At 36.9% G+C, this 144,179-nt stretch overlaps 2 protein-coding genes and 1 pseudogene across 2 annotated transcripts; all 3 read right to left on the reverse strand.

Annotated features, from left to right (window-relative positions):
- Nucleotides 1-4,831: 4,831 nt before the first annotated feature.
- Nucleotides 4,832-8,135, reverse strand: LOC111162179 (chromosome unknown C2orf66 homolog). The gene is made up of 3 exons (XM_022526431.1): nt 8,073-8,135; nt 7,242-7,373; nt 4,832-5,011 (listed from the first exon to the last, which is right to left on the reverse strand). The coding sequence occupies exons 1-3, from the start codon at nt 8,133-8,135 to the stop codon at nt 4,832-4,834; spliced, it is 375 nt and encodes a 124-aa protein (XP_022382139.1).
- An 18,424-nt stretch (nt 8,136-26,559) lies between these two features.
- On the reverse strand, nt 26,560-27,046 carry LOC111145304 (annotated as a pseudogene).
- Nucleotides 27,047-36,970: 9,924 nt separating this feature from the next.
- LOC111142035 (post-GPI attachment to proteins 1) lies at nt 36,971-115,583 on the reverse strand. Its single transcript, XM_022494961.1, has 27 exons — nt 115,422-115,583; nt 108,709-108,862; nt 102,772-102,947; nt 93,339-93,510; nt 90,781-90,938; nt 88,083-88,135; nt 87,149-87,215; nt 83,022-83,127; nt 81,713-81,768; nt 80,067-80,150; nt 76,338-76,384; nt 75,682-75,733; nt 71,209-71,286; nt 62,530-62,605; nt 60,123-60,196; nt 59,960-60,011; nt 59,382-59,448; nt 58,836-58,944; nt 56,957-56,995; nt 47,838-47,931; nt 45,946-46,036; nt 44,877-45,074; nt 43,530-43,665; nt 42,045-42,095; nt 41,190-41,377; nt 39,812-39,916; nt 36,971-38,670 (listed from the first exon to the last, which is right to left on the reverse strand). The coding sequence occupies exons 1-27, from the start codon at nt 115,566-115,568 to the stop codon at nt 38,532-38,534; spliced, it is 2,769 nt and encodes a 922-aa protein (XP_022350669.1). The 5' UTR covers nt 115,569-115,583; the 3' UTR covers nt 36,971-38,531.
- Nucleotides 115,584-144,179: the final 28,596 nt, after the last annotated feature.

Genomic DNA, 144,179 nt, shown 5'->3' on the forward strand with positions numbered 1-144,179 from the left:
AATTAAGAGTATACAGGGAGAAGGTGACTCCATCCTTTCTCCTCGTCAAGGGGAGGAAACAGAATGGGGTGTGACCCTTTTGGGGAGACAATTCTTCCATAATTCTCTCACTATTCTGCAAAAGCTTGTGACAACGTTCAATCTGGGCTATATTTTCAAAGATGTCTGTAGAGCAATCAACCTTGAAAGACAGAGAAATTATCTTTCTCTGGGGCAGAGGACAGATTTGTTATGTGACCAGTACCATAAATATAATGTTTCTCTTGGGGCAAAGTTTGGGCATGTTGTGAGTAGCCCCTTGTAAGAGTGGGATTTTCCAAGTTTGGGGTTCCTCAGCTGGGGCACAAGTGCAATATACTTGAACACACCTCTGTGTGGCTCCTGTGATACTTGGGGGATAAGGAGAGCCAATGTGGATGTAAAATCATGCTGTCTGCAGCGCCATGAGTAATAAAGTCTCTTGCCTCAGCCCAAGAGGCTCACATGTCTGACAGCATCTGTGAAACTGTAGAAGGATAGTGTGTGACTTACAAGTAGAGCAGAACTTCACGCCCTAGTTCTTGACTCCCCTAGATCTGGGATAAGGGACAACTGGACATGTCCAGAGAATGGAGTACTCCTCAAAGAGGAACGGAGTCATGGTTGAAAGGCTGTCAGAGACCTATGTAAAGAATTACCATGGGCCCCTTGGGAACCTGGATCACGTGCAAAACATTAATTTTCGTTGGAGGAAACGTGACACTTTTGCTGTTTTCCTAGCAACGGCTCTCAGCCAAGAAGAAAATCACTTACCCAGTGGACATCTAGCAACGGGTGTAGGGAAGTTTGGGTTTTCAGGATAATAGGGCAGGTGTGGGGAAATGACTGATATACAGTGCCTGAGGACCAGGTGTGCTAAACGGTCATACAAGTGGAGACTTGCCCTTTCCCAGCAGCCAACAGTACCACCATCCAGAAACTCTGGTCAGGATGGAGTCAGGCCTTCCATCAACAGCTGCCTTACAACAGCAAGTTTTCCAGCAGAAGACTGTGTGCTCCTGCCCTGAGACTGTGTAGACAGCAGGCAGAGCAGGCAGAGGGAGAAGCCGGCTCCCTGCAGAGCAAGGAGCCCGATGCGAGACTCGATCCCAGGACCCTAGAATCAAGACCTGAGCTGAAGGCAGCCTCTTAACCGATGGAGCCACCCAGGCATCCCTCAAGACATGTTTATTGAACATTTGCTATGTGCACGGCACTGTGCTAGGTCCTAGAGAAATAAAAATGGCTTGGGTATGATCTCTGCTCACAAAGACATCACAACAGTCCAGGGAAAACAGGCACATATACAGCTACTTAAAACAGAACAAATTAGGGGCGCCTGGGTGGCTCAGTCGATTAAGTGTCTGCCTTTACCTCAGGTCATATCCTGGGGTCCTGGGATCATGCCCTGCACTGGACTCTTGCTCAGGGGGAGTTAACTTTTCCCTCTCCTTCTGGTTTGCCCTCCTGCTGGTGTGCACTCTTTCTCTCTCTCTCTTTCTCTCCCTCAGTGAAGAAATAAAATCTTAAAAACAGGACAAATTAAACCAGATGCAGAAATCTATTTTTGCATAAATATTTTATTATTGATATTGAGTATCAATGAGCCACGAAAAAGCTCCAGAAGACTATTGTGGAATATACAGACTAATGTTACTAGGACGCCGATGTTTGCCAGGTAGTACAATGCTCTTTTTGTAGGAATCACAGAGAAAATGATGCAGCTCTCCATAGTCATACAAGAAAAGTAGCTGTCCCAAATGAAAATATGAGAAGCAGAGTGATTCAGCCTGCATTGGTAGGGAGAGAAGATTGGTTGTAAAGGAAGGGAATTCCACCCATTTCTACTCTCCCTTCTTAAGGATGTGTGTGGAGAAAAACTAGAGCTGGAGTGTGGCTAGGATATTCGTGTAGCACAGTGTCCCGCGCTGAATATAGTGGGGGGTGGTATCTCCTGGAGACCCTAGCAACTCCTAGAATCCCAAGTGTTTTTCCTCTCCATTTCCGCTGACCTGTGGATATTTATCACTTCTTCTCCCTTGGTATCAAACTGGGAGGTCTCTCAATAACGTAGGCTGAAAGTGGGGATGCATCTTCTTTTCAGGAAAAAGACAGATTATAAGCCCAAATTTCCATTACATAGAATGAACTATAGTAAAAATGAGCAGAGTCTCTTTCAGATAATTTATTGATAAAAGGTAATTCGCATACATGTCTTAAAGAGAAGCTTAAAAGAAATGTAATTTAGAGGATCCCCATCTCTTCTGCCTGTGGTGTTCTTCTAACTCTTACAAATAAGAGCTCTACGTCGGTGTTTGTGGTTCACAGAACAGAAGAAAAGACTCCAAAAATATGCACATAAATCACATATGTCCCAAAGGTCAATCTATTTATATGTAAATCTGGAAATGTAGAATAAAATCACTATTAATTGACAAATGAGTGGAGGGGGGAAAAGGTTGAGCCATGACCATGATTGAATTTTTCTAAAGAGAAGCTTCATCTGTAGTTTTAAAATTGCCAGACACCTGAAAGACCAAGAAAATGTTATCACGAAATAGAAAGTGAAGATTATGCAAGCAATACAATGACCCTCTTGTTTTTCTTTCTTTTCCTTTTCCTTTCTTTCTTTTTTTTTAAGATTTATTTATTTGAGAGAGAGAGAGAGAGTGCCGTGGGAGGGTCAGAGGGAGACATAAAGAGACTCTTTGCTGAGTGCAGAGCCCAGCCTGGGGCTGGGTCCCACGCCCCTGAGATCTGAGCCAAAACCAAGAGTCGGCTGCTCAACCGACTGAGCCAGCCGGGCGCCCCTGTATTTCTTTTCTAATTGGAGGTGTTAGGACGGGAGCACATGTAATTATGAACTATTCTCCAAATAGAAGCTTAGCTTCTCTTACAAAGTTGAACAATTCCTATTACATTACGATACTACCAACTGGGTGCTTTCTCTGTTTCCTGCCCCTAAACATTACCCCATTCCGTGCTCACATGATGTTATTTATTTGATACTTTCTCTGACACTTTCTGTGAGTTAGAGATCAGTTTCTGCAATTTATAAATGAAGAAACCAAGGCTTCCAACCAACTCGTATGCAATTCTGTCTCATGCTGAAGCAGGCACTGCGGTATTAACAACTGTTCTGTTTTAGTGTCTAATAGCCTAGGGCCTCAGTGGGGATAATAACCAAGGGAACCCTTCATTAACATCCTCCTGTTTATTCTGATTAATTTCTCATTGTGGGAGCTGTCGAGTGCATATGCCACATGGTAAATTGCATTTTCCTGTTAGAATAGCAATCATTATTTTAAAAAGGCATCACATTTAAAAAGGAAATAATAATCAAAACCCTTTCACGTGCACAATAAAGTGCAACATGGTATGCTTCCCCACAATTTCATCTCTATCTTGTGGAAGAATGGGAGTAGATTTTATTTATTTTTTAATTTTTTTAAGATGTATTTATTTATTTATTCGAGAAAGAGAGCAAGAAAGCAACAAGCAGGGGGAGCAGCAGAGGGAGGGGGAGAGAAGTTGAGCAAGGAGCCTGATGCGGGGCTCGAACCCAGGACCCTGGGATCATGACCTGAGCTGAAGGCAGAGGCTTAACTGACTGAGCCACCCAGGCGCCCCTGGGAGTAGATTTTAATTATGATTTAATTCCCTTTTTTATTCAGTCAAATGAAAAGCTAATAGACTCGAATCACAACATATTTACTTGGAATGCACCATACCTGGGTTTTTGTAAATGGTAAATATTTATTTGATAGGAATGCTAAGGTAATATGAACATCAAAACTCAAATCTTAACCATAAATAAATTTCTGGGTTTTTTTTCTATGAGGAAAATGCCATCTTTACTAGTATTTTACTCCCCCCACCCCACCCCGGGTGAGGAAGTACAATTTCAAGTACATGTTTATTACTTTTTTCTAAGAAGAACCATTGTTTTAAACTTTTCTATTAAATCCAACTGCACTGTTTGACATTTTACTTTATATGTGATTTCCCACATAACTTAGCTATATGATCTGGTATGAAAAACGATAGGTAAAAGTGTATAGTATTCCACTGTATTTACAGTGATAATTCAAGGGAAGCCTGTCCGGCTCATTTGGTAGAGCTGGTAACTCTCAACATCAGGGATGTGAGTTCAAGTCCTATGTCGAGCACAGAGATTCCTTTAAAGAAAAAAAAAGTGATAATTCTTTCAATATAGCTCTTCCCAGAAAACTGTGCTTAAAAAATCATAAGCTGTCATTTCTTTCTTTTTTTTTAAATTTTTGTATTTTTTTAACATTTTTTAAAAGATTTTATTTATTTATTTGACAGACAGAGATCACAAGTAGGCAGAGCGGCAGGCAGAGAGAGAGGGGGAAGCAGGCTCCCTGCTGAGCAGAGAGCCCGATACGGGGCTTGATCCCAGGACCCTGGGATCATGACCTGAGTTGAAGGCAGAAGCTCAGCCCACTGAGCCACCCAGGTGCCCCTCTTTTTTTTTTTTTTTTTTAAAGTCCCAACATGAGGCTTGAATTCATGACCCTGAGATGAAGACCTGAGCTGAGATCAAGAGACATCTAACCGAGTCACCCAGGCACCTCAACTATTATTCATTTTTAAAACCAGACCATGAAATACATGAACCAAATCCAAATATTAATAATGATGATTATCATCAGAACTGAGAACATATTCCTTTGAGAAAATAAAAAATCATTTTCTAAATAAATACTTTCAAATCTCTTTTTGACTGAGTTGTATAATTGGACAGATTCTAGGGATAAAGGGATAACTTACCTGTGTTCAGCGGAAACACTCAGCCTTTGACATAATTAGGAAAGGAGTTTTTCTGCTCTTCATAATCTGCAAATGCAGAAGCAAGAAGTTCTGATTGGAAAGAGAGAGGTCTAGGATTCCCATTCATGGAGAAAGTGTTTGGAAACCTCCCAAGATCAAGACCTCTTCCCTTAAAATATGCCTGAAGGGTTCTAAAAAACTGAAGAGAGAAAGAAAGTGTTCAGTGCCATATGTAAATGAAACATCAAAAATACTCAGAGACAGATATTTTTTCCCTCTCTTTTTCCCCTCTGTGAATTGACTTGAGGGCTAATCTAGGATTCAGGAGGTGGAACACCCGGAAATAGAAATACACACTTTGGCTACTTCTCCTCCTTCCCTTCTGATGTGGAAGTCAAAGGCAGAAGAAAAATTATTAAATTTCCTTACTACTTACAGCCCAATGACAAGTCCTTGAAACAGGCAGAGGGACATTCCTCTAGGGAATCAACTGCCTCGATGTTGATATTCTGCTAAGAGCAAAAGGCAATCTTAGCCCAACGCCCATAATTCTGTAAATTACTTTAACATATGAGAATTCCTTTGGAAACTTCCTTTATCTCTACCCCCCAAGATACCTCTTGGCAATCATTCCCCAAGTATATGACCCACCCATACACATCTGAAGGGTCTCATGACTCAGGTTGTATTGGACAGTAATAAATGACCTTTTCCCAATAACAGCTCGCCCTCTCAAGATCCTGGAAACCTCGCTTACAAAGTTTCTTAGAGACTGATGCTGTCCCTAACCCCCTCCCACCTTGAAAGTACATAATGGGCCACTCCTCTTGACCCCGGTGCAGCTCCTTCTGCCCCTGGGTCCTGTCCCTGTGCTTTAATAAAATTACCTTTTTGCACCAAAAACATATCAAGAGGGGCGCCTGGGTGGCTCAGTGGGTTGAGGCCTCTGCCTTCAGCTCAGGTCATGATCTCAGGGTCCTGGGATCAGCCCCGCATCAGGCTCTCTGCTCAGCGGGGAGCCTGCTTCCTCCTCTCTTTCTCTCTCTCTGCCTGCCTCTCTGACTACTTGTAATCTCTACCAAATATATAAACAAAATCTTTAAAAAAAAAAACATATCAAGAATTCTTGGCTGTTGGCTTCAAACTCTGACATTCTTTCCTACATCACCCTCCACTGTCCTTTACCTGCCTTCTTTTTGATATTTCAACGCTAAACAAGATAATTCAACATTCTTGGTAGAGATTGAGAGGAATATCATTTTTTTAACAGCATCATAGATAGAGGGTTTATTGTAAACCACCTCTGAAACACTTAAGTCAGGGATTAAACTGAATTTCACAGTGATCAGAGCTCCATGCCTCCTCTCTGACTGAAGGTGAGATCCCAGGCATTGTTTTCTATGCTAGAACTGTAAGACGTGCATTTTCCAGCTTTCCTTTAGGAAATGGATACATAGAAGGTTGCAAAGGGCTACTTGGTTGTTTTAACCTTATACTGTCATATTTCACATCAGTTTCCTTATGGAAACTGTATTTTGAAATAGGAAAGTTAGCATGTTTATTGCATTTGGCATATTTTTTTAAAGATTTTATTTATTTATTTGACAGAGAGAGAGAGATCACAAGTAGGCAGAGCAGCAGAAAGGAGAGGGGGAAGCAGGCTCCCTGCTGAGCAGAGAGCCTGATAGGGGGCTTGATCCCAGGACTCTGAGATCTTGACCAGAGCCGAAGGCAGAGGCTTTAACCCACTGAGCCATCCAGGTGCCCATATTTGGCATATTTTTAAAAGAGAATTTTTGCTAGTGTTTTGAATTCTTTTTCCTAGATAACTTTTATTGAAAATAATGCGGGGAGGGGGGCTCCTGGCTGGCTCAGTTAGTGGAAAGTGCAACTCTTGGGGTTGTGGGTTCAAGCCCCACATTAGATGTAGAGATTACTTAAAAATAAATCTTCAATAAAAGAAAGAAAATAATGCCTGGTAAATCGATAAGAATGCAGATCAATTTTCAGTTTTTCCAATTGAGCTTTGCATGTATTGGTCATATGAGACTGTTTTATCATCAGTTCAATCTGAACTGTGAAAAAATCAGTTCCCTGCTATGTTCTTGATTTTGTATATCTATGACAAATCCAGGCTATAAGGTCAATGCGTATGTGAGATCATTTACAAATGTAATGTGCTGTATGAGTATAAAATCATCTTTAAATATAAATTTGTTTCTCCTTACAGAAACAGATGTAAATTGGCCAAAGGAACAATAGGGTACCAGCCACTAGGCTAGCAGAGCCCTTGACCAGTCCTGTTAAAGAACCGTCTTGGCACGTGGCAGCCTCCTCTCCACTGCGCTCCAGCAGACTGCAGCACGCATACGTCCAAAGACATGCCAGTTTCACCCTGTAGCCCAGCAGGTCCCAGTGCATGCTCTTACCAGATCTCGGTTTCTGGGGTTGTTGAGTGACTTCCATTTCTCTTTGTTTCTCAACGTGGCTCCATGCACAAGCCCAAGTAGCACCAGGGCAACACACAGCAGCAGGAAGGCTTTGGGCATGATGGAATGCAGCTGAGAAGAAGGAAGGACCAGGGAGAGTCAATGGTTAGAGAGAGAAGACAGAAAGAGAAAGAAACGAAAAAGGAGGAGGAGGGAGAAGAAGAAGGTAAAAGAAGGGAGGGGAGGAGAGAAGGGAGGGCAAAAGTGGAAAAGAGAAAGAGAAAGTATTTTTAAAGAGAGACAAGAAGGAAGAAATGGTATATTTGTTCCCCTGAATTTTGCAGCCCTCTTTTTTTTCTACGTTGATTTGCAGATGAAGAGCCCCCCCAATTCAATTGATTACCTCAAAGGAGTCCATGATGATGAGAATATTATACAGTGATAAGCAAAGCAATTATGATACAACCTAGAAAGTCTGAGTATGCCTTTTCATCTTTGGGAAAAAATGCACTTTTTCATCTCCAGAGAAAGCACAATTCTTAAAAAGCAAAAAGAAAAAACCTTGAATTACTTAAGTGGTAAGACAGCAGTCTTGAAAAATGAAGGAGGAGGAGGAGGAAGAGAAGAAAGAAAAGAAAAATATGAAAAAAAAATGAAGAAGGAGGAGGAAGAAGAGAAGAAAGAAAAGAAAAAATATACCCCAAACTGGGAAAATACTGTACACACAAGTCTGGCACAGACACATAGCACACAGGCATAACCACAGATTTTTTTCCCACCCCAGTGTGTGAAATGGAAATGAAACACACAGGAATGGCTGATGAAACTTACCCGGAGTTGGGTTTTGGCTGGCCCTGGTAGGCTACCCTGTTTACAATCTGCAAAGCAATTCATGGCTACTTATAACCAGTGGACCAGCTGCAAGGGGGAGTCAATGACGTGAGCAGGGGCAATCGAAAAATAATGATTTCATTCTCATGCCTGGCACCAAAGACCCTTGAGATTCACGTCTTCAAGCTTCCTCAGGGTGACAGTGAACTTATATGTCTTATAAATACAGTGGCCACTCCTCTAACCTCTGAACATTTTATGTGGTTTTTTTATGAAACACACAAGGCACTTCTACACAGCAAAGTGGCTTTTTACTTTTTCACTCTTAAGGGAAGGGTATACACAGCAGCTGGCAAATGATGATGATTACCCACCTAATAGAAGGCTCCTTTGGAGATACCAGCTTTTTAAATTAACATCATTTTTGAACAGGAAATTCTATTGCAAGAGATAAAATTGTTCTTTGTGACCTACACCTTATAGTTCTTCTGAGAATCTCAAAAAGCATTACAGGTTTTAAATAGCAGCATGGTTTCTCATAAAAACCCCTTCAAAATAGAGCAAAAAGAGAGCATGTGTTTCTTGGAAAAAAAGAACAGTTGCTATACCCATTCTTGCTGTATAAATGCCATCCTAAGAAAATGGTAGGGTAGAGAAATGGGATTTGAGTTGTGAAGTTGCTTCGGTTGCAATAATTCAGAACAACCCAGGACGAGGTCTTTGTGAGAAGGCTAGTAATCTGGACTAGAAATTAGAATACTCAGCTGTGGTCTGTCTTGCGTATTGACCCTGAGCTAGTCACAATGACCTACAATTGTTCATTCCTTTCTTCATTCATGCAGCAAACTTTTTAAAAAGATTTATTTATTTACTTGAGAGAGAAAGAATGTGAAGTTTGGGTGGGGGGGAGGGGCAGAGGGAGAGGGAGAGGGAATCTCAAGGAGACTCCCCGCTGGGCTGAGCACAGAGCCCGATGTGGGGCTTGATCTCAAGACCCTGAGATCATGCATGACCTGAGCTGAAATCAAGAGTCAAACCTTCATCCAATGAACCACTCAGATTCCCCCGGGGAACAAAATTTTATTGAGTGCCTACTATAGTCCAGGCACTGCTTTGAAGATAAAATGTTAGGAATAATAGGTTCTGCCTTCAATAAATTAATAGATTAGTGGGCAAGACAGAGATAAATCAAATCATTATACAACAAAATGTATAAATACAAATGATGAGAATATCTATGAAGAGAAATTGGGCGCTGTGAGAGGTAGAAGAGGGGGCTTTGATTCCGTCTCAAGAGTCAGGAAAGGCTTCTGTGAAGAAGCGACCTTACATCTGCTAGGTGAGGAGGAGTTACGGAGGCAACCTAGGGAGACAGAGGGCGAGAGTTTCAAACAAGGTGAACAGCTGCGCTAGATTCTGTGGCCGAAAGCAATATGGCACACCAGAGCGACGGAAGATGAATTATTGTGCCGGGAAGAGCGGGAGAGTCTGCTGAGACATGGGGCTGGAGAGGTCGTCAGATTATGATCTGTCTGCTGTGAGCAATGCTGACTGAAGGGTTGTAGTATCCAAGCAGCTTGAACAGACTTGCAGTTTTAAAATACTTTTCTGGTTCCAATAAGGAGGAGAGATTGAGGTAGGAAAGAGGGATGTAGAGGACCAGTTAGATGTCTACTGCAGTGATCCAGGCAGGGAGATGGTAAACGGGATGAGGACGGTAACACAGATGTAAAGACGTGGGAAGACCTGAGAGATATTTAGAAGGTCTGAATGCGACGGACTAAATGCTATGGAAGGCCAAACTGGGCGGAAGAGAATTTCAAGAACAATCCCTGGGTGTTGGGATTATGCCACTGAGTGGACGACAGGGCCATCCTCTGAGATGTCCAACACTGGCGTGGAGGGAAGAAGATCACGAGGTCCACTCTGGACGTGCGTTTGAAGAGCCTTTAAGATCTTCATGAGGTGGAGAGTACCTTGTTGGATACACAGTTCTGGAGCCCAGAGGGGAGATCTGGGGGAAAATGTAAATATGGGAATCGTTAGCATGTAAATGGGTGAGATTACCTCAGCAAAGATTAGAAAATGAGAAGAAAATTCGGCCTAAGACTTGAGTTTTGAGACGTTTTTATTACGTCATCTCTCCTTAAAACTCCCAGAGTTTGAAGTTCAAGTACTTCACGATAGGAAATATGAAACTGTTAATGAGATTACAGCCAAGTCGTTATACTATAAACTCCTTAGACAGTGCTCAACCTTATACTTCCTGTGCCAAGCACACGGAGCCCAACACATAAATGATACATTCTCTAAAATGGGAAAGACGGAGTAAGTAAGGATAGATTTTCACAGCCATTTATCTGTGAATATTTTCTAACTTTATCCCCATGTATATAAAAAACACAGCTCATTTTCTCCCATTTAAGAGCTCCCCATTTATGAAATATTTATAGGCATACCTCAAAGATATTGTGGGTTATGTTCCAGACCTCCCCAATAAAGTGAATACCACAAAAAAGAGAGTCAAACGAATTGTTTGGTTTTCCAGTGCATATAAAAGTTATGGTTGCACTATACTACAGTATAGTAAGTGTGCAAGATCACTGTGTCTAAAAAAAAACAAGGTACATACCGTAATTTAAAAATGCTTTAAAAATGCTTTGTTACTAAAAGAAACAAAAGAAAGCTAACCATCAGTGAGCCAACCTCTTTTTGCCGGTGGAAGGTCTTGCTTTGATGTTGATGGCTGCTGACTGATCAGGGTGGTAGTTGCTGAAGGTTGGGGTGGCTCTGGCAGTTTCTTAAAATAAGATAAGTGAAGTTTATCACATCAATTGACCCTTCCTTTCAGGAACGATTTCTCTGTAGTATGCAATGCCATTTGATAACATTTTACCCACCTCTCAAGTTTTGCCATGAGGTTGCAGCAACTCAATCCCATCTTCAGGCTCCACTTCTAACTCCGGTTCTCATGCTATTTCCACCACATCTGCAGTAATTTCCTCCATTGACATCTTGAACTCCTCAAAGTCATCTGTGAGAGTTGGAATCAACTTCTTCTTCCAAACTCTGTGAATGTTGCCATTTTGACCTCTTCCCATGAATCACAAATATTCTTAATGGGATCTAGAATGGTGAATCCTTTCCAGAAAGTTTTCCATGTATTTTGCCGAGATCCATCAGAGAAATCATAGTCTATGGCAGCTATAGCCTTATGAAATGTCTTTCCTTGACCCGTGGGCTACAGAATGGATGTCATGTTTGTAGGCACGAAAACATTAATCTTATTGTACATCTCTATCAGGGCTCTTGGGAGATCAAGTGCATTGCCAATGAGCAGTAATATTTTCAAAAGAATATTTTTTTCTGAGGAGTGGGTCTCAACAGTGGGCTTAAAGGATTCAGTAAGTCATGTTATAAACAGATGTGCTCCCATCAGGCTTTGTTGTTCCATTTTTGGAGCACAGGCCGAGTAGATTTAGCATAATTTCTAAAGGCTCTGGGATTTCCAGGACGGTCACTGAGCACTGCTTTCATTTACAGTCACCAGCTGTATTAGCTGCTAGCAAGATAGTCAGCCCGTCCTTGCAACTTTGAAAGCAGGCATTGACTTCTAGGATCGAGTTTGAAAGTCCGGATGGCATCTTCTCCCTATGGAAGCCTGTTTTGTCTACATGGAAAATCCGTTGCTTAGTGTGGTCACCTTGATCAGTTATCTTAGCTGGATCTTCTGGACAATCTGCGGTTTCTACATTAACTCTTGCAGCTGTACCTTGCAGTTTGATGTACTAGAGGTGGCTTCTTCCCTAAAACATCACGAAGTCATCTCTGCAAGCTTCGGACTTCTTATTCAGCTCCCTCACCCATCTCAGCCTACATAAAATTGAAGAGAATTAGGGTCCTGCTCTGGATTAGACTTTGGCTTAAGGGCATGTTGTGGCTGGTTTCATCTTCTATCCAGACCACTAAAACTTTCTCCATATCAGTAACAAGGCTATTTTGCTTTCTTATCATTTGTGTGTTCACTGGAGTGATCGTTCTGATTTCCTTTGAGAACTTCTCTTTTGCCTTTACAACTTGGCTAACTGGCACATAGCGTTTGGCCTATCTCAGCTTTCAACATGCCTTCTTCACTAACTTAATCATTTTTTGCTTTTGATTTCTCTTCCTTTCTTCCTTCCCTCTCTCCCTCCCTCCCTTCCCTCTTCCATCCTCCCTTCCTTCCTTCTGGAGAGATAGAGCAAGAGTGAGAGAAAGGGGAGGAGTATAAGGAGAGGGAGAGAGAGACTCTTAGGCAGGCTCCATGCCCAGTGCAGAGCCTGATATGGAGCTGGTTGTGGGGCTTGATCTCACGACCCTGAAATCATGACCTGAGCCAAAAATCAAGAGTCGGTCACTTAACAGACTGGTCACCCAGCCTTTTGATTTAAAGTGAGAAACATGCAACTCTTCCTTTCACTTGAGCACTTAGAAGCCGTTGCAGGTAATTAATTGGCCTAATTTCAATAGAGTGTCTTGTGGAATAGGGAGGCCTGAGGAAAAGGAGAGAGACGGGAGCAGTCAGAGCACACACAACATTTATTGAATTTTCTGTCTTAAATGGCTGTGGTTCATGGTGCCCCAAAACAATTACACGGTAACATCAAAGGTCACTGATCACAGATCACCGTAACAGATATAATAATAATGAAAAAGTTTGAAATGTTGTGAGAATTACCAAAATGTGACTCAAAGACATGAAGTGAACAAATGTGTCAGGAAAATGGTGCCGACAGACTAGCTAGATGCAAGGTTGACGCGCACCTTCGGTTTATAAAAAATGCAGTATCTGTTAATACAGTGGAAGAAAGTTTGCCTGTACAGTTTCTCCACAGAGCCACAGACGAACGGTGACACACACCTTATCTGTTCACTGAGACTGCGGCTCCCCTGACTGTTGAAAGAAACTATATATTTAAATAAAACAAGTGTTCTAAATTCTTCTAATTTTTTATTAATCTTAAATTTCTGTTTTAAAGAGCAGAATGGATTATTGACAAAGCTGATGATGACATTTTCTTCAGAATGTATCAGCACGGCACTAAGTAGATATTTTGCAAGAATTTGGTCAATGAGTTCCATCAGGAGAAAACAAAAAAACCCAAATAGTTTAGATTCCCAAACCATTCATTTCAGGTTTAAATGATCCTGTTGGGGCTCTCCGTTAAGCAGAGCCTTTGTGAAAGTAGTGGTCGGGGTATTCCAGGCAAAAAGGCTCTTCCACATGCAGAGGCATCTGAATGAGGGTCTTTGCTGGCGTTTCTCAATTAGAAATTGAAAAGAAAATAGAGTGCTCGGCTCAAGGCTCCACACATAAAAGAAACCCAATAAACGAGCTGATTGAATTACAAACTTAGACAATAAATTCGATGTGCCGATAAAGGCGAGGAAAGGATGGTAAATGAAGAGGTATTGTGAGAGGCAGAGAGGTTTTCAGACGATCTCTGTCAAACTCTACACCCTTTTCAAGTCCTTCCTGTCTCTATTAGGCAGAAAAAGGCAGAGCTGACGATAGCTATTTAGCTGTATTGTGAACAGGGACAAGAATTTAATTTCTTTTTTCTTTAGCCTGCTCCGAATGAGGGAAAGGGGAAATTACTGTCTATCGACTGCTTCCTCAGCCACGACAAGAACTTCAAAGCCGGTGGGAAGATGGCTCAGACGAGTAGCAGGGCAAGCCAGGCAGCTCTCGGCGCATGGCGACCAGGACTGCTTTCCCTGGCAGCGGGCAGATCGCTGCTTGAAGGTAGAGTAAAGAGAAGAGGGGAGAAGAGGCACATAGGCCTCTTGCCAGACACAGAACAGAAGCCAAGAGCCGTGGCAGTGACCATGATGCATGGGAGGGGAGAGGCTCACCCCTCATGTCCTGGGGCCACAGAACAGTTCCAGACCCTGTGAGACCTTGGGGAGGTGTGGGAGGCCCAGAAACCACTGAAACTGGATTCCTTTCCTCTCCCATTCGGATGGGGGAGATGAAGCCAGTTTTTTTAAAAAAAAATCCGACATTCTCGAACACTTCCGCAATATGGTTAACCCTTTGTCCACTTTGGCAATACTGACACCACGGAAAGTATCTCCAGTTCTGTGGAGTCGGTCCTCAGAATTCTCTAGTCGTTCACCAGGCAGAAATCTCTTGAATTCTTTGCTGGCCTCTGGTTTGTTTAGAATGTCTTTAAAACGTTGAAGGGGTATATTGAAGAAGGAAAAAAGGGACGCCTGGGTGGCTCAGTGGGTTAAGCCGCTGCCTTCGGCTCAGGTCATGATCCTAGCATCCTGGGATCGAGTCCCACATCGGGCTCCTTGCTCAGCAGGGAGCCTGCTTCTCCCTCTGCCTGCCACTCTATCTGCTTGTGCTCACTCTCGCTCTCTCTCTCTCTCTGACAAATAAATAAATAAAATCTTAAAAAAAAAAAAGAAGAAGAAGAAGAAAAAAAGATCTTCCACTTTTTAGAACATTTTACAGCTGTTGATACCTCTTAAGGGCCAGAGTATGAGCCAATTCTAGAAGCCTGAATGTATAAAGGAAGGAGGAAAACGGCCACGTGGACTGACCATCTTTCTCCTTAAGAGCGTTTGCCCTCACTTCCTGGCCTCATCAAGTGTCCCTGGTCACCAGCTGGGGCCTCAGCAGCAGCCTTCCTTTCTCCCAGGGTCCCTCCTCTGGTCACCTTCCGTGCCACCAGCTTTCCTGAGCCACCAATGCTAGTCACACAGGGCCAGGCAGCGTGTACTTTTTAATCCTGCCCTCAGTTCAAGTTTGCTGTCCTACAACTAAGCTGAGCAACACAAGGTAAAAATCATGATAACGATTCTTGATCTGAACCAGCTTGGGGAAACAGCAAGAGAACAGATCTCCCAGTCCACACAGTGTCTGAGATAAAAAAAACCAGACTCTCTCAACCTGGATTTGAGACCCAGGTTCCCAGTTCCCCATCATGCTGGGCCATCCAAAGTCATAATAAAGGAGTAAAGGATGTTTCCTAATAGATGGCTAGCCAAAACAATACCTCAGGGCTTTGCCACAGCTTTCCTGTAGTCAGTCTCCTTTCGTAGTGGACAGTCTGAGGTGGTTGGCAATACCTTTGGCTTTGCAACTGACCCCGGGACAGAGGCAACAGAAAAACAAGGTCACGCTGATGAAGAAAGACTTACAAGATCACATCCGCTTCTACTGGCTTCTTGGTGCCTGTAAGATAAAAGTCTAGGCTCTTGAGCATGACGTAAAGGCTCTCAACAGAACCGGATCCCACCCTTCCCACCCTTTGTCCTCTCCCGCCAACATCACCCACACTTCTACTTAGGTGCCTTCGCATTGGGCTGTTGCTTCTGCCTAGACACCCCTTGCAAGCCCTCAGAGCGTATCCCTGCCCTTCAGGGCTCACCTCAAACGTCACTTCCTCTCAGAAAAGGAAACCATTTAGTCACTTCCACAGCTCTTCGCCTGTCAACTTAAAATGACTCCGCTTGCTTCCGCGTGTTTTATTGTTCCCCAGGTGAGCTTCTCGAAGGAGGCAACACATCCTTTTCATCCCTGCTTCTTCGGGCTTTTTTATCACTGGCACGATGCCTGGTACACAGTAGCAAGCCTACCACAGGTATCTACGGAGTTAATCATTCTTGAGGTAAAAGTTCAGCTTAGATTCTCGTGAGGCTCTTTTGAAATGTGAGCCGTGTTACATATCTATCTTGTTTTGTTAATCTAAAGATTTACAACTGTTGGGGCACCTGGGTGGCTCAGTTGGTTAAGCATCTGCCTTTGGCTCAGGTCATGATCCCGAGGTCCTGGGATCAAGCCCCATATAGGTTTCCCCACTGAGCGGGGAGTCTGCTTCCTCTCCTTCTGTCCCTTTCTGCTCTGCTCTCTCTTTCACTCACTGTCTTTCAAATAAATAAATAGAATCTTAAAAAAAAAAACTTACATCCTATCATATTTTAATAAAAAGAGATAACTGTAGGTGGCCAATAAGGATTTGTTGATTTGACTTGAATATTCAATGGATCAGTAAAGTATAAATTACTATTCACTCTAGCTGTTGCAAAAAAGAAAGAAAGAAAGGAGAAAGGAAGGAAGGAAGGAAAGGAAAGTGAAACGGGCAGAATGTGGCACTGTTATGACCACACACACCGTCCTAGTTAAGTTGTCCTGGAGTTGCGACCACAATCCAAGGAACGTGGGCAGCCCCCAGAAGCTCAAAGGAGAAAGGAACATTTTTCCCTAGAGTCTCCAGAGGAAGCATACTCCCGTCCACACCTTGATTTTGGTTCAGAGATACTGATTAGAGACTTCTTGCCTCCAAACCTGGGAGAGGATAATGTTTGCCGTTTTAAGCTACTGACATCTTGTCAATGTGTTGCAGTAGCTACAGGAAACGAACACAAGAGGTGTTGAGGTGCTGGGCCAGTCATGAGGGAGGAAGCCACAGAACTCCCTGTGCCGAGTTCAGCTTCTACAAGATATAACGGACTACAGTTCAGCTTCTACAAGATATAACGGACTACAGACACACCAAGAAGTGGGCTCTAAATTCTCTGTTCCCTTCTGAGAAAGGTAGAGCTTGTTGTTGTCCAATCCACAAGACAAAATGGATTTAGATTGAAAGGTCTATCATGAACCTGAGGTTTTGTGTGAGTAAAACTAGACTTTAAAATGGTTGTGGTTTTTTTTTTTTAATATAAAAGGGATGAAAAAATTTCCACCTTAGACTATTAAATTAGATAAGACCCTAAGCCATGAGTCACATAATTTTGTAATGGACCACATATTTTAGTCCATTAATAAAATTATGTGAGTATGTGGAAGAAATGCCATTCTTAAAATATTACTCAAATTTCCAGGCATATATTTCATATGATAAAGGGAGTAGATTCAGAGAAGGCAGAAATTGAGAACAATTCAGACGGGCATTTCTTTGGATGTTTTTGGGCATAATGGGCAAATGATTCTCTTTCATGGTGCTATTTATCAATTGTGAGCTCTGACATAGAACTAGTGAGCTTTTATTCCATTTTTTAAAAAGTCAACAAACTGCCCTCCCCTCAAACAAAACCAAAACAGCTCCCCCCACAAAAACAATGCTTAGTTCCCAGTATTTCCGGAGCTCTTGAGTACTCTAGATGCCTAAGATATTATCCAATTATTTTAAACAAAATTGAATAGCAGACCTTTACCTTCTCACTTCAAAAGTGCATTCGGTAAGTCTGGCCCTGGGAAAATCCACAAGAAATCTCCGCAGCAGAATTGATTTCCCAAGTGGCAGTGGGGACATTTGAAGTTTCTGCTAAACATATTACCTGCTGACCTTTAAAAAAATTCCATTTATAAAACTTGGGTTATTGGCACCTGTGTGGCTCAGTGGGTTAAAGCCTCTGCCTTCGGCTCAGGGCTCTCTGCTCAGCGGGAGGCCTGCTTCCTCCTCTCTCTCTGCCTCTCTGCTTACTTGTGATCTCTGTCAAATAAATAAATAAATAAATAAAATCTTTTAAAAAAAAAGTTGGGTTATTGAGGTTCTATGATTGAGTTATAGAAGTATTTTATATATTCTGAAAACAAACCCATTGTTAGAAGTATGTTTCTGACATCATGGTTTGCCTGTATATTTTCTTAATGATGTCTTTTGATGAGCAGAAGTCTTTAATTGTGATGAAGTATAATTTTTTTTAAAGATTTTATTTATTTATTTGACAAAGAGAGACACAGCAAGAGAGGGAACACAAGCAGGTAGAGGCAGAGGGAGAAACAGGCTTCCACCGAGCAGAGAGCCCAGCACAGGGCTTGATCCCAGGACCCCGGGATCATGATCTGAGCCAAAGGCAGATGCTTAATGACTGAGCCACCCAGGGGCGCCTATGATGAAGTATAATTTACCAAACTTTAAATCATGTTGCTTTATTCTTTATTCTGTCAAAGCACCTTTGCTTACCATCATATCACCAAACATTCTCTTATATTTTCTTCTAGAAGCCTTACAGTTTGGTTTTTACATTTAGATTTTATGATTCCCCTCAGATTAGTTTCGTGTTCGATGTGAGGAAGGGTCCAGGTTTATGTTTTTCCCCATGTAACTGTCCATTTATTCCAGCATTACATGTTGAAAAGAATTTTTCCCCCACTGGAATTTTTTGGCACCTTTGTCAAAATCAATTGACAATAAAAATGCTTCTTTTTGGGGCGTCTGGGTGGCTCAGTGGGTTAAGCCTCCGCCTTGGGCTCAGGTTCATGGTCCCAGGGTCCTGGGATGGAGCCCCACATCTGGCTCTCCGCTCAGCGGGGAGCCTGCTGCCACCCCACCCCCGGCCTGCCTCTCTGTCTACTTATGATCTCTGTCAAATAAATAAATAAAATCTTAAAAAAAAAACAACTTTGTATTTTAGTTATTGTGATTATAATTTGCATTTTTCCTATGACTGTGTTGAGCAACTTTTTGTGTGCTTACTTTGTTATCCATTTATTTTCCCTGTGAAGTCTGCTTAAGTATTTTGCTAGGTTTAAATTGGTTTGTTTTCTTATTATTGCATTTTGAGAGTTCTTTATATATTTTGGATACAAGTTCTTTATCAGATATGTGTTTTTATTCCTCACTTGTGAATTGTCTTTTCATTTTCTTAACATGGCATTTTGAAGAACAGACATTAAGGGTCTGTTTCTTGGTTTGCCTCCTCCCTCTCTTTTTTCCGCACTTTGCTCATTTGTTTCTTAAATTCCACATATAAATGAAGTCATATGGTATTTGTCTTTCTCTGACTTATTTCACTTAGAATTATACTTTCTAGGTCCAAATATGTTGTAAATGTCAAGATTTCATTCTTTTTCATGGCTGAGTAATATTCCACTGCATATGCATGTGTGTGTGTATACCTAAATAAACTATTCAGAAATAAATTTAAAAAATAATATCTACAAGTTTTTCTAAATGCATTAATCTACTATGAATATAATATTTGCATAATTGATTTTTCTTCATTAAGTAAAACTCCAACATATACAAAAGTAAAGAGAACAGAATAATGCAATTCCATGTACTTATCACTCAGCTTCAATCCTTATCAACACACAGGCAACTGCAACATAATTGATTTTTATTAAATTAGGCTTTTAAAGTATCTTGGGTCATTGTTACTATCATTCATTCAAAAAATATTTAACAAATTCTACCATGTGAAATATGCATTGCCAAGTGTAGGAACACAAAGCCGTGACCTATGGAAAGAGACACAGTCCCTGGCTGTGAGGAGAAGAAAATCTATTTGGAGAAATAGAATGGTGTGGTGGAAAGGGTTTCAGAACCAAATTTAACCATGTTTAAAACTGAGCTCTGCCATTCCCATGGGCAGTTTTTAATATTTCTGCACCTCAATTTCCTTATCTGTGAAGTAATCTCACTTTGCAGTGTTGTCATAAAAATTAGAAATGGTCCATCTAAAGGACCTAGCACGCACCTGACCCGTAGATTTTAACTAAGTATCACTATTACGAACCACACATGGAAAGCGCACAGACGGAACGTGATGACCCTCTTAGGATATGGAACCAGGACAATAAGAGCCGGAAGCAGAGACAGGTAGATTAGCCCTGCCTGTGGCAGTTGATAATTTTTGTGAAGAAAATTTTGACAACCCGGCTATTGGAAGGAAGTTTTTAAGCGAGGGCAGAAAAGGAGCAACAGGGAGGACAGAATCACAGAAGATTCCGTGTCCCAGCCTACTTGTGTGCAGACTACTTGTGGCTTCCTTCTATCCTTTTTGCTATGGACTGAGTTGTGTTCCCCCAAATTCATATGTTGAAGCCTTAACCCCTAGTTGATTTTGGACTGTCCAGTCTCCATAACTGTGAGAAATAAATTTCTGTTGTTTAAGCCACCCAGTCTGTGGTGTTTGGTTATGGTAGCAGAACAGGTTAATACATTTTTCTTCTTAGATGTTGTTTGGGGAGGCAACATAGCCAGCTTAACACTTGTTTCCATAGCCTCCCTTGTATTTCTTAGCGGCCATGTGAGATCACTCTGGCCAGTGGGCTGCAGACAGAAGTCCCTGAGGTAGGAAAGGGTCAAGAGAGGAAGAGCTCTGCTCTTTCCTCTTCAAATGGAAATATCATGTAGCTACCATTTTGTTAAGAAAGCCACACATTAAGGATGGAGAACTAATGGGCTAGAAGGAATTTTAGTTCTTGATGACCTCAGGGAGACTTATCCTGAATTTTTACTTGAAGAATTGATTGTTTCAGCAACTGTCAGGTTTTTTGTTTCTTGCCAACAAATCCTAACTCAAGTAGTTTGTGTGCGGAGGAGATGGGTGTCTTTGGAAAATAGTAGAAGGACTGGAAATGTTGGTTGGTCAAGCTGTCAAAAGAAGGAGTTTGGGCTGTATCTTATAGAGCATGAAGGAAGACTAGAAGGTTTTGGAAAAGAGAATGATAATATTAATTTGCTTTTAAAAAAGATTAATGGTGCGGATGCCATGGTGTCTCAGTCATTAAATGTCTGCCTTTGGCTCAGGTCATGATCCCAAGGTCCTGGGATCGAGCCCCGCATCAGACTCCCTGCTCAGCAGGAAGCCTGCTTCTCCCTCTCTGACTCCCCCTGCTTGTGTTCCCTCTCTCGCTGTCTCTCTCTGTCAAATAAATAAATAAATAAAATCTTAAAAAAAAAAAAAAGATTAACGGTAAACTCATGTACAGGATAGAAGTAAAGTGGGTGAGGCCAGGGGAGAGATCATTCACGAAGCTGCTGTAAAATGTGGGATGCTACTAATGATGGTCTAAAGTAGGGTGAGGGCCAGAAAGGAGTGTACCAATGTAAGAGTGACCCTAAAGTGCTGGACTGTTTAGGGCTTAGCAACTGATTGCACGTAGTAAGCAAGGGAGAAATTGCTGCATGTGGTAAGAAAGAAAGAAATTGTCTAAGTGGATTTTCAATTTGTGTAATTCGGAAGATTTAATAGAAATTTGGAAACTAAGAAGAATTGTTAATTAGGGAGGGAAAGAAACTGTCAGTTGAAATTCCAACAGTGACTTGAAATTGATGTCTAGTTTAGAGAAAACGAGAGATGGGAGAGCTAAGAAGAAAGCACCTATCATTTCTCAGGCACCTACTAATATGTGCATTTGACCCATTATCCCACTTTGTCCTCATGCCAGGTTTACAAGATAGTATTACTAGCCATAATTTAGGGATGAAGACTTAGTCTCAGGAAGACTAAAAATACTGCCATTGACTCTGAGATACTCAGATACAGAGCCGGGGAGGGAGGGAGGGAGGAATGAGTCTGTCTGACTTGGTGAATCATCCACCAAAAATATAACATTAGAGTCATAGAGTTAGATGAAATCTCTAAGGAAAAGTAGAGAAAGAGTAACAAAGAAGACTGGGGGCAGATCATTGAAAACTTTTTTTTTCAAGGCAAGAGCAATAACTACTATGGTCAGGAAAGATTTTGACAGAGAGTAGGATGTAAACAAATTTAATTATTATTATTATTGGACATCTTCAGTGGAAAGAACTCTATTTCTTAGATAGACAATCTTCTTTGAATTCTACTATGGGCAAATTGTTTAATTTCTCTAATAGTAGGTTCTTTCTTGTAGTGTGGGAACAATAATCTTTCCTCTAAGGGTTTTTAATAGGGAGTGAAATGAGATGCTGAGTGTGAATGTCTGGCATGGATTCTAGTATGATAGGTACTCAATGAATATCTGCTAAAGGGATAAATTGTAGGTGACAAGGCAGTCTGTCTGGAATGTTTCTAGTAAAATAAATTGCTTATTTTCTGTTTTCCTATAATTTTTTTCTTTTCTTTTACAGTTGACTTACACACACACACACACACATGCGCACACATTTTTTAAAGTAGGGTCCATGCCTCGTGTGGAACCCAATGCAGGGTTTGAACTCACAACCCTGAGCTCAAGACCTGAGCTGAGCTCAAGAGTTGGATGCTTAACTGACTGAGCCACCCAGGTACCCCATAGCATATATTTCTGAATACGGATTCCAGTTAGTTGTATTCTGGCTCCTAAAGAACTGGGTGCCTGGGTGTCTCAGTCAGCCAAGCATCTCCCTTCGGCTCCCTGGGATCAGCCCCACATGGGGCTCCCTGCTTTGCAGGGAAGCTGTTTCTCCCTCCTCCTGCTCTTGTGCTCTCACTCACTCTCTCTCCCTCTCAAATAAATAAAATCTCAAAAAAAAAAAAAAAAAACCCCACCAAACTTACTGCATTATAGTCTCATTGTAACACTGGGCTTCTTTTTTTTAAAAGTTAATTTCAAACTGTATGCTATTGCAAAAAGACGAAGAAAGAACAAAATGGAGATTCAAAAACCTACTCTCCGTTCCCTCCCTTGTAGTTATGGTACCTAAAATCTTAGGAATATTGAAAATTAAGATAGGCCACTGGCTGGCAGCATCTTACCTTTTAATTCTTTGAATGATATCTCTGCACATCATGGGAATCAGTAAAATCTAACACAAAAAGAAACTTGCCTACCGCATCTAATTAGTTGCTAAGCCTTAAAAAGTCCATCATTTTAGGGTCGTACTTACATCGGTACCCTCCTTTCCACTCCCACTCTAGTTTAGACCACTATTACTAGCATTCCTTATTTTTAAACTTTTAAAAATATATACATTTTTATTAAGTAATCTCTATACCTGACATGGTGCTTGAATTCACTAACCCGTTATCAAGAGCACATGCTCTACTGACTGAGCCAGCCAGGCACCTCACTAGCATTCCAAATTTTAGAGTGGATTCAAAAATGATCTGCCTTTCCTTGCCTCATCCACTTCCCTTCTATCCTGCACATTTTATTACTATTAATCTTTAAAAAAAAAAAAACAAAGATCACTTTTTAATTATGTTGTGTTAGTCACCATACACTACTTCCAATAGTTTTTGATGGTAGTGTTCCATGATACATTGTTTTCCTGCAACCCCCAGTGCTCCAGGCAGTCCGTGCCATAAACGCCAGTGTTAGAAGAGCTCCCCAATTCTGGCTCTGCCGGTTTCTTTCCTACCTATCCTACAAGCAGAGCACAACCGGGGGATCATATGTCATGACGTTTAAGTTGCCCTACTCAATTCATCTGGTCATTCAGTGTTTCTAAGAGTAATGTCAGGAGTGAGGGAGGCATTATTTCTATACCCCATTAAGACTATTGGCACAACAATGCTTCCTGGGTATTTTCATGTTTCCGCATGACTTCATGCCTTTGTTTCCCAAGTAAGGAAACGAACATGCTATAAAGATAATGCCTCCTTTTCCCAGAAACATCTACTTTTCAGTGCTCTGTTTCCTCCTATTTGCCAGAGTCACACACTTACGTTTTATGGGGAGATAAAACCTGGAGCCATCTGCTTCCATCCCAAAGAATTGTAAAACATTTGGGAGCAAAGGCTTCTCTTCCTCTCCCAGGAAGTGAAGAAGGCAGCATGTAGCCCAGATTCATAATTTCAAGGTTCCTCTCCCATGGTTCAAAACAAAACAAAAAACCTCTTTCGCACAAATAGGGTTAACCTGGCTCTCCTGACATTGCCCTGATGGAGAAAAAATGGGGCAAGGGGAACCAACTGCTTTATGTAATAATAATCTGTTCACGATCCAGAAATCTTATTTTTGCTTTCAGGAGAATATAAATAAATATAGCTATTAAAACTTTTCAAAGACAATGCCAAAGGGTTACAAAATATATTCTAAATGAAGTTTCTCCAAAGGGGGTTGTGTGCTTTCTAAGTGGTGTGCAAGACAACATATTAGGATGTGTGAGGAAAATGTAATTCATTTTCATCTTTTAATCAGATTAATACAGATTAATACATGAACATTTTACACATGGATTGATAACAATGCTCTCATATACTCAGCCTTTATCAGAGCTGATTACACAATGTGTGTGGGATACAATCTGGGAGAATTCTATAGCATGTGGGAAGATGACAGGGCACAGTAACAGTGGTTTCATTTGTTCACTAAGCATTCCGTAACACTGCAGGATACGTGAGCAGTTAAAGGATTCATGGGTCATGTTATCAAATACTTATTATAGAACCTCATTTTAACTATCACAAATGAGGAGTTTAAAAATACTTATAAGAAACTACAACTTAGATCCAGGCACTCATCAAACCTCAGCCGGTCTCTAACTCTTGATCTCTCAGCCACTCTTTCTTCTATGCTAACTTCATTTTCAAACAACCTATTTTCATGTCAGAATCCCTGAAATTCCAGGTCTATATCTACAGTTGTACATTTTAGTCGAGAGTTCTTACTTGTAACTACAGACTCTGACTCTGAGGATTAAACAGAATGGAAGTTTATGAAAGACACTGAGGATTAAACAGAATGAAGTTTCTTATTTGTGGGCTACAGAATTGTTGTAAAGCCTGGAGAACTAGACCCACAGCCAAACTTGCAAAAAGAATGGTATAAAGAGACTCCAACACCAGTTATCCCACCACCACCACCAACACCATCTTCCCTATCCAGGGACCCTCAGAGTGACTGTCCAGGAGTTACTGGCTTAAATATACAGCCAGTTACTATGTGGACCCCAAAGCATAGTTTTCTCCAGGCTGCAGAGTCAGAATTTTGGTCTATGTGAACAAAACAACAAGATAGAAGGATGTCTTCCTTTCCAGGACCCTTCCAGCAGACAAGCTATTTTGTACAACTAACATATTTTAAGCTTTTAGAAAAATGTTCTAAATAAAAGCCATGTGAGAAATGAAGTTAACTTGGCTAATAGTCAAAATATAAATTACAAATGAGCTGATGGCACTTCATAATTTTAAGCTTTGCTTAATTGAAAAATAATTGAGACTTGGCACTATCTCTTACATCAGACTTTAAGAAAAATAATATGAGACAATATCATCCAAATAGTTTTTAGTTGATAATAAAGTTTCTTTTATACTCTTAAAAAAAAAAAGAAGAAACTACAACTTAGAACAAAAAGTTGAAAATAATACTAGTAACGTAAGACAAACCAACAAAAGGAGATATCAGTGCTAATACTTCTACCCTCTTAACAGGCTCATTAGGAATTAAACGCAATAATTTAAAAAGATTTGACAAGAAGTTACTCTTTTCTATGAAAGACACCAACTATTCAAGTCAATCTTGAGAAAGAAGAACAAAGCTGGTATTACCATGCACCTAGATTTCAAACTATACTATAAAGCTATAGTAATCAAAATAATATGGTACCAGCACAAAAACAACACACAGATTCATATAACAGAATAGAGAGCCCAGGAATAAACCTATGCTTATATGGTGAGTTAATCTATGACAAAGGGGGACAAGGATATGCAATGGGGAAAACCAGACATCTACACACAAAAGAATGAAACTGGACCACTTTCTGGCACCAGATACAAAAATAAGCTCAAATGAAGACTTAAGATCTGAAGACCATAAAATTCCTAGAAGAAAACAGAAGTAGTAAGCTCTTTGACATCAGTCTTAAAAATATTTTCTTGGATTTGTCTCCTCAGGCAAGGATCACAAAAGCAAAATAAACAAATGGAACTACATCAAACTGCAAAGATTTTGGACAGTGAAGTAAGCTATCAACAAAACAAAAAGGCAACCTAGTGAATGGGAAGAGATACTCACAGATGATATATTCAATAAGAAGTTCCCTCCCCCTCTATATTCTCCCTGCTTGTGTGTTTTTCTAAAATAAATAAATAAGTCTTTAAAAAAAATCCAACTAAAAAATGGGCAGCAGACTTGAATAGACATCTTTCCAAAGAAGATATACAGATTGCGAACAGGTACATGAGAAGATGGTCAACATCACTAATCATCAGGAAAATGCAAATTCAAACCACAGTGAGATATCACCTCACACCTGTCAGAATGGTTATTATCAAAAAGACAAGAATAACAAGTGTTGGTAAGGATGTGGAGTAAAGGAAACCCTTGTGCACTGTTGGTGGGAATGTAAATTGGTTCAACCACTATGTAAAGACAGTATGAAGGTTCCTAAAAAAAATTAAAATAGAACTACCATATGATCCAGCAATTCCACTTCTAAATATTCAAGGAAAACAAAAACCACAAATTCGAAAAGACATTTGCATCCCTATGTTCATTACAGTTTTACTTACAATAGCCAGGATATGGAAGCAGCCTTTATGTCCACTGACAGATGAATAGATAAAGGAGATGTGATATAAACACAAGCATGGGACATTTTTTGTTCAGCCTGTTAGTATAAACATCCTTACAGAACTATTTGATACTGAAGAATAAGCTGGTTTACATATATGAATATTCAAACGAGCAAACAGCTCTATAAAACCAGATGCAATCATTTAGATAGTATACTATGATTTAAGCACACTTAGAAAATTTATAAAACTTAACTCCTATTCTGAACAGTCAAGAGAAGCAAATCAACTAAAAGTATTTCTTTTTTTTTTTATCATGAAAAAACTGTATTTAGATTTAGCCAGCTGGACTCAGTTTAGATGATCCCAATTTTGTTGGCAACATCCAAAGCATCATAGTCAGGGGCCAGCCGAACGTATGCCTTCTTCTCTCCATCAGGCCTGATTAAGGTGTTGACCTTGGCTACATCAATGTCATAGAGCTTTTTCACAGCCTGTTTGATCTGGTGCTTGTTGGCCTTGACACCCACAATGAACACAAGTGTGTTGTTGTCTTCTATTTTCTTCATGGCTGACTCAGTAGTCAGGGGGAACTTGATGATGGCATAGTGATCAAGCTTGTTTCTCCTGGGGGCGCTCTTTCGAGGGTATTTGGGCTGCCTTCAGAGACGCAGAGTCTTGGGTCTTCGGAACGTAGGTGATGTGCGAATCTTCTTTTTTTGGTGACTGTGGACGCCTTTCAGCACCGCTTTCTTGGCCTTCAAAGCCTTTGCTTTGGCTTCGGCTTTGGGAGGGGCAAGGGCTTCCTTCTTAGCTTTCGGCGCCATCTTCCAACTAAAAGTATTTCTAAAAGCTCAACTTGATTTTATAGAATTTTCCTTGAGTTAGTATCATTACTCTACCCATACCCAATATAAAATTATCTATTAAGTATAGTAAAATGCTCCAATTTATTTGATAACCTATTTTTCCTTTATCTCAGGATCATGAGTTCAAGCCTTACATTGGGTTCCATGCTGGGCATGGATCCTACTATTTAAAAAGGAAATAAAAACAAAAAACAAGAACAAAACCATCTCTAATCAAAATCTCTCTCACGTGTGTGTGTGTGTGTGTGTATGTGTGTATGTGTGTGCATGTGAAGTAATCCAGGGATAAGAAATTGCTCTTGTCTCTTTTAAAATTCAATCAGGGGCACCTGGGTGGCTTAATCAGTTAGCATGGGACTCAGTTTTGCATCAGGCCAGGTCATGATCTCACAGATCCTGAGATAAAGCCCAGTGTTGGGACTCCATGCTCAGCAGGGAGTCTGCTTGAAGGTTCTCTCCCTCTGCCCTTCCCCCATTCACCCTGGGGGTGCGCTCTTTCTTGCAAATATATAAATTAAGAAAAAAATTTCAGTCAGGGCACCCGGCTGGCTCAGTCAGTTAAGCGTCCGACTCGTTGAGTTCAGCTCAGGTCATGATCTCAGGGTTATGAGATCAAGCCCCAAGTTAGGCTCTGTGCTCAACAGGGAGTCAGCTTGAGATTCTCTCTCTCCTTCCATCTAAAATAAATAGTGCAGGCATGCATGCTTTCTCTAAAATAAATCTTTTTTTTTTTAAGATTTTTAATTTATTTGTCAGAGAGAGAGAGCACAAGCAGGGGGAGCAGCAGGGAGAGGCAGAGGGAGAAGCTGGCTCTCCACCGAGCAGAGAGCCCAATGCGGAACTCCATCCCAGGACCCTGGGATCATGACCTGAGCCGAAGGCAGACGCTTAACAGAGTGAGCCACCCAGGCATCCCTCTAAAATAAATCTTAAAAAAAATTAAATCAAAGAATTGAGGGGCTTTTCTTTCATTGAAACATTTTATATTTATCAACTCCTTCAATTAGATCTCCGAAAGAAAATACTACTTAAGTATAGCCATTATGAAAGACTTCAGTTCTGTGATACGCATGCTAGGCAGACTGCTAAAATGACCCCAAGATTCTCACCCACTAGCGCACCCATCTTGTATCATCCATGCCCATTGAGTGTGAATGGAATTTGTGACTATGACTGGAACATGATTATGTTCTCTTATTTGGGAAATGGGACTCTGCAGATGTAATTAAGTTGGGTCTCTAGTTAATCAATAAGGGAGGCAGCTCTTTGTGCCCACGGGTTTTTGTCCCTGTGCATTAATAAAACCACCTTTTTTTTTTTTTTTGCACCAAAACAAAAACAAAACAACCCCCTCCACACAAAAAACAAAAACAAAAGGGAAATTACCTCAGTGGATCTATCACAAAAACTCTCTCTAAATCTGGGTCTAAAAAACAATTAAAAAAAAATTCTAGGTCAGAGAGGAAATTTAAGATTCAAAATGTGAAAATAATTCCATTGATCTTAAAGGAGCAAATTGTCATTTTGTGGAAGGCCACATAACAGGGAGACTGGGAGCTCAGAAAACAGTCCTCTGTCAACAGCTAGCAAAAAAGGAGGAATCTTAGCCCCTAACCTGGATATCGAGGATAGTAGTCCCAGCTGATACCTTGATTTTAGAAATGTGATTCTGAGCCAAAAACCCAGCTGGTCTATGCTCAGATTTCCAACCTACAAAACTGTGAGCAAATAAACAGGTGTTGTTTAGGGATGCCTGGTGGCTCAGTTGGTTAAGTGAGCGCCTTTGGCTCGGGTCATGATCCCAGGGTCCTGCGACTGAGCCCTGCATCGGGCTCCTTGCTCAGGAGAGAGCCTGCTTCTCCCTCTCCCTGCTGTTCTCCCCACTTGTGCGCTCTGCCAAATAAATAAATAAAATGTTTAAAAAAATAAATAGGTGTTGTTTAAACCTGTTAAATTTTTAATTTGCTATACAGCAATTATATGTATAAAATGTAAAGGCAGTGAAGATGAAGTGAGAATTGAAAAAAGCGAGAAAAACTAGTGGGAATGGTCTATGTGGCTTTCATTTTGATAATCCAGTAGTCTCCATATTGGGGCGTTTTCAGGATAATCTTTATGTATCCAAGGAAACTATTAAAAATTCTAGCTGTATATCTCTCATTTTTAAAAATTTACTTCTGGGGGTATGTTCAGTAATAACATGTACAATGTTAATTCATGCAGATGATACATAAATGATATATTTAGAGATACTAGTTAAAATAGTTTAGAAAACACTTCTTATCAGTGTAAGAAGACACCTGTCCCTCAAAAGTTGTCCTGCCCCACTTTATTTTCACCCATTCTTTTATTTTTTAAAATATTTTATTTATTTAATGGAGAGAGAGAGTGAGAGCGTGCACGCACAAGCAGGGAGAACAGCAGGCAGAGCAGGCAGAGGGAGAAGCAGGCTCCCTGCTGAGCAAGAAGCCCAATGCGGACCGGATCCCAGGACCCTAGGATAGTGACCTGAGCTGAAGGCAGCCACTTAACTGACTGAACCACCCAGGTGTCCCTACTTTCACCCATTCTTAATGAATTTTAGGCCTGTACTAAATTCTCAATTAGGCAGTGTCTCTTTTGGCATCATGTAATCCTAAGGAGTCTTTCTGGATGCTTCTAGGAGCTCTAGCAAATTAATTTTATTGACTAACGCAAAGTTTGAGAATTACTATTTGCGGCACTTGTCAAAACAGAATCCCAGGTTTTATTTATTTATTTTTTTAAAGATTTTACTTATTTATTTGACAGAGATCACAAGTAAGCAGAGAGGCAGGCAGAGAGAGTTGGGGGGAGAGGGAAGCAGGCTCCCCGCCCAGCAGAGAGCCCGACTTGGGCCTTGATCCCAGGACCCTGAGATCATGACCTGAGCTGAAGGCAGAGGCTTAACCCACTGAGCCACCCAGGCGCCCCAGAATCCCAGGTTTCTTCCCTACTGATCAAATTTAGTAGTTCTAGGACGACCTAGATATCTGTTTACAAACTGTTTAATCTCAATTTCATGTAGTTTCAGAAAGTGGGCACAAAAGAATATATACCAAGTTAGCATAAGAAAAGTGGAAAGCAAGATCTTTGGGAGAGACCTGTATTTGAAAGAGAGAACTACAATTCCTTAAAAATAGAACTTGAACCATGAGGTGTCCATACAAATGCTATAAAATAACCAAGTTGGGAAATACTAGAATTGATCTTGCTTCCAATATTTACATATGATGTGTCATTTTATTACGGGCCATGCTTATCAGGCATTCAAGTTTCTGAACTCCAGATGGGCTGTAAAGAAATCATTTTGAAGGTTTTTTTCCTGAGATGGTATTGTGAACTGGTAAGCAAGCAACCTCTGCACCACATGCTCTTGTTCACCAAATTTATTGTTGGACATTCAGAACACCAGATTACAACAGATTAAAAAGAAAGCACCAAAAACTGCTACACATTAATACCTGAGCAAGGACTGAAGGCAAATATTCATCTATGAAATCCCACACCATAATGCTGAAACACAGATAAAAACATACACAACACTCTACAGAGTATAATAAATAGCACTTTTGTGAGTTACAACCAGTTAAACGTCATGTTACTTATATAAAAAATACACACAAAATCACACATGTGTATTTCATACACCATATATTATACAAAGTACTGGAAAGATCATGCATATTTAAATGGAAAAATCTGCAAGGTGACATCATTTTTCAGTATACGTTACAGGACAAACTCCTTTGCACTAAGTATTGTTACTCTGCACTACATTTTCTGGATGAGAACAAAAATACCAATTTGCAAATAAAGGATTACTGAGTCTATCTCTGCATAATACATAGTTTGTCCTTTATAAACTTTTAACTGTAATATGAAAATGTATGCAGGTTGACAGCCATGTATTTTATTCCATTTCCTTGCCCTAACTATTTCCATCTCGATTTTGACGTTTTAAGGAAAGACATGTTTTCTTTATACATATTTGTAGAGAAACCTAGATTTTTGTCTTTGGGGGGAATTAGTGGAGGTGAAATAGAAAGAAGAACTATGTTGGGTTTATGGTCAAAACTGAAAAATATACAACACATTCTGAGTACACAGAGATGTGGGCATCTTTTAGCAGAGACCACGATGTCCTATGAATGGAATAATTTGTCTTAATAGAAATTATATTCATTATTTATTTTTAAAATAAGCACAGTAAAAATACAAGTCTTTACATTAAAAAAAGTAACAACTGAAACCAGTTCTTTTATACCTTAAAAATTACTAGGAAGGAAAAAGAGAAAAAGGGGAAAATAATGTTTAAAAATACACTGCATGAATCTGAGTTTAATTACTAAAAAATTATTATTGGGTGAACTAACTCTGATATTCAAATTTGAGTGTCAATAATCTGAGGAAAAATTTAGGGAAGAATTCAGATCTTTTATAGATTATTTATTAAAAAGACAAAAAATGGTATTTGAAGATTTTTCCATGTGTAAATAAGTGTAAAACAGAAGCGCCACCTTTTCCTAAAATAAACTGATTTTCAGAAACTTTAGCTGAACTTACTTTTCTACATCTATGAAGTCAATTTTAACTCAAAATGAGAATTCTGGAAATTAAGGGGATCCTCTGGAGCAGAAAAAAGAAATATTGGTCAACTTTAAAAGTTTTACTTTACCAACTTCAAAGAAAAAAATTGGGGACCAATTTGAGAAGACCACCCATAATAAAATATACAGTTATAAAAATTGCAGGGCATTCCTTCATTTTAAGGCACAGTCTATTTTATCCTAAAAAACTATAAGTTCGAGGTCACAGTGATAATATTTTATGCATTCAATTTTGGTCTGGTTTCTCATGGATATGTTGCTACATTTAGTTAGTCATTAAGTTTAAGAAACCGTAATATAATCACTTTAAAATAATATATTTAAAGTCATTTTTATATTTTTGAAAAGGTAAGTACACAATACAATTTCTTAAATCACATACACTAAAAATTGGGAGATTTTCCCCCCGTAGAGGAGGAAGAGGTTATTTCTACCAACATACAAAGAATACATATTTGATTACGTAGATAGCATGGTTATAAAATAATACAGGTACCGCCTATGTAGGATAAAATTATTTAACACAAAGGAAAAACGCATTCCAAAAAACAATGTTAACTGAATTTTTAGGTCTTGTGCATCATCTTTTTACTAATACCCAGTCACTACCAATTATCTGGATAAACTGTCACTAAATCACAGTCAAACATTTTAATATTTCATTTTTTCTTGCCTCTTTATTTCTAAGACCACTTTTGCAAATTGCATCAACTTTACTGGACAGAGAAACAGTAAGTGACATTAACTGATGGGAAAAACTACATAATCCGAGGGACTGAAATTCCCTTTGAGAATTTCTATAGGGGAGAAATTAAAGAATTTCAATCAGATAAACATATTTGTGAATAGTCTATCATTTTTCTATTTCTACTTTTCTCTCATGAGTATATCACCCTTCAATGTTAATTCAGCATTAACACCATTGATTGTTTATATTTTCTGTTAAAATATGCATTTTAAGATGTTTATTTCATTTAGGATCTAGTTAGATAAATTTAGATAAATCATATTAGGATTTAGATAGATTTTAGATAAATCATGTTAGGATCTAGTAGATAAATTTCCCCATGGAAACATGTGCTTTATAAAGGGACTAAACAGAAATACATAGGAAACAAAAGAAATTCCACAGTAAAATCTGTATTAAATAAATGAGAGACACCTGTACTAAAAAATAATCTGCACAACACAATTCTAAGTTTTACACAACAGCATGAAATCTGTGATGAATGAAAGATTACTTCAACTAACTAACAAAAGATCATTATTGGGTAAATTAACTTTTAAACCCAATAAAATCAAGAACATTATTCCACAATTCAGATAAAATATACTATGGTATATTATATATATTCAAAGAAAATTTTGGGTATGGAATATAAGTTTTGATGATTTACATATTTAATATTAAGTCCCAGATGAAAAATACTGAAAATATTTTTCCTATAATCCCAATATATTAAGAAAAATTCATTGGCACAAATATCTGGAGGTATTTTACAGTTTCACTAGCTTTGGTGGCAGTGTGTTTTGCTAACCATATGAATACAGTTATATTTTTTCAATGCAGAGTTTTATGCTAAAAAAGCCCAAATGTGTTTTTTTCCTGCAAAAGGGATGTAAAAAGTCCAATATGAAACAAAATAAGTGCAACATGAAATATAAAAGATGCCTATAATTTTGGCTTATGAACAGTTAACGGTTCTATGCTTTGTCTATAAATCTTTTACTAGTAACACTACTAGAATACAAATACTAAAAACAAAAATAACATTAAAAATAGTATATGAACTTTACAAAACTGGCTACTTTTTAGCCTTCCTAAATTAAGACTAAAATTCAAATATGCAAATAAGTTTAGACTAACCAAAATACTTTAACAAATACAGTTTTTTACAAGTATTCAAATCTACAATGTACAGAATTGGTACAGAGGAATTTTGACTCATATATATCAAATCCTATACAAAGTCACTGGAAATTGACTGGTTACTTGGCATTTCAAACCATAGGCATTTTTGGCAGCATAACACACCAAACACTATTAGAAAGTCCTGTACTTGATTTAAAATTTTCAACCGTAGACAATATAATCAGGATGTAGCTTAGAGTATCATTTAACTTGTGAAAGACGCATATTATTGATTCAGGTGTACTGTTACATTTACACTATTAATGAAATAAATTAGTCTATTCTCACTATTTCCAAACTTTCTTCTGTTCTTAAAACTGCTAATATACAAAGTCAGTCTTCTATATTCATAATATAATTCAACACAAAAATGTGAATTCTTAAACACTTACAGTACACATATGCAGATCTGGATTACTGACTTGATTTTTCTTTCCTATTATCCTTATTAAAAGTAAAGTACACAAGTAGCCTCACAGACTCCCTATTTCTTCAGGCTATTGAAACTTACTGTGAAAGAATGCGTGTATTATGTATAAATAAAGTTCACTGCAGACTTTGAAATGCTGTCCTTTGTTCAAAAAGAGTGAGATAAAATTTCAGCTCCTAATCATCTATTTCATAAAAGTATCTTCTACATTGCCTTATGTGGCAAGGAAGTTTTCTTTCTTTTTTTTTAAGGGTTTTAAGTAATCTTCACACCCAAAGTGGGGCCTGAATTCACAACTCCCAGATCAAGAGTCACATGCTCCATGGACTGAGCCAGCCAGGTGCCCCACGTAATACAAAAATATGTTTACTACTTCGTGGGAGTGCATCATGCCCTCCAAATTGACTCCCCCCCTGAAAAACCTCACATGGTATCTAGTTTCCTATGATATGTAACACTGAGAAAACAAAAAGTGATGACAAAAAGATAATCAACAGATGCCTAGTCATAGAGAGTCATAACATTAAAAAAAATTTCCCAACTGATTTTAATAATAGGTTACTAAATTTGCAAGTGCAGCACTATAAAGTTTTACACTAAACTTCCTAATAAAGACATTACACTAATTTAGACCTAATGCCTAATATGAAAATACAGGTCAGCTAAACTATCTGAGGAGTCAGGAATCAACAGCCCTAGTTCATTCCATAATCTTTGTGTTTCTCCCATTTCCCCTCCTTTTACTTCCCCTGGCTACTACGTGTAAGAGTTGCTAATGAGCAGTGAAGTAAAATAAATATACTATGCTATGAATGACAAGTCTGAAGCATTAGGAAGAGTGTAGAACTAGATAATGAACAAACCAGATAATCTGCTTCATTTAAGTATGTGTGTATGGTGGAAATGTGTACCATCTGCACGAGTGATAGGATAATCAACAACAAACATTTACTAGGCCTAGTATATTTATTTTTCCTTACTATATAATCATGTAGATACCATAGTGTAGTTCAGTCAAGAAAAGGTATTCCATTGGATACATGTGAATTTATCTGACCAAAATATGAAAAAAAATTAAAGATTATTCAATACATGATTAATATATACTGAAGAAACTCAAAATCAATGTGAACCAGGCATGAATGGCTTTTTGGGAACACTGTTTTAAATATTTTCATTCTAGTGACAACCAAGAAAAGAGTTAGCAGAATCTATTTAATTTCTGGCATGAAAAAGATCCAGAAAAAAGCGGTCAATGTTTGCTACCATATTATCAGTTCCAAATTATACTAGTAACTCCAACTGAGGCTTTAGAAACATTAAAATCACTCAGTATTTTTCCTATTGGATCTAATTATCAGCAATAGGGTACAAGAGTAATTTTTAAAATACAAAACTCACTCAAAACCCAAATTCTAAATAAAAATGTTATAGCACTTGAGCTCAGAAGTTTGTTGAACTCAATAACCTGTAACTGCCAGTAAATAATTTTTAGTAACATTTCTAATAAAGCTGTACTGTTTTGCCAGCTAATAATATAGGTTGCAAGCATGGTAGAAACAATGTATAATTTAAAGACAGAAGGACTATTTTTTTCCCCAAGTGACAGAAACATCAATTTCCCTAACCTTCAGACAGAGCCTACCTTCTCATATCTGGTAGTTATTTGGGCTTCAAGAGCATCAGGACTTGATAAACACCCTGTCAAAATGTGTATGTGTGAGTGTGTGTGTGTGTGTGTGTGTGTGTGTGTGTGTGTGTGTATTTGATGGCTAAAGACCCAACCTACTGTTGTTTATTAAATGTTTAATTTGAATCTTTTTTATAGCCCTAAAATGAAATATTCTGTTGGAACAAATGAGACTTTAGGACTTGATAACTACACTCGTATCAAAATTGTTTAGTGAGAATTAGTGTGCCTAGTCTACTGCTTTAAAAAGCTAATCTCCTACTCACAAATTAGAAATTTAAGCTTGTTACATTTTATTCAAGAGCAGTACTGACTGAACAAGGAGATTTTAAATCATATAAACACAATGACTGTTTTTGCCATGTGTAACGACATGGATGGAACTGGAGGGTATTATGCTAAGAGAAGTCAATCAGAGAAAGACAATTATCATATGATCTCTCTGATATGAGGAATTTGAGAAACAAGACAGGATTATAGGGGAACAGAGGGAAAATGAAACAAGATGAAACCAGAGAGGGAGACAAACCGTAAGAGACTCTTATTAATCTCAGGAAACAAACTGAGGGTTGCTGGAGGGGAGGGGGGATTGGGAGGGATGGGGTGGCTGAGTGATGGGCAGTGGGGAGAGTATGTGCTATGGTGAGCACTGTGAATCACCTAAGAGTGATGAATCACAGACCCGTACCCCTGAAACAAATAATACATTATATGTTAATTAAAAAAAACCAAAATGACTGCGGCTGCCAATAGAAAATAGAAATTAATGAATTTTCTAAAGTTCTTTTTGAATATAAACATAAGTTCAGAAAGAGTTAAACGACACATTTAACCTATAACTTAAAAATATAACGATATCAGTAAAAAAAAACCAAAGATACAATGTATCTAAAACTTAGTTATGAATATATGAATAGGTAAAATTAAGCAGATACGTCATTTAAATACACATGTGGTATGCCATGGGACAAGTGTATAATAAACTCTTTCCTTTCATACACCGAACAAATAAGCATTTTGTATTTTATCCTTGTGCTACCTCACTCAAACAAACAAGAGCCTGAAATATCTGCCCTGTCTACTGTGAGGTTATCACTCCCCTTTAATGATCTCCATAAGTGTAAATATAAATACTGAACAACAGGCATGAGGCTGAGAGAGACAACAATGGAATTAAACTTTAATTAATTTAAGTTTAATTAATTTTAGAAAATTAAATTTTAAAAAATTAAATTAAATTAAACCCTCACAGATAACACGGAGATCCTCTTCAACTCCACAAAAGAGCAAGGGCCTGAGGAGTAACTGAGAAGTAAAGTGAGGTAACCCTCGCCAGGCAGTGAAGTGGGGGTAACCCTCCACAAGCAGTAACAGCTGAGAGGTTGTAATGGAATCCAGATGCAATTGCTGAAAAAACGGATCTGGTACCCTAGGACATTTCTGGGTACTAACAAGGACAAAAGTTCACAAGTATTACTGGGATTTACAGGCTTTACTTAAATGGTTTTGGGTATGTAGAGCATATACATCTAAAGGATAAGCCAAGTATACCTCAGCCTAAGTTTATTCTATCTTAAGGCAGATACCTAGCTCTATTACCTATTCTTCTGTAGCTAAAAGTGAGCTGAAGTTTGAAATGAAATAGAAATATTCCTCTCTTTTCTGTCAAACCAAGCTAATCACCGTGGCAACTTAATATGCCATTGTTAAAACTAGTGGCTAAAACCTCCAATTTATTTAAGTATACTATTTATACTTATGCTATTAATGTGTAACAGTTGGTTATTCCATTAATAGTATAATTTTACATATCAAATGTGGTCCACCACTTGATCATGCTGACTTTTTTTTCCTACAGAAGACAGAAACTGTGCAAACCTAGAGTTTTTTCTGACCACTGGAATTTAGTTATTTTAAAAATACATCATGATCTGAGGCACTTTTGGCAACCATGCGGTCAATGAATTAAATAAAATGGTATATACTGAACAATTGTACTGCTCCAACAACATTAAGTAAATATCTGGGACAATTTTCTTTAAATTTAACAAAAGATTTCTTTAAATCTCCTGATATTCACCCAGAATACAAAATAAGATCTGTGTTTGAAAAGTAGTGAGAAAATTTCAGTAAGTTTTGAGTTTAAATTATGTTCACCAATCTTGCATTAGTTACCAAGAAAACATGTCTCCTTAAAATTAAAAGTTGTATTTCACAGATGTAAGAAAACAAAAGATCTGCCTTGTTCACTGTGGCTGCCAAAAACTGGCCAAAGACTCTCTGAGGTTATTTCATTTTTGAGAAACCAAAGAGTTGTGAATTTCATTGATCTTTTCCTTGTTCATTCATCTTTTAAGACTGGTTTCTCAATATGCATGCTGTACCAAATACAAAGAAACCAACTTTTCAGAAAAAGTTTGATGAAATGAGGAGAACGCTTGAGTTGAGATTACAAGCAATGCTACATTTACTGAGTATTTAGAAGATCCCCACTATGGCCAATCAAGCAGAATAGCTGATATGCAGAAATCCTCAATAAAGTGGCCAAGACCCTTTTTTTCATTTAAAAAAAAAATGACTAGTAGGTGGATGCCATACCACAAAACAAAACCATGCTTCAACTTTTCTCAAGCATTATAAAACTAATTTCCTATTTTCAATATTGTAAAAATAGACTGGTCTTCTCCAAAGGATCTTGCTGTCCGCATTGATGAATCTGTGCATTCCCTCTTCTTACTGACCCTAAATGTATAAATTATTTTTATCATTCCTTAAATTCAGTCTTATATAAAGTTGCATAATGCATGGAGTAAAAGAGGAATGAAAACAAAGCATGGAACCCTGTATAAATGTGCTGACCCAAAAGCAATTATACCAACAGCCAGAGGAAGTGGAAACTGCGAAGTAGTCTTCAACAATTTACTGTAAAGAAACAGAAAAATATACATTATGTAAACTACATTGTAGGCAAAACCAGAATATGTTGATTTTTTTACAGTTTTGAGAAGGTGTTCTAAGTAATGTTAGAATTTTTCATATAATGAATTTAACTGTCCATAATTTTTAAAAAGATCAATACAAGCCACATTTTAGCTAGAGAACAATATTTCTATTAAGTAAATAATCAGCTTTGTTTAGTCTTTTAAATTTTGACAACAGAAAAATGTTAGTTGGACTTTCATTCAGCAATTCTACCACTAAAGATTAATCCTTTTAAAAATAATCAATATTTACTAGGACATAGCTACAGAACTATTTTAACCTTACTTGTAATAGCAAACAAACAAACAAAACAAAACAAAAATCTTAACCAAATAAAAAAGGAACCCTTAATTCCTAACACAAATAATATTAGAACAAGACACTAAATCTTTCTAAAAGAAAAATGCTATCAGAAAAGACTATTACCTTTTTACTCAAAAAATAGAGAAACTGAGGATAAGAGGGGTTAAGAAATCTGTCTAAGGACATAGAGGTATTAAATGGCAGAACCAAGATTCAAAACCCAGGTCTGCTTTATTTTAGAAAATCTGCAAACATCTGCCAAAATCAACTGAAAACAGGTTCCTAGAACAAACAACTAAACCAGTCAATGAAAAGTCAAATATTATAGAGAACTTTAAACATATATGTAAGTGAACTAACAGTATAATGAACTTCATCACCCTACTTCAAAAAGTATCAAGTCATGGCCAATCTTTCTTCATCTATAATCCTATTCACTTCACTCCTGTACTTTCTGGAGACAAATTTTATTAGTCATCATATCTTGTAAGAGCTAAATTAAAAAAAAAGTTATTCTATCCTAACAAGTAAAACCCACAATTAAGAAAACAAATAAAATATGCTTCCATATAAATTATACCTGCACACAAACCATACTTACTATACGATTACAGCTTTAGCTTTAGGAATACATCTCAAAATATTTAGACATAATATTTAGTCAAATATTTGGACACAGTCAAAATATTGAGCTATAAAGAACACATTTCAGATATAAAAGAAGATCTGTTAAGACTAGGAAAAAAATGTGAGAAAAACAAAGATTAAACTATTATACCTGGATCTTATTGAAACAGTGTGAGTATTTCCAAGAACTGCCATAGTTGGAATAAGGATAAATGCCAAAGGTTTACATGGATCAGGATTAAGTTTAAAGTAATACCTATACCAAAGAGAAAAAACCCTCATAAATCAACAAAGCACACCTAATCATTTTAAATACCAGAATCAAATTAATGTAATTTCAAAACATTTCGTAGATAGGAGAGCTCTAAATAGCTCATGAAATCTTTGGCAAATAACTTTGCTACAGATCATCTTTATACCTGAAGTTTTATATGGAGAACTATGTTCAGAAACTACTAAAGGAAATGAAAATATCCAATATGGAAGCACTTCCTTTTAATCACAGGTATATGCCTGAAACCTCATGTAGAAATGTTTTTATTAAAACAAATTATTTAAAATACATTAAGTCTGCTCTAGTAAAAAAACAAAACAAAAAACAATGAAAAACAATGAAGGTTTACATAAAGCAACTGTCCCTAGTTTTAAAAATCCACAAATTCTCATCTCTGGCCTTTATGGACAGTGAGGCATCTATAGCTTTTCAGAATCATAAATTCGTACTCCTCAAGTAATTTCTCCCCAAACTTGTGAACAAAAATCTGATCTTGACTAAAATGAGGGACAAAGGAAGGATATTAACATCTCATAATCTGTTGATCTAATTTATCAAACTTACTTGGCTTTTGAAAAAAATATTTCCAGTATTTAGATAATTTGAAATTTTTATATTATTTCTGAAAACCATATTGAGTAGGGGATCAGTTATTACTTGGATAAGGTAGGCTTTTTTAAAAATACTTACCAATAACTAAATATTCTAGAAATAATCTTAGAGGGCATTTTCACACTCTGATTTAACCTAAAATAATTATCACGTGATAAGGCAAAAATGGTTTTCAGTGGTAAAATAGCTGGTCATTTACTTTAGTTCAATGTTTGATATTCAAATAGAAAACTACACCTTTTTTTTTCATTACTTCTAATCTTTTTAAATGTAAGCATTTTCTTCCTTCCAAATTTAAGAAAACATAAAATTGATCATAAATTGAAAAATACCTAAGCACTAAGCATTATGAGTACTTTAAGTCAACAAAACAAAATGCACATTTTTACATAATATCTAGACTCACAGAAGATTAAAGGTAAAATAATAAAATACAACTTCCCTCTTTTAGTCAGATTTTGAGGAAGTTTATATTCTCACAGTAAGGGAAAAATGTGCATATATTCAAAATAAATTTCAGGAGCTATATATAGCTTCCTATTCTTGAGCAAGTTTTATGGATCATTAGAAATCTGATAAATTTCTACTTACAGATATTTATTGTTTGAAGCATATAAATTACAATTATACAAATAAAACACACCTGAGATTTTTTAACCAATAAATTAAAGATGGCATGCTGAGTAATACAATCCATGTTAATAAGTTAATCACAGTACTGTGCATGCGAAGACTATCTTCGGCATCATTGGCAGATAAACGAAGATGGTATACTGTAGAGTCTTTATGATGATTTGATTTTTTTTCACTTCTTCTAGAGTGTTTGGGATTCTATAAAGCAATATAGTAAAATTACTAAGATATTAAAATTTAGGTTTATTATTTTACTCAATCATACTCAATTATGTAATAGCTAAATAACCACATCTTTCTAACCAAACTGAAATAAAATATTGAAATTACCTTGCTCAATGTAATTTAAAGCAGTTATTCGTTATAAAATTTTCATCCCCTGACTTGCTATTTCCATTGCTGAGACTATATCCTCTAAGTAATTACTTAAAATTTAAGAGATAATTTGTAACAATAAACATGACATAAATACTGATAAAGATCAAATTAAAATTAGACAGGGGCACCTGGGTGGCTCAGCTGGTTAAGCACTGCACTCTTTACTTTGGCTCAGGTCATGATCTTAGTGTTGTGAAATCAAGCCCTGCATTGGGGGAGTTGGGTTCTTGAGGCTTGAGATTCTCTCTCCCTCTCCCTTTGCTCCTCCCTTTTACCACTCCCTGCCCCCCCACCACATGCTTACTCTCTTTAACAACAACAACAACAACAACAAAATTAGACAATCTAAATAGGTTCAATTTTTTTAAAGTTAACTTAAATTCATGACACCTTTTTTATACACCGTAAAATCCTAACTTAAAAAAAACTTTATTTCCCCATGTTCTTTTATATTAAAGTGATGTAGAGTTTTGAAAATAAAACTTACCACAGTCCGGCTATTTTTGTACATTGTTAGGCTGGCTTGCAGATGAACAATCTAGGAAAAAAGAAAAAAACTGTTTAATTTCACTTTTACTTTGAAACAAAAAAACAACCATTTTTATTACAACTGAGAAACACTGTCATCTGAAATGTAAAGAAATCTAATTAAAAATACATTTAAACTTTTACAAATATTCTTTCAGGGTTCCTGGGTAGCTCAGTGGGTTAAAGCCTCTGCCTTCAGCTCAGGTCATGATCCCAGGGTCCTGGGATGGAGCCCCGCATTGGGCTATCTGCTCAGCAGGAAGCCTGCTTCCTCCTCTCTCTCTGCCTGCCTCTCTGCCTGCTTGTGATCTCTGTCAAATAAATAAAACCTTAAAAAACAAGCAAACAAATATTCTTTCAGAAAAGGTAAATAATAACTACACAAACTTGCTATTAAGGATTAAAAAACAAAATAATAAAACTTTCAGAGTGTGATATATTATTATACCTTCTAGATTCTGAGAACCTATGTTTAAATATGCTTTGCTCCAATAACTTAGCGTCCTGTGAGTAAAATATTTGATTATCTTCAGTATAGTATAAAGAATTAAACATGTCTTATCTATTCTCAATTTTTGAAAATCTGAACTCAATTATATATGGTGAAATGCGTACAAGAACCTCAGAAAATCTTTAGGTTTAATTTGTTAGGTTTGCTTATGGCTAAGTATTTAGCCAGTTTAGTATTTAGACAGTTTTGCTCATTGGGTCGATTATTTGAAATTGCCAATTTAAAAAGCTAAAATATCATATTTATAAATCAAAGTAGTAAATAGATTTTTCTGATGGACATAAATTCCATTGGAAAAGAGAATATATAATGTGCATATATTAGTGTTAAAAGCAGATGTAAATAAACCATTGTTTAAAAAAGAAAATGATTATCCATTCTGGTATCAACTGTCTCTACCTAAGTTTAATGTGGAGAGTATGTACTTGTATAACCTAGATTTTCCTGCTATCAGCCTTTTTGGAAGTTTTTCACTTCCTCAGTAAAATTATTAGGCTAATTATTTTTGTCTCCTGATTCTCTAGCAACATCTGTAACATTCTACATTATGTCAGCACAATTGATAGCTTGATCCCAGTGACATAACTTTTTGTCTATTACCCTTGTTCAAAAGAAGGTATAAATAAAAACTGCTCTAGTAAAATGCTTTTTAAAAAGTTGATACTACTTGCAAGAGCAAGAAGCAATGTGAAACAGATTATATATTCTCCCCTTATTTTGTTTTTACTAACTGAACTCAGATTAATAATTTCAGCTCCGCAGTTAACCATATATTTTAAATAACTAAGATGTTTAAAAAAACCTTCTACACTTAAACCTTAAATAACAGGTTACTACAGCTATAGTTAAAATTTTTGTTAACAACACCTACGGGAAATTCTATGTCTGCCTGTCACAAAGCCTAGTTATTCTGACTTCAGTGATGTGACATACCTTAAACACATAATAAAGATAAGTAAGCAGTATGGCAAAAGCTCCACAAGTTGTCCAACCTACTATGATCAAAACAATTGTCAAAAAGGGCAAATCTGCTGATATCATTTTGATATCTTTAGGAAGTTCAGAGGGCCTGGAAAAAAACAAGAATAAAGCTATTAAAAGAATATTAACAGTTGTTTATACAGTCATATTTAGAAAGAAAACAATACAGTACTCTGCCAGGCTCTCCTGCTTATTAATATGCAAGTATCACAAGGTAAGCAGTAAAATATTTCTTCATAAAGGCAAGGGATGACATATATTCGTATATTCTGTAATACATTGTGACAGCTCCTCTTTCATTTAGATACAGTATGGCTGATATTTGTACTAAGTTAGAAAAAATGCTGCTAAAAATAATCATTAATTATAGGCCCTGTGTCAATATATTTTCTATCTTGATAGGAGGAAAAACAGTTTTCTATTTCTTAAAGTCTCGAGATCACTCAGACTTATGATGCTATTAGTGTCAGAAGCACCTCAGAAGGGTGAAGGAAGAAGCATCACACCACAACCCCCTCTATGACAGTAAATCATGTAACATGTCCGGTGAGGAGCAGAGGCAAGAGAAATTAAGGTCAGTGGTTTACCAGAAAAGCCTACCAGTAGCTTCAAACTTTGTCTTTGGATCCAAAATAAAACTCTAGGCAATGTTTTGGAATTTTTTTTGCATTTCATCTAATCTGACCTTAAGTATCTTGACTGGAATTCTCTTGCTCTCAGGTTTGACTGGAAGTCAACATATAAAAGCATTGCCAGAGAAATATTTCTTCCTTCAAAAGATTTACAATCATAAAAATTAAAAATAATTCTGTAATCTATCACTTTTTAAAGTAATGTCTACTCCCCATGCTGGGCTCAAATTCATGACCCTGAGTTCAAAAGTCAGATGGTCTACTGACTGAGCCAGTAAGGCATCCCTCTGTCAAATGTTTTTTTTTGGCATTAACTCAAACAGCATTTAACACGCAATAAATGATTATCTTTTTTTAAATAAAAGTTTTTATTTAATTCAGTAATCTCTATGCCAACGTAGGGCTCAAACTCATGATCCCTAGATCAAGACTTGCACGCTCCTCTGGCTGAGCCAGCCAGGTGCCCCTGAATGATTATCTTCAACAAAGATATAACTTTGAACACTAACCCATGTTTTTCTAGTTTTTCTAGAAGAAGTGAACTTCTTTCCTTTCTAAGGTTTCTTTCCTTAGAAATTAGAGTTTCTAAGCCAACTAATTTTGAGGTTCCCTATCAAAATACATTTTTTCCTTAAGAGCAATAAGAAAGCTTTCAGTCATTCTTTACCTTTTCAAAGCTAGCCACAATGAAGAAAGGAGTCTCACAGATGCAGAAGACAGTAGGCCACCCCAGTAGGCAGTACATGTTCCAAACAGAAAGAGAATCAAGGATACAAGGGGGAAACACATACTCTGACTAGTTAAAATGATGGCATCTAATTGTGGTAACATTAACACATCCCACAACTCCTTAAACCATTTATATCTGTGGATAAAAGAAAACATACAATAAATAAATAAATAATAAAAATCAACAACTGACATTCAAATATTTAATATCTGAGGTATCTGGCCATTCATTAGAGTCCCCTAAGTTTCATGATACTCAATGTGTACTTATACTGAAAAACCAATTTCAATTCCTTGTAGAGAAAAAGTTATTTATCTTCCAAGTAAGTCTACTGATCTTCAAGGATCTGAGCCCTGAGTATCAATGCTGTTCCTTGTAATAAATAAGTTGTCTTTTTTTTTAAGTTAGAATACCAACAGCTAATTGTAATAACTAACAAAAAGAGATCTAATGTATACTGGTTCTAAGCAAAAAACACAAAATAAGAATAAATTAAAAATGGAATGCTAAGTGTGGTAGAGATCCAAAATACACTTTGTATGGGAAGAAAAAGTAATCTGAAGCACTGTTACACAAATATCCTATAATGGTTTGCACTCATGAATTTGAGATACTCAAAAATTATGGACCATATGTATCCCTTTGTAAATTTAAGAAGTTTGGTATTTACAGATTAAGTTTCTATAACTGATATATATATATATGTATATATATATATAAATCTATAATTACTTTTGAAATGGTTATAATATCAAAGTAAATGTTGATATACCTGTTAGGACTCTGCCTAAAAATGCCATTTAATAAAATAAGACAATTGCTGTATTTGTATGAGTATTTATATATCATCATGGGGCATACTATGCCCTTATATATGTATGCCCCTATTATATATATGAAACATGTTTCATATATATAAATAAACATGTTTCATATATATAAATAATTAAACATGTTTCATATATATAAAATAATTAAAATCATTATCACAGATAATAAAACTTACCCCAACAGAAACTTAATCATAATTACAAAAGGATCAACTTTGTATGGCTTGGCTTCTTTATCCAACATGGTAGCATATTCTAAGCAATGACCTGGTGATTAAAAAAAAAATTATGTGTAGTGAAGAATTCACAGTAATTATGAGTCATATTATACACTGACTGCATTGTAAGAGCAACATATTTCATGTCAGAGAAAGCAAGGGTCACAATTATCATAAAGACTCTCTTCACAGATTAGAAATTACTATAACTCAATAGATCATACGTAAGAGTACACAATCACTTCTGAAACAACTTCAGGAAGGCAAAGCTGGGGTTTCACCATTTGCATTTTCACAAAGCTCCAAACATGATTTTTTTAAAAAAACAACTTAACTGAGATGTAATTCTCATACCACACAATTCATTCAAAGTACACACAATTTAGTGGTTTTAAGTATATTCACAGTTATGTCTTCATCACCACAATCAGTCTCAGAACATTTTCATTACTCCCAAAACAAACTTGTTCTCCTTAACTGTCACCTGCAATGTCTCCCTGCTCCCAGGGAACAACTTACTTACTTTCTGTTTCTACAGACAGGCCTATTCTTAACATTTCCTATAAACAAAACCATATAATGTACAGTCCTTTGTGACTGGCTCCTTTTATTTGGCGTGTTTCCAAGATTCATCCATGTGGTAGCAGGTGTCAGCACACTTTAGTTATGTGTTTATCAGCTGATGGATACTTGGGTTGTTTCTGCTTTTTTGGATATGAATAGTGCTTCTGTGAACATGTGTGCACAAGTTTAGTGTGGGTATCTGTTCACATTTTTCTTGGATATATACCTAGGAGTACAGTTCCTGAGTCACAGAGTAACTGCCAACCTACTTTCCAAAGCATCTATACCATTTCACATTCCCAAAAGCAGCATATGAACGTTAAAATGAATACTAAAGGCAGACTTGAAATTGTAAGCCATCGAAAGGAAATCAGTAGCTGCAGAAGGATTTGGCAAGAGGAAATGATAGGAATATTTCTGGACTATTTTTATGTATTTTGATCCACTGTCTTTTCCTATCTCGTCTCCCTTCATTACAACCCAAGCCCAACAATGTGTGAGGGCTCTATAAAGCAGGCTCCTGGGAAACTATTTTCATTGCTATCCTCTAGGAAAGGTTTTGTCCAATGCAGTGTATATTCTAATCTGGACCTCCAGATTCATTCTCCACCCTTACTTTGTTCTGAACTCTGGGAGGCTGACTTAGGTGCAATGAATGATAGGCACTGATAAGAGGAAATAAGGTTCGTATATGTATTTCCCTGTCTTTTCCCCCTGCTGAGCCACAGCTTGACAGTGGCTACAGCTGTAGTAATGCTGCCCTCCACTACAGCCCTCCAGGCTTGCTCACTCCCTTGCCCTGAAAACGAGGAGTTATCAGACAGCTCTACTGCTAACCCGGCACTTAATCATTTCTTGTTGGTTTCTCTTAACCCTACCCATACCTTTGAAATAGTCTCTTCATTAAAATAAACTCTCAGTTATTCCATGCAGGACCTAACTGATGTAGTGGAACAGCCCAAACATTACAATGAATGCCTACTATGTGCTTAACACTACATTAGGTACTAGGGGTGGAATGGGGAACAAGATCCCCGTCAAGGAGACTCTACCTCTTAAGATATCCTCAGAATAAAGGGAAAAAACTTCAGGCACTAAAGTGTAAAATGGAAAAGCTAAGTAAGGAATCTTCTTGGGGATCTCCTAAAACCAGAGGATCTGAAATGCCTGTGAACTGGAGAGATGGGTCATGAATTCAGCCACATGAGGGACAAATAAGTAGTAATGAAGAACTTTGGTGAAAAGGGGTGGAGAGAGATGGAGAGGAGGAATAGAAACATTCTTACCTGTTGAGAAAAGAGAATATAACTGTCCTCCATAAGCAAGAAGGATACTAGATGTAACATAAGCAGGAAGAGCTCCACCGTGAAATCTAACTATCTAGAAAACAGGCAAATCAAAGGGCAACTTCTGAATATTCATGTTAATGAAATTAATGTACTTTCACATGAAATAAAAGTGTCTTTCTTCACTTTATATTTTCCCTGACATGGCCACAGAGGTACCTCCAGTAATGGGTATCAAAACTGTAAGTAAAATAAATATCAAGAATATACAGTATGTTAGAAACATGTAATCAGAATTTTTCATAAAGGTGCAACAAAAAAAATATGCAGTAGAGTAGCATATACTACAGACTTTTTTTAACAAGGTACATTTATTGAGCATTTAATACAGTCCAGGCATGATACTAAACATTTTATATGCATTATCTCATTCTCTCCTCCCAAAATCCTTTGAGGTAATTCTTATCCCTATTTTACAGATGAAGAAATTCAGGCACAGGGAGCCCAAAACTTGCACAATTAAAAACCTAATAGACAAGTAGGGGAACCTGGGTGGCTTAGATGGTTAAGCATCCAACTCTTGATTTTGGCTCAGGTCATAATTTCAGGGTGATGTGATCAAGCCCGGTGTCAGGCTCCACGCTTGGCATGGAGCATGACTGAGATTCTCTCTTCCCCTTTCCCTCTGTCCCTTGCATGCATGCACACTCTTAAAAAAAAAAAAAAAAAGTTAATAGACAAACAAGTTTCTCATTAACTCTTATTGTCCTCATCAATAAAACGGGGACAATATGGTACTTACCTTATAGGTGATTTTAAAGTTTAAGGATGTTCACTTGTGTAAAGCATTTACAGTATTAACTCAAACATGTTCAGCTATCACAAAATATTAGCTGCTATTACAAGCATACCTCATTTTATTGTTTTTGCTTCACTGCACTTTGGAGATAATTGAATTTTTTACAAATTGAACATTTGTGGCAACTGGCATTGAACAAGTCTATTGGTGCCATTTTTCCAATAGCATCTGCTCACTCTGTGTCATACTTTGAGAATCCTTGCAATATTTCAAGTGTTTTCATTATTGTATTTGTTATTATAATCTACAATGACTGATTATGACTCATGGAAAGCTCAAATAATGGTTAGCATTTTTTAGCTATAAAGTTTTAAAAATTAAATGATACTCAATGCCTGCTAATGACCTGGTAGAAAACATATAGCATACTTTAGTTATCAAGAGTACAGAAATAGGGGTGCCTGGGTGGCTCGCTGGTTAAGAATCTGACTGATTTTGACTCAGGTCATGATCTCAAGGGACATGGGGTTGAGCCGAGGTGGAGTCCCTCATTGGGGGGGGGGATCCCCACTTAGCAGGGAGTCTGCTTGAGGTTCTCTCCTGTGTGTGTATGCGTGCGCTGCACACACTTGAGCTCTCAAATAAATCTTAAAAAAGAAAAAAGGAGGGGTGCCTGGGTGGCTCAGTGGGTTAAGCCTCTGCCTTTGGCTCAGGTCATGATCCCAGGATCCTGGGATCAAGTTCTGCATAGGGCTCTCTGCTCAGCAGGGGGCCTGCTTCTCCCCGCTCTCTCTCTGCCTACTTGTGATCTCTGTCTAATAAGTAAATAAAATCTTAAAAAAAAAAAAAAAAAGGAGAGGGGGAGGAGAAATGGTAGAGAAGTAGGAGACTTAAATTTCATCTGGTCCCAGGAATTTAGCTAGATAGTTACCAAACCATTCTGAACTACTACAAACTCAACAGTAGAGTGAAGAAAAGAATAGCAGCAATTCTATGAACAGAAAAGTAGCCACCTTCTAGAAGGTAGGACATGTGGAGAAGTGAATCTGAGGCAATAATTTGGAAGATACACCACAGGGGCAGGGAGCTTCCATCAGCCAGCTACCAGCAAGCGAAAGAGCAGCAGAGCACAAAATCTGAACTTTTAGAAGTCTGCTCCACTGAGGGACGTCGCTCCAGTAGCTAAGCAGGGGGTGGAATCCTCCCTGGGACAGTGTGGTCTCAGGACTCTCAGGGTCACAGAAAGACCGGGTAGAGCTCAGGCGCAGAGGTCCCAAGTATCGGAGCAGAGAAGCTGGCTACAAAGATGGAGCTGAAGAGTGGGGTCTCAGCTCAGGGCTGCCTTAAACCACAATCCATGGCACAGTTGGGCCACTATTCTTCAAGCAGGGACCCAACAAGCAGCAGGTCCAGGGAGACTTCCCTTCCTCCCCAGGAGGAGTGGTGCGGGGGTGCCAGAGACAGAAACGCTCGGTCACAGACCAGGTGAGCATGGAGTGGGGCTGGAAACCAAGGAGACAGGAGTGATTGCTTTTCTCTGAAGACTCCCTGGGGAGGAGGGCCCTGAGTTCTCAGCTCCTCTGAGACCAGAGATTGGGAGGCCGCCACTTTCGTTCTCATCCTCCAAAGCTGTATGGAAAGCTTTCAGGGGACAAAAGGTACAGAGAGCAAACCTGAGCAGATTGCTTAGCCTGGCCCCTGGCAAGGGCAGTGCAATTCCGCATCAGGCAAAGACATGTGAGAATCACTGCAACAGGCCCCTCCTCCAGAAGATCAGCAAGAACATTCAGCCAAGACTAAGTTTACCAATCAATGAGAACTGCAAAACTCCAGTGCTAGAGCAATGTAGCACATAGAATTCATGGCTTTTCCCCCATGATTCTTTGGTCTTTCAAAGTTAGTTTTTTTAATTTTCTTTTTCCTTTTTCTATTTTTTAAAACTTTTCTTCTTTTTTCAAACAACATCTTAATCAATTCCCTTTTTAAAATCCATTTTCATTTTCATTTTTACAGTTATATTCTATCCTTTCATTGTATTTAACCTTATTTTTTGAATTATTTAAGTTTTTCTTTCTTTAAAATTTTGGGATACAGTTTCTTCCAACAGACCAAAATATATCCTAAATCTAGTATATGGCTTTGTCCTAGTCTCCAGCCTGATCACATTCTCTCCTTTTTAATCTTTTTTCTTTTTTCAACCAACTTCTTATCACTTCCTTTTATAAAATCTTTAATTTTCATCTTTATAGTCATATTCCATCCCTTCATCATATTTACCCTTATTTTGGTATATATATAAAATTTTTTTTTTTAAATTTTGGGAGGCAGTTTCTTCTAAAGACCAAAATCTAGTGTGTTGCTCTGTTCTATTCACCAGCCTGATTATATTCTTTTTTTTTTTTTTTTTGCCTTTCTACTCCCACCCCCACCCCCCGCCCTTTCGGGTCTATTCTGATTTGTTTAGTGTATATTTTTCTGGGGGTTGTTTTAGCATTTTGTTCTCTCATTCATCTATTCTTCTCTGGACAAAATGACAAACTGGGAAAACTCACCTCAAAAAAAAGAACAAGAGGCAGTACTAACTGCCAGAAACATAATCAATACGGACATTAGTAAGATGTTGGAACTAGAGTTCAGAATGACGATTATAAAGATACTAGCTGGGCTTGATATAAGCATAGAAGATACCAGAGAATCCCTTTCTGGAGAAATGAAAGAACTAAAATCTAACCAAACTGAAATAAAAAAGGCTATTAATGAGGTATAATAAAAAATGGAGGTTCTAACTGCAAGGATACATGAGGCAGAAGAGAGAATTAGTGATATAGAAGACCAAATGATGAAGAATAAAGAAGCTGAGAAAAAGAGAGATAAACAACTACTAGATCGCGAGGTGAGAATTTGAGAGATAAATGATACCATAAGACAAAACAATATCGGAATAACTGGGATCCCAGAAGAAGAAAGAGAGAGAGGGGCAGAAGATATACTGGAGCAAATTGTTATGGAAAAAGAATTTTCTAATTTGGGGAAGGAAACAGGCATCAAAATCCAGGAAGCACAGAGAATTCCCCATCAAAATCAATAAAAATAGGTCAACACCCTGTCATCTAATAGTAAAACTTACAAGGCTCAGAGACAAAGAGAAACTCCTGAAAGCAGCTCAGGACAGGAGATCTGTAACCTACAACAGTAGAAATATTAGATTGGCAGCAGACCTATCCACAGAGACCTGACAGGCCAGAATGGATTGGCATGATATATTCAAGGCACTAAATGAGAAAAATATGCAGCCAAGAAAACTATATCCAGCTAGGCTGTCACTGAAAATAGAAGGAGAAATTTAAAAAAAACTTCCAAGACAAACAAAAACTGAAAGAATTTGAAAGAACACAAAACCAGCCCTACAGACAATATTGAAAGGGGTCCTCTGAGCAAAGAAAGAGCCTAAAAGTAACACAGACCAGAAAGGAACAGAGACAATATACAGTAACAGTCAGCTTACAAACAATACAATGGCCCTAATTTCTTATCTTTCAAGAATTACCCTGAATGTAAATGGCTAAATGCCCCAATCAAAAGACACAGGTATCAGATTCAATAAAAAAGCAAGACCCACCAACAGGCTGTCTGCAAGAGACCCATTTTAGACCCAAAGGCACCTCCAGACTTAAAGTGAGGGGGTGGAAAAACATTTACCATTCTAATGGACATCAGAAGAAAGCTGGGTGGCAATCCTTATATCAGACAAATTAGATTTTAAACCAAAGACTATAATAAGAGATGAGGAAGGACACTATATCATACATAATTAAAGGTTCTGTCCAACAAGAAGATCTAACAATTTTAAACATCTGTTTTTAAATATCTATGCCCCTAACATGGGAGCAGCCAATTACATAAATGAATTAATAACAAAATCAAAGAAACACATCAACAGCTATACAGTAATAGTAGGGGACTTTAACACCCCCCTCACTGAAATGGACAGATCATCTAAGCAAAAGATCAACAAGGAAATAAAGGCTTTAAATGACACACTGGACCAGATGGACATCACAGATATATTCAGAACATACCATCCCAAAGCAACAGAGTACACATTCTTCTCCAGTGCACTTGGAACATTCTCCAGAACAGATCACATCCTGGGTCACAAATCAGGTCTCAAATGGTACCAAAAGACTGGGATCATTCTCTGCATAATTTCAGACCACAATGCTTTGAAAAGGTACAGAGTACAAAGGTACTCAATCACAAGAGGAAAGTTGGAAAGAACTCAAATTCATGGAGGCTAAAGAGTATCCTATTAAAGAATGAATGGGTCAACCACGAAATTAAAGAAGAATTTAAAAAATTCATGGAAACAAATGAAAATGAAAACACAACTGTTCAAAATCTTTGGGATGCAGCTAAGGTGGTCCAAGCCTTTCTCAAGAAACAGGAAAGGTCTCAAGTCTACAACCTGACCCTACCTACACCTAAAGGAGCTGGAGAAAGAACAGCAAAAAAAAAAGCCTAAACCCAGCAGGAGAAGAGAAATTAAATAAAGAGCAACAGAAATCAATGAAATAGAAACCAAAAGAACAGTAGAACAGATCAACAAAACTAGGAGCTGGTTCTCTGAAAGAATTTAAGATTGAACGCCTAGCCAGACCTATCAAAAAGAGAAAGAACCCAAATTAATAAAATCATGAATAAAAGAGGAAAGATCACAATCAACACCAAAGAAAATATACAATCATAAGACCATATTATGAGCAACTATATGCCAATGGTCCTGGGAGGCAGGAAAAGAGAGGAAGAAGAGTCAGATTCACAGTGATTTGATATAAGAAAGGCCCTACTTGCCATTGCTGGGTTTGAAGAGGAAGGAAGGGACCACAAGTCAAGAAGTGCAGGCAGCCTATAGAAGCTGGAAATGGCAAACAAACGTGATTTCCCAGAGTGTCCAGAAGAAACACAACCCTGGGCACCTGGGTGGTTCAGTCATTAACCATCTGCCTTTGCCTCAGGTCATGATCCCAGGGTCCTGGGACTGAGCCACGCATCAGGCTTCCTGCTCGGCAGGATGCCTGCTTCTCCCTCTCTCACTTCCCCTACTTGCATGCCCTCTCTGTCTCTCTGTCGAATAAATAATAAAATCTAAAAAAAAAAAAAAAAGAAGAAGAAGAAAGAAAAAAGAAACACAACCCTGCTAAACTAACACCTTTACTGGAAACCCATTTTCAACCTCTGATCTCCAGAACTATAGGATAATGAATTTGTGTAAAAACACTAAGTTTGTGGCAATTTCTTATAGCGGCAATATCAAATTAGTATAATAATAAAGCCATAAATAGTTTCATCATCATCATTTTTAAATGTGTAACATAGATTTCTCAATGTATAATTTAAATTTTTAAGCCTAGAATCTAAAGTGGGGTTTTCCCCCACAACAATTGTGTTTCTGAATTTTGATGTGACTATTTTCTTACAGCAAAACTGAATTTAAAAATATTACATTTAAAAATATATCGAATACTATCTAGATATGACATTGTCTAAATAGTTTTATTATATAAGGAAATGTTATCAGAAGCATTACAATTTCTAAATAATTAAAAAAAAAGAAAAGAAAAGAAAACCGTACAGAAGTTAAGCAGCATAGCAGGCTTAGAGTCAGCCTTCTGGATTTAGATTACAGCTCTGCCTCTCCCTAGCTCTGTGTCCTTGGACATGTTACTTTACCCCCCCTTCTCCCTGTGCCTTTATTTACAAAATGGAGATAAATAACACTTATCTCACAGGGAGTTTGAGGCTTAAATGTGTTCAGTTGTATAAAGCATTTGGCACAGTAACTGGCACAGGTAGGTGATCAGAAAATAGCTGTTATTATTAACCTTTAATACTCTTCACTGTCTTTGGAAATCTTCTAGGAGTTTCTATATAGTATTCTGAAGATGGCAGTTCCTTGTAATGACTATCACTGTTATGAGTATTAACTATTCTACTGGGCTACAGTCACAGCTCGTATAATATATGACAAAATCCACAATCATAAACAGGCTACTATGCAACATATTCAAATTGTAGACACTTGATTTGGTTTAGTATTTGGCACAGTATTTCTTTACATTTCAAATTAGATGCCAACATTAAAAAATTTAAAAAGTTTTATCTAAGACTCTAGATTTCCAGTTTCTCTTAAAATCTAAAGATTTAGCAATATTAGTCTTCATTCCTATATAGAAATGACTTACTAGTTTTTATAATTCTCTTGAGAAAGTAATTTCAGCTTTATTCTTTGCCCTCTTTCATTAGAGTAGACTAAAGAACATGTAAATATTTTTCTTTCCTTTTTCTGGAAAAAAAAAAAAAAGGAAAGAAAGAAAAACTAATTTGATGGAAAATTAACTAAGCAAAGGCTAAAGATTCTCCCAAGTTGTTTCTCTTTATTCCTATTCTCAGTCTTCTTTGACTGAATCAGCAACATTGAAAATATGTATTATTTTTAAGAGACGAATAATATATACTACATCAATTCATTCTCCCATTCTCAAGCTAAATTTTTAAATAAACATGAAGGAAGAGCATCATATCTTTCAGTAATTTGGGAAAGACTTAATTACCACAAATTCTTTGGCATTTAAAAAAGTACCCACCTTTGATCCCATAATACCTATATATCTTTGTTTTTTAGATAAATTTCCATGCCTTAACAAGAATATTAGTATGTCCTTATTTGATGGACATATAATTATGCTTGGCTATCAAGTATCAAGCTAACTTGACTTTTCCTGTCACTACTCTGAATTATGAGCCCTAGGGATGATATGGAAAAGACAGTATGTTATATTTTCAGCCTGTACCACTGTATACAGTAACAAGCCTTTTGTACATACTAAAAATACAATAGCATCAATTCTTCCTCTGTATGCCAAGACAAAATTTTTCTTTTTTTTCCCACCCATCCCCTGTAATTTTTCTTAAAAAAGTTCCCTTAACAAGCTAGAGAATTTATTGTAACTATCCATGGTGCTACTCTTCCAATTTATACCGTTTAATCTTCTCTTTCTAATGTAGCACATTTTACATATGAACTTAGAATTTTCTAATGTTCACAGATTTAATAATAATCACAATCTAGTTCTCACCAGATTGTTATGAGAATCAAATGAGATAATGAATATTAAAAATTTCTGGGTTAGGGGCACCTGAGTGGCTCAGTGGGTTAAAGCCTCTGCCTTCAGCTCAGGTCATGATCTCAAGGTCCTGGGATTGAGCCCCACATCGGGTTCTCTGCTCAGCAGGGAGCCTGCTTCCCGCTCTCTTTCTCTGCCTGCCTCTCTGCCTACTTGTGATCTCTGTCAAATAAATAAATAAAATCTTTTAAAAAAAAGTATTAAAAGAATTTCTGGGTTAATTTTGATTTGTGAGTTTTATAATTACAGTTAAAGGACTTAAATTTTTAAAATTCTGCTATGCTATGCCACAACAAAAAAATAAAAAATAATAGAAGGCACAATAAAACTTTTGTGAATTTTAAAATGAGTATATAATTTTTGACTAATTAATATTATTATTTATGCCAGGTTATACAATTCCGCAAATTATAATGATGTTGAGTAACAGAGAGAGAGAGCACAAGCAGAGGGAATTGGCAGGCAGAGGGAGTAGGAGAATCAGGTTCCCTGCAGAGCAAGGGAAGCCCCATATGGGACTTGGTCCTAGGACTCTGGGATCATGACTTGAGCCAAAGGCAGTGGCTTAACCCACTGAGTCACCCAGGCACCCTCAATAAATTATTTTTATAACACTATTTGCTTATGAACTACAGTAACAGTAAATTTAAAGTATTTCAACATGTTTATTTTTAATAAAATTTACTTTTTATTTTTACAGATTAAGCACATACAACATAAAAAGTTATTTGAAAATGTTTGTTTGTATGACAGAGCCTACAAATTTTACTGGACTATGAATTATAGCATAGTATGTGCAACATGAAATCTTAATATGACATTCAATTAGCCAAAAACACTAATTTGAGAATCAGGAATCAGCTCTCATCTCTAGGAATGAAAGCATCACCTTAAAGCCAGGCATGGCCAACTAAGATTTATCTGCCAAGAATTAGTGTTGGATTTTATTGAAGTGGGAAAAAGAAGGAAAAGGAGAAAAGTGAAAAAGAAAGAAGCAGCTGCAACAGTTCCAGCAGCAAGAGACCATATTTAGTTTGTTAAAATATTTTATTATCTGGACCTTCCCAGAAAAAAGTCTGCAACCCTTGCCTTATAGTATAATTAAGGCAATCTATAATCAAATAGGAATCACTTACCTGTCCAAGTATTTGTGAAAAGGAAGTCTTAACTGTCACCTAGTTTAAAAATAATCATTAAAAAAAAAAAAAAGGTTATTTCTCCTAAAGCCTTCTAGCTCACATTTTATTAAACTAAGCACTTCTGCACAACTCTACACATAATCATTAATTTTTTTAATAATGAATGATCTAAATTCATTTATGGTATTATAAGAATCCTCTGAACCACAAATTTTAATTTGTATTAAGTGTAGTTTTATTGTTCAGCATATTTTCCTGGATTCTAATTCTCTGACAACTGGATGAATGCTATGGTAGTAACCCTTTAACTAACTAGGATATTTGATTAACCAGAATATCTTAGTACCACATGATTCAAGCTAAAGGACTTGACTGAACGACTGAATTCAGAAGCTATACATATGTTTGCTGAACAATTAAACACAAATTAACCTATTACATAACCAGTATTTTAAGTCTCAAACCTACAACTGTATAGCACTAAGTACAGTTAAGCTAAGGCAATTCTGAGTAAATTTCACAAAAACAAGTTTTATAGGAAACAAGACCAGAAACAGAGCATATTTGATAAAATTTAAGCCAAAATAATATTTTAAAAAGAAATTAATCAATTATTATCTCTATTATAAATACACTTTTTTGATATTAAGAAGTCTGGAAAAAGGAAATACGTATTTCACACAGAAATTATAAAATGACTTCAAAATACTTACTTTTTAAAAACAAAGTACTTATAAAAACATGGACATTTTTGAGTGTGCAGTATTTGTAGCCAAATTATTAATGGAATTTTTGCTATCACTATTAGAAATATGAAGGCACACGTTAACAACCATTATAGCCCTACAAAATCCTTCAGTGTTAAAAACAGAAAGATATTAAAGCATTAATAAATACTATGAAATCCAAAATAAGTCGTAATTGAGGTCCAATGAAACTTGTTGCCAACGTACAGTCTGACCTACCAATTCTAGTCCACCCCAAGTTAATTCTAATGAAGAACCCAAATATTTAAGGTTGTTTAAAGGAACTGAATAGAATGAAGATATTTCACATAAACCAGAAATCACCATTAAAATGTATAGTCTCTTAAATCTGGAATCCTTAGAACCTGGGATGTTCTGATACAGAGAGACTCTTGTAGTTCATGAATCCATAAAAGTTGTGTTAATCAAGTTTATCTCCCTTCTCTTGGAGCAGAGACGTACTGTAGTAGTAAAACAAACACAGCAGGCATACTACACTGCACATATAAATGACAAACAGAGATTTAAAAAGCTAGTGAAAAGGAAAGAAGAGTCTTACGCTTATCCAGTAGAGGTGGAAACCAACATATATCGTATTAATTACTGCAGTAAAGCCATGTCAGCTGATTTCATGATGTTCTTCAATTTATAGAGAATTTTGAACTTTGGGCCTCCAAACTTAGAAGGTTAATCTATAGTCTCAATTTTATTTTCTATTACTTATTAAGACATATACATTCAGTGGTCCAGCTGAGGAAATACTGAGGTGGTGTTGACAGGCAAAATGGAGAATATTTAAAGCATCATAAAAGTCCATTTCATGTATTTACTGGCTTCTACATTGCCATATATCTATGGTTAATATAAAAATGTATTTCCTGGTGCCTGGGTGGCTCAGTGGGTTAAAGCCTCTGCCTTCGGCTCAGGTCATGATTCCAGGATCCTGGGATCGAGCCCCATATAGGGCTTTCTGCTCAGCAGGGAGCCTGTTTCCCCCCGGTCTCTCTGTCTCTGCCTGCCTCTCTGCCTACTTCTGATCTGTCAAATAAATAAATAAAATCTTTAAAAAAAATGTATTTCCTGTGTATTCTATAACTAAATCTTAAAAGTTAAGCAAACATGCAACTTACTTCGTACTGACAGTCTGAAGATGTATACATTTTTAATAATGCTACATGGCTGTCATTTTCTGGTTGAGCAATGTGGAGTTTCAGAGAAATTTCTGTGGAAGATGGTACCCTGAAAAGATAACTTAAATATTAATTCTCAAATACAAAATGCTGTTAAATATCCATTGCTAAGTCAATCCTCGGACAGCACAATGAAATAATGGAGAGGAAGACAAATGTCAGAGACATTATTATAGATGGACATTTTTTCGATTGTATCACAGTTGTTTGAATGCTCCATCATCTAGAACAGGCACTGGAGGACAGTCTAGGAAGGGGTCAATGCTCCAAGCAAGTAAAGTTTAAGTTATATATCATTTAGATAAGAATACTACATTGTCTTATAATATTATCTTATGAACACAATGCTACCTAAAGGAGAGGTACATTTTATTAAGAGGCACTTAAATAGTTTCATTAAAATTTCACTATGATTTAAATAAACTAAGAAGAATATGTACTATTCAAAATGGCCAAAGTTTAAGATAAATTCTTTCATATACTCACTGAGCAATAGTAAGTGAATCTTCGTAAGACCAAGGAATATGAAGTTTATAGATACTAGTTATTTCTTCTGTGGAAACATAAAGGAAATATGTGTTATAAACCTATACAATACCTAACTACCAGTTCCCCATTCATAAAAAATAACCAGTAAGACTTAGATGATATAAAGAATTACCAAGAATTATTGAATAATGTTTAATTAGACTTACAAAAGATATTAGAGTATATGGAAACTGGTAAACTAGAAAACTAGAGCAGAGTAGGTAAAAAAAAAAACCTAGGTAAACTAGGAAACTAGAGCAAACTAAGAAACTGGTAAAATAGCTAAACTGAATTACTATTAATAATGAGATAGAAAAATATATATAGCATTTTAAAAATGTAGGTATTTAAACTGATACAGTTGAAGATACTTAGTATTAAGAAAGGGTCTACATTAAATTTCTTGGAAATATAGCTTTTCTACTATCATAATCTAATCTTAATTCACATAAATAAATAAATATTATATAAAATTCAAGTGAAGATCTATTGATTCTTCAAATGACCAATACTATTCTTCTCAGAAATACACTTACCTTTGACTCCTGAGCACTTGCTTACTACGTTGATTTTAAAAGCCTGGTATATCTAATAAGAGTTTGGCCATGAAAACAAAAACAAGAAAAACAAAAGTTTATTTTGTTTGCTTAACTAAACAGTGAAGTAAAATCAAATCCTTGTTATAATCAGGATAATTACCTGTCCAAAGTTTAGAAGTTCTATATTATAAAACAGGCCACTTGTATTTAAAATCACTTTCCTTGAAGACAGTCCTGTTGAATTGAAAGTACTGTATTACTTAGAATACCAAACGGTTTTTAAAAGAGTACTGATTGCTTAACAGTGTTTAACTAATGCTAATACATTTTTAATATTAAAAAATAATTTATAGGTTTTCATTTCTGTTTATGGAGGGGTGAACTCCTAAAAATCCTACCCTCTTTCAATACACTCCAGACAACATTTATAATATATGTATTTTAAAAAATCAACTACATATTTTCAATTTCAAACAGGTATGCTTTCTTGGTAGATCTTTCATTTTATAAGTCTTTAATCTCATCTTTTTTTTTCTAAAGATTTTATTTATTCATTTGACAGAGAGAGAGTGAGATCACTAGCAGGCAGAAGGCAGTCAGAGAGAAGAGGGAAGCAGGCTTCCCACCAAGCAGAGAGCCCAACGGGACTCGATCCCAGGACCCCGAAACCATGACCTGAGCCAAAGGCAGAGGCTCAACCCACTGAGTCACCCAGTCGCCCCTTTAATCTCATTTTTAATGAGATAAGTGATTCAGACTTGTCATTTCTGTATTGTTCGGAGTATCTTTCTTACCCCCCACCAAAAGGTGGGTGAGGGATAAAAATCTAAAACAGTTTCTGCTCTGAAGTAACAGATTTTTTTCATAAATGGAATACTAAAAAATATATATTTTAAGGATAGGCCATGTCAAAAGAGCAAGGAGCCAACCTAAAATGAGCTCCCAATATCCAAAGCTGGAACAACTTAAGCAAAAAAATGAGATGATAATATTAAATTATAATCCAATGAAAAAATATCCATGAGTCATACAGACATAAATAAAATTTGACTAAGTAAATAAATGGAGAAGGGACAACTTTCCTTTCATAAGAATTCCAACAAATACAGAATACCAGTAATAACTGCCTCAGACTAGAGGAACCAATGGATGCTAAAATTAGTGGGTTATTTTGAAGATAAAAGGGTACTGAAACATTCTCAAAGTAGCTCCCCCAAGACATTTATTCAATACAAACAGGAAACAAATAAATTTACAGGGGAGAAACCTGGAAGACACTACCTTAACCAAGTAATCAAGGTTAACATTATTAGTAATTAGACATAGTGATATCATATGTCCATCCATAGGATACAATGAGAAGTATACATAGCTCTGGTGATATGCTTGCTAAAAATGCACAACCTTAATCTAATCATAAGAAAGCATTAGACAAATCCAAGTATCTGATATTTTACAAAATAGCTTACAAGTACTTTTCAAAATATGTCGAAATTATAAAAGACAAGGAAAAACTGAGGAACTCTCAAAGATTAGAGGAGATGAACAGGACATGACAACTGAATGCAATGTGGGAATGTGGAGAACACTGGTGGAAAAACTGATGAAAACCAAACAAAGCCTGTAATTTAGTTAACAATGTTGTATGAATAATAATTTCTTAGTTTTGACAACTGCATTTTTTACATTAAGGTAAATGAAGGATATAGGACCCCGTGCTCATTCTGTAACTGTTCTGAGTGCTCAAAATTATTTCAAAATAAAATTTAAAGGCATATTTAGTTAGATGTATTTTACCACAATTAAAAAAAAAATGGGGGGGGGCGCTCAGTGAGTTACGCCTCTACCTTCAGCTCAGGTCATGATCTCAGGGTCCTGGGATCGAGCCCCGCATCTGGCTCTGGTCAGCATGGAGCCTACTTCTCCCCTCTCCTCTCTGCCTGCCTCTCTGCTTACTTGTGATCTCTGTCTGTCAAATAAATAAATAAAATCTTAAAAAAAAAAAAGTGGGAAAAATATTTGGAGAAATCTTGAAACTTCCATAGGGCAGACAGCAATTTATACCTTATAATAAACGTTTTATTAAAAGGGCCAACATGCAGTAAATTCATGGAAGACCACCACCACACACACACACACACACACACACACACACAGACACACATGATTACTTGCAAATGTATATGACCAGGGAGAAAGTTAAATTTCACTTCTCAGAAGATGACCTCTAGCCCGCTATTAAAATAACAATCAAACCACTGGAACACATGATATGGTTATTCTAAGAACTATACTTGAAATACACAATATATAAAGTTACAGGCTCTTCATTATTGCAACTGACTGGCAAAATAAATAAGAACTCTGTTAAAAATAAAATTAAATCTTGGGATGCCTGGGTGGCTCAGTCGGTTGACCGTTCAACTGTTACCTCAGCTCAGGTCTTGATTTTGGGGTCCTGAGTTCAAGCCCTGTTCTGGGCTCCATGCTGGGTGTGGAGCCTACTTTAAAAAAAAAAAAAAAGAAAAAAAAGAAATTCTTAAGGCTTCTAAAATCAAAGTACTTACCAAAGGAAAAAAGATGAGTTACAGGAAGCTGAATGGATCGTGTCTCTTTTTTAAAGAATTCACAATCTACAACAAACTAAAATATAAAACATTGTTTTTTTAGAAAAAAATAGAATTACATGTATAGTAAAATACCTTCACTTGATGTTTGAGTGGAAAATAAAAGTCTATAAATACACCAGCTTTGGAGAAGTTATTACCTATTACATTCTCACTCTAGCTATACTTAGATGGCAATAATTACTCAAGGAGAGATATTAAGCTAAGAAAATTTGATGAACAAGCTTAACTTAATAAATTATTAGAGGATTATTTGTACAACAGCTGATGTACAGTCCAGTTTCCTTCCAGTTAATTTCAGGTGGTTATAGAAGAAGGACTTTAAAGGATGGGTCAAAGCATTAAGAATCAAGGTTAACTCAAGATTAATTAGAGATTTAGATAAAAATCAATATTTTCATAGTAAAAAAGAAATATGAATTTGAATTTTAATTTTTAAAAATCCCATATTAATTATGTATCTCCAACACTCTAATTAGACTACAAAAGACTTGGAGATGGACATACTGCCATTTATCTACAGATGGCTAAAGTTATTTGTATAAGATTATTTCAAGCTAAACAGTGATTAGAATAAATGGAAAAAAGGTTTACTATGTACAAAGCACGAAAAAAATGCTATCTTAAAAAAAGTAAAAACTAAAATGTGACATGTGCATTATGACAATGTTTAGTAATGACATTTCTTATGTAATAACATTTCTACAATGGCATAAGGAACTTTGCCCTAAGCAGACTGCAGTAAGAATGGTTTCATCAGAATCATCTCCATAAGGAAACCAAATTGCTTTGACCTATAGGAGCTGAAGAACCAATTAATGTGTTGCCAAACTGCAGCTGGCAGGTACACTGCTGTCTAGAGGAAGCAGAAAGCCGATGAGGTTTATCCTAGGTTTTTCCAGTAAGTATACCTTGGATTGTGCTTGAAGCAATTGTTATTGTGTTTGCCTCTTGGTGGATTTTTTGTTTCTGAAAGTCAAAAAAAGATGTGGGAAAATGCTATCTGACTACAGTACGCATATTAGGAATAAAAGGAAAAACTTGTTAAGGGGATTTGCTTTTATCCCCCCTTCTATACTTAAAAGGCCAACAATATCATCAGACATTTTCCTTATAGAAAACAGCTGTTACAAAGTTAGAACAATCATCTACTGAACAAGACTATTCATTATATTTTTACAAAGCACTTTTGGGTAAGACATTGCCTGAGACAGAGAATCAATTTTATATCACTTTGTATAGGTATTTAAAATAATACAATTTTTATTATTGCTTCAAAAATTTGGCTATTCCCTTTATGGAATAAACCCATACCCAAGAAAAAAATTCGAGGATCTGTCTCCTTCTAATGGAATTATTTTGTTTTCTGTCATCAAAAAATGCAAGTAATTTCGTATTTGCATTTTGAAAACTATATTATGAGTTGACTGCAAAAAATCTTCAAGCTATCTATTTAAATATATGTATCCTGAGAAACCATTCTACATATCTTATAACAGATATGTAGAAATTATAAAAGGCCTAAATTAACATCCTTGTGAGACTGGGTATGCAACAGTAGAGTCAGCAAGTATTACTTTCCAAAGAACATTAAGACATATTAAATATTCATTCGGCTGCTAAGGCTGGCTATTTGTGAAAGGCTCTTTAGTTTCTTGGAATAACGAGACAGGGCCTTTCCAGGTTTGGGAAAGATGTTTAAATTCATTGAAAACCAACTTACCTGACAGAAAAACCCCTAAAGAGAGCTTTTAGAATTGAAGATGCTCAATTACCTTTCACTTGAGCTAAGCAAAACAAAACAATGTATTCATTATAAGGTACTTGTGAGATTCAGTCTTTGCGTTAACTCCCAACTACATCCCCTTTTTCCTATGTCTTTAAAATTTTCCTAATGATTTTGCCCTCAAATCTCGACACTTTTCTCATTAAAGAACTATTTTTTTGAGCACTTATATGGTAGTGAGTTGCTAAAGGATGAGGATGCACAGTAGAATAAAATCTATCTGGTCTTAATCCCAAAGAATTCACAATATGGTTATGGTAATAGAGAGATAAACAAATAAATTATAATTCAGCATAATTCCTCCAAGAAGTTATAAACAAACTGTCATGGAAGTAAGAAGTTATCTGGTTGAGTCATGAAAAGGAGAACAGGAACACTTAGGATAGATACTGAAAGATAAGTTGGTTACGTAAAATGTGGAAAGGGAAGTAGAAGGTTTTTACTTCTGTCTTATTGCTTCCCTCTCCCACAACTTCTCTCAAAAATCACCAACCTTTTATTTCTACTCCCACTTCCCTACTTCAAGCCCTCATAACCCCTTATTCAGCAGCTCGTCTGTTTCTAATCAATCCATGCACACCATAAACAGATTCATCTTCCACAATGGCTCTGATCCCACTTCTACTATAGTGAAAATCTTACAGCTGCCTACTAACTCCTGAATTCTATGATGTCCTATATCTTCTAATCGAGGTCCTTGAGGGTATGGCCATGAACTACTTTCCCAGACTTTTCTTCCACTATTATCCTTCCCATGGTGGCCATCTTTTCAAAATTTCTATTTACTTATTTACTTATTCACTGTTTCCATATATATCTCACACTTTCACACTTCCATGCTTAGATCTCATGGTGTCTTTGTCCCAGCAGTGCTGGACATTGTAACTTCCTGTAGTGTTCTTACTAATGACCACCTGGAATGTAGCTAATATAACTAAGGAGCTGAATTTTATTAGTTTTAATTGCTTTTCATTTAAATAGCCACATGTGCCAGTAGCTCCCATACTGGATAGCACAGGTATACAATGTTTATGCCATGCATAAAACTTTAACTATCCTTTAAGGAAATTTAAAATATCACCTCATAACAAAGCCTTTCCTCATACCACCATTCAGAGATCTCTTCCCTTCTTTTTTTTTTTTTTAATTTTTTATAAATCTATAATATATTTTTATGCCCAGGGGTACAGTCTGTGAATCACCAGGTTTACACACTTCACAGCACTCACCATAGCACATACCCTCCCAATGTCCATAACCCCACCCCCCTCTCTCAACACCCCCCCCAGCAACCCTCAGTTTGTTTTGTGAGATTAAGAGTCACTTATGGTTTGTCTCCCTCCCAATCCCATCTTGTTTCATTTACTCTTCTCCTACCCCCTTAACCCCCCATGTTGCATCTCCTCTCCCTCATATCAGGGAGATCATACGATAGTTGTCTTTCTCTGATTGACTTATTTCACTAAGCATGATACCCTCTAGTTCCATCCACATTGTCGCAAATGGCAAGATTTCATTTCTTTTGATGGCTGCATAGTATTCCATTGTGTATATATACCACCTCTTCTTTATCCATTCATCTGTGGATGGACATCCAGGTTCTTTCCATAGTTTGGCTATTGTAGACATTGCTGCTATAAACATTCGGGTGCACGTGACCCTTTGGATCACTACATTTGTATCTTTTGGGTAAATACCCAGCAGTGCAATTGCTGTGTCATAGGGTAGTTTGATTTTCAACATTTTGAGGAACCTCCATTATGTTTTCCAGAGTGGTTGCACCAGCTTGCATTCCCACCAACAGTGTAGGAGGGCTCCCCTTTCTCCACATCCTCGCCAGCATCTGTCATTTCCTGACTTATTAATTTTAGCCATTCTGACTGGTGTGAGGTGGTATCTCATTGTGGTTTTGATTTGTATTTCCCTGATGCCGAGTGATATGGGAGCACTTTTTCATGTGTCTGTTGGCCATCTGGATGTCTTCTTTGCAGAATTGTCTGTTCATGTCTTCTGCCCATTTCTTGATTGGATTATTTGTTCTTTGGGTGTTGAGTTTGCTAAATCCTTTATAGATTTTGGACACTAGCCCTTTATCTGATATGTCGTTTGCAAATACCTTCTCCCATTCTGTCAGTTGTCTTTTGGTTTTGTTAACTGTTTCCTTTGCTGTGCAACAGCTTTTGATCTTGATAAAATCCCAATAGTTCATTTTTGCCCTTGCTTCCCTTCCCTTTGGAGATGTTCCTAGGAAGATGTTGCTGCGGCTGAGGTCAAAGAGGTTGCTGCCTGTGTTCTCCTCGAGGATTTTGATGGATTCCTTTCTCACATTGAGGTCCTTCATCCATTTTGAGTCCATTTTTGTGTGTGGTGTAAGGAAATGATCCAATTTCATGTTTCTGCATGTGGCTGTCCAATTTTCCCAACACCATTTATTGAAGAGGCTGTCTTTTTTCCATTGGACATTCTTTCCTGCTTTGTCGAAGGTTAGTTGACCACAGAGTTGAGGGTCTATTTCTGGGCTCTCTATTCTGTTCCATTGATCTAGGTGTCTGTTTTTGTGCCAGTACCATGCTGTCTTGATGATGACAGCTTTGTAATAGAGCTTGAAGTCCGGAATTGTGATGCCACCAACTTTGGCTTTCTTTTTCAATATTCCTTTGGTTATTCGAGGTCTTTTCTGGTTCCATATAAATTTTAGGATTATTTGTTCCATTTCTTAGAAAAAAATGGATGGTATTTTGATAGGAATTGCATTAAATGTGTAGATTGCTTTAGGTAGCATAGACATTTTCACAATATTTGTTCTTCCAATCCAGGAGCATGGAACATTTTTCCATTTCTTTGTGTCGTCCTCAATTTCTTTCATGAGTACTTTATAGTTTTCTGGGTATAGATTCTTAGCCTCTTTGGTTAGGTTTATTCCTAGGTATCTTATGGTTTTGCGTGCAATTGTAAATGGGATTGACTCCTTAATTTCTCTTTCTTCTGTCTTGTTGTTGGTGTAGAGAAATGCAACTGATTTCTGTGCATTGATTTTATAACCTGACACTTTACTGAATTTCTGTACAAGTTCTAGCAGTTTTGGAGTGGAGTCTTTTGGGTTTTCCACATATAGTATCATATCATCTGCGAAGAGTGATAGTTTGACTTCTTCTTGGCCGATTTGGATGCCTTTAATTTCCTTTTGTTGTCTGATTGCTGAGGCTAGGACTTCTAGTACTATGTTGAATAGCAGTGGTGATAATGGACATCCCTGCCGTGTTCCTGACCTTAGCGGAAAAGCTTTCAGTTTTCCTCCATTGAGAATGATATTTGCGGTGGGTTTTTCATAGATGGCTTTGATAATATTGAGGTATGTGCCCTCTATCCCTACACTTTGAAGAGTTTTGATCAGGAAGGGATGCTGTACTTTGTCAAATGCTTTTTCAGCATCTATGGAGAGTATCATATGGTTCTTGTTCTTTCTTTTATTAATGTGTTGTATCACATTGATTGATTTGCGAATGTTGAACCAAACTTGCAGCCCTGGAATAAATCCCACTTGGTCGTGGTGAATAATCCTTTTAATGTACTGTTGAATCCTATTGGCTAGTATTTTGGTGAGAATTTTTGCATCTGTGTTCATCAAGGATATTGGTCTGTAGTTCTCTTTTTTGATGGGATCCTTGTCTGGTTTTGGGATCAAGGTGATGCTGGCCTCATAAAATGAGTTTGGAAGTTTTCCTTCCATTTCTATTTTTTGGAACAGTTTCAGCAGAATAGGAATTAGTTCTTCTTTAAATGTTTGGTAGAATTACCCTGGGAAGCCGTCTGGCCCTGGGCTTTTGTTTGTTTGGAGATTTTTGATGACTGTTTCAATCTCCTTACTGGTTATGGGTCTGTTCAGGTTTTCTGTTTCTTCCTGCTTCAGTTGTGGTAGTTTATATGTCTCTAGAAATGCATCCATTTCTTCCAGATTGTCAAATTTGTTGGCGTAGAGTTGCTCATAGTATGTTCTTTTAATTGTCTGTATTTCTTTGGAGTTTGTTGTGATCTCTCCTCTTTCATTCATGATTTTATTTATTTGGGTCCTTTCTCTTTTCTTTTTGATAAGTCTGGCGAAGGGTTTATCAATCTTATTAATTCTTTCAAAGAACCAGCTCCAGCTCCTAGTTTCGTTGATTTGTTCTATTGTTTTTTTGGTTTCTATTTCATTGATTTCTGCTCTGATCTTTATGATTTCTCTTCTCCTGCTGGGTTTAGGGTTTCTTTCTTGTTCTTTCTCCAGCTCCTTTAGGTGTAGGGTTAGGTTGTGTACCTGAGACCTTTCTTGTTTCTTGAGAAAGGCTTGTACGGCTATATATTTTCCTCTCAGGACTGCCTTTGTTGTGTCCCACAGATTCTGAACCGTTGTGTTTTCATTATCATTTGTTTCCATGAATTTTTTCAACTCTTCTTTAATTTCCTGGTTGACCCATTCATTCTTTAGAAGGATGCTGTTTAGTCTCCATGTATTTGGGTTCTTTCCAAATTTCCTCTTGTGATTGAGTTCTAGCTTCAGAGCATTGTGGTCTGAAAACATGCAGGGAATGATCCCAATCTTTTGATACCAGTTGAGACCTGATTTAGGACCCAGGATGTGATCTATTCTGGAGAATGTTCCATGTGCACTAGAGAAGAATGTGTATTCTGTTGCTTTGGGATAGAATATTCTGAATATATCTGTGATATCCATCTGGTCCAGTGTGTCATTTAAGGCCTTTATTTCCTTGTTGATCTTTTGCTTGGATGATCTGTCCATTTCAGTGAGGGGAGTGTTAAAGTCCCCTACTATTATTGTATTATTGTTGATGTGTTTCTTTGATTTTGTTATTAATTGGTTTATATATTTGGCTGCTCCCACATTAGGGGCATAGATATTTAAAATTGTTAGATCTTCTCGTTGGACAGATCCTTTGAGTATGATATAGTGTCCTTTCTCATCTCTTATTATAGTCTTTGGCTTAAAATCTAATTGATCTGATATTAGGATTGCCACCCTTGCTTTCTTCTGATGTCCATTAGCATGGTAAATGGTTTTCCACCGTCTCACTTTAAATCTGGAGGTGTCTTCGGGTTTAAAATGAGTTTCTTGTAGGCAACATATAGATGGGTTTTGTTTTTTTATCCATTCTGATACCCTGTGTCTTTTGATTGGGGCATTTAGCCCATTAACATTCAGGGTAACTATTGAGAGATATGAATTTAGTGCCATTGTATTGCCTGTAAGGTGACTGTTACTGTATATTGTCTCTGTTCCTTTCTGATCTACTACTTTTAGGCTCTGTCTTTGCTTAGATGACCCCTTTCAATATTTCCTGTAGAGCTGGTTTGGTGTTTGCAAATTCTTTCAGTTTTTGTTTGTCCTGGAAGCTTTTTATCTCTCCTTCTATTTTCAATGATAGCCTAGCTGGATATAGTATTCTTGGCTGCATGTTTTTCTCGTTTAGTGCTCCGAATATATCATGCCAGCTTTTCTGGCCTGCCAGGTCTCTGTGGATAAGTCTGCTACTAATCTAATATTTTTACCATTGTATGTGTCAGACTTCTTTTCCCAGGCTGCTTTCAGGATTTTCTCTTTGTCACTAAGACTTGTAAATTTTACTATTATGTGACGGGGTGTGGACCTATTCTTGCTGATTTTGAGGGGGGTTCTCTGAACCTCCTGGATTTTGATGCTTGTTCCCTTTGCCATATTAGGGAGAATTCTCTCCAATAATTCTCTCCAATATACCTTCTGCTCCCCTCTCTCTTTCTTCTTCTTCTGGAATCCCAATTATTCTAATGTTGTTTCGTCTTATGGTATCACTTATCTCTCGAATTCTGCCCTCATGGTCCAGTAGCTGTTTGTCCCTCTTTTGCTCAGCTTCTTTTTTCTCTGTCATTTGGTCTTCTACATCGCTAATTCTTTCTTCTGCCTCATTTATCCTAGCAGTGAGAGCCTCCATTTTTTATTGCACCTCATTAATAGCTTTTTAAATTTCAACTTGGTTAGATTTTAGTTCTTTTATTTCTCCAGAAAGGGCTTTTATATCTCCCGAGAGGGTTTCTCTAATATCTTCCATGCCTTTTTCAAGCCCAGCTAGAACCTTGAGAATCGTCATTCTGAATTCTAGATCTGACATATTACCAATGTCTGTATTGATTAGGTCCCTAGCCTTCGGTACTGCCTCTTGTTCTTTTTTTTGTGGTGAATTTTTCCGCCTTGTCATTTTGTCCAGATAAGAGTATATGAAGGAGCAACTAAAATACTAAAAGGGTGGCAAAGACCCCAGGAAAATACGCTTTAACCAAATCAGAAGAGATCCCAAATCATGGGGGGGGGGGATAAAAAGAGGTTCAGAAAAAAAAAAGAAACAATTAAGAAGATATCTTCCCTTCTTAAACCTTTCATTTATTTGCTATATTCTGATTTGTAGTATATTTTGGGCTACCTTTTTTATTCTCACTCTTCCCTCTGCTTCCAAATGCTTCTCTCCCCCTACCCAACAGTATGTAGTTTTTTGAGAATAGGATTCATGTCTTCCTCATTTGTTTGCCTCCTATAATTCCTGGCACACAGTCTTGCACATAAAAGGGTACTCAATAATTTTGTAAGATTAATACATAAAGTATGTTCCCACTTTGAACACAGAGGCTTGGGTTTATTCTGCTTAGTTCAAGTTAGAGTAGATGATCTTAATGATTTAACAGTCTTCACCAAACTGGTCACTGTTTTAGATAAGCATTATGTCAAAGAATTCATCAAAAAATAACAAAAATTTAGCATGAGTATCCACTAAACATTCTGATAACAACCTTAATCCATTTGTTACCTTACTTCCATGAATAGATGGTACATAAACAACAAGATGAGACAAAGATGGATAATCTTGAAGTCTTAACATCACAGACTAAAAAAAAAAAAGAAAAAAAAGGACATAAAAAGCTGATTTTATTTCTAACGGTATACAGAACTTAAAACATGTTCAAAGAAATTATACTTATTTCTTAATTAATTGGTTATAAAAAAACTGATTTCACACTTTATATTCAGTACCTCATAAAAATACCCATGTTTACATTTTCAGATCAATAATCCTAAACTCAAATTCCTAACATTTTGTAAATATGGACTGCCAAAAATATTCGTTGAACTGACCCCTTCATGTAAAACAAATGACATTTAATACTACATATAATTATTTTACATAATTATTTCCAGATTTGATATCTTTTATAATTTGTCCATTTGCTTTTTATAACATTACAATAGATTTCTACATTTATTTTGGTAGCTAGCATACAACAAAGAGCATTCAATAGATGATGAATGAATGAATGCTAAAAATAATGGAGAGTTACAACTTAATCTCAAATGATTCTGATGTAGCTGAAGCAGTAAAGAGTTGCTGTCTAATGATATATATGATTATCATCCCATGGAATCACTCAGTAAATGACATGAAGACACAATAAAACTAGTAATGCACCTTATCAAATAAAAATCTATCTTTGGGGCGCCTGGGTGGTTCAGTGGGTTAAAGCCTCTGCCTTCAGCTCAGGTCATGATCCCAGGGTCCTGGGATCAAGCCCCGCATCAGGCTCCTTGGGAGCCTGCCTCTCTGCCTACTTGCGATCTCTGTCAAATAAATAAATAAAATCTTAAAAAAAAATAAAATAAAAAATAAAAAATAGGGGCACCTGGGTGGCTCAGTGGATTAAGCCTCTGCCTTCAGCTCAGGTCATGATCTCAGGATCCTGGGATCGAGCCCCACATCGGGCTCTCTGCTCAGTGGGGAGCCTGCATCCCTCCCTCTCTCTGCCTGCCTCTCTGCCTACTTGTGATCTCTCTGTGTCAAATGAATAAATAAAATCTTTAAAAAAAATAAATAAAAAATAAAAAATAAAAATCTATCTTTAAAATTAAAACCAGATCCCATAGTCTGTATTTTGAGGAATAAGTAAAGAGACTGGTCTATTTAATGAAATGGTACAGCACCAAATACATTTTTTAAATCCAGGGTTTTGTTTTTTTTTTTTCTGGAAGTAGACATGGGGGTGGCAGCAGTTGTATGTGGTAACAATTTGTATGTATTAAGAAATTTATGCAGCGCTTCTGGGTGGCTCAGTCGTTAAGTGTCTGCCTTCAGCTCAGGTCATGATCCCAGGGTCCTGGGATCGAGCCCCACGCTGGTCTCCCTGATTCACCGGGAGTCTGCTTCTCCCTCTCCCATTCCCTCTGCTTGTGTTCCCTCTCTCCCTGTGTCTCTCTCTCTGTCAAATAAATAAATAAAAATCTTTAAAAAAAAAAAAAGAAATTTCTGCAGACAGTTAACTTTCTCCAGTGTTCTTCAGGAACACCTGTGTGGGCAAGGTGAACAGAGGTGCTGAAGCTGAAGAAACACGAGCCAGTGGCTGACAACCTGACCAGATCCACCGGGAGTGTTTTCTAACCTAGGAGGCTTCACCTCAACTTACTTGCCAAAGCCTCAGCAACAGACTTAATCCCTTCTAATGTAAATTAAAAGGCCTTAAAAGGCCCTCACAAATGACACTGACAGGCAACTGAGACCAACGAACAGCCGGTAGACACTATGAAAGATAACTAGAAAGAACCTTGGTTACTCTGTGTGGCTATCCGCTCTACTAGCCTTTGTTATTTATTCTCAAAAATACTTTTTTTTCCTCATGAATTTTGTTAGGATCAGAATACTTTAAAAAGGTTAACAGTGTCAAAAAAATTTCCTTATAAAGTTCCTATAAAGTTATAATGTCAGTAGGAACTTGACAATATAATCATATTCATGAACTTGTTAGATTGACAGGTAAGATTAATATGAAGTTTGGAAATTTTTCAGTGTTTTAAGGGTAAAATGCCCTTAATGATGAAACAATACACACAGGAAATCAAACACCAGGTTTTGATGCAAAGAGCAAAACTATGGTACTAAAATGATTAAGACAAAATGGCAACAAGGTAGTTTTCTCATATCAGTTATTTTTTTTTTTCAGTTAGTTATCTTTATAAATTTTTGTTTTCAACAATAAATCCATTTTGGCTTACCAAATTCCTGGCTTGTTGTGCTTTTTGTTTTCATAAACTTCTTCACAGTACCCATGACAGAAAAATTCCGTATGACTGGTATTTAAAAACTGAATTTACAGGTGCTTTGCTGGAGTCTTCTACTTACTAACAGTTCAGTCAACAACAATGCTAAGAGTGATCTGAGTGTCACCTGACACTACTTTTGTTGCAATGTTATGAATATGAATAAAATTCATAAAATCTTCTTACTTTAATCTTTTCTTTCTCTCCAACTTGATTTCAAAATAACTTTGTGTCCTTTTTAGAAGTGGCTAACACATATAATTTTGATTTTCATTAAAATGGAGAAATTTATTTATGTTTATTAATTATGATCCTCTTCCGCTATGAATACCTAAGATTGCAGAATATTGTAATCCTTATTTTCTAAACCTCTTTCTCCCATCTTCCCCCCTCTAAATTTCAGTAGGCTTTTAATGCTATCTGGCAACCTCTTTCAGCATTCACTATAAAAAGCAAGCAGCAGGGCTCCTGGGTGGCTCAATGTGTTAAAGCCTCTGCCTTTGGCTTGGGTCAGGATTCCAGGGTCCTGGGATTGCTCTCTGCTCAGCAGGGAGCCTGCTTCCCTTCCTCTCTCTCTCTCTGCCTCTCTGCCTACTTGTGATCTCTGTCAAATAAATAAGTAAAATCTTAAAAAAAAAAAAAAGAAAAAAAAAAAAACAAGCAGCAGCTGGGTGCCAGGGTGGCTCAGTCAGTTCAGTGTCCAACTTTTGATTTTGGCTCAGGTCATGATCTGCACATCAGACTCTTGGTTTTGACTAGGTCATAATCGCAGGGTCATGAGATCGAGACCTGTTATCAGGCACCCCACTTAGCGGGGAACCTGCTTAAGACTCTGTCTGAAATAAATAAAATCTTGGAAAAACAAAAAGTATAAGCAGCTGGAACAGCTTGTTCTGCTGTTCTGACAGCTGTTTCTTACATCTAGAACAAATAACACAGGGTCTAGAACTAGATTAATACACTGCTGAATCTTTGAGATTAAAAATATACATAAGGATTTTATTATTTAAGAGGTAACTTTTTAAAAATAGGAGCAAAGTAGCATTCTATCGGGATTTTAATCATTTATTTCTTCCTAACTCTTATAGATTAGATAGGATATACTATCGAAATTGGAAATTTAAGGAAAGATTTATGAATGATTATCATTAAGTATATCGTACTACTTTTGTTTGTTTTGCTCCTGCCTAAAAGGCTAGGATAGAATCAGTGACAGACATTAAAAATGCTCATATGAACCTAATCACTTTCCCACAATGTTTATCTCTTGAATACAAAAGTTATATGAATGAATATACACAAAATAAGGACGACTGAGGTGACAGAAAATATAACTGCAACCACTCCAGAATCTAGTGTGAAGTAACTTGCAATTATTCATTATAACATCATTCCTCTCTGTGAGTATAGTACAGAGTTGACTATACAGATAAATAACAAATAACTGAACTGGACTGGAAGATGACTGAGACCAACCAGACTGGCTTCACTTTCAAGTTTATGAGACCAGTATTCATCATGAAAAAATATTTGAAGACTGAAAATTATCACTCCTGGTATAAGATTATGAGTTATAATAAACACAACTTAGAAATCAGAACATGTATTTTCCTCAAATTTAAGAACTGATTTATTTTCTCAATGATATTAATGTTTTATAAAAAGACTTACTGACCTATCAGAGTTACTTAAGGAAATCACGAACAATTATTAAATAAATCCCATGGAGTACAAGATAAAGTGGAGTTATCCAAGTATCTGACCACAAAGTGATGTTGAAATAGATCCAGAAAATTACTTTGCATCTCTCTGAGAGGCTCGCTTTCCTACTGTAGGTCCTCTCCCCCAAACTCAAACTACTACCCTTCTATTTTAAGACAGATCATTCCAAACATACCCTCAAAATAAATTTTAAAAAACTTATCTAGCTCTTGGTATGATGTTATAATATACAGATTAAATTTTATTTAGAGGACTGTTAACTTAGTTATCTTTGCACGTTAAAGAAAAACACTGCATGTTATTCTCCATTAAAATGTATTTCCAGAGAAAATATTTTTAAACTTTATGTTAGCAAATCTCAAGTTCATTTAATAGATAAATGAATTAACAAAAGACCATATTCTAAAATACTTATAGACAAGAATTTCTTATTATTTTTTCCCCTGAATATTAGAATTCTAAAGCCACAATTTACCTTGATTGTTGGCAGCAGTTCAGCTTTCCATGATAAATCAATCCCATGCTGGCTTCAAAGTGAATATGAAATTTAATTAAAGGACAAATGTATTAAAACATTATAAATTATAAATAAGCTTCAGAGGAAAAAGTAACCACCTACAGACCTATCAGAGAAAGTTCTAATGACAAAGTCCAGTAAGTTTAATCCAATATGCTCTTATCCATACAGTCCTTTTGGATACAAAAAAAAATTGTTTTTCCTAGAAACCATTTCAATGTTTGCAAATAACTACTGATATGTTAATTTCCTTTATTTTTCATTCAAAAAAATCAATGCTATTATAATGTAATGTAGCAGCAAAATGAACTTAAGAATGTATGAAGCTTTCTAAAAAGTGTGATTTAGGAGTGCCTGAGTGGCTCAGGCTCTTGATTTTGGTTCAGGTCATGATCTCAGAGTCATTGGGATTGAGCCCCATATCAGGCCCTGCGCACAGCAAGGAGTCTGCTTAAGATTCTCTCCCTCTCCTTCTCCCTTTGCCCCTCCCCATTACCCCTGCTTCCCTCTTTCTCTCTCTCTCTCTAAAATAAATAAATCTTTAATAAGTATGATTTGTATTATTCATATTGAGAAAAATGAACAATTGAGGCCCTTAGGTTCAAAAGACTTACCACATAGAAGTGCTGTTTATGCAGCCAAAAATCCAACTATTTGTATCCTGTTGATTAATAATACAAAGCACACTAAATATTATAGAAAATAATTACGTAAAATAGGCAGCTTAACATTTTACTGTTATATGATAGGGTTAGTAGGCATGATGGAAACATAAAATAGCATTATTTAGAAACATTTGCAAGCTGTTCTCAAAAGTCATATAGGTAAAAGGCAGGTAAAGAAGTCTAATGTCAGCATAGATAGGTAAAGCAAGTAACGTAGAGCAGCAGTAAGAGAAAGAGTGACCTCTCCATAGCATACTGGGTAAGGTATTTTAATTTCTGAACCAACGCCTACAGAGTTCAGCAATGTCCATGCTTTAATTAGGTAGTTACATAGTAAGGTAACTAAATTTTAAGTAAATATAGAAGATGAACACCTAGTAGTCAACTTTTATACAAACAGAAAAAAAAATCCAGAGTCAATTAAAAATAGCAATTTATCTAAGTATATCTTAACGTTTATAATTTGAGTTCTCATTTGATTATCAGGCAAAACTTCTACGTAACTGAGAATGTGTTTGGATTGGAGCACAACTGCAAGGGCTCAAGACAAAAGCTAGTTATTACTTTATCAGGGTACCACGGGAATGCCGCAGAGATGGTAGTGGTATTTTAACAATATTACGTATCTATATTCAGTCATTTAAGAGCAGTATGACCAAAGACCTTCACTGCAACTTTTAAGGAAGAAGTAAGAGTGATATTCCAAGATCTGAAGATCCAACTACTAAAACCTTATACCAAGATATAAGAAGGTAAGAAATACTGCTCATATTAGCTACATAAAACTTTCCTTATTAAACAGAGAAGATAATGAAAAAGAAATCAATCCTTTTATCCAACTAATATTTATAAAGTCTATTCTAGAGCCATGTAATTATGCCAAGCCTTTAAGGAAAAAAATGATGAATGAGGCAGACATGGTCTCTGCCCTCATGAAGGTTAAATACAACTTGAAGACATTTTCCAAGAATACAGAAAAGGAAGCTGAAAGGAAATAAATGAAAAATAATGTGGAATTTGTCTGCTCTTTATTGCTGGCAAAATACTTGTATGACTTCTATATCAGTTAACTGTATTTCCCAGAATAATGTGACATTATAAAGCAAGGCAAAAGAAAAGATCTGCATAGCTTAGACAAGGAAAATCTAGTGAGCTCTCAAGTTCCACCCCACTTTTGTAATGGGTTTTGCAGCTACTAAGGGAGGCTGTCTTCAAGGACAGCCCTTAATATGAAAGGTGTCAATATTTTATACTATTTATACTTCCATGTATAGGGAATTCTGACTTATTCATCAAAAAAATTGAAAAAATATTATTCAAGCCCACCCTAAAACACCATGTTGATATAATCTGTAAGGTGTCAAAAGAACAATTTCAGGTCATCTAGCAAGCATCTCTAACTAATTATAAAAATAGTACTGAAGGGGCACCTGGGTGGCTCAGTGGGTTAAGCCTCTGCCTTTGGCTCAGGTCATGGTCTCAGGGTCCTGGGATTGAGCCACGCATCAGGCTCTCTGCTCAGCAGGGAGCCTGCTTCCCCTCTCTCTCTGCCTGCTGCTCTGCCTACTTGTGATCGCTCTCTCTGTCAAATAAATAAATAAAATCTTTAAAAAAAAAAGTACTGAAAATCTTAGAAAAAGTCACTCAAGAATTGCCAACTGATTCTTAAAGTATACAGAAAAGAAAATGCTACTTGGTCATAAAAATTTATATAATAGATCTAAAGAGAAATCTATCTACAGTAAAAAATGATGTCCTCAATAGGTGAAAATCTGATAGGAACTTTATATAGGATAGATCATGCTACCACCACCTGAGTTTACTGCTAAGTCTTTAGGTCTCTAAAGTGGAACAACCAGATACTGTGTATCTCTGGTTAAGTACATAGTTCTACTTATAAAACATTCTTGTGTCAAAAAAATTAGTGGCGATTAATTTAGTTAAAAAAATTAATCAAGATTCTAAATCTAACAACCAGTTTATAGAAAACATAAGGGATAGAAATACATGTTAAAAGATACCACAAGAGGGGCATCTGGTGGCTCAGTAGGTTAAGTGTCTGCCTATGGCTCAGGTCATGAACCTGGGGTCCTGGGATCGAGCCCTATTAGGCTCCCTGCCTACTGGAGAGTCTGCTTCTCCCTCTCCCTCTGCCCCTCACCCCTATGCTCTCTCTCTCCCCCTCTTGCATGCATTCTAATACATAAATTTTTTTTTAAAAAGATACCATGAGAATAGTCACCTAAACCCAAAATGTGGGAAATTCTGTAGAGCATATAACCCACTTGCTTGAACAAATAAATGGCATGGAGGAAAAGAGAGGGGGCTGTTATAAAAGAAACTTGGGATCCATGAATCAAATATAACGTGTATACTTTCTGGATTCTGATTCACATAAACTAACTCAGAGAATTTAACTGAACAGAGGGCAACTGAACATGGACTGGATATCACATGATATTAAGGAATTAATAATTAATTTTGTTGGGTGAAATAATGATATTACAGTTAACATGCACAATCCTTATCTGCTAGAAAGCATACTTAAGTATTTAAGGATGAAATGATAAAATGCCTAGAATTTGCTTTAAAAATCCTTCAGTCAAAAAAAAGTGAAAAAGGGATAAATAAAAATGGCAGTGTTGATAACTGTTAAAGCTATGTGATAGTTATGTGAGCTTTTATTATTATATTCTATTTTTATATGATTGAAAACTTCTGTAATACAAATTGAAAAGATTTTTAAAACTCACCACATAACTTTCTGCTAATTAATACCTATGGACCTTAATTACAGAAAAGGGATCCCCCAATAAGCCAAATGGAGAATCTGAACTTTGGCAAGGATTTCTCACTGTAATACTGACATTCTGATTTGGAATTTAGTATTAAGTGAGTTTGGATATTTTAAGCCACCAGTCTAAGGGCCAGATTCTCTTGAGATAAACTGCCCATCCAGATTTTAGGCAGAGAGATGCTAGTCTCTGTGAGAGATGCAAAACTTCGGTCATCCTACTAAAATTAGTATTCATTAGCACCTAGCCCACAATGCCTGTCTAGCATTTCTAAAGACTTTACTATATATCAAATGGCAGATATCTACCAACTAAGTGACAGGTTCTAGTTCTAAAGAATACAAATAACCCAACAAAAGGGAGAAGAAGAAAGAAATTATGAAAAACACAAATACAAAGTGAAGAAACAGGAAAAAAAAAATCCAGGAAGAGGGAAAAGAACCTAAATGGAGAAACAAGTTCCTGAGAATAAGAAATGCTGACAAATAATTAAATTATTAAAAAATAAAAGTAAAAAAAAAATTCCAAATATAACAAAGGCATGTTATAGCATGTGACACATTTTTTTGGACAATACCTGATAGTAGGTATTCATTAAAAAGAAATAAGGGTATTTGAACTGAATTCCTTCATCCTAAAGATTGTAAGTAAGGTAGAAAAACAGGGTGAAAGACCTGAACTAGAGCCAAAAGTATAATTTAGAAGTAAATTATCAGTTATAGAAATATTTTGATTAATACTTTTCAATCAAAACTGTTTTAGACAAATATTTTTCAACTTATTAGATTTAATAATAGTTCATAGCTAAAGAAAAGATCTTAGATATTAGTTGAATCTTAAAAATAGACTTTTAGATTTACATAAAATGTACCAATTATCTTACCAGCATGGTGCTCTGACAATAGACATGAGTGTAGATTTTTCTATGATTTGCAAGAGGAAATGTAAAATATATCTTATCAGATTCCTAAAAAAAAAAAAGAGGGAAAACATAATAAAACCATTAAGAGTAGATAATTTCATCATTTAAATATACAGATAAAGCAAAAATTATTCTAATGTTATCATTCTTGGTGTTGTTGAGGTATTCTCCAATATTCTAGGAGTGGGAAGAAGATACAGATCTAAGTCAGGGATATCAGGGACCCTGTGGTCCTGAGTATGTCTTAGAAATAGCAGTATAAAGGCATGTTTTTGTTTAGGTTTGAGTTTTGGCCTAATGATCAACATAAAATACATTTCTTAGCTCTGTCCACCGAAAAGGCCTAGAAATGCTAACCCACTAGTCATAAACATCTCTAGTGTCCAAATTATGGTTTTTAGACACCATTTCCCAAATAACAGAAAGAGCTCCTTAGAGAAAAAGCTGATTCAAGGTCTGGGGCAGGAAATGTACAAAATGAGCTTAAACATCTTCTCATATTAGGTAGTGAAGAAACTATCAAAGAAAGACAACTAAAGAGTAGCTTTACCAAAAGGATTCAGGAGCCTAACTTGAAATGACTTCCACTGGTCAAAGACAGAAGAATTTTAATATTTTAGATAGAAACATGTTTAACAGATGAGTTCATAATAATACTAGGAAAAAAAAAAAACCCCAAACTGTTTATGATCACCAGTAGAGGAGGTTTGTGAGCCAACTCGCTATTACTGAAAACCAGTAAATACAAGATCCAAAGACCCAAGCAATTTTAATTTTCTCCTTTCCTGCTATGTTCCACTTTTGATAAATTTGGTAGATACGAAATTTCCCAATAATGTTTCAGTTAATAAAAAAAAAATAACTGAATTAGAGCACCAATATTTTTGCATCCCCTAAATGAATTAATGACTCTAGGCAGACTTCATCAACAGCTGTTAACATCACAAAAAAAGAGACAGTCTAGCCAGAACAAAAACGGAATCTGATCAAGCAAATGAATCTGATCCAAGGACTAAGTTACAGGAAAAGAGCAGACAAAGGAATATACTAAATGGTACTGAAGGAATGCAATCAGCAAAGTCAAGACTGTATGCGACTCTATAGGACAAATGACTTGTTTTTTCAACAAATAAGCTTCAAGGAAAGAAAAGGGGTAGAGGAAATATGAGAGATTAAAAGAGCAATAAGAGACATATTAACAAATGACAGTATGTGGATATTATGTGTATTCTCATTTAAAAGTGAGAAAGAAAAAATTTAACAGTTATGATAAAACTGGAAAACTGAACATTAACTAGATATTAAGGAATTATCATTGTTTTAATATGGAAAAATATATGTAAATATCTTTTTAAAAGAGTCTTTAACTTTTACTTATATATTTTTTATCATTATTATTATTTTTTAAGTAGGCTCCATGCCCAGCGAGGAGCCCAATGCAGGGCTTGAACTCACGACCCTGAGATCAAGACCTGAGTTGAGATCAAAAGTCAGATGTTCAACCAGCTGAGCCACCCAGGTTCCCCAAAAGTCTTTAATTTTTTAAAGATAAATACCAAAATGTTTTTGAAAAAAAATTTTTTTTAATCTATTCATGGTATACTTACATTATAAGCCACATAGGTCCATTTGGATACTTTCACTGGAACCCACATAGATGTCCCTAAGGTAAAGGAAATGAATTTGGCTTGCTTTTTAAATATTAAACTATTCCTTTTATTGAATGCTCATGAAATACTTCTCAATTACAAAAGGATTTGAAAAAGACATGATTTCCTGAACAATGGCTATTTTAAAATAAGAGCCTGGTAGTGGGTATCACAAAGGGCACATATTACATGGAACACTGGGTGTGTTGCATAAACAATGAATCTTGGAACACTGAAAAAATAAAATTAAATTTAAAAAAAAGAAAAAATAAGAAACCTACTAAGATGTTGTCTGTGCTTATCACTGCTAGCATTCACATCAAGTAAAGCTTTTTTTTTTAAGATTTTATTTATTTGACAGATAGAAACACAACAAGAGAGGGAACACAAGCAGAAAGAATGGGAGAAGGAGAAGCAAGCTTCCCACCAAGCAGGGAGCCCGATGTCGGGCTCAAACCCAGGACCCTGGGATGGTGACCTGCGCTGAAGGCACACGTTTAACGACTGAGCCACCCAGGCACTCCCCAAGTAAAGAATTTTAAATTTATTTGGTGCCTTTCCTCAAAGGAAGTATCAATAAAAAAGAAATTATTTTCCGAAGTGAATATAACAGCTATTATATTAACAGCGAATGATATGCTATTAAACCAAAAGAAGACTAAAAAATGACTGATACTGAAAACTTTAGTCAAAAATAATTATAGTATTTTATGTGACTGTCAGGAAATAGCAACAATTAACTCTAACTTTAAAACTTTGTACTTGTCAGGTTATTTTCAGAACAAAATTTTTATCACCAACATCTTATAAAACTGTTTCTTACCTTTTTCTCTTCCTTAATCAAGAACCTAAGAAACCACCACAGAAGCATAAGAAGTAACACGGAGGACACGGGGAGACGGAGAGAAGGGAGTTGGGGGAAATTGGAGGGGGAGACAAACCATGTGAGAGTGTGGACTCTGAAAAACAATCTGAAGGTTTTGGAGGGGAGAGGGGTGGGTGGTTGGGTGAGCCTGGTGGTGGGTATTATGGAGGGCACGTATTGCATGGAGCACTGGGTGTGGTGCATAAACAATGAATTCTGGAACACTGAAAAGAAGTTAAAAAAATAAATAAAAATTAAAAAAAAAAAAGAAACCACCACAGAGAAATTAATAAAACATAATAAAATTATAGTAGCTAAGTACCACAGTTGCAAAGACTTTGCTAATAAATTTACCTAAAAATAAAACTCGATTTAAAATAAAAACATGTTATTACCACCAACCTGTTAGGTCAGAAATTATTGCTGGATTTTCCTCAAAGTGTTTTGATGGGTGTCTTATAAAGTGGTGATTCAAGACTGACAATTTCTTCTTGGGATTTTGAGTTATCTAGAAAGAATGATACATTTTTGTATCTTTTAGTATCCATTATGATAGTTCAATGAAACTTTGCATCAAGTAATAACATAGTAAGAGACAACAGTTACTTACTCTGGGCCAGGCAATCTTCTAAGTACTGAATATGTTATTAACTCATTTAACCATCACAAGAGCTCTAAGAGATAATAACCCTTTTATTTGTATTTTTGCCAAGAAACTAAAGCACAGAGAAATTAAGGAACTTGCCCAAGGTCATACTCCTACTAACAATCTGGGCCAGGACTCAGGCAGTCTGGCTCCAGAGCCCAGACTAGTACCTCTTAAGTAACAGTTAAGAATAAAACATACAAAGGTGTATAGAGTCAGATGAGAACTTACGAGGTCCTCCAGTCTAGCAACTCCAACACACTACTTTCCAAACTCAGACCCGTGCCAATCCCACAGCAAAGAATTAACTGATCATTAGAGAAAATATGAATTGCCAATTGCACTTCCTTGGAAACCACTTTGCTTTACCCTGTCTTACTTACTCTCATTGTGTCTAAATATCCTTTCTTTCATGAAATGAAAATGAGAGCAGACAATAGGATTTTTTGTTGTCTGTTTTAAAATATCCTAACACAATAAATGTCTGCAACTTTATACCAGTTCCTCCCTTAAAGAAATAAAAAAAAAGTCCTCGGGTCTAAAACCCATTCAGAATCTACCACTATTCAACTCTCTAGTTTAAGCACTGAGGAGGCCCTGCAGGTAAGTGATTTTCTCAACAACATAATGAGAGAATGACAAAGAAATGACAGTGAGGACCCAGGTCTAGTAAATCTTTTTAATTCTTTAGGAAGTCACCCAGCATTTGCTTGAACATTTATTTCTAACTTGCTACTGTGAAAGCTAATACATTCCAATTTTAACAACTCCTTTGAGGAGAAAGCTCTGCCATATTTAGGGCAAGTATCTGACTCACTGTTACTTTGATATATTAAGTTAGGGGGCAGCCCTTCAAGAAATTGAAGACTGTTACAACCCCCATCCAATAAAACATTTCTTTACAGATTAAACTTCAAACATATCAACTGTTGTTCACAGAACTGTTTCAAACTCTTCATCACCCTGACTGCCTTCCCTGGATAAACTCAAGTTTGTTAACATCCTCCTTATAATACAACATACAAAACAGAATATAGTTCCTTAGATACCATGTAACTATAGTAGAAGGCAATAGAAATTTTATCTTCATTGATACCAACACAATATTTCAATCATCTCAATCTAATACAAAACTAGTTCTTTTTTTTAAAGTAGCCACATCTGTTCACAATCAATTAAAAGTAAAAGGTCTTTTTTTGCCAAAATTTAGTTAACTCGGGACTCTTCCATCCTTACTCACTCTCTAGGAAATCCATCCACTCATAAGTTTTTCAGCTAAGTCTTTTATGCTGATAACCATCAGAAATTATTCTCTAATTCTGATTCCTTTGTACCACACGTTTGGGACTAATTACGTGGAGTTACAATTTCCCTGTATATATGTTTGCTTCTCTTCCTAATATCTTCTTGAGGGATAGCAATCATAGACTAACTTTTTATTGTTTAATATTTAGTCTAGTTGATTATACATAGTGAGTTTGTGAAACAGAACTCAGTTTTGTATTTTGATTCCTAACAATATTGGTTACCAAAAATTTCTCAGTTGTCCCTTAAAATGTGTCAGTAAATTACTTATCTATCCAGAATTATATTTTATTACACACTAGTATTAATAATTTTCTCATCACAGGTTTTAATGGAAAACAAGATTTATTAAAATTAGTTTTATGTAATGTGTCAATTACACCTTAATACAAAAAATTGGCTTTCTGCACAATTTTTAAAGACTATACCTGTCTGTGAAACTACTGTTTGTTTGTTTTTTTAAGATTTTATTTATTTATTTGTCAGAGAGAGAGAGAGAGAGTGTGCACAAGTAGGCAGAGAGGCAGGCAGAGGTGGAGAGAGAAGCAGGCTCCCCGCCAAGCAAGGAGCCCGATGTTGGACTCGATCCTAGGACTCTGGGATCATGACCCGAGCCGAAGGCAGTGGCTTAACCCACTGAGCCACCCGGGTATCCCGATACTACTGTTTCTCATGGGCTGAAATGGGTTTTTTCCCTAAGCCTACCAAATGTCATTCCAAACACAAATCTTACAATTTTAATTGATTCTGTTATGTCTAGCTGCACTCTCTCAAACTGAGTAAAAGAACATTTGCCATAGTGAAGACTCATAACTAAAACAAAGTTGAAAAACTAAAAAATGTTTGCATTCCATGACCACTTCATAGTGTTAACTCTATAAAGCTGATTTACTTTAATAAATATACTAACCTAAATATGGCATCTTGTGGCTTAAAATGTGGCAAAACACAATAGTTTGGGTCTCTCTCTTTTTGGCGTGGGGGGGGGGGGGTCTCTCTTTTATTGTATTCTTCAGGAGAGAGGAAAGTATCTATGATTCTAACAGTAGTTCCGCAGCTTTCTGAAGGGTTAAGGAAAAAAACAAAAGCACTATCCCACTTCCAAGAGTGAAAAGCCTTATAAAAGGCTTTTCTAAGCTCTAAGACACAATAAGGAAAGCAATACCTAGAGATCTAATGAGAAAGAGGTCACACATACTAATCTCCCCAAAAATTGGAGTCTTCATGGGGAAGAATCCAAAAAAATCTGAGCTAAATACTTTGCCATAGTGAAGAAAATTACCTAATACACAAGGAATCTTTCTCCAAAAGGATAAGCCATAGCCACAGTTCTCAAAACGTGTTCTACGAAACAGTGAAGAACTACAAGGTGACCTGAGTTTAAAAAAAAAAAGGCTGCCTAACATGAAAAATAGCAATCTGTTCCCAAATCACAGAAAAAAATTTAAGTTCATGGATAAAATTCCCTGAATTTTGCTGATTACTAAATATCTGCTGGCAGACATGCAAGAGTAATACGATGTTTATTAATGGCGCTAGGATTTCCAGGTGTCCTATTAATTGAATTTGGAAAATCACTGGTTTATAAAGTTTATAAGTGAAATCTCATTACAAAAAACATTTAACTACTGAAAATACATAATTTAAGTTCTGGAGAGCTTGGGTTAGTTAATTAATGAAGACATTTTGGTCCTACCAGGAAGATAAAGATGCTTTTCTTAAAAAAATTTATTTTTAATTTTAAAATTAAAAAAAATTTTTTAAATTAAAAATTTTTTTTTTAATTTTAAGCAAAAATGTATATTATGATACATCATGAAGTTTACAACATATTAAAAAAAAGGATAAAACAGCTTGTAGTAAATATCTTCCTTAAGTTAAAAAGATATATAGCAAATTTTAAACAACTAAAGGGGAAGAATTGGGGGAAGATTTAAAGCATCTTTTTACTTTCTCATTTTCATTGCATTCTATTATTATTTTTTTTTATAATTTTTTTTAAGATTTTATTTATTTGACAGACAGAGATCACAAGTAGGCAGAGAGGCAGGCAGAGAGAGAGAGGAAGGGAAGCAGGCACCCTGCTGAGCAGAGAGCCCGATGCGGGGCTCGATCCCAGGACCCTGGGATCATGACCTGAGCCGAAGGCAGCGGCTTTAACCCACTGAGCCACCCAGGCGCCCCAACATTCTATTAATTATTAATAGTGATCAAAGTATTATCAGATAAAAATATATTTCTATTTTGAAACTAATTACAGTTGATATAACATATTAAGGCTTCTACTTTTGTGGAAGTTAAAAAAAATTAAATCCATTCCTACTGTAACAAAAGCTTTTACTTTACTGAAGTAATTTTTTTTTTAAGATTTTATTTATTTATTTCACAGAGAGAGAGAGAGATCACAAGTAGGCAGGCACAGAGGGGGAGGGAAGCAGGCTCCCTGCTGAGCAGAGAGCCTGATGCCTGGCTTGATCCCAGGACTCTGAGATCATGACCTGAGCCGAAGGCAGAGACTTAACCCACTGAGTCACCCAGGCACCCCTACTGAAGTTATTTTTAACTTAAAAATACATACTTGTTTAGTATCAGCATCAATAAGATCAAAGAATGCTCGAATTGTAGTCAACTGCAATTGTTTACACCTAAAGAATAAAATGTTATAATGTTATAATGAAACTTTATTCAAAAATATACTTTTGATACAAACATGCACAATTCTATTACTTAATGGAATATCTGAGTCTGCTGCTCTAAACTCTAGAAGTATTTAGGGAATCATTATAATTAAGCATATATCTTAAAGTTGAACCATATAAAAAATAAAGCCATTAAATCTTCCGCTTGACAACATCTGACAATGAACTATCATGGTCCTTCCGTTCTCCGTAAGTCTTTGCCCACCCCGGTCACAGACAACCGCCCGCCCCTTCTCTCTATGCCTAAACTTGCACTTCTTGCAGACACTGACTGCACAGCCAGAGGAAAGTGAAAAAAAGAATTTTTTTTTTAAAAGAATTTTTTTAAAGCCAAAACATATAGTGATAAGATACTAGGGTCTATGTATTTCTTAACCCTTATTTAATCTATTTATATTAAGGGTAAATCTAACTATCTAACTCCTACTTGGTTTTTCATGTTCTAGAATAGTAAATGCCATATTACTCAAGTCCCTGAGTTTGGTGACTGGTCAAGAGCTCTGAAGATCCTATCACAAGTATCTTTGATTCTGCCCAACTATGACAAACTCTAAAATTTTGGTATTTGACTAGCTGTATCTGCGATTCGTGCTAGTAGTTCTTCAAGAGATGATTTTATAAGTCATCAAGGGAACGTTGGTCAAATTGAGACAAAAACCAAAGTTAAAGTTCTAAGCCTTTAAGTCAATCTTTCTTCCAAATCTTTGTTACTTAAGGATAAAGTGCTAACAAAGCTAACAAACCAATCAATGCACTGATAGGAAAAAAGGACACCATAAACCACCAAAATAACCCTATTACATATTAACTTACCATACAATGGAAAGGTGGTCTGTTGAAACCCAGGTCTTAGGCACTGCTGAGCTCTAAAAGGACAAGAAAAGAAAATCCAACTTAAGAAAACTCCATTTTTTATTCTCCCAGAGGTTTAAAATTCTCATAAGCTAATATTTAGAAACATGTAATATTAGTTTCACTATATTATGATGCATATTTAAATGATGCATTCTTAGAAAGGTGATCCAAAAATATTAAGGCAGCTCCTATATAAAATCAGTATCATTACTGCTTAGTTAAGCTTAAATTACCCCTTAAAAATTATCAAAGCATCTACAGATTCCTTACTAGACTTTAATATCTAACTCTTTATTAATCTATTAAGAGGCTGAGTTTGTCACAATTATTTTAGTAATTTTAGTTTTGACTAGACTACCCTTTGATAAATTCCAAGATGTTACTTCTTAATCAGGTGTGCCTGAGAAATACCCAGCCCCAGGGAGCTTTTTTAAAATAAATATGCCTGATCACAATTCCAAAGCTATCAAATCAGACTTTTTTTTTTTTTTTTAAGAGAGGGAGAGAGAGAATCTTAAGCAGGCCCCAACCTCAAACCAGAACCTAACACAGGGCGGGATCTCACAACCCTGAGATCATGACCTGAACCAAAATCAAAAGTCAGATGCTTAAAAGACTGAGCCACCCAGGTGCCCCCAAATCAGACACCACAAGTATGGTGTAGGGTTACTTATTCTGAAAAAAACCCTAGATTAGGATATATAGTACTAGACACCAAAAGGCTCAAAAAATATATCTGAAGAAGGCTTCCTAACAATGGCACAACCCCCTTCAAGAACTAGAGACTTCTTTTCATACTAGCTAATGAATTTCCTGGGAATAGTATCTTACATACAACAGGAAACATTAAGTAAATCTGATATTATTTTCAACAGAGTCTCTCTCTCTGCATTCAAGAAAGGGTTGCTAGAGCCTAAGTCCCTTAAAGGGACTCCTTCAAAAACCATCCACTAACTTAAATACATACCTAGGGCAGGTACAGGAGCAAACAAAATGTTTAAGTGCCATTATCTGTATGAATGTATATGACAGCAGTTCAGCCTACCCTACTAATACTAATATGACCTAGGTCTCTAACTTAATTTTTCTAGTCCTGGTGGCTATAAATGTCAATTAATTATTCTTGAGATAATCACCAAAAAATTGTTACTTCTTAATAATTACTTTTCTAAAGTAAACATATATGCAGATATATGAAATGTTATAAAATATTTGAGGGTTAAAATACTAAATAAAACTGAGATAATAACCAGCTTTCAGGAAATTACATTAAGAGGTAAAATATTTTCATCAGAGATACAGAAATATAAGCTGCCTTGAAAGCAACAAATCATCAAATGGATTAGAAAAGAGGGACACACCAGGTGCATGAGCGCGCGCGCGTGCGCGCACACACACACACACACACACACACACACACACACACACAATTAAAGAAACCAAAGTTCTTTAAAAGATAAGCTGCAGAAGGAGCATCAATAAAGCAACATGCTCCAGGTCAAGTCTAGAAATAATTACAATCCAATTTTATATGACTAACATCTATGTTTACTAAAGAATTGGTACTTAGTGTTTTGAGGATTTCCAGCAATATTTGCCCCAAATATTCAAAATCAAATAGAACAATACATACCAATAATGAGGTTTGAGAGATTCACCAATTTAGTTTCAAAGCTATTATGGTTATATCACAGCTCCTTCAGTAACACGAAATGGTAGGTTAATACCATTAGCCGTGGTTTAAGCTATGGTTAACCATTAACCATGGCTTAATAATTTTTGTCCTAGTCCTATGTGTGGCAACCATTCAATAATACTTGTTTAATAAATGAACAGTAACGTATAAGTGGGGCAATAAGTGAACTAAGCAAGGGCATATTCATGAAGAGAACAACCACAAAACAAAGGACTAGCTCCTAAAAAGCAAAAGAAATACTGGATTTCTTTTTAGAAATTAGGTTATATTTGGAGATGATGTGCAGTATACACATCTATATATACTACATACAATATCTGCATACTGTGTAGAGTTAAAAAGTTCAGATCTTAACTGAAGACTTCAAGGCTGAAAATATAAGAAATAATTTAAGTCCTAAAAGGAAACTTGAACTCACTTTACAGAGGCTATGTATCCCTGTTAAAGACCAAATACTTGATGTCCTAACAGGGAAGAATAATTAGCAAATTAATCAATCAGGGTTCTGTTATACTAGCAAAGCTAATTTTTAAATTTTAAAATTGGTAAACCTTTATTCAAGTTTAGCACTCAAGAGTCTGATATTCCATTTCTACCGTAAATAGCACTCAGATATAACCAGGGGCCCCTGGACTTCAGTCCATACTTTCTTACAATTAAAACTTTCATCAATGGGTAGGTACTTATTTTAAACAAGGAACAACTATTTATTAAGAGTCACTTTCATAAATAAATCATTTTCACAAACTCTCTAAGATCTTTTCCACTTTCTGTGCACCCATGCCTCTGCCTTCCCAACATAATCATATTCATTTTTCATATTCTCTCACACGCGTGCACATACACACATAGCGACACTACACCAACTAAGCAGTCATTTTCAAACAACTACATATTTCTCTTTTCATATCCCACTGTATCCATTCTGTTTCTATTTCAGTAGAATCTTAAAAAGATTACCACAACGGATAAGGCACTGGTATGATGGCTTAATTTTGGTAGAAAAGTCAGTCCTGAACGAACTTGGTAATCCCGGAATCCTCCAGCTACAGAAAGTGTGGTTAAATTTATGTGTCTAGCATTTAGAATCCAATAGTTGTTTACAGTCATATAAAAATCTGGTAGGAAATAAAGACACATATTAAAAGTTAGTCACTCCCTGCAACAATAAGGTATCTATGATACTAATATTAAATTGAATTTCTATTGAGCCATACTGAATTGTTTATAAACAATGTTATTCACATTTCCCTATCCTGAGTAAAATCAGTATCTTTATAGAGTCTGTTTTCCCCTTAAGTAAGACTACGAATACTAAGAGTTACTGAAGTTATCAATAAAGAAAAAAGATACCCAAACTTTTTTAGTTTTAACAACTCCATATAAAAACAGGTCTCTACATGCCACAAGAATGCTGCTAGATCATGAGCTACACAGCATAGCAAGTAGAAACCCCTAAAATTCTTCCAAAGATACAAGTTCACTATGTTAAAGAATTATAGATCTTCCTAATCACGGCAGTGTGAGAGCTTAGCAGCTCTCTACTGTGGGCAGCCACCACCACACAAAGTACTATGTAAGTTCTTAAAATACAATGAAGACAACAACAATCACTTTAGTCTTGGGACTTAATGCTACTGTGGAAAATCTAGGGGTTAAGAAGGTTCCACCCATTTAGAGTAAGTAACAGGTAGTTCAATAGGAAGAATATGCAATTTTTCCACTTTATCTATGGAAGATGAGAAAAATACAGCATCAAAGATTTGAGGCAAGGGCAGAGGAATTCTCATTTCCTTTTCTGATTATCAAAACTTAATATACTTTCATCCTGGCATTTGATCCCATTGAGGGCTTCAACATTTTGGAACAGCAACTCCGCCCACTGAAGATCTCAGCAGTATTCACTTAGAATGTGATTAAGGATTCCCAATTCCTAACATGCCTAACATCTGCAGGTCGTGGGACAAGAATACCAATGGGGTACACATGGCCTTATGTCTAAATACTTAAAATTAAAATTTTAAATTAAATTTAAATTTAAATTAAAGTAAAAATTCCAGCTAACACACTGTTAAATCAAATATATTTTCTCTGCCTACATTGACAAATATATCATTGAAATAATCTGGAAGGCCAAGTTCAAATTTCAAATTCCAGGACACCTCACAGATGAATACTAGATTATGGCAGCACAGGAAGGGCAGATCTCTGACACATCACTGAACTATCATCTCTTCTTTCCCATTCTGCATTATAAGGATGCAGGATGTCCAAGCTCTATCTGTATCTCATGCAGAGCCATTCCTTAGCCACAATTCAAGCTTACTTATATCCCTGCCCTCAGGTAAGATTCAGGTAGGAAGCCCACACAGGCCATGGAAGACGTCTGAAGGCCTGGTTACCTAGATCATCTTCCAGAAGTAAAGGCACAACCTGCAGGTGGGGAGGCTGCCTGGCCTATATAATCCTCACCTCGTGGAGAATGGCAATGCCCGAGCAGAGCCCTCTAAAGTGTGGAGCCCAGTGCACAGCTTCCTTCCCCCTATTTAAGGACAGTATTTCTATCAAGTATAAACAGGGAATGTACTTCAGAAGGTCATACAAGTCTCTTAAAAACGTAGGATCTGCCACCCCTTGAACTTTTGTTTTTTCATTCTGATTCTGGCTTAATGAAAAATGAAATAAATACAGAATAAATAAGAAAGAGGCTTACTGATTACTAGAAAGGTAATCTGACCCTAAGAATTACTTTCAGCCTGAACATTTTAGAGGCAGACCATCGCAACCCTTCAAAAACAATAAAATCAGACCCTCTTGAAGCTCTTTCCTCAAGATAATGCAAATTTTGATAGGGTAAGAAGTGGCGTAAATTTACTGATCAGGAAAAAATTCTTTGTTTTCAAGGACTTTATTCTATCGTACCACATATCAATAAACAGTGAAGATAATACTTGACTTTCTTTAAACATGCAAATAATGGTACCTACCTCAAAGGACTACTCTAAGCATCAAGTGAAATAATAATACATCATGTAAAGTCCTTAATACAACATCCAAATTACAGTAATAAATATTAGCAATTCTAGCACACCATATAAAGCATTAGTAGATCTATTTATTTAAAAAGAAGCCATTTCTACTGTTTCACTTACATATAAGCTTATTTTGAATAGAGTACTCGAAGAGTTAACAAAACACAGGAATTTTAAACATACTTTAAGTGACAGAGAGTCATCCCCAAGAGTAATTAAACTGATTCCCAAATGTCTAGGGATTATAAGACACAGCTCTACATGGTGGGACACTATGGACAAAGAAAACTAACAACAGTCTCAATTATTAGCCTCAGTTGAAAGTCACAAAGAAAGATGCTAAGAAATGGAGGTGTTAATTTGAAACTGAGTTGCTTCACACATGGATAAATCTGCAGCACACTTTTAGAGGAGGTAGATGTAAGGATCTGTTTAATCTTAAACAACAATGGAGAGGTCGTTTAGTGCTTATGTAATAGTACTTACCTGTTATGAAACGATCTAATGGCATCACAGGAGCAACATGAGGGGTGGCTTGTGTGATAAGAAGATTTATCAGATCTTGTTTAAAATTTTTCAGAGTAAGCAATGCTCTTGCAACAAGGCCACCCATAGAATGACCAATTATTGCCACACTCTTTGGAGCAAATTCTTGACCCTATTAAAAAAAAAAAAAATCACCAAGGCATAGTGAAGTCTTAGTATCATAACAAAAATATTAAACATTTCCCTCTACATATGAGCAATTTTATAGGAAAAAGAAAATTATACTATTTATATAACTTTGCCTAAGATACAGAAATACATTTTCATTTACTTGTAATTAGTATGTACACACTATTTTGTATTCTGCCAAATATTTTTAATAGCTATGCTTTGGTTTTCTGATCCCAAATCAGAACACCTGGCCTAGTATATCATGTCTTACAATTTGCTATATTGGATACAAGAGTTGTAATTATATTTGGTGTATACCAGAATATTAGATTTTATAGGATATAAGAAGTAATATCATTTATTTAAAATTGAAATCACCACAAAAATTCAGAATTATGGTTACCATGGCAATATAGTATCTAATCATATTGATATATCTTACCAAGTTACTTCTCTATGGTGCACTTGGGTTTAAAAAGAGACCAGCATTCCATAACATTTATTCACCGACAATCACCTATTTTTAAAATAAGCACTGCTTTTTAAAAGTCTTTTGTCTCTATACAGTATCCTCAGTTTCACTACCAAACTTTTGCTTATTGCCCTCCACACTGATCCTTCATCTATGACTTCTCTCCTATCACTATGAATAAATTGGACCTTATGCAGAATAGCATAGTAAGCCTGACACTGCTATCCTTATAATGGACTGAATATAAGTTGGCTCTGGGCTGTAGTCTGGGACCTTAGATTCTGGGATATTCCCATCATTTCCCAAATAGTAAAATTAAAGTTCACTATGTTAAATCTGTTTTTGCAAAAAATATGGTTTATGCTGAATACCTACTGTCCTTCTGGTTGGGTTTTTGGTACATGTTAGGCACAGGGTATCTATGTGGCCAGGCCCCAGTGAAAAATTAGGGGCACTGAATTTCTCATGAGCATCTCTCACAGACAACATTTCACCCATTACAACTCATTGCTATCCAAATTAAATGCATCGGGTGTGACTCCCCTGCAAGAATGTTTAGAAGCTTACAACTGGTTTCCTCTGGATTTCACCCATCTACCTTTTCTTTTCCTCTTTTTTTTAAAAAAAGATTTTATTTTTGAGTAATCTCTATACCCAATATGGGGCTCGAACTCACAACCTGAGGTCAAGAGTCACATCCTCTACCAACTGAGTTGGCTGGGCACCCCACCCCAAGCACCTTTTCTTCACTGATGTTGCTGTATATCCTTTCACTGTAATAAATCATAACCATGAGTACAACTATATGCTGAGTCCTATGAGTCTTTCCGGACAATCATCTGGAAATAGTCTTGGTGATCCCCAACACAGACCTGATCTTAGAAAAAGCCAAACTCTCCATATGTGCTCTGAAACCCTCCCCCTTGGCCTTCTTAAGTACATTACTCCAGCAATTCTTCTCATTTTTTTCTTTCATTGTTATTTCTCCCTCACTATCAAATCATTCTTGCCAGTACGTAAATACAATACTATTTTCCCTTAAAAAAGAAACTACTCCCATTTTGCCCTTAGTGACCACATCTTTCTCTACATATCTATAGCATAACTCATCAGAAAAGCTGCCTATATTACTTGCTGTCCCCAGCTTCTCAACCTCCATACTTTTAAACTCATTCCAATCAGGCTTTCACCTCAACAACACTCCTCCAAAAGAGTTATCAAGTCACCAAGGAATCTAACTGTCAATTCTCAATCCTCATTTTATTTGAACTATCAGCAGGATTTGACATAGATTACTTCTTCTTTAAAAGTATTTATTTTGTTTCCCTGACAATATGATTCTCCTGGTTCTCCTTTTACCTCACTGGCTGCTCCTTTTTAGTTTCCTGCTGTTTCCTTCTCATCTCTCCTCATCTCTTGATATGAGAGTGACTTGGGCCTCAGTCTTTCGGTCTCTTCTTCCACATTTTGACTCCATTATGATCAAATCCAATCTCATGGCTTTAAATATATCCATATCCTGTCAACCCTCAAATTATCATCTCCAGACTGGACCTCTTCTCTTAAGCTCTTACCTTAAACTCCAACTGCATACCAACTATGCAAACCTGTCTAAAACAAAACCTTTTTTTTTTTTTAAGTAGGCTCCACACCCAAAGTGGGGCTTGAATTCATAACCCTGAGATCAAGAATGGCATGCTTTACCTACTGAGCCAGCCAGGCACCCCTAAAACAAAACTCTTAATCTCCTACAAACCTGTTCCTCTTATATTCTCCCCCAACTGAGTTAAAGGCATTTCAATCCTTCTAGTTGTTCACCCAAAAATTCTGGGTCACCCTCAACTTTTTGTTTCACATTATCCCTCCACATCTGATCTGCCAGCAAATCTTGTTGCCTTTAAGATTTATACTAATCTTAGGGGCACCTGGGTGGCTCAGTGGGTTGGGCCTCTGCCTTTGGCTCAGGTCATGATCTCAGGGTCCTGGGATCGAGCCCAGCATTGGGCTCTCTGCTCAATGGGGAGCCTGCTTCCCTCCCCCCTCTGCCTGCCTCTCTGCCTACTTGTGATCTCTCTCTCTGTCAAATAAATAAATAAAATCTTAAAAACAAAACAAAACAAAATAACTTGTAATGGCCTTTGTAAGATTTATACCAATCTTACCATTTCTTAATACCTCCAATGCTACCAACTTGATCTAAACCATTATCTCTTGCCTGAATTACTGCAATAGCTTAACTGGTCTCTTTAATTCCACTTTCATGTCCCTTCAGTTTACTCTGGAAACCACCCAAAGAATAATATCTTTAAGACCTAAATCAGAACATGTCACTTATTTGCTCAAAAATCTCAGCAGTGGCTTTCCATATCATTTCAACTAAAAGAAAAAATTTTTAGACTTGCCTACAAGACTCTATAATTTGCCCTCCCCACCAACTTTTCCTTTACTAACTTATTGTATCTGCTTCAGCCATATTAGTCTCCTTGGTTTTTTTTCCAGTATAGCACACGTGTGCTTGCTTCATATTTTTGTTTCCTCTTTTCGGAGTACTCTTTTCCTAGATACTTTCAGGTCCTTTAATTTATATTAAATTGTCTCCTTCTCAACAGTCTTTGCTGGGCATCCTTATTTATAATTGCAGTCCTCTATCCTTTGCTCCTTATGCCCCTTTCCTGTTTTATTTTTTTTCCTACTATTTATCAATATATAAGATATATATTATCTTATATTAGATAAGATAGTATATATTTTAGATATTAGATAAGATATAAGATAAGATAGTATATATTTTTTTATTTATGCTGTTCACTCTTTGCCTCTCCCCACTAGAACATGAGGTCCATGAGGGCTTGGATTTCTGTTTTATTCATTGCTATAGCTGCATGCAGATTCATGTGATGAATAAATGAGGTTTTCTCCATCTATGTCCTCTCACTTTCCCACACTCAAATCCTGTCCATTCAACAAAATTCAGTTGTCTTGAACTCCTATCGTACCTGGTTGTGATTGTAAAGGAACCTTACTTTCTAAAAGCCTCAATTTAAAATAAAATTTAGTTTTATTATAAATTGAATATGCAGTCACTAGGGAAAACAAAAAATACGGAAGGGAATGACATTTATGGAGATATATCTCACTTTGTAATGACATCATATTTATCTTATCTAATAAATATCAGATACATAAAAGGTGCTGTACCTAATTGGGCTTGTCTCCTCCTACAGTATTTAGTACAGACTTAAGCTCAAAAATTACTTGCTATTGAAGTAACTTTTAAATTCTGGCTAATGCAAAGAATCATGCCTAAAGTTTGTTTTCAAGATGCATGGGAATATCACACTGCCTGGATTACTATAGCTACACAGTTACGCTCTCTGCTCAGCAGGGAGCCTGCTTCCCGTGCTCTCTCTCTCTCTCTCTGCCTGCCTCTCTGCCTACTTGTGATTTCTGTCTGTCAAATAAATAAATAAAATCTTAAAAAAAAAAAACTCACTTTCCATTTGTTCACTGGTTTTTGAATACTGACCATTTTCCCTGTGATCTGGCTAAATTCAGTCATGAATTCTAATAGTTTTCTGTAAATTCCTTTAAATATTTCTGTATATTTATGTCATTTGTTAATATAGACAACTTTCAATCCTTTTTTATCTTTATTAATTTTATTTCTTTTCCTGCCCTTACTGTACCAACTAGGACCCTCTGTCCTAAGGGATGATAGAAATAGAAAGAAGCTGAAAAATGAAGAAAAAAAAAACTACCTGGTATGAAGCATTAAAGGTATTTATTGTGAATAACATGGAAATTTCACTTTGTGATCACATCTTATTTATCCTATTCAGTAAGTATGTTATCTGATACAGAAACAATTCTTAACCTTTGTATCTATTCCTAATGAGCTGAGTTTTTGCTGTTTTTATCTTAAATCATGAATGGATGCTGCATGTAGCTGAATGAGCTTCCTTCATCTATTGAGACAATCCTATGATGAATTACAATGATTGATATTTGAATATTGAACCAACTTTCCATTCCTGGGATAAATCCTATCAAGTCATATTATACTTTAAAATATTACTGGATATTGGGGCACCTGGGTGGCTCAGTTGGTTAAGCGGCTGCCTTTGGCTCAGGTATTCCATGATCCTGGGATCAAGCCCCACATCGGGCTCCCTGCTTGACAGAGAGCCTGCTGCTCTGCATACTTGTGCTTTTTCTCTCTCTCTCTGTCAAAGAAATAAAATCTTTTTAAAAATTAAATAAATAAAATACTACTGGATTTATAGCCTAATTTTTTGTGGAGGATCTTACATCTATGTTCATGAGGAATACTAGGTCTATTTTCTTTTTAAACAATGTCAATGTCTGACTTTGATAATCTGGGTTTGCAGATTTCTTAAAATGAACTTACACATATTGTCTTTTCTTCTATTTTCTGAGTTTGTATAAGATGGGTATTATTTCTTCCTTAAATGTGTCACAGAATTCACCACTGAAGTCATTTAGCTCTAGAGTTTTCTTGGCAGTAAGATTTTTAGTTACAAACTCAAAAAATTTTGAACAGATACAGGCTAGACAGAAATTCTATTTCTTCTTGTGCCTGTTTTATAATTTATGTTTCAAGGGATTTGAGAATACCATTTGAGTTGTCAAATATATTGGCATAATGTTCACAATAATCCTTTAATAGCTTCTTAGTATCTGTAGGCTCTGTAAATTTGTATTTCCCCCTTTTTTCTTAATCAACCTAGATATGGGTTTACCAATTTTTAGATCTCTTAGAGAAATCAGCCATTGGTATCACTTTTTTCCCCTCTACTTTTCTGTTTCCTTGATTTCTATTCTCATGTTTTTTCCTTACATCTACTCTGAGTTTATTTTGTTCTCCTTTCTCTAAGATTCTTATTTTCAAAGATTGGATTAGGGGCATTTAGGTGGCTCAGTCGGTTAAGCATCTGCCTTTGGCTCAGGTCATGATCCCAGAGTCCTGGGATCAAGCCCAGCTTCAGGCTCCCTGATCAGTGGGGGGCCTCTCCCTCTTCCTCTGCCCCTCCCCTTGCTTGTGCTCTCTCTCAAATCTTAAATTAAAAAAGAAAAAAAAGAGGAGCGCCTGGGTGGGTCACTAGGTTAAGTGTCTGTGCCTTTGGCTCAGGTCATTATCCTAGGGTACTGGGATAGAGTCCCATGTCGGGCTCTCTGCTCAGCGGGGAGCCTGCTTCTCCCTATCCCTCTGCCTGCTTCTCCCCCTGCTTGTGCTTTCTGTCAAATAAATAAATAAAATCTTAAAAATAATAATAATAATTTTAAAAAGGAAAGGTTGGATCATTGTTTTTAAACCTTGTTCTTCTCTAAGGTAAGCATTTTGGACTACAGTATTTCTTCTAACCACTACTTTTATTTTACAAATTCTGATGATGTGTTTTTATTTTCATTTTATTTTTGTTTGAAGTTTTTATTTAAATTCTAGTTAACATATAGAATGATTTTGATTTTAGGAGTAGAAACTAGTGATTCATCACTTAAATATCACACCTAGTGCTCTTTTATTTCCTTCTACCTATTAATGACAAGAATGAACTACTGAGACATCATCAAGATAAAAAGTTTCTGCACAGCAAAGGAAGCAACAAAACAAAAAGCCAATCTATGGAATGGGAGAAGATATTTGCAAATGACATGTCTAATAAAGCGTTAGGATCCAAAATCTATAAAGAACTCACTAAACTCAATATCCAAAAAAATAAACAGTTAAGAATGAATGTTAAGAAGACATGAACAGACATTTTTCCAAAGAAGACATACAGATGGCCGACAGACACATAAAAAGATGCTCTACATCACTTATCATCAGGGAAATACAAATCAAAACCATGATGAGCTACCCCCTCACACCTGTGCGAATGGCTAAAATTAACAACAAAGGAAACAACGAATGTTGGCAAGGATACAGAGAAAGGGGAAACCTCTTACACTATTGGTAGGAATGGAAACTGGTGCAGCAACTCTGGAAAACAGTATGGAAGTTCCTGAAAAAGTTTAAAATAGAACTACCCTACAACCCAGCAATTGCACTATTAGGTATTTACCCAAAGGATACAAAAACTTGATCTGAAGGGGCACACATACCCCAATGTTTACAGCAGCACTATCAACAATAGCCAAACTATGAAAAGAGCCCAAATGTCCATCGAATGAATAAATGGATAAAGAAGATGTGGTGTGTGTGTGTATGTGTGTGTGTAGTGCCACAATAATGCCACAGAAATTATGCTGCACCTTCTCAATGCATCATGTCAAGGAGGTTAATGTCAATATGTCTTATAACTGGTGATGTTAATCTTCTTTAAGATGATGTCTGCCAGGGGCGCCTGGGTGGCTCAGTGGGTTAAAGCCTCTGCCTTCGGCTCAGGTCATGATCCCGGTTTCGTGGGATTGAGTCCTGCATCGGGCTCTCTGCTCGTTGGAGAGCCTGTTTCCTCCTCTCTCTCTCTGCCTGCCTCTCTGCCTACTTGTGATCTCTGTCAAATAAATAAATAAATAAAATCTTTAAAAAAAAAAAAAAGAATCATATCTGCCAAGTTTCTCCACCATAAAGTTATTCTTTCCCTTTGTAGTTAATTAGTTCAGAAAAGATACTTTGAGACCATGTGAATATCTTTGTCCTCCTCAAACTTTCACCCGCAGATCAATCTTGCCTACAGCAACTACTACTGTGTTCACCTGACGGTATTCTTTTATTTCCTTCTGTCTGCTAATGACAAACTGCCGGTTTTTCTAACTCTACAGCATCTTTACTTGCCCGCACTTTGGAAGGATATTTTTGCTGGTATGCAATTTTACGTTGAGAGTACCCCTCCTAACCCCATCCCCAAGACCTTTCAGATGTTCTCCTGTTGTTTTTGGCTTTCACTATTTCTGATGTAAAAGCCGTGGTATTTTTTTATTGTTTACCCTGTTATGTAGGTAAAGGATCTTTTTCCTTTGGGTGCTTTTAAGATTTTTCTCTTTACTTTACTTTTCAACAACTTGACTATGATACACATAAGTGTGATTTTGTGTTTATCCTGCTTGACATTCACTGGGCTTCTTGGAACTGTGGGTTGAAAATTTTGAATCAAAATTGGAAAATTGGAGGCCATTAGTTCTTTAAATATTCTTTTCTCTACAAGTTCTTTCTCTTCTCGTAGAGTTACAATTACATAAATGTTAGACTGCTTGGTTACTGAGGCTCTATCCTTTTCATTCCTTTGTCCTATGTTTTATATCAGATAGTTTCTATTGTCCGATCTTCAAACTCACTGATCTCTTGTTCTGTCGTATTCAATCTGCTTGAAGCCTACCTACTGAATTCTTCATTTTTGAGGGAGAGAGGCAGTGAGAGAATCTTAAGCAGGCTCTATGCCCAGCACTGATCCCGACATGGGGCTCAATCTCACAACCCTGAGATCATGACCTTAGCAGAAATTAAGTCGGATGCTTAACTGAGCTACCCAGGCAACTTCTGAATCTTTCATCTCTGATATATATTGTTTCAGTTCTAGATTTTTCTTTTTGCTCTTTTACAGTTCCTATGTCTCTGCTGTGATTCTCCTCTACCTGTTCTCTTGTTAAGCATATCGTAAACATAACTTATGTTCAGTTATGTTCAGATAAATCCATAACTTCAGTATTTTTGAGGCTTATGGTTAAGCATTAGGTGGATCCCAGAAGAGTTCCTGAGAGCTAAAGCAGTCTTATATCTAAATTGCATCCTTTCTGGGATCTCAAATGATGTCCTATGTGTTCTGATAAATCTTTCTGTTCTAGCTGATCAGAACTGCTGTTTCCCAGCACATGTGACTTCTGGAATCTCAATTCAGGTCGTAATAACCCAGTAGCTTTCTTCTGCCAGGAGTTTCACTGCAGCATATCATGGGAGGCAGTGGCTCACCTCAGTAGGTAGTATAGTAGTGTTTTATCCCTGATACTGTTTCAAATGGTTGGCATAGAATGATTTTTGGACTGTTACGCCACTCTTTTTTAAAATTCTCTAAAGATATTGCCCTTTATTCCTTGCACCTGAGGTAGACACACCTCCATCACCTCTTCCCTGCTACTATTGCCTTATAGTTTCTTACCCTGTGTATATGCAGCACTTCATTCAAAGCTGAAAGATGCATATTTCTAGAGCTTCTATCTTGGCCTAGTTCTCCTTTTTCTCATATCCTGCCCACAAATCTAACCACTCCAGTAGCCCCAAATGCTGATCTCTGCATTCTTCAGTTCAGTTACATCAATGTACTCTGCCTGACCTCCACCTACTTATCCCATGGTCTGGGAAATGCTTTCAGGCAGAAAATCACAACAAGCACGAAGCTCATCTCACATGTTTTCCTTCTTTCAGGGATCATGGTCCTTTACTACTTGGTTGTCCAATACCTGAAAACATGTGCTTCAGATATTTTGATTAGTTTTATAATTGCTTACATATGGACGCGGTCTACCCTAATACAAGTTATTCATAACTAGAGACAGAAACCCACACTAATAGTTTTTAGGAAATTCAATGCGCTTCTAATTTATAAGTTAAAAAAAAATTCTTCCCCTAAATTCACAAGAGGTTTCTTTTAAATTCAATTTAAACTTCAAGAACCACGGAGTTCAAAACAACAGCCTCACACACACAAACAATTAAAAAACTCTGTTTTATCTGCACTTCAACTTCCATATAAACAAATAAATGATTTAAAATATGGTGAATCCCTTAAAAATGCTAATAGGTGATCACTATTGATTTGCATGTCTATCTCTTACCTTATAGAGTTTGAGAATTGTTTTAATGCATTCATGTACAAACTTGGTCTGTCTCTGAAGACTTCCACCATACAGTGCCACCAGTTCTTCATTGAAATTCACACTAAAGAAGTCAAAGTGGTACTTGAAGTCAATATCTTCTGCTTTTCTAAGTGCAATAGAACCAACAGAACGAACTGCAGAGGAAAAGTGCAAAGGGTACATTAAGCAAAATTTTTAAAAGTTGCAACCATTCTTGCTTCAAAGTCTCTTAACGAATAACTTTACCCCACACTCTGAATATAAACAACCTACCTCAGGGTGACATCCTTCAATATCAATTTAGAAGAACAAACCGTTGTTTGTATTGTGTGTCTGGTGCCCTAAATGTTTTTTAAATTTTAATTAAATAAAAAGTAAACAGGTCTTTCATTCTTTACCCACTTCCACTTGATTACGGAAAATAACTAAGGGGAGGAGAATACTTTGAAGAATAAGAAATGTTAGCCATCTGTATGAATAAGTCACACTTGAGGATTTTAAGAATGAGAAAATTCCTACAAGAAATGTATGCTTGGGGGCACCTGGGTGGTTCAGTGGGTTAAAGCCTCTGCCTTCGGCTCAGGTCATGATCTCAGGGTCCTGGGAATGAGCCCCACATTGGGGAGCCTGCTTCCCCCCTCTCTCTCTGCCTGCTTCTCTGCCTGCTTGTGATCTCTCTCTGTCAAATAAATAAGTAAAATCTTAAAAAAATAAGTAAATAAAAATTAAAAAAAAATGTATGCTCATCACTTGGTTAAGATATTTATGCTTGATCTTTTTTTTTTACACATGACCTCCAATCCATCAGTAAATCTTATCATCCTCCACTTTCTAAATATACCCCCAATCAACATTTCTCACTACTTCCACCATCTTCTTAATCTAAGCACCATCATCTCTTGCCTTAACTACCCTAATAGTTTCTTCACTGGTCTACCTGCTTCCAGTCTTAGGTTTTGCTCTATAAACCCTTCCACAAAATTTGTAAATTGACTGCATTAATTGGTATTAAAAGTTGCAGTGTATGGTTTAGCAAGCAAAATACCTTTTTGCCATTCCATTTTTTTAACATATACAATTCACATTCTATACAACTTATGTAAAAAGTACAATTCAATGATTTTTAGTATATTCACAAAATTCTACTAATCTAACTTTATTTTTTAATTTCCCCAAAAAGAAAACCCCATACTCATTAGCAGTCATTTCTCATTCCTCTTTTCCCCCCAATCCTGGAAAATACTAATTTACTTTCTGTTCCTATGGATTTGCCTATTCTAGACATTTTTTTTTCTTTTTCTTTTAAGATTTTATTTATTTATTTGACAGAGAGACACAGCGAGAGAGGGAACAGAAGCAGGGGGAGTGGGAGAAGTAGGCTTCCTGATAAGCAGGGAGCCAGATGTGGGGCTTGAGTCCAGGACCCTGGGATCATTACCTGAGCCAAAGACAGATGCTTAACGACTGAGCCACCCAGGCGCCCCTATTCTGGACATTTCTATAAATGGGATCATATATATCCCATTTTTTTGGTTTTTTTTGGTTTTTTGTTTTTTATAGATTTTTATTTATTTATTTGACAGACAGATCACAAGTAGGCAGAGACGCAGGCAGAGAGAGAGAAGAGGAAGCAGGCTCCCCACTAAGCAGAGAGCCCGATGTGGCGCTCGATCCCAGGACCCTGGGATCATGACCTGAGCCGAAGGCAGAGGCTTTAACCCACAGAGCCACCCAGGTGCCCCCATATATATGGGTTTTTAAGACCAGCTTCTTTCACTTATGTTTTCAAGGTTTATCCACATTGTACCAGGTAACTCATGTCATCAGTTAATTAATTCCTTTTTTTATTATATAAGCTTCAGGTGTGCCATTTTATTTTTTTTTTTAAGATTTTATTTATTTATTTGACAGAGAGAGATCACAAGTAGACGGAGAGTCAGGCAAAGAGAGAGAGAGAGAAAGAGAGGGAAGCAGGCTCCCTGCTGAGCAGAGAGCCCGATGCGGGACTCGATCCCCGGACCCTGAGATCATGACCTGAGCCGAAGGCAGCGGCTTAACCCACTGAGCCACCCAGGCGCCCCAGGTGTGCCGTTTTATAATTCAGCACCTGTATACACTACAAAGTCATCATCACCACAAATCTATTTACCATCCATCACATACAACTAGTTCCCTTCACTCATTTTGTTCACTCCCAACCCCCTTACCCTTTGGTAACCAGCAGTTTGTTCTCTTTATCTCTGAGTTTATTTTTTATTTACTTTTTTAAAATTCCAAATTTCAGTGAAATCATATGGTACTCGTCTTTTTTGGTCTGATTCATTTCACTTAGCATAATACCCTCAAGGTCCATCCATGTTATTGCAAATGGCAAGATTTCATTCCTGTTATTTGCCTGAGAGTACTAGATCCTTGTTGATAGTAGTCTAACAAGTATAAGATGATATGTAGTTTTGATTTGCATTTCCCTGTTAGTGATATTATCTTTTTCTGTGCCTGTTAGTGACCTGTATGTCTTCTTTAGAACAATGTCTATTTATTTTTCAATCGGGCTGTTTTTTGTTGAGTTATGTAAGTTCTTAATATATTTTGGATATTAACCCCCTATTGTATATATAGTTTATGAATATCTTATCCCATTAAGTAACCTGCCTTTTCATTTTAATGGTTTCCTTTGCTGTACGGAAGCTTTTTAGTTTGGTGTAGTACCATTTATTTTTATGTTTGTTTCCTGTGCTTCGGAGTGAGATCCACGAAGATGTTGCTAAGACCCATGTCAAGGAGCTTACTACATATATATATATACATACATACACACACATATATATATATTTTTTAAGATTTTTATTTATTTGACAGAGAGACAGCAAGAGAGGGAACACAACACAAGCAGGGGAAGTGGGAGAGGGAGACGCAGGCTTTCCTCTGAGCAGGGAGCCCAATGTAGGGCTCAATCCCAGGACCCTGGGATCACTACCTGAGCCGAAGGCAGACGCTTAACGACTAAGCCACCCAAGCACCCCACTGTCTATATTTTCTTCTAGCAGTTATAAGGACTCAGGTCTTATACACAAGCCTTTAATCCACTTTGTGTTAATTTTTGTGTATAGTGGAAGATAGTGGCCTAGTTTCATTCTTTTGCTTATGGCTATCCAGTTTTCCGAAAACTATTTATAGAAGAGACTGTCCTTTCTCCATTGTATGTTCTTCACTTTTTTATCAGAGATAAATTGACCATATATATTCTGGGCTCTCAATTCTCTTCCACTGATTTGTGTATGGTTTGTTGTTGTTGTTGTTGTTGTTATCAATACTGCACTGTTTTGATTACTACAGCTCTGTAGTACAGTTTGAAATCAGGAAGTGAGATACTTCTAGCTTTGTTCTTTCTCAAGACTGCTCTGGCTATTTGGGATCTTCTGTGGCTCCATACAAATTTTAGAATTATTTGTTCTACTTCTATGAAGTACACCATCAGAATTTTGATAGGTGTTACACAGAATCTGTAGATTGCTTTGGGCAGTATGGACATTTTAACAGAATTAATGTTTCCAACCCATAAGCACAGAATAGTTTTCCATTTATTTTTCTTTTCTTTCATTGGTGTCTTAAAGTTTTCAGTGTAGAGATCTTTCACGTCCTTTGTTAAATTTATTCCTAGGTATTTACTCTTTTCAATGCAATTGTAAATGAGATTGTTTTCTTAATTTCTCATTATTTATTAGAAACACCATAGATTTCTGTATATTGATTTTGTATCCTACATAAATAACTCATTTATTAATTCTAACAGCTTTTTTTTGAGTCTTGAGGATTTTCTATATAAGTCATCTGCAAATAGTGACTATTTTACTTCTTCCTTTCCAATTTGGATGGCTTTTTAAAATTTTTCTTGCCTTACTGCTGTGGCCTGGACTTCCAATACTATGTTGAATAAAAGTGGTGAGAGTGGGCATCCTTGTCTTGTTCCTAGAATTAGAGGAAAAGCTTTCAGCTTCTCACCATTGAGCATAACATTAGCTGTAGGACTGTCATATATGGCCTTTATTATGTTGAGGTACAGTCCCTCTATACCCACTATTTTGAATTTTTATCATAAATGAATACTGAATGTTGTCAAAGGCTTTTGTTACATCTATTAAGATGATCATATGATTTTCATCTTTCATTGTATTAATGTAATTGTACCATATTGATTGATTTGTGGATAGTGAACCTTCTTCCATCTCTGGAATAAATCCCACTTGATTATGTATGGTTGGATTTGGTTTGCTAATACTTTGCTAAGGATTTCTGCATCTAGGCTCATCCAGGATATTGGCCTGTAATTTTCTTCTTTCATCATTCATTCCTTTTTACTGCTGAATAATATTCCACTATATGTATGTATTTTATTCTTTAGTTGATGTTGGGTTGTTTTTCCATTTTAGTTATTTTGAATAGTATTGCTGTGAACATTTGTAAACAAGTTTTCGTGTGAAAGTACATTTTCATTTTTCTTGGGTAGATACCTATAGCGGAATTGCTAAGCATAAAACTCTATGTTTAACATTCTGAATAACTGCCAAACTGTTTTTCCAAAGTGGCTCTGACATTTTATATTCCCACCAACAATGGATAAGGGTTTTAATTTCTTCACATCCTCAATGACCCTTGATATTATCTTTTAGATTATAGCTACCCTGGTGGGTATGAAATCACATCTATCCTTATGGTTTTGATTTGCATTTCCCTGATGATTAATGATGTTATCTTTCCTTCTTTCACTCTTGCCCCTTTACAGCATATTCTCTACACAGCAAAGCCAGAGTAATAATTTTTTAAAAATAAATCACACGTACTATACTGTATAGAATTTAAAAATCTGACAATTCTAATGCTGTCAAGGATGTGAAGCAAAGGGAAGTATAATGTAGTATTTCTGGGAGTATAAATTAGCACAGCCAGTAAAAATAGAAGGATACATATAACCTGTGACATGAGTTACATTATAGCATACATCTTACAGAAACATGTGCTTATGTGATCCAAAGTAAGAAAAATGTTCTTTACTTGTAATTACCAATAAATATAAATAACATTAGTATCCAAAGACAGAATATTTAAACTATGGTATAGCCATATAATGGGAGAACATAGAGTGAAAAAAATAAATGAATCACAGCTCATACAACAACTTGGATGAATTTTTTTTTTTGTTAAATATTTTATTTATTAGAGAGTGAGAGAGAGAGAGAGAAAGAACAAGCAGGGGGAGAAGCGGACTCACTGCTGAGTAAGGAGCTGTATATGGGACTTGATCCCAGGACCCTGGAATAATGATGAGCTTAACCAACTGAGCCACCCAGACATCCCCGAAAGAATTCTTATTATATAAAAGAATATGCCAGTTAATAACCAAAAAGTATATTTGAAATGAAATTACTTCCAGATTACTTGATTGTTATGCCAGAAATAACTGCTATTATCTCCAGGCCAACATTCAATTTGGAATCTATACATAAAGCTTCCCTATCTTCACCTTTCTGTGTTCCCATCAGTATTTCTAGATCTGATTTAAATAGCTCCAAAAGAAAGAAACCAACCTTTTCTCTTGTTCAGCAAAACATAAACCAATTTACTTCTCTAATCAGTATTCTAGGTTATGTTTTCTATACCTTCCATTTTCAACATAACCTTTCTTCTGCTAATTCCCGGATCCCTGTGTCACTTATCCTACCTACTCCATCATGTTCTTTTTCTCTGTCTTACGTTGTCTAAGTGGTCTTCAACTATTCTTTGTACTCATATTTTTTTCCTGGAGACAATACGTCAAATATCTGTGTCTCCCATATGCCTAGCATAGTACATAGAATATGTATCTGGTAAATTCTTCGATTGAATTTTATAGCTTTCAAAATTACTTCCAAGACTTACCTTGCTTATAACTTCCAGCATTACCAGGAAGAAAGAGAACTGGAATACCAGTCAAAGGGAGAATTTTGTGTTCTTCAGCATAGGATCCTTCTCCATAAAGATATAATTCATATGCAGGATAGCGTTTTGCCAGTTTCTTTGGAAGTTCTATTTTCTGCAGGGGGGAGAAAAAGGCAATTCCACTTTAATCAGTTGTATTAATACAATTCAGTCTACTGTGCCCAATTCTGAATTAAACACATTTGAAACAGTGTAAAAATATTACTGATAATAAAACTGCACTTTTACTTTTATTCATATGTAGAACACATCTTGAATTACGTGAGTTTTGAACCATGCAGTCTTCAGGAATACATAAAATGGAACTACCTAGGGGCGCCTAGGTGGCTCAACTGGTTAAGCCGCTGCCTTCGGCTCAAGTCATGATTCCAGAATCCCGGCATCGAGTCCTGCATCAGGCTCCCAGTTCCGCAGGGAGTCTGCTTCTCCCTCTCACCTCCCCCCTCATGCTCTCTCTATGTCTCTCTCTCTCTCTCTCAAATAAATAATTTTTTTTTTTAAATTGAACTACTTGAAACTCTAATTAATATAAATTACTCAAAATAGTCATTGACAAAAGAAAAACACTGGGGTATGTCAGCAAATTATTTGTTAGTATAATTGGAAATGTACTTAATATAGTATCAGCATCAATTATCCTTAGAAATGATGAAGGCTTTCCATTATCAAATCAATTCTTTTTTGCTATTTTAAACTGTTTCATAATGCCTCTCCTTTTACGTAGGCTCAACTGCATCGTCCAGTTGTTACATCACTCAAAGGAAAGTAAGCTTGTTTTACAATGCCGCTTTCTGACCTCTCAACTTAATATGCTTTGACCTGCAATGTGCTTTACAAATTAATATGAACCTTACAGCCATGCCTTGGGTCAAGACATGCACACTCTCCTCACCGTAAACATTCCAATGAGTTAGCATCTGTTTTGGTTTTCGTGGACCAGGTGTATGGTTTGTCAGCAAGCCTTAGACTACTCTGCAATTTATATTATTTTATAACATTTATTTATATTATTTTATAACAAAAAAGCCAGTAATTCATGTAACATCATCCCCAAAAGGTAGGAATCTATAAAAGTGGTGGTAAAGTACACTCCCTTCTTCTGCTCCTTTTTAAACTATAGAAACCATTAAAAATGAAGCCAGTTACATTGAGCAGTAGATTTTATTTAAGCAGACATCAATAGATTTAATGATCTAACAGTGCTGTACATGTGCTTGATAAAAATTTTAAGTACTGAATTTTAAATTTTAAAGCCTGTAAATAGTAGTAACACTGAAAAACCTCACTGTTCTAAAAAGCAGAATTCTGATCATTCATGCACATTCCTGAATATTCCTTTAAAAAAATCAACATAAACAATGTGTTAATAACAACGGAAAATATCTTTAGAAATTGTGAGCTTACTGTTTAAGATATTAGCAATTTTACCCCTCCAAATATATATATATATATATATATATATATATATATATCTCACATATATAGACTTCAATTCAAAGTTGTCCCAATACTGACTATGCACAATATATAATCAAAATGAAAATGGTGCAATATTTTAAGCACACATTAAGCAAAAAGAAAACATGTGAGAATAAGTAAACCATTACTCTCCAACTCCTCCCAATTTACTACACCTTTGGATATGACAGTAAGTGAGTATCAGATCATTCTTTTTAGTACATTAGCTAAACAAAGTTTTGAACTAGTTGAAAATTAACATAGAAAAAATAGGCAACTATTAGCAAATAGCAAAATTGCATTCCAGAGTACAAGTTGGGAGTAGCAGGAAGAAACAAGAAGGGCTGTGACCAGATTGAAGACAGAAAAAGTACAGGCATATGGAAAGGATGCTGATGAAGAAAAAAGAGGGTCAAGGGATTCAAAAAGAAAACTTTTATAGCAAAAGATCCCATATATTTTAAATTATTTTATATAGATTACTTTAAAAGAGAACCCCTCCCCAAAACAGACCTTTAATCAAAATCAAATTACCTTTATACTTAACTATCTCCACAATCCTGCCTCTGCTGTTCATCCTCTCTTGACTCTGCCTTAGTACAGTTCCTTTTAATTTTTAACCCAGAGCCCTTTCAAAAGACAAAAATTCTAACGAGTTCCCAAGTACTAGAAAAATACTGATTCAAGAAACTATTGTCTTTATGATATATATTTTACTAGTAAATTAAAACTGGAAAATTAAAATTTGAGCCCCATAATTAATAAAAAAGAAAAAAAGATTTTGATTAAAATGAATATAGTTTTAAAGATCTTACAAAGAACTCTTCTCAGCCCTTTCCCCATTCCACCCCTAAGGACTCCAGCTTAATAAAAAGACCTAGGGAGAGGTGAATCTTTCAGAATGGTCATAACCTCCCTACTCCAATCCGTAGTCCATACTGCTGTCAAGAAAAACCTTGTGGGGCACCTGCGTGGCTCAGTTAATTAAGCATCCGCTCTGGTCAGGATCTCAAAGTCCTGAGAGAGAGCCCTGAGTTGGCCTTCAGGCTGAGTATAAAGCCTACTTAAGCTTTTCTCTCTTTCCCCTTCCCTCTCGCCCTTCCATCCCACTCCACCCCTCAAATAACATAAAATATAATTAGAAATATCGTGTTAATTGGGCGCCTGGGTGGCTCAGTTGGTTGAGCAACTGCCTTCGGCTCAGGTCATGATCCTGGAGTTCCGGGATCAAGTCCCGCATCGGGCTCCCAGCTCCATGGGGAGTCTGCTTCTCCCTCTGACCTTCTCCTCGCTCATGCTCTCTCTCACTGTCTCTCTCTCTCTCTCAAATAAATAATTAAAAAAAAAAAAAAATATTTTAAAAAAAAAAAAAAAAAAAAAAGAAATATCGTGTTAAAACATACACCTCCTATGCTTCCTGATTATATTAATAGATGATAAAGGCCTGAGAGACCCTCTAAAATCTGTCTTCAATTATTCTTACCATTCTTTTAACTTATACATGCTAAGTTTTAAAAATTTTAATATGCTTCAAAATTCAAGACTCAAAGGATGTATAATGAAAAGGCTTTCTCCTACCCCTAGTCCTTTAGCCATCTAATTCCCTAACCAGAAGGCAACCAATGTTAGCAGTTTATATACTATCCATACCGCTTATACAATGTGTCCTGGTGCCTTCCTACCTTCACAAATGCTATTCTTTATTCCTGTAGTTTTCTTGTTTCTGTGCTTCATGAACTATGTGTGTGTATATGTGTGTATGTGTGTGTGTGTGTGTGTGTGTGTGTGTGTGTATATATCCTCTAATTAACCACATCTTCTCTACAACCTTTGACTACCAAAGATGAACTTGGATGCTTTCTTCTGTGAAGACCCTCATATGCACTTACAGAGAAATTATCATTTAGCACATTATATTTTAACTATCCATTACATCCTGTCTCCCCCACTGTATTATAAAGCCATAAAAATTATAAAGACATAAAGGCACAAGGTCTGATTCATCTCTAATTCCCTCACCCATATCCAGTATCTAGAGTTATTCAATAAGCTATTTGCTAAGTAAACATCACACTTAATAACAAAAGCCTGATTCGTGTTTTCCAATATCAACATTTTCTTTCAGACAAGAACAATTAGATCACATATCTGAGGACAGCCAAATAGATTGCTGTATAGGAGAAAACAACACAGATGTTTCTTCTCCAATTCTACAATTTGCCTAAGACTGTCTGCTACCAAATAAAAGCTTTGCCCTGCATCATAATAAAGCAAGAAGCTTTAAAGGATAATGTATATTTTGCCTGGTAGGTTTGTGAGATGTTCAGTTAACTCTGAACAAGCAAATTTTGGAAATCCAAAGGTAGAAAATACTCAAATACTCAAAACAACTTTTTTGTTTTTTTAAGATTTTATTTATTTAATTTTTTGAGAGAGAGAGAGAGAGAGAACAAGCAGTGGGGAGGGGCAGAGGGGGAGAGAGAGAGAGAGAATCAATCAGACTTTGCTGAGCAGGAAGTCCAATGCTGGGGCTCTGATCCCAGGAGCGCCCCCATCACCACCTGAGGCAAAAGCAGACATTTAACAGACTGAACCTCCCAGGCAACCCTAGTCAAACAACTTTAAAATCAACACTTCATTTTTACAAATAAGCTCAAATTTCTGCCTCACCTTTAATTTTTAAAATGGGGAATAAAGTAGAGTGTTTCAACTACCTTTCATTTCCTCTAACATTCGGCTAAAGAATATGTAAATAAGCAGTAAAAAAAGAAAAAGGCATCAAGGAGAAAACCCAACAACTATGTCATCTCAAATGCTGGAGTCACTCTGTAAACAATTAGAAAGCTTACTATAAAACGTAACTAAAAATAATACATATAAAATATATTTAGAATATATATTCATTAAAAAACACTGGTTCTTAATAGAATTACCTCAGTTTTCCAGAAATCTCACTACATTTCAAAGTGACTCATTTCTATAGACAGGTTTTAACTGTATTTCTAAAATAACATGACCTGGGGGCACCTGGGTGGCTCAGTGGGTTAAGCCTCTGCCTTCGGCTCAGGTCATGATCGAGCCCCACATCGGGCTCTCTGCTCAGCAGGGAGCCTGCTTCCTTTCCCCTCTCTCTGCCTGCCTCTCTGCCTGCTTGTGATCTCTCTCTGTCAAATAAATAAATAAAAATCTTTAAAAAATAAATAAATAAATAAATAAAATAACATGACCTGGTCTGCACAATAAAAGGTCTAAGAATCAAGTATAAATACTGTAATTAATTAACAGAGCTTTTTACATCATAAAAATAAAAATCTACTGAAAAATGCGTATCAGAAACTCCAGCCGCTGTAATTATTACTGTACTGACAAATTATTAACAGTAACCTCAAAAAGGGAATCTAAGTCAAAATAACTAAATACAGACTACTCAACAACTAAAAAAAAAAAGCCAAATAGCTCTTTTGCACTAGCTAATTTTCTGTCTTTCCAGTTAACTTTAAGGCAAGAAATGGATCTATGAGTCCATGTGCTTTGTTCTCAAAACACTAAGCGATTTCTACTACCGCAGATATTAAAATAGCTTCAATAATTGTAGACAATCTCAAAATAAATGGGCATTAGTTCTGTATTGTTCCAGATAATTTTGTTTTAATCAAACTCTTCAACACAATTCAAAACTAAAGTGACCTACTTCAACCTGTTGAGAGTTTCCCAATTATTAAACCACAGAAAAATTAATACAAGGGCTCTATTTTCAGTTAAAAAAAAAAAAAACAAAACACTAAACTAAAAGCCCACGTACTTAACTCTGCATAGCCTCTGAGAAACATAAACCAGCATATGTGCTTAGAAACCGAGACAACAGTAACACGTTAAAATCTCCTGCAATAGCATCTGATAGCAAGTTCTTCCATTCCCTTATAAGCATTGATGCAAAACCGCGATAAAGAGCTCGAAACAGATGAAATCTAAACTAGAATTTTGCCCACGGGGAAAAGACGTTCTTCAGCAATCTAAATCTTAGGTAGTTTTAGGATCTAAATAATAGCATTAATCAAGTAATCTGCTCCTCCATAATGACCTTTACACCGAGAAAATCACGATCTGCATTCTTCACCTTAAAAAATATTATTTTTAAAGTATATTTAAAATTAGTTTTATCAGTAACATATTCCAGTACATGTACTTTTTATGGTAGGGAGTTACCATGTGACACGTATTCAGTAACTGGGGGATGCGTTTACAAGTAGGAGAATCATTCAGGAGAAATTTCTTTGGACACTCGTGTAACTTATCACTACAGGGGATCATGAATGAAATTCTAGACTCCACTGTGCTGACCTGACGAAGCAACTGGGATTGAAAATAGTCAAAACAGAAAAGAAGAAGTGGGGGGCGGCGCGCAAGTGCGCGCTCCGGGAAGGCCGGGTCTCTCCTAAATTGCAAACACGGTGAGAAAACAAGAACACTCCGAAACGGATTCTGGATGAACTGCTCAGAGACGACGTGCAGAAACACGGGCATGTACGCACACGCACGGACCCACAACCTACCGAACCGGAGGCTCCGCGAACTTTACGGGAGGGAGACTCAGTAGTTCTCCACTTTACTTATCAGGTGAGCCTCTCCCACAGGAGTAAAACCCCGGAGTCGCAAAGGCAGTCTTGGGATCCGGCCACTGCACACTCTGCAGCAGCTCAGCCCCTTTCCAGAAAGGCGAAAGCTGACGTGCAAATCACGGCGCGGGATGGTGAGAATTTAGGCGCGTGGAAAGCAGAGGAGGGTCTGGGGCACCTGTTAAGGCAGGAACGCAGGGAAAATGGGGTCTGGGTTTAGGGAAAGGGGCTGAGGTTGCGTGTCTAGGAATGGGGGGTGGGGTGGGCCCGGGCAGTCGGAAGAATCTGTACCTGGGGTTTGGGACGGGGAACGGAGCGGAGGGACAGGGGAGAACTACGAGGGGGGCCGGGAGGATGCTTCAGGGAACCATCTACCTGACACCCCACTGTTGAGAGGACACAAAGGGTAGGTGAGGGTAGCGGGTGGGGTGGGGGGGTCTGCAGAGTCTTCAGGAGCGAAAGAAAACCGGAGACGAGGTTGGCATAAGGGAGCCGGAGAGGCGCGGGAGCCCAAGTGGGGAGAAACCCGCAGGAGGGGCCCGAGTCTCAGAGCGCCCAGGTGAGACAGCCGAACCTCACCTGATACTCCGGGTACTCAAACATATAGCTCATACTGCACTTGTTCTCCTCGAAGCCGAAGAAGACGTCCCACAGCCCCAGGGTTGCCATGAAAACCATAAGGGCATAAAACGCCAGATTCCAGAAACTGACTGACTGAAGAAACATGGTGCCGCCGCCGGCGCGCGGCCCCAAGCCCGACTGAAGCAGCGGAAGAACGCCTAGCGGCCGGCGCGGGAGCGAAGCCGGAGCAGCGCGCGCCTGCGCAGACGCCCCGCCTGCCCAGGCGCCCGCCGCGCAGTGCGCGTGCGCGCAGTCGGCCTGCTGCGCTTCCCGTCTGGCATCTGGTTGAGAGAAGAGGTGGCGCTTGCGGCGGGAGCGCGAGTCTGGCGGGGGGGGGGGGGAAGGGGGGGGGGCAGGGGCCGGGGGAGAGGGAAGGGCGGGGGGGAGGGAGGGGGGGGGGGGGGGGGGTTAACCTGGAGAGGGGGAGGCGGTTCCCGGTGCGGAGCCGACCCGGCGCTGGCGGGAGGCTATTAGGGCCGGGAGCCATCGGCTGTCGCGTCGGAAACCTCTCTCCCTGCGCAGTTTAAAAACCCTTCCCGCTCAGTTCTGAAACGCCTCAGACCTCTGCCATTTCGGTTCTCCCAACGGTCACCGAGCGCACCCACAGCCCCTTGGACCAGTTAGCGTGAGGAGGGACAAGTGTGTTTTCCTCCTCTTGGACCGCAGACGTTACCCCGTAGGCGACCGCGATTCAGAGCCGCGGCACCTAAAAAATCACCAGCAGGTCGACAACGTTCGGTTCTCGGTGTAAGATGAAAGCCTGAGTCACAGAAAGCCTCGCTGGTCTTGAAAATGCTACATCAAAGTTTCCGTGACCCCTGACGCTTCCAGCAGATGTCCTGGGGACCGGTTCGGCGCTGTCCTGTCTTGCTCCCAGGAACCCCTCTTCGGAAACCGGTTCCACGTCAGTGCGAGGAGGCGGTGTCGCTCGAGCTTCCACTCGGACTCTCAAGTGACTTAATTCGTTTAGAAGAATTAAGTTTGGTTTTGCACAAAGAAGAGGAGAAAAATCAGTTCAAAAACCATAATCACGAATAGCGACTTTAAAACACTCAAATGTTATGAGAAGAAAGACGGTGGGTCATTCTTTAAATCTGACCCAAGAGCAGATGGGTGTGTGTGTGTGTAGCTAATTGCAAAATTTTCCTTAGAATTACTTCTCGCACTGACTAGATTTCATTTCAGTTCGGTTTTACTGATTTTCATGTATTTTTTTCTATGTGGAGGAGGTTTAGCTGATAAAATCAAAGAATTTTAAAACTGAAAGGAAGCTTATGGTTTCTTCTGCAATCCGGTAACATTCAGATATAAGAGCACCTGGGGTGTGGGGGGAATTAGGGAGGATTTAGTGTACAAGATGAGAAATCATTTGGAAAAGGATTGAAGTTATGCATAAAAAAGGTAATAAATTCATCGAGTCTGGGAGCTCAGAATGCCTCTTGCTTCCAGCATATCACAACCAGCACACATAAACCAAGGGTGAATCTACACTCTTTTATCCCAGTCCTTCTTAAATTTAATGTGACAAGAATCACTTGGAGATTTTTTTTTTAACTTAACATATAATGTATTATTTGTTTCAGGGATACAGGTCTGCGATTCATCAGTCGTACACAATTCAGAGCACTCACCATAGCCACATACCCTCTCCAATGTCCATCACCCAGCCACCCCATCCCTCAGACCCTCCTCCCCTTCAGCAACCCTCAGTTTGTTTCCTGAGATTGAGTCTCTTATGGTTTGTCTCCCTCTCTGGTTTCCTCTTGTTTCAGTTTTCCCTCTCTTCCCCTATGATCCTGTCTTGTTTCTCAAATTCCTCATATCAGAGAGATCATATGGTAATTCTTTCTCTGATTGACTTATTTCTCTTAGCATAGTACCCTCTAGTTCCATCCATGTCTTGCAAATGGCAAGATTTCATTTTTGATGGCTACATAGTATATATATATCACATCTTCTTCATCCTTTCATCTATGGATAGACATCTAGGCTCTTTCCATAGTTTGGCTATCATGGACATTGCTGCTATAAACATTAGGGTGCACCTGCCCCTTTGAATCACTATATTTGTATCTTTGGGGTAAATATCCAGGAGTGCTATTGCTGAGTCCTAGGGTAGCTCTTCTCAACCTTTTGAGGAACCTGTACTGTTTTCCAGAGTGGCTGTACCAGCTTGCATTCCCACCAACAGTGTAGGAGGGTTCCCCTTTCTCTGCATCTTCACCAACATCTATTATTTCCTGACTTGTTAATTTTACACTTTCTGACTGGTGTGGTGTGAGGTGGTATCTCACTGAGGTTTTGATTTGTAATTCCCAGATGCCCAGTGATGTTGAGCACTTTTTCACCTATGTCCGTTGGCCATTTGGATGTCTTCTTTGCAGAAATGTCTATTCATGTCTTCTGCCCCCCCCCTTTTTTTTGACAGATCACAAGTAGGCAGAGAGGCAGGCCGAGAGAGAAAAGGGGAAGCAGGCTCCCTGCTGAGCAGACAGCCCGATATGGGGCTCGATCCCAGGAGCCTGAGATCATGACCTGAGCTGAAGGCAGAGGCTTATCCCACTGAGCCACCCAGGCACCCCATCTTCTGCCCATTTCTTAATTGGATTATTTGTTCTTTGGATGTTAAGTTTGATAAGTTCTTTATAGATTTTAGATACCAGCCCTTTATCTGATAAGTCATTTATAAATATCTTCTCCCATTCTGTCTGTTGCCCCTTGGTTTTGTTGACTGTTTCCTTTGCTGTGCAAAAGCTTTTTATCTCAAAGTCCCAATAGTTCATTTTTGCCCTTGCTTTTCTTGCCTTTGATGATGTCTCTAGGAAGAGGTTGCTGTGGTTGAGGTCAAAGAGGTCGCTGCCTGTGTTCTCCCCAAGAATTTTAATGGATTCCTGTCTCATATTTAGATCTTTCATCCATTTTGAGTCTATTTTTGTGTGTGATGTAAGGAAATGGTCCAGTTTCATTCTTCTGCATGTGGCTGTCCAATTTTCCCAACAACATCTGTTAAAGGGACTCTTTTTTCCACTGGACATTCTTTCTTGCTTTGTCAAAGATTAGTTGACCACAGAGTTGAGGCTCCATTTCTGGGCTCTCTGTTCTGTTCGATTGATCTGTGTGTCTGTGTTTGTGACAGTATCATACTGTCTTGGTAATTACAGCTTTGTAATAGAGCTTGAAGTCCAGAATTGTGATGCTACCGATTTGCTTTTCTTTTTCAACATTCTGCTGGCTATTTGGGATCTTTTTTGGTTCCGTACAAGTTTTAGGAAAGATCCTATCAAAAAGAATTACAGACCAATATCCCTGATGAACACAGACGCAAAAATTCTCACCAAAATACAAGCTGGCGTGATCCAACAGTACATTAAAAGGATTATTCACCACCATCAAGTGGGATTTGTTCCTAGGCTGCAAGGTTGGTTCAACATCTGCAAATCAATCAATGTGATACAATACATTAATAAAAGAAAGGAGCAGAATCATATGATATTCTCAAAAGATGCAGAAAAAGCAGTCGACAAAGTACAGCATCCTTTCTTGATCAAAACTCTTCACAGTGTAGGGATAGAGAATATTTACCTCAATATCATCAAAGCCATCTATGAAAAACCCACAGCAAATATCATTCTCAATGGGGAAAAACTGAGAGCTTTTCCTCTAAGATCAGGAACATGGCAGGGATGTCCACTGTCACCACTGCTATTCAACATGGTACTGGAACTTTTTCACCTGTGTGAAAAAGCCTCAGCTTCTCCTAGCCTCAGCAATCAGACAACAAAAAGAAATTAAAGGCATCTGAATCGGCAAAGAAGTCAAACTCTCACTCTTTGCAGATGATATGATATTTTATGTGGAAAAATCAAAAGACGCCACTCCAAAACAGAACTCATATAGGAATTCAGTAAAGTGTCAGGATATAAAATCAATGCACAGAAATCAGTTGCATTTCTATACACCAACAGTAAGACAGAAGAAAGAGAAATTAAGGAGTCAATCCCATTTACAATTGTACCCCAAACCATAAGATACCTAGGAATAAACCTAACTAAAGAGGCAAAGAATCTGTATTCAGAAGACTGTAGAATACTCATGAGAAAAATTGAGGAAGACACAAAGAGATGGAAAAACATCCCATGCTCATGGATTGGAAGAAAAAATGTTGTGAAAAATATTGTGGAAAAATATTGTGAAAAAATATTGTGAAAATGTTCTACTTAGAGCAATCTACACATTTAATGCAGTCCCTATCAAAATACCAACTCTTTTCACAGAAATGGAACAAGCATCTTCATTCTAAAGACCATTTATGTATTACATAGAATTCCTCATTATATATATATACATATGTATATATATATATATTATGTATTATATGTATATATTATATGTATATATATTATACATATGTATAATATATATACATATAATATATATATATATATATATTCCTCATTCCATATATAATATATGCTGTCTCTCATGATGTCATATTTCTTCAACTACTTTGTAATTTTGGTTTGTAAACTCATTCTTACCCTGCATCATATACTTCAGCATCCTGTGCCTCTCCTAGATTGTAGAGACATTTCTATGGATTAATTTCTTGGCTTCCTGCCCCACCCCCGCCAGTTTCTGCATAATGAAAATGGTATGAATCATTAGAATCACCCCCAGAAATTTTGTCTGGGATGCTGTATTTTTATTATTATCATTTTTAATCCTGTTCAGTGATCACTATGAGCTATAGAGTTTCCATACTCTTATGGATTTCTCTCTATAGAATTTAAAGACTTTCATTTCTTTCTATAGCACTCAATTGTGTAGTAAAATATCGAGAATTTCTTTATGTTTAGAATGAGGGCAGGTAAAGGGTGTAGGTGACAAGTTTCTTTGAATTAGTTTTTTTGGGTAATATTACCTAGCACTCCTTGTACAAAAAAATTTTTTAAAGTTTTTATTTATTTGACAGTAGGCAAATTTATTTATTTGACAAGTAGGCAGAGAGGCAGGCAGAGAGAGAGGGAAGCAGTCTTAACCCACTGAGTCACCCAGGTGCCCCTCCTTGTACAAATTTTAAATCAAAAGGAAAAGCCACTTCAAGAATGTTATTTCACTTGAGTAGTGAGGAGAAAAGGTAGATTAAATTATTTTAAGAAAAAATTAGTGGAAGAAAACAGTCTGTAAATACAGGTAATTCTTTCTGCCTTTTCATATATATATGAAAGTAGTTTAAATAGTATGTTCACTAAAATTTTTTTAGACTAGAAAGACACCAAAATACATTTTAAAATGGATAAATGAGAGCTAGTAAATAATGATCTTAGGAGTCTCTGGGTGCTCATCCAACTCTTGATTTTAGCTCAAATCATGATCTCACAGATGTGAGATCAAGCCACACACTGGACTCCACAATGGGTGTGGAGTTTGTTTAATAATCTCTCCCTCTCCCTCTGCCCTTTCCCTGCCTCCAAAAAAGAGAATGATCTTAAATGAAGAGGAGAAGGGAAATCTACCTTGAGAAGAAGAAAATATGAAGAAACATGAGGAAAGAAAATACTGAGATGGAGAGGATTAAGACAAGGAAACTCCCATTGGATGATCTTAATCTTTATATAGAAACAAAACCCATTGGGTAGAAATAAGGGATTGGAGCAAGGTGATGCTTACAGAGAGTGGAAATACTTGGGAATTACTGTTTTAAGAAATGAATTTGGCAGGGGGGCCTGGGTAGCTCAGTCAGTTCTTGGTTTCAGCACGGGACATTGTCTTCGGGTCATTGGACCACGATCTGTGTGGCATCTGTTTGTCGCCGTCCTTCTGCTCCTCCCCCTCCTCTCTCTCTCTCTCAAATAAATAAATTTTAAAAGTCTTAAAAAAGAAAGAAAGAAAGAACTGAACTTGGCAGTTAGCAAGAGGTGACCGATAGTGAGGACCTAGTCAACAATGTTTTACACCCTTGCTCTCCAATTTTCCTGGTCTTCTCAGATATAGATCTCTTGCTTTCCTGTATCTCTCTCATCAAGGGGAAAAAAAAATAGTAATTATCTAGTGGTGAGACATTTAATTGACTATTATGTGCCAAGCTCCACAACAGAGATTAGAAAAAAGAGTTAAATGAGACCACCAATTCTGATTTGTAAGAGATAAATGAGTTACTGATATCAAGGAGTCTAAAAGTTAAGTACCTAATATAATTGTACTCTAGTATGGTAAGTATTACAGGGATAAGAACATGGAGTATTGGAGGGCAAAAGAGGAGTATTTAATTGATTAGTGGGAAAGGGATCCAAGACAAAAATGATTTATATACATAATAGGGACTCAAAGAGTGCTCATTGAATTACTGAGTAATTGAGTTAATAGATGGCTAGATGCCATGATTAGAAGAATTAAGAAGGTGGGCTTCCCACAATTCAAAGTAAGAAGGGGCTTTTTGATCATTCTGATAAAGTCTACTTCTGACACTTTCTGAAAAGCATATAGCTTCATAGTTCACTCAGAACTTAAATGTGGCTGTTAAGTTCACATTTATTGATTCTTTCATTTGAATATAGATGTTTATATAGTACTTTTATTTCTTTTTTTTTTTGTTTTTAATTTATTTATTTATTTGACTCACAGAGATCACAAGTAGGCAGAGAGGCAGGCAGAGAGAGGAGGAAGCAGGCAACCTGCTGAGCAGAGAGCCCGATGCGGGGGCTCCATCCCAGGACCCTGAGATCATGACCTGAGCCAAAGGCAGAGGCTTAACCCACTGAGCCACCCAGGCGCCCCAGTACTTTTATTTCTTATAGTGCATATGTTGTGTTTAACAATAGATGAGTTGCTAAAAATTGTGTAAAATTAAACATTTGCAAAATGAAACCTCAAAGAGCTTTATTATTAATAGAGCACTATAAAGAACACTGGTAATCAGGATATCTGAGTTCTAGAACTTCCAGTTCTGCCACCCAGGTATGATTTAGGGCAAGTGTCTTCCATCTCCTTAGACCTCTCTCTTTTCTTATGTAAAATGAAGGTATTTGACAAATGATCTCTGAAAGCTTATGATATTTTAATTGAGTTAAGGCTTTTAAAACTTAAATTAATGCAAATAGGAAAAGACCATATTATAATAATTTGGCAGTCACCCCTCAACTGAATATTTAGTAAATTCATAAATATATCAGTTTCTCAGAAAACATTTTAGATTTAAGTTCCCCTTAGTTTTTGTTTATTTCCTGGAAGCAAAAACTGTTTTCTCAAGACAGTAACCACCCTCATGTTACCCAGCTATATTGTACACAGGAAGATAGAATCATGCTGTCTGGTATGGGAATCTAGTTGTCTTCTAAAATTAATTTCACTAACTAGTCATAGTGTATTACTCTCATACTATAGGGTTTTTTTTTTTTTTTTTTAAATAATGTCTATTTCCTCCCTCTTTTTCTTAAGACAAAACCAAAACCCAAATATATAATAGACTGGCTCTTAGAACCTAAAATTTATTCCACTCAATTGGTTTAAAGCTCTTTCTCATACTCGTTAGTTTTACCTCTTTTACATTATATGTAGTAGGCATTCAATATATATTTATTTTTAATTTATTTGAAATTAAGTCAGAGTCTACAGATTATAGCCATAAAACCTCACCTTCCCTTGGATGTTTCAAAGCCTGAAAAGAAAAGAAAACATAATGCCGGCAATTCTGTGGCTCCCAGCTCTGTTTCCAAGGAAACAGAGAGTAGATCACCAGAAACAAAATAAGGATTTTCAACCTGATTACCCTTTTCTCACCAGTTCAGTCTCCATCACTGCAAAATGAAAGGGAACATAACCTTGGCCTTGCAATCCAGATTTTCCATCCTGTTTGTGCTCTCACTATTAAAACCAGGCAAAATCTTTTGGGTTATGTTGGTTTTCTTATAGAGAGAATTAAACTCATCCACAAGGGTAAAGAATACCTTTTGAATATAAAGCACTATGTACATTTGCTGAATAACCTGGTATGTTTTAACCTTAGAACTCTCAAGTGTTTAAATTATTGAATCTCAGATTTAACATTTCTTGGGAATAATAGAAGGAAGTATTGGGAATTTATAAGAAAAGGATAAAGACATCTAGAATGAAATGTTTTATTTAAAGAAATAAGGAGAGAGGGGACAGGATGAAAAAACAGTAGGAGTCAAGGGGAAAATCATTGGATTCCCATTCAAAAGAGCAAAATCACCATTGTAACATTGTTGGTTTGTTCCACAGATTTGTATCTACCATGAATAAAATCATTATCCTGATTAAAAAAAAAAAAAAACTATAGGCAACAAAAGCTTGCTTTAGCAGTATGATATTACCTAGTGAGGCTACGTGTTTTATAAAAGCAGTATTCCTCTCAAACCAACACACTGTACACCTTAAACTTACAAAATGTTATGTGTCAATTATATTTCAATAAAGCCGGGAAAAAAATCCAGTATTCCTGTATTTTAAAAATTGTAGTTAAAGCCAGAGGGTTCTCTCCAGGGTGAAGGGAACAATAGAAATTTGCTTTAATGGATGTATAGTTGAAGATTTAGATGGCATATTAATATGTTCAGATAATGAATACTGAAATTCAAGTAACTTTAATGGGAAGGAATGAATATTGGGGCTTCCTTGTAACCATTTTCTGCATGTATGCCTATTTTTCCCCAAAGGATTCTAGCTTTTCAAAGGCACAAGCTGTAAGAGGCCTTGGTCATTTTTAATATGTAGGCCCAGTATAGGACCTTGCATTGGAGGCATTCAATCATTTTTCTTGAATAAATGTTTTTTATTTCTTCAGCACAGGCATACCGTTTTTATGGGCCACCCAGGCGCACCCACGCATCATTCATTTTAAATCACAAGCCAGAAATGATTAAGCTTAGGGAGGAGGGCATGTTCAAAGTTGAGATAGGCCAAAAGCCAAGCCTCATGTGCTGGCTAGCCAAACTGTAAACCCAACGGAAAAAGTGAACACATGAATGATAAGAAACAAAATAGCCTTGTTATTGATATGGAGAAAGTTTTAGTGGTCTGGATAGAAGATCAAACCAGCCACAACATTCCCTTAAACCAAAGCCTAATCTAGAGTAAGACACTAATTCTCTTTAATTTTATGTAAGCTGAGAAAGGTGAGAGAGATGAATAAGAAATTTGAAGCTAAGGGCACCTGCGTGGGTCCTGGGATTGAGCCCCATATCATGCTCTCTGCTCAGCGGGGAGCCTGCTTCCTCTTCTCTCTCTGCCTGCCTCTCTGCCTACTTGTGCTCTCTGTCTGTCAAATAAATAAATAAATAAAATCTTAAAAAAAAAAAAAAGAAAGAAATTTGAAGCTAGTAGAGATTACTTCTGGAGGTTTTAGGGAAGAAACCATCTCTAGTACTTAAAAGGGCAAAATGAAGCAGCAAGGGCTGATGTAGAAACTACACAAATTGTCCAGAAGATCCAGCTAAGATAATTGATCAAGGTGACCACACTAAACAATAGATTTTCAATGTAGACAAAACAGCCTTCCATAGGAAGATCATCTGGGACTTTCATAGCTAGATACTAGTTTCAAAGTTTCAAGAGACAGGCTGACTCTCCTATTAGGGTTTAATGCAGCCGGTGATTTTAAGTTGAAGCCAGTGCTCATTGGTCATTTTAAAAATCTGAGGGTCTTGGGGCGCCTGGGTGGCTCAGTGGGTTAAAGCTTCTGCCTTCGGCTCGGGTTATGGTCTCAAGGTCCTGGGATCGAGCCCCGCATCAGGCTCTCTGCTCGGCAGGGAGCCTGCTTCCTCCTCTGTCTGCCCTCCTCTCTGCCTACTTGTGATCTCTCTCTCTCTCTCTCTCTCTCTGTCAGATAAATAAATAGATGTCTTTAAAAAGAAAAATCTGAGGGTCTTTAAGATTTACACAAAATCTCCTCTGCCTGTGCTGTATAAATGGAACAACAAATTTGATGACAGCACATCGGTTTACAACATGGCTTCCTGAATATTTTAAGCCCATTGTTGAGACCTACTTCTCAGAAAAAAAGATTCCTTTCAAAACATTTCTGCTCATCAGCAATGTACTTGGTCTCCCAAGAGCTCTGATAGAGATGTACAATAAGATTAATGTTCTCATGCCTATAAACACAACATCCATTCTGCAGCCCATGGGTCAAGGAAATACATTTCATAAGGTTATAGCTGCCATAGACAGTGATTTCTCTGATGGATCTGGGCAAAATAAATGGAAAATCTTTTGGAAAGGATTCACCATTCTAGATGCCATTAAGAACATTCTGATTCATGGCAAGAGGTCACAATGTCACCATTCACAGAGTTTGGAAGAAGAAGTTGATTCCAACTCTCATAGATGATGTTGAGGGGTTCAAGACTTCAGTGGAGGAAATTACTGCAAATGTGGTAGAAATAGCAAGAGAATTAGAATTAGAAGTGGAGCTTGAAGATAGGACTGATTTGCAATCTCATGATAAAACTTGAGAAGTGAGTAAAATGCTATCAAATGGCATTGCATATTACAGAGAAATCATTCATGAAAGGAAGAGTGAATTGATGTGATAAACTCCATTTTTGTCTTATTTTAAGAAACTGCCACTGCCACCCAAACCTTCAGCAACCACCACCCTGATCAGTGAGCAGCCATCAACATCAAGGCAAGGCCTTCCACCAGCAAAAGAATGATGACTTGCAGAAAGCTCAGATAATGCTCAGCATTTTACAGAATATTTTAAAATTAAGATATATGCACATTTTTAGATATAATGCTATTATACACTTAATATGCTACAGTATGTTATAAACACAACTTTTTATATATACTGGGAAGCCAAAAAATTCATTTGACTTGCTTAATTGCAATAGTTGCTTTACTGTGGTGGTTTGGAACTGAACCCTCAATATGTCTCTGAGATATGCCTGTAATATTCTATATTTTAATTAAAGGTTTTTGTTAGCTTTGGGCCTTTTACTATGAAATGCTAAACTTGTGACATTTGAACATATTTCCATTGTAAAGACTAATGGCCAAGATAGATTATTTATTGTAAAATAACTTTTAATATTTGAAAAAGGTTTTGAAAAAGAGGTGAGAATAAAATATTCAGAAAATTAGCTAACACAAAACACTTTCTGTTAAAAGAGAATATGAATAATATGTGTGACAAATATGTACCTGTCTTTAAGGCATATAGGAAAATATGGTGAGTTTTGGCTAAAGAACACATTTATATATTTAAAAAAGCATAACACTTATTAAGACTTATGAAAGTATTATCAAAGGATCTGGAAATAAGTCCTCATTGGGACACCTGGGTGGCTCAGTCGATGAGTGTCTGACTCTTGATTTCAGCTTAGGTCATGGTCTCAGAGTCCTGGAATCAAGCCCTGTTTCAAGGAGTGTTCTCAAAGATTCTCTCCTTCTGCCCCTCCCTGCACTCACTGTCTCTGTCTCTCTCTCTACCAAATATATAAATCCTAAAAAAGAAAAAAGAAAAAAAAGAAAAGGTACTTATCTACATATTGAGAAGATTGAACTAAACGAGGAATTAGCAAACTTTTTGTAAAGGACCAGGTAATTAGTATTTCAGCCTTGTGAGCCATAAGGTCTCTGTTACAACTACTCAACTCTGCTGTTGTAATATGAAAGGCACTATAGACAATAGGTAAATAAGTGCGGTGGTATTCCAATAAAGCATTATTTATGAGAATAGACAGCAGGCCAGATTTGACCTGTCACCCATAGTCTGCTTACCCCTATACTAGGAGATCCCTTATTTAATATTCCAGCCTCAAAAGTCTGTATCTGTGAGTATTAACATTAGCCAACATGGATTTTCTGATTTTTCAAACTCAGATACTGGCCAAGAAACTTAGGCTTTTAGTGTAATTCAAACTTTTTCTATTTAGTAACACTGTACATAAATAAGATATAGTGTGACATTATCTCAGGTAGTATTATGACTAGTTTTATTAGTAGATCCATTTTAAATAACTAATATATTTTATTAAGGATATTCAAACATATACGGGCAAAGGAAATATCTCTAAGAACTTTTAGGCAAAATAAATTTTGTTAATTTTTGTTTATTTGTTTGTTTTGGGGAATTTTGTTAATTTATGAGAATCTTCAGTTTTCTCTTAAAGGGCTAGGGGCCAAAGTAATAGTTACTCATATGTTAGGATACTTATGAAGCGGTACCAGAAAGCCAAGCGTGCACAATGTTCTATAGTCGCCTTTATTATCACAAGTGTCTCACTTAGAAAATTATTAATGTGTGTCATCCCTAATCCTGGTGCTAGGCTAGGCTAGAAAAAAACAAATTAGGTTTAAACTTTTATTATGCTAAAAACAGGGTTAGCAGAGGGTTTCTATTGTGTTTGAGGAACAAATGCCTGTTTAAGGCACAGTCTCAGTAAAAGTGGGATGATGGTAGAAGCAAACTGACATTTCTAGAAAGAATTATTATGGGCATCTTGTTTTCACTGATTAATTAGCTTTTTAAGGTCGAATTACCTATGACTTGGTAAAAAGCAGAGTGAGTTTCCAAGGAGTTCCAACTCCAAAATGAACTTTTCTCAACAAATAGCATAATATAAGAAGACCTGTTTCATTTTTTAACCTCTAAATCACTACTTTTATGACTTGGGAAATTATTTAATGTCTTTGAGTCTCGGTTTCCTCTTCAAAATAGGAAGAATAATTCTACACTGGGGATCGCTGGGGAGATGATCGGTAACCTGTGTAAAATGCCTGACATGTAATAGGCACTTTAAAAAAGTAGCTGGGGCACCTGGGTGGCTCAGTGGGGAACCTCTGCCTTTGGCTCAGGTCATGGTCTCAGGGTCCTGGGATCAAGCCCCGAATCGGGCTATCTTCTCAGCAGGGAGCCTGCTTCCTGCTCTCTCTCTCTCTCTCTCTGCCTACTTGTGATCTCTGTCTGTCCAATAAATAAATAAAACCTTTAAAAAATAATTTAAAAAATTTAAAATTTAAAAAAAAGTAGCTATTAGGGGCACCTGGGTGGCTCAGTGGGTTGGAGCCTCTGCCTTCAGCTCAGGTCATGATCCCAAGGTCCTGGGATCAAGCCCCGCATCGGGTTCTCTGCTCAGCAGGTAGCCTGCTTCCCGCTCACTCTCTCTCTCTCTCTCTCTCTCTCTCTCTGCCTGCCTCTCTGCCTACTTGTGATCTCTGTCTGTCAAATAAATTAAAAAATCTTAAAAAAAAATAAAAAGTAGCTATTATTACCAAGAGCTTCATAGCACTTGGCTATTTAGAAAAACTAGCCCTTGCCCCCAGTAGAGTTAAAGAGCCTGTCCTGGTACCAGCAGGGAAAGAAAAAGGAAAGATGAAAGTTTATTGAACACAAGGAGCATCATCTTTCTATCTGTCAAAGAGGCTAACATGATTTATTGCCCAAAACTGACATTCAGAAATACTGACTTAAAAAACGAAGGTGGGAAGTTCTTGAGAGGGGAGATTAGTAAACTTAGAGCCAGCACAAAGATGGCAGAAATTTTTTTTGCTTGTTTTCGTTTTTAAGGACTAAGGAATCCCTCCAAGGGAAGCCCATTTCAGTGAAGACAAAGCTTCTGTGGACAGTTGGTTTTGAATCCCCATCACACCTATGGTCTGACGCAGCTGTTCAGCATGTTTCTGTTAACTGTGGCTCTTCCTAGAGCTGTGCGACACGTCCCCCTGCTACCACAAGGCCTACTGCAAACCTCCAGCTGCTGTTACTTTCCCAGGCCTCTCTCCCAGGCAGTTGCATGCTGCAAAAGCACCGCCTCAAAGCCCCCAAGAAATGAAACAGATGGGAAGATTTCAGGGTCACATTGCATACGCCAGTGCCAAGATGGGGACACAGGAAGATCCCTGGCTCTGTCTCAAAACCCTCCATCTAATGAGTCCCATTATAAAGGCTCTAGGAACTCCCTCTCCTCTGAGAGTTCTGCATGACAACACTCATTTGGTTCTTTGAGAGAGGCAGAGCAGACAGAATCTATCTGAGTCAGCCTGATTTTCAACCTATTATTTCTTTTCCTGTGTCTTGTGTGTTTGTGTGTGTGTGGGGGGGTCACATGCCATGGGTATGTGCTGGTGCCCATGTCTGTTCAGTCTAACACAATAGCTCCTACCCCAGTAATCCTGACTTACTCTGATGCCTGGCGGGAGGGAGGATGATGGATCCTCCTTCTTCCTCATAACTGGTGAGCAGTCCCTGAAAAGAATCTGAAACATAGTGACTAGATTGAGGTCGGAAACTGAGGAGGTGACAAGTTGCCAGAGTTCAGTCAATGAAAACAGAGTGAGGAGCAGAATAAAATCAGGAGCTAGGACAACAACAAGAGATTCTGAGTCTTGAACAAAAGAAAAAGCGAGAGTAAAAGTCTAAGTAACAAAACAAAGGTGATTGCTAGGGGGTGCTGGCAGAGAGATAAGATCAAGGAAACTGAAAATATACTTGTAGTTAGATTGGTTATAGAACATTCCACTTATTAGTGTTGAATATTATTCAGCCTGAAAAAGGAAGGAGATTTTGACACATGCTACAGCATAGATGAACATTGAGGACATTAAGTGAAATAACCTAGTCACAAAAAGATAAATACTACATGAATCCATTTACATGAGATGCCTAGAGTAGTCAAATTCATAGAGACAGAAAATAGAATGGTGGTTGCCGGAGCACCTGGGTGGCTCAGTGGGTTGAGCCTCTGCCTTTGGCTGGGGTCATGATCTCAGGGTCCTGGAATCGAGCCCTGTGTCCAGCTCTTTGCTTGGCGGGAAGCCTGCTTCCCCCTCTCTCTCTGCCTGCCCCCCTGCCTACTTGTGATCTCTCTCTCTGTCAAATAAATAAATAAATCTTAAAAAAAAAAAAAAAGAATGGTGGTTGCCAGGCACCAAAGGAAAGTGTAGGAAATTATTTTTTAACGAGTACTACATTTCTGTTTCAGCAGGAGAAAGAATTCTGAAGACGAATGGTGGTGATGGTTAGGCCACAATATCAATGTACTTAGTGTCACTGAACTGTACACTTAAAAAATGGTTAAAATGGTAAATTTTATGTTCTATGTATTTTGCCACAATTTTTAAAAAAGGGGGTGTTTGCCTTGGGGACTGTCACTCTTCATAGCACAAGTACTATCCTCAAAACATTTTAGTTTCATGATAAATCCAATGGTTCTTCTCAGGAAAAAGAAAGTATATAAAAGTATTTTTAGGAATTACTTACAAGTAGAAGTGTCTTCCTTTTGGCACCATCAAGAAACAAGAACTCTTGTGCCAAAATTATAGTTTCCTGAAGAGTAATTAATAGTCCATCCTATGAGAGGAAAAGGTTGTAGGTTAGGACAGTGTGTCATGCAGAGCAGTGTGCTGAGGAAAAATCTGGAAAGAAAAATAGACAAAAGGGGGAAATGGAGTTAACAGAAGTGAAAAGTAGAAAGCAACGTAAAATTGGAGAAAAAGAACAAAATGTAGCAGTAGCTCTCTGCTAAATTCTGTGAACCCCCAGCAGTTAAGTATTAGCCATGAGGACTACGAAACTTTAAGACACAATAATCTGTCTGCTGAAATGCTCAGTGGAGAAGGCACTGTGGAACAAAACAGGACTAGAGAGAAAAACTGAGCCTGCATCTCAGCCACCCCTGAAGTCTGAGTTTATGTAATCCTCTGGAGGAGAAAGGAAGTCTAACCAACGTATAGGTACTCTCTCTAGGATAGTGCTTCTTCCACTTTTGTGTGCATCACAATGTTCTGCGGGCCATTTGTGTGTGTGTGTGTGTGTGTGTGTGTGTGTGTGTGTGTATGCAGCAATTTTAAAACAATCTGTAATTTTTAATGGAAACAACTTGACTTAAAATCTTTCCCAGAATTTTGAGACCCATTAAAATAAAGTTTAAAAAGAAAAAAATTCTGTTATCCAGCCTGATCTATTAGAAGCCTGATCAAAGAACAAAGGAACATCAGGAATCTTCTGAGTGATGGATAACTTAATTCTCTTGATCGTGGTCATGGTGTCATGGGCACTTATATATACTACAACTTGTCAAATTATGTACTTTAAATATGTACAGTTTATTATCTATCAACTATATCTCAAAGATAATTTTTTCTGGCTACAATGCAATTAAGTTAGAAATTAATAATAAAAAGAAAGGAAAATCCATTAAAATATTTCTAAAAATTCATGAGTGAAAGAAAAATATTATGATAAAAATTTTAAATTCTTTAGAATTAAACAGTGAAAACACTATAGAGAAAACTTTATGAGATGCAGCTAAAGTGTTACTGATTATTGTCTTAAATGCTTACAAAAGAAAATGAAGACTTGATATTATAATCTAAGTTGAAAAAACAAATTAATGAAATGGAAAATATACACATAAGAGGAAAGATCAGGAAGCAAGAGTTGTTTCCTTAAGATGACTAATTAGACAAACCTCTGACAAGTTTAATCAAGGGGAGAGAAGAGGAAAAATAAAAAAATGAAAAAGGAAACAAGATGCTGCAGATATTAAAAATATAAAAGGATATTATGATCCACTCTGGCCAAGATGAAGTATCAGGGACGAGATTTATCATCCTTCCTAAAACAAGCAAAAAACAAAAACAAAAGCAAAAACCACACAGACAAATCATATAAAAGAAAGTTTACAAGACACTGGACATCAAAAAAAAAAGAGCAATGGTTCCTAAAAGACAGAAAACAGTAGACAGAACAGAGATGACAGATGACAGAAATGAGAAAAGCCCTGTGATAGCCCCAATTTACTATCTTGAGAGTTTCCAGGCCATGAGGGGGGGGGGGGGTGGGGTCAAGATGGAGCCCAGCAGATTCCCTGAGTTGCTGAGTTGATTCTTCAAGAATACAGAGCTGAGAGTCCTGGGAGACCACAGAAGCTAGAGTTTACAGGACAGAGTGTCTGGCTCAAGAGAGCTTCACAGAGAGAGAACCTAGAATGTCTGGACATGCATGTGAGGAAACCACCTGAGGCCAGAGAAAGGGACATCTGGAGGCATTTAAGGAAAAAGCCCCTGGAGCTCACAAAGGCATAGTGCCTGTGGCCACTAGACGGTTTAGAAAAAAAATCTCATAATTCACAGGCACTGGGTGGAGTACTCTGAAAGGATTATAAAAGAACATGTAAAAACTTCTGGGGGTAATGGATAGTGTTCACTATCTTGATTGTGGTGGTGGTCTCAGGGATGTTTGCAAATATAAAACTTATCAAACAGAAAAAAAAATTTATACTTTTATATGTGCACTTTGTTAATTATTGTAAGATGAACTCACAATGAAACACCATTGAACATCTACCCTACTGATAAACATGTGGCTTATATCTGTGAGCAATATTGAACTCCAGAATTAGACTGACCCACTCAGGCATGGACCATCACTGGTGGCCTACAGGTAACACTGTGGCTTGGAGATAGGAGTGCTTCCTGTGGCCAGCTGGCCCCAGAGAGGAACAAAGGAAGAAGGTTGGGGTTCTGATTGTCCGGTTTCTGCTCCTAAATTCATGATCAGGTAGGTCACGTCTCCGTCCTAGGATACAGTATGGGGATAGAGAAGAGTCAGAAAGATTATGTTAACTGACCCCCCTTCAACTAGAAGAAAACTCCAGGAGAGGGAATAAATGTTCCTTCTAGAGATAGCCATGCTATAGTTAAGGCAAAACAAGTCATCCTCAGGGCGCCTGGGTGGTTCAGTCAGTTAAGTGGCTGCCTTTGGCTCAGGTCTTGATCCCAGGGTCCTGGGATCAAGTCCTGCAGTTTTATTTTCCCTCTCCTTCAACTCTCAGCTCTACCTATTTGTGCTCTCTCTTCTCTGTGTCAAATAAATAAATAAAACCTTTAAAAAACAAAAACAAAACGTTATCCCACAATGGTATAGTTATTTTTACAGGGATGGTAGCCACCATGTAGAGTAATTTTACAGCAACATAGACTACTTGAGGTTTATCAGCACCATAACCAAGTACCATCAAGTTCAACAGAATACAGACAGACACCACAATTTAAAGAAACAATATATATTCACTTGCACTTTAGAGAAATGTTCTAAATATATAATTTGTCCGTTACTTTTAATAATTTTTAAATGAAGAACTCTTACTATCGGAATAATGATCACCACACACGTGGTACAAAATTCAAAGGGTATAAAGTGTGTAGAGTGAAGTCTTTTTCCTGCCCCGGCAATTATTCCTAAGAGTTGTTTTTTCTAAATATATGTCATCAGAGATGTGTTTTATTTCATTTGCTCTTTCCTCTTGATTTGATGAACACAGAGTCCTCAATTTACAAATGAACTTTTGGAGCATAATTTGTTTTTAAGGCTTTTGGAATTTAGACTACATAGTAAATTTCTGTTTCTAGTTCCTTTAAGGAGGCTCACTAGCATTTAGTTACACCTCAAATGTAGAATATGAAATACTCTAACACCTAAAGCATTTAATCCCATGGTTTCTATATGAAATTGTGTTCCAATAGCATTGTGGGCACAGGAGACACAACACTCATCAGTCCCACAAGCTGTAATTTGGTTCTGGAGTATAAGGTCAGAAGTAGCAATGGCTGTCGTGCATATAAGAATCTTTAACTTACAGACAATGGAAAACATTGACGATCCGTTAATCACATACAAATGGTTCCTTTCATACCTCTTAATTTTAATGGACATAACTTGAAATGGAAGTATTTTTCATAGTCTTTTTTTTTTAACTTTTCTTCAAAGTATGAACATTTCTTTTATAGGGGCGCCTGGGTGGCTCAGTTATTAAGCTTCTGCCTTTGGCTCAGGTTTTGATCCCAGCATCCCGGGATCGAGCCCCACTTCGGGCTCTCTGCTCAGCGGGAAGCCTGCTTCTCCTTCTCTCTCTGCCTACTTCTCTGCCTACTTGTGATCTCTCTGTCAGATAAATAAATGAAATCTTAAAAAAAAAAAAAAGAAAGAAAATTTCTTTTATAGTTTTTTTCAAACCCAACTCACCATCGTGATGTAAGACAACTGTTTTGGCTAGGAAATCCAGAGTAGACATATTTACAGTCTCTTACTCCAGAAATTGAGATAGAACTGTCAAGTAACTAAGTCAAACATTTTCTTTTCTCACTCAAATGTGTTGACCAGATACATGAGGCCAGGGAATATGCTTAGAGAGCAGTCCAATAGTCTGGTGGAATGAAGCAGACATGGAAATGAGCAAGGTTCGCAGAGTGATACAAAGAAGGAAGCAGCAAATTCTATCTGAGCTGGGAGTGGAGGTTGGAAAGAGGAAGGCACTCAAGAGACTTTAGTGAGTGCGACACTTGAAACAAACTTCTATCTCCTGCAAAGAGCAGGTCATGCACAGAGCAAAGGGACAGGGCTTTGCCAGGAAACTACATTTAGGTTGGGCTTCCCTGGTATAAGGGATGTATGATGGAATGTGGCATGAGGTGAGTCAGGAGGCTCCAGACCACCCAGATATATGTGCTAATGCCTTGATATTATCTTGTCCATCACACTCCTCTGGAAATCTTTTTTTTTTTTTTTTTAAGATTTTATGTATTCATTTGACAGAGATCACAGTAGGCAGAGAGGCAGGCAGAGAGAGAGGGGGAAGCAGACTCCCCGAGGAGCAGAGAGCCCGATGTGGGGCTTGATCCCAGGACCCTGAGACCATGACCCGAGCTTAAGGCAGAGGCTTAACCCACTGAGCCACCCAGGTGCCCCTGGAAATCTTTTAAAACACACACACACATTGTTAGTTATTGTTACTCCTCTTACTAACACATTTTTAAAAAGCTTTATAAACATTGTTAGTAAATCAAACAGAAGGTTGTAAGATACAAAGTCAAAAGTTGCTCTCTCCTCCTTCATACGTAAACTGAGTCCTGCTCGCTCGTGAAATATTTTTTCATTGGTAGAATATATTATAAGATCTTAGCAACACCAAGATATATAGATATCAACTACTTCTTTAGAATTGACTTGAGATTTGGAAAATCAGAAACAGATCTGTCTTATAGCTTCAATAATCTGGTAATTTTTTCCTTTATACATATAATACATATAAGTAATTTATCAATTATCGAAGGTGGTGTTTTTAAAAATCTCGTTTTATGGAATTTTTCAAACCCGCACAAAAGTAGAGATAATAATATAGTGAACTTCTAAATTCTTTTTTTTTTTTTAAACATCTTTAAAAAGATTTTATTTATTTGAGAGAGAGAGAGCAAGAGAGAGAGCATGAGCAGAGCGGGGAGGATAGAGGGAGCCTGCTCAGCAAGGAGCCTGATTCAGAACTTGATCTCAGGACTCTGGGATCAGACCTGAGCCAAAGGCAGACGCTTAACCAACTGAGCCACCCAGGCGCCCTAAACTACTAAAGTCTAATCATCCAGCTACAATGAAGAGTAATATTTTCCTTTCTTAATTCTACACTTTATACCTCCCATTTTTTCATAGAGTTTTAAACACTGATTTCAATTTATATCTTTAATTTACATCTTTCAAAAATAAATGATAAGTACTAATAAGTACTTCAACTTCTATCTTTCACAGATAAATATTTTAAATACATTTACAATACCACTGTCATACACAGCAAAATTAACATTTATTATCATATAATATTTATTCTGTGTGCATTATTCTTACCATTAACTCAAAAATGTCTTTTACCTTGATTTGTTTGGATTAGGATCCAAATAAAATCTACACATTGCATTGATTTGAGATACAACTTGCATCACTTATTAATTTTCTATCTTCACTTACATCTTTTTCTGGATTAGTTTCTCATTTACATGGTCTTTCTATCTAATCATGTACCAATGTAACACTGTTTTGATTATGCAGATTTATAATATGTTTGCATACTTAGTAGTACTTTTCCACCCTCAATTCTTTTCTTGGGGCTTTTCTGACTATTCTTTTTACTTGAAATTTCAGATAAATTTTGTAATCAACTCATCTAGATTCAGAAAAAATCTGATGGTAATTTTATTAAATTTATAAATTAACTTAGGGAAAATATACATCTTTATGATATAAGGCTTCCTGTCCATGAATATAATATTTCTTTTTACTTTTTCAAATCTATTTTTGTGTCATCAGGAGTATTTCATCATTTTTCTTATATAGATTTGATCTATTTCTTATTAAATTTATGCCCCAGTATTATATATTTGCTCTTTGAAATAGGGTTACTCTTCCATTATTTCTTCTATCTGCTTGTCCTTTGTTTATAAGAAGCTACTGACTTATTTATGTTAATTTTATATGCTACTTCTTTATTAAATTCTCATAATTTCTATTAATTTTTCTATTTATTTTTTGTTTTCCAGGCATATAATCAAGTTACCTGCAAAAAGAGGTAGGTTTTGTGTGTGTGTGTGTGTGTGTGTGTGTGTGTGTGTTTTGTCTTCCTTCCAGTTCTTGTGCAATTAAATGCTTTCTCTTCTCTAATTGCATTGGCTAGTATCTTTCTTTTCAATGATAAATACTAATGGATATAGTGGCCATCTTTGTCTTCTTTCTACTTTTAGTAATGTTTTCCCATTAAGTAAGAAGCTGGCTACTAGGCTGAAATATCCTTCAGTTCCTAGTTAATTAAATATTTTTAATATGAGTGAATATTAAATTTTATTAAATATCTTTTTTAGCATTTATGAATGTAATAATATGATTTTTCTCCTACCTTTATTAATACGATGAGTCAGATGAACTGATGTCCTATCACAGAAAAACTCTTGTATCCCTGGAAATGCACTTTGTAAATATATATTATTTTAAAATATGCTGTTGGTTCTCTGTGCTAACACTTAAGATTTTTTTTTACCTTTCAAAAGTGGGATTGGTTTTCTTTCTTCTACACTCTGGACTGGATTAAATAGCATTGGGGTGATCTCATTTTTTATGCTTTGATAAAATTTCCCTGTGAATCTTTTTTTTTTTATATATATATATTAGATTCTTCAGCTCTGCCTCAGTTCTCCAGAGTGTGGGATCCAGAGTGTGGGCTCTCTTCTTGTACACCTACTATCAGTGATACTCACCCGTGGATTTGCATTTTGGAATCACTATAGGAGAGGGATGATGAATCTTCCAAGAATTGAGTATAATATTAATACCAAACCTGACAAAGATCACACAAAAAGAAAATTATAGACCAATCTCATTTATTCTGTGAATATACTAAAAATCATTGAATTGTATACTTTAAATAGATGAATTTTATGTGAATTAAATCTCAATAAGGCTTTTTTAAATTGTTTTTTTAAGAAAAAGATTACTATAGCATGATTCCTAAATATCTCACTTAGGGAACTGAATGGATGATGGTGCCACTTACTATACAAGGAGCAAAGAAAGATGAATAGGTTTGGAAGGAAAGCTACTGAATTCAGCTTCAGACAGGCTGTAAATTGTAACTGAAGCTATGGAAGGGATAAAGTTACAAAGATGGAGACAAGCCCATAAAGTAGAGTCAAGGCCATATTCACTTTCCTGCATATAATCCTGAAATTCTAAATGAAAATAAATTGAGTTTCCAAGTTTTTTTTTAATACTAGCTGAAATGTCCCTTTGCTTTCTACTTTATTGTTAAAAGATATGTGATTAGTTTATCACAACCAATACTCAATGAAATGTTAATTTGAATTTAATATAATGGTCATTACCAGATACTAAGAGAGTAACAAAGTCTAACTATTTTCAAACTTTTATTTGGAAATTAGTGTTAACGAGTCACCTTCGGACACCAGTGACAGAAAAAAAAAATCTCTATGACTGTCTTCCCTCTGAGGGCTTATGGAAGGTTGACCTATTTGTAGGAGAATGGATGTGATTGAATAAGGTGTCCATTAATTAAGATGAGTGAGTTTAAAATTAAGTTAAAACTTCAACGGCACAGTGAGTCTGGCAAACAACGGAGGATAACTTGTTTCGTGGAGATGAAGGTTTTGTTGTTTTTGTTGGTTAAGGCTTCACATTGACTTCTCACAAAGAGGCTGCAAACAGATTCTCCAGCAAATTGGCATCCTGGGGAGAGCCAGGTACTCTGAAAATTTCTAATTAGGAGAAGTTAAAGGTTATATAAACCCAGCTACCAAACTGACTGCCTAACCTTAACACCAAATGGATTTACCTTTCTTTCCTTTCTTCTTCTCCTTATCAGAGACCTGGTCTGGAAATAAATCTCAAAATACAAACAAAGTTCTGTGAGAAATCAGGTCTGAGAAGTAGAAGGGAGCTTGTTAGGGTTTAACAGATGCTGTGACTCATACAAGACTTTATATCTAAACACTCATATTCACAGGTAGCCTGATTTTGGCTTTGGTGTTAACTAATCCAGAGAGAGGACAAAAACATGCAGCAGGCTGTCTTGTGCCAACAGAACTTCTGTCGCTTAAGCGTATTCACATTTCTGAAAGCAGGATAATTTCAGTCTGGAGTCACAGATCTTGCTGCCTATAAAAAAACCTAATTAGGACCACCACTATGGATACTGCCCAATTTTAGAAATAATTATCCTTGGGGGGGAAAAAAGCCTCTAATCATCTGTTTAGTAAAAGTTAGTTCAGCAGTTGTGATTCAGAAGATATTCCTAACCCAATTTTCACCTGTCTTTACCAGCCTGGCGATCATACTATAGTTATTCATAAATTACAATGGATCCAAATTCTATCCTTTTTAAACAGGAGCTATTTTGCTCCAAAATGATCCTGGTTATTTCTAGGAGTCTCCAAACAGGTGTTTTTTCCCATATTAAAAACAGATCTTTCAGCTTTCACCACTATATGGTACCATTAATTAATTAATTAATTAATTAATATATACTGAGCGCTTCCTGTGTGAGGGGTTTTGGCAGAGTCTTACAGATAGCTCAGTCCTGACCCTCTTGGGGCATTCATAGTATTTTTCTTGGAAAACTCCAGTTATCATTTGTCAGCATTGATTTCCAGCAAGCAGCTGGATGGGATTTTTATCACTGTCTCTGCTGAGGACATCCCCTGTGAAACACTTGACCAAGAATACACGAAGAATGCTACTGTTCAGTGTTCCGAAGTCTCCAATCTTGAGTGCTGGAGTGAGGCTGGATTCCGTGAAGAGGTGGAGAAAATGGCCTTCCTCAATTCTGTGCTCTTTTCTGACATCGGTTTCCAAATCAGGGCTGCTTCTTCATGAAAAAAATTTTCTGTAGCTTTTGGGGCTCAAAACCTGTCCTAGAGGCTCAGTGTCATGTTTTCATGACATGTTATCATCCCTCTTGCCTGGCCCAAACCCAGTTACTGAACTATGGCACGTCAATGATCATGACCAAATTATTTTCAAGGTGTTTGTAGTTGTGCTTATATTAGGAGTGTCTGGACCCCAGCTGAAATGGCCTGTTGGATTATGTAGCATAATTCAAATGCTTGCCCAGCAACCTAGCATATAAAATGTAACCACTTAAAGATTTTGCCCAGAGCTATAGCAAAAATTCATCTAGAGCTAGGTGTGTTACTGGGTTGAGAGTGGCAACAAATTCTTGGAGGAATTGACAAGAGTTTGGTATGGTTACCTCTAGAAGATCCAAAGCAAAGTGGGAAATGTGGTCAGGAAAAGGAGTCTGGCCTGACATACTGAGAAATCATGTTGTCAGGGAGAATGCATGACAACCTATAAGGACCAAAAAAAAAAAAAAAAAAAAGACAAAGAAAACCAACCAACCAACCAATTAAAAACAGAACCAGTCAAGCAGTCAGCCCGGTAAACACTAAGGCTAAAATAAAGTAAAATTCAATCAGTACCATGTTGGACCTGTTTCATGGGTATCCACTCTCGCCTTGCATGTTTTAAGAATGGTCTTATTCGGGGCACTTGGTCGGCTCAGTGGGTTAAGCCTTTGCCTTCGGTTCAGGTCATGATCTCAAGGCTCTGGGATTGAGCCCCACATCGGGCTCTCTCCCTCAGGGGAGCCTGCTTCCTCCCCCCCACCTCCTGCCTCTCTCCCTACTTGTGATCTCTCTCTCTGTCAAATAAATTAAAAAAAAAAAAAAGTCTTATTCAGGACACCTGGGTGGCTCAGTCAATTAAGCGTCTGTCTTCAGCTCAGGTCATGATCCCAGGGTCCTGGGATCGAGCCCCCCCTATCCAGCTCCCTGCTCAGCAGAGAACCTGCTTCTTCCTCTCCTTCTGCCCTCCCTGCCCCTCTACCCCACTCACTCTTCTCTCTCTCACGCTCTCTGACTCTCTCTATCAAATAAATAAATAAAATCTTTTTTTAAAAAAAAAGAATAGTCTTATTCAAAAGTATCTAAACTACACTAAAAAAGAATCCAAATGTGGCTATGATGTAGCATGTGTAACACCAGATACCAGATATTATATATTATTGGATAGTGGATCAGGTAGCTCAGATTTTGAAATTTTTGGTGTTTTGCTTGGTGTCATTCCTTCCACCATTTAAATTACTGGAAATATTTATAATTATTAAAGTTTTCTAGAACTCAAGAACAGGTAAATTTTCAGCCTAGGACTTGAAAAAGCAGCAATTAATTTTTGTTTTTACTTTAAAAATGTTTACATTAGGAGGTAATATGTATTTTTATAAATAATTTTTTAAAACATGGAAGTAAATTTACAAAATAAAAAAAAGTGTCTTCCTGTCCTACTGTAATTCCCACTTACCAGAGGTAGGCACTGATGAATTTGGAGTGTATCTTTCTTGTCTTTCTCCTTTGCATATACGTCTTCTTCCTAGACCAGGGAATCATACTACATAAACTGTTCTACAGTTTGGCTTTTGTCACTAAATAATTCAAATTGGGTATCTTTGCCTGTCAGTAAATAAAGGGCTATATCCTTTTTTCTTAAGGATAAAAATATATCATCTTCCACTATATTGATGTAACATTATTTATTTATCCAATCCCCTTTTGATGGACATTTGGATTATTTCCAATTTTTTATTATGACAAATAGTGCTGCAGTAAACATCTTTATACATTGATATCTATGTACTTACCCAAGCATTTTGGGAGGTAAATTGCTGGAAATAGAATTGCTTGGTCAGATGGTATTGGCATTTAGCATTTTGATAAATATCCCCCAAATTACCTCTAGAATGTTTGCAACAATTTACACTCCCACGATGATGACTAAGTGTGCCTGTTTCCCTACCTGCTCTTACTCTGTGTCCAAGCCCTGACTGGGGAACTAGAGAATGTGTCTCTTGCTTCAGAAAGACATGGTGCTAAAGACCTTGCCTCAAGCTCTTATCTTCTTTTATTTTCTCTTTACTTTTCATAACTGAGGTTTAATTCTAGGACAGGAAAAAAGAAATATGCCTGTTTGGTTTTCAGGAAGTTCCTCAAAGATCCAGGCATTCTGCAAATTATGAGCACGTAAATTACAGATAAACCGTTCATTTAGTCCCAAAAGGTAACTGCTCTGGGGCAGGAAGATGCTTCCTTTCAGACCCTAGAGATGGAAACATCCATTCCCCACATCTCCGTACGAACTGCTCCTTTGCTCATGTGTACGTGAGTCTGTGCGTTGTTCCGGCTTGCAGGCCGGCGTTCACCAACATTTACCCTAAGTTTGCTCAGTTCTGGGTCCTGTGCTAACCCCTGTGGCTATGGGAATGAAATGCAGTTTCTGCCTTCAAGAAGACCACAGTCTAGCTTCACGGAAGAACAGAAGGGGAAACCCACAGGTGTAACCGAGGGGAGAAGCGTTGCTTTCACACCAGTGCAGGGTGCCCCAAGAGTGATGGAATGGGATGAGTGCCCACCGGAGGGGAAGGGCTACAGAAAAGACCAGGAATATGGGTCTGGGAGGCCCGGGCAACTACCACATCTAACTCAGTCAGGGAGGAAGTGAGGAAAAAGCTGGGGACTGGGCACCCCGAAAGGTAATCTTTGACCAGCAGCTCTGTTAGAGGCAGGAAGGTACATTTCGTAAACATAGTTTTGTTTTACTCTTAGTTTTTTAATGAAAATTTTTGAGTGAAAAAATTCTCAACCTTGTCTTTGCTGAACAAAGAGAAGCTGGAAAAGATAAGGAGATTATGATGTCATCTATCAAAATTGGCAAGACTCGGTACCTCTGTCCCTGTGGGCTGGCAGCTGAGATGTTTCACTTTTTTGACCTATAGGAACCCTGTGGAGATGGGGTGGGTAAAGGATGCCAGGAGGGTGAGAGTCAGAGTCCACTCTAGAATGAACAGTAACTCATTTTGTCGTTTTTATCCTAGTTCAGAGCTGTGGACAAATACATTTATTGATAATTCACAAGAATCAAATTTGGAAACAGCCTAAATGTCCACACACAGGAGATAAATTAAATAATACATGGTGGTAAGTCCATGAAATAGAATAATATACAACCATTACTGTATTAAATCATAATGTATCATCTTCCATTAAAATCTTATTTCCAAAAGCCATATGGTAAGGGGGAAATATTTATAATAATGCCTTAAGTCAAAAAGGGAATATATAAAATAGATGCATATTATAAACCCACCTTCATAATAGCAAATAAATTTTATATTTTTTGTATATTTTTCTTTCTGTGCACACACGCACACACACACACACACACACACACACACACACGTAGTTGAATTTACATACACATACATGTAGTATCTATCTTTTCTGTTGGTCAGGGTAAGCTAATTTATCCTGCATTAAGAATGTGAAAATCTGGGGCGCCTGGGTGGTTCAGTGGGTTAAAGCCTCTGCCTTCGGCTCGGGTCATGATCCCAGGGTCCTGGGATCGAGCCCCACATTGGGCTCTCTGCTCAGGGTGGGGGCCTGCTTCCCTCTCTCTCTCTACCTGCCTCTCTGCCTACTTGTGCTCTCTGTCTGTCAAATAAATAAATAAATAAAATCTTAAAAAAAAAAAAAGAATGTGAAAATCTCCAGAGCTTTCAGACTATAATATGACATAGACTAGAAATGACATAGAGTAAAAATTCAGAAATAATCAGAAAAGTAATCTGAACAGGAATATACCCAAATAGAGGGAAATTCCAGGTGTCAACTAGCAAAGGAATGGAATTTATATTTAGATGACAGGTTTTATAATTTAATATATTATTTATATCCACTTACTTTCAAAAGAGTTATAACAATTGCTTATAATGAAACCTCACATCAGTAGAATAGCTAAAATAAATATTGGAGAAAGAATAGCATTTTTCAAAATGTGTTTCACAGAATGGAGCTAGGTGTCACGTGAAAAATAAAGTTTTGTGTTCAAATGAGCTTGAGAAATGCCTTCACAAAATGAAGCAGTAATTCCTCTTTTCAGAACTTTACAGAGGCTTTGCTGCTGATGACCATAGCGAATGAACAAGAGGAGTGATCTCCCTGAGAGCAGACTTTCTGTGGTCCTGAAAATGGTCTACAGTCTGCTAGCCACACTGGATTGTTGAGTCCCTAAAATGTAGCCAGTGCAGCTGAAGAACTGAAGTTTTAATTTTATTTAACATAAATTTAAGTAACCACATGGGACTACTGGCTACTATATTGGATATATTGGATAGGACAGAATTAGAGGATCCCAAAATTCAAACTTTCAAATAACACACTCTAGGAAGCATTTCTATAGAGCAACCATTTTCAAACTTTCCGTCTCAGGATCTCCTGACACTATTTTGGTAAGATTTTATTTTGGGGGCACCTGAGTGGCTCAGTCAGTTAAGCGTCTGCCTTTGGCTCAGGCCATGATCGCAGCATCCT

The sequence above is a fragment of the Enhydra lutris genome, unplaced genomic scaffold, assembly GCF_002288905.1.
Source record: "Enhydra lutris kenyoni isolate GAN:26980312 unplaced genomic scaffold, ASM228890v2 scaffoldscaffold1, whole genome shotgun sequence".
In the NCBI taxonomy this organism is placed as follows: domain Eukaryota; kingdom Metazoa; phylum Chordata; class Mammalia; order Carnivora; family Mustelidae; genus Enhydra; species Enhydra lutris.

Bases quoted from the DNA above. Each gene is read 5' to 3' on its own strand.
- LOC111142035 (XM_022494961.1), bottom strand. From the start codon at position 115,568: ATGTTTCTTCAGTCAGTCAGTTTCTGGAATCTGGCGTTTTATGCCCTT. The intron at 62,606-71,208 runs GTAACAAATGGA...TTTATATTTTAG, and splicing joins CATCTATTCATGGAAGTAAG to TTTGTTGTAGATTGTGAATT. The intron at 39,917-41,189 runs GTGTGTTTTATT...TCTTTGGTATAG, and splicing joins TATTGGTTAAAAAATCTCAG to GTATTACTTTAAACTTAATC.
- LOC111162179 (XM_022526431.1), bottom strand. From the start codon at position 8,135: ATGAATTGCTTTGCAGATTGTAAACAGGGTAGCCTACCAGGGCCAGCC. The intron at 7,374-8,072 runs GTAAGTTTCATC...CCTTCTTCTCAG, and splicing joins CAGCCAAAACCCAACTCCGG to CTGCATTCCATCATGCCCAA. The intron at 5,012-7,241 runs GTAAGAGCATGC...TTCTCTCTTCAG, and splicing joins ACCCCAGAAACCGAGATCTG to TTTTTTAGAACCCTTCAGGC.